Source organism: Cervus canadensis, chromosome 32, assembly GCF_019320065.1.
Source record: "Cervus canadensis isolate Bull #8, Minnesota chromosome 32, ASM1932006v1, whole genome shotgun sequence".
Taxonomy (NCBI): Eukaryota; Metazoa; Chordata; class Mammalia; order Artiodactyla; family Cervidae; genus Cervus; species Cervus canadensis.
Window position 1 is genome coordinate 26,676,718 of NC_057417.1, and position 139,440 is coordinate 26,816,157.

The 139,440-nt window shown below is 53.6% G+C and overlaps 5 protein-coding genes and 1 non-coding gene across 12 annotated transcripts in view; 2 read left to right on the forward strand and 4 right to left on the reverse strand.

The window, feature by feature from the left end:
* Nucleotides 1-1,759: 1,759 nt before the first annotated feature.
* Nucleotides 1,760-77,007, reverse strand: CLIP2 (CAP-Gly domain containing linker protein 2). 2 transcript variants are annotated; one of them, XM_043454889.1, is made up of 17 exons: nt 76,675-77,007; nt 54,855-55,044; nt 37,214-37,764; nt 33,432-33,556; nt 31,755-31,968; nt 30,561-30,758; nt 29,324-29,427; nt 27,092-27,152; nt 21,860-21,964; nt 18,972-19,907; nt 16,332-16,389; nt 13,626-13,709; nt 12,386-12,542; nt 10,659-10,818; nt 8,592-8,783; nt 8,013-8,075; nt 1,760-3,801 (listed from the first exon to the last, which is right to left on the reverse strand). In XM_043454889.1, the coding sequence occupies exons 2-17, from the start codon at nt 54,976-54,978 to the stop codon at nt 3,790-3,792; spliced, it is 3,144 nt and encodes a 1,047-aa protein (XP_043310824.1). In that variant the 5' UTR covers nt 54,979-55,044; nt 76,675-77,007; the 3' UTR covers nt 1,760-3,789. The 2 variants fall into 2 exon arrangements, with proteins under 2 accessions (XP_043310824.1, XP_043310825.1); XM_043454890.1 differs by lacking the exon at nt 21,860-21,964 and having other exon boundaries at nt 76,675-77,006.
* On the reverse strand, nt 9,942-10,048 carry LOC122433688. Its single transcript, XR_006267171.1, has one exon. It is a non-coding gene; the product is annotated as a U6 spliceosomal RNA (small nuclear RNA).
* Nucleotides 55,033-77,169, forward strand: LOC122433567 (basic salivary proline-rich protein 2-like). Its single transcript, XM_043456606.1, has 10 exons — nt 55,033-55,154; nt 55,259-55,414; nt 60,833-60,904; nt 61,163-61,438; nt 72,013-72,159; nt 72,970-73,115; nt 75,868-75,998; nt 76,188-76,354; nt 76,453-77,016; nt 77,100-77,169. The coding sequence occupies exons 1-10, from the start codon at nt 55,033-55,035 to the stop codon at nt 77,167-77,169; spliced, it is 1,851 nt and encodes a 616-aa protein (XP_043312541.1).
* Nucleotides 77,170-103,030: 25,861 nt separating this feature from the next.
* On the forward strand, nt 103,031-116,059 carry RFC2 (replication factor C subunit 2). Of its 2 annotated transcripts, XM_043455789.1 has the most exons (11): nt 103,032-103,195; nt 106,373-106,442; nt 107,217-107,258; nt 107,566-107,672; nt 109,984-110,085; nt 111,359-111,459; nt 112,238-112,395; nt 112,639-112,704; nt 112,947-113,027; nt 114,812-114,925; nt 115,649-116,059. In XM_043455789.1, the coding sequence occupies exons 1-11, from the start codon at nt 103,089-103,091 to the stop codon at nt 115,757-115,759; spliced, it is 1,059 nt and encodes a 352-aa protein (XP_043311724.1). In that variant the 5' UTR covers nt 103,032-103,088; the 3' UTR covers nt 115,760-116,059. The 2 variants fall into 2 exon arrangements, with proteins under 2 accessions (XP_043311727.1, XP_043311724.1); XM_043455792.1 differs by lacking the exon at nt 112,947-113,027 and having other exon boundaries at nt 103,031-103,195.
* A 1,588-nt stretch (nt 116,060-117,647) lies between these two features.
* LAT2 (linker for activation of T cells family member 2) lies at nt 117,648-133,062 on the reverse strand. 5 transcript variants are annotated; one of them, XM_043455794.1, is made up of 14 exons: nt 132,846-133,055; nt 130,424-130,497; nt 128,586-128,711; nt 128,061-128,100; nt 124,323-124,366; nt 124,089-124,140; nt 123,825-123,862; nt 123,517-123,552; nt 123,405-123,435; nt 122,776-122,831; nt 121,600-121,662; nt 121,289-121,360; nt 120,692-120,809; nt 117,648-118,389 (listed from the first exon to the last, which is right to left on the reverse strand). In XM_043455794.1, the coding sequence occupies exons 3-13, from the start codon at nt 128,677-128,679 to the stop codon at nt 120,709-120,711; spliced, it is 627 nt and encodes a 208-aa protein (XP_043311729.1). In that variant the 5' UTR covers nt 128,680-128,711; nt 130,424-130,497; nt 132,846-133,055; the 3' UTR covers nt 117,648-118,389; nt 120,692-120,708. The 5 variants fall into 5 exon arrangements, with proteins under 5 accessions (XP_043311729.1, XP_043311730.1, XP_043311728.1 ...); XM_043455795.1 differs by having other exon boundaries at nt 117,648-118,347; nt 132,846-133,053; XM_043455793.1 differs by having other exon boundaries at nt 117,648-118,419; nt 132,846-133,041.
* Nucleotides 133,063-138,444: 5,382 nt separating this feature from the next.
* EIF4H (eukaryotic translation initiation factor 4H) overlaps nt 138,445-139,440 on the reverse strand; it is a 21,632-nt gene continuing 20,636 nt past the window's right edge. The window contains exon 6 of the mRNA XM_043455384.1: nt 138,445-139,440. This exon is cut by the window's right edge and continues 917 nt beyond it. The gene's annotated coding sequence lies outside the window, so the exon portion shown is untranslated.

Consider the following 139,440-nt stretch of genomic DNA (forward strand, 5'->3'; position numbering starts at 1 on the left):
CAGGGAGCTGGGGTTCGATCCTTGGTCAGGGATCCCAGGGGCATGCAAAGAACCTGAGCAGGTTTAAGAATTGGACGGTCTAGGGAATTCTCTGGCTGTCCAGTGTTTAAGACTCTGTGCTTTCACTGCCGAGGGCCAGGGTTCGATCCCTAGTAGGGGAACTAAGATCCCACAAGCTGAGAAGCATGGTCAGAGCAAAGAAAACAAAAAAAAAACCCACAAAAGAATTGGACGGTCTGGTTTTGAATTTCAGTCACTTACCAGGTTTTTTACCTTCGCCAAACACCGCATGCTGCTGCACGGCAAAACAACAAAAAAACCAGCAAAGAAACAAAAACAAAACCCAAAGACAACAAAACCCACCCCCAATCTGTCTCTGGTGAACACTGTCGATTGCGCTGCATTAGTCCCCATGTTGCCTCCCATCTCCAGCCTGGCTGTGCCCCCAGGGAATGACCTACACAGCCTCCAATAGGCTCCCTTGCCTTGGGTTCAGCCAATGGGAGGAGACGGCAGAGGTTCAGCCAATGGGAGGGGCCGGCAAAGGTTCAGCCAATGGGAGAGGCCGGGAGAGGTTCAGCCAATGGGAGGGGTCGGCAGAAGTTCAGCCAATGGGAGGGGTCGGCAGAGGTTCAGCCAATGGGAGGGGTCGGCAGAAGGCAGGGGCGGGAGTTGAGAGAGAGGCTGCTGCTGTCCTAGGGCTTCCATGATAGCTCCGTTGGTAAAGAATCCACCTGCGATGCAGGAGATCGTGGTTCGATTCCTGGGTCGGGATGATCCCCTGGCGAAGGGGTAGGCCACCCACCTCAGTATTCTTGGGCTTCCCTGGTGGCTCAACTGGTAAAGAATCCGCCTGCAATGTGGGAGACCTGGGTTCCATCCCTTGGTTGGGAAGATCCCCTGGAGAAGGGAAAGGCTACCCACTCCAGTGTTGGCCTGGAGAGTTCCATGGACTGTATATATAGCTCATGGGGATCAGAGTCGGACACGACTTTCACATTCTTTTTTTCTCCTTCCTTACCGGGCCACACCGCCCCCTGGAGTTCTCTCTGCAGTTGAGTCCCTCGTGGGTCCCCGTCCACACCTGAGCACACAGCCCCTCCTTTTAACTCTCATCCCCCCACTGCACAGTCTCACTGCTTCCTCCAGGACTCTGCTGATGCAGTGCCCGAGAAAGGGCACAAAGCTGGACCCATTCAGCTGTTAACCTCGAGAGCCTTGCTTGGTCTCTGTGGAGAGGGGTGAGGGGTGGAGGGTGGGAGGGACCCTCAATTGCACAGCCTGCAAAATGACCATAAAGCTGGCAAAACAGTGACTACATGATCTAAAGGCATCTTACTGCAGGAGACAGCAGTAGCTGTCTTAAGCGTTCTCACTGAACTCATCCAATCTGTTAGCTGATCCATCACTATTTTGTACAGGGGAGACTTCGATTTTTCCTTGTGGGCCCACTTACATCTTCAACAGATTCAAATCCAAACCCTCATGCCTCTCTGGCAGCCTCACCTGGCTTCCAGGATGCCCCCTTTCTCTGGTTCTCTGCCACTTTTGTTGAGCTCCCTCTTCTCGGACAAGGCAGCTCAGTTCCACACCAGGCCCCCTGAGGCCCTTATCAGCCATTCACATTTGAGTAAGAATTAGCTAGCAGTCCACCAGGAACAGGATCAAGTCAGACTCCTGGCACCTGGGTGTTCATGAGCTAGGAGACGTTGGGGGGAGGCCAGGAGGCCCACAGAGAGAGAAGCGGAAACCGCAGGGGTCCTGGGCCTCAGTCACAAGCTTTATTGTCTCGAGCACAGACTCGCCACAGTTCAACAATTCCACTTTGGGGAAGGGAAGGGGAGGGTGCAGGAGGGCTTGGGGGAGGGGCACGGCTGAGCATACACTGGGCAGGCGCAGATGCTCATGGGGAAAGCGCTTGCCACCTGCCAGCCCATCCTGGGGGGCTCAGCTCCTCTCAGAGTGGGCTTTTGGCTGTTAGTAGACTAATCAGTGCCTCCAGTGGGCAGGGCAGCTGCCGGATTTTGCTGGAAAGAGTAGTATTTGACTCGGTTAAGCCACTACGGCATTGCTTCTAGACCGTTGTTAATGAAACCGCATGCAAGAGCTACCGAAAGCCAACGGGGAGCAAAGAGGGGCCAATAGGACTAACTGGCCGCCCCCAGGGTGGGCTGCTTTGGGGCAAGGACGTGAAGACCACCCATCTGTACCTGGGAGCACTCAGGGGTGACCTGGGCACCACCTGCATACCTGTCCTGGTGCAACTGGGGAACACTGTGCTGGACCATCAGGCACCCCCTCTACCCCTAGGGGAAGAGGCCCCTAAGCTGGGGGAGGTGGGGCAGGCCTCCACGGAGACGCTGCAGTGCAAGGCAACCATCCGTGGGTCTCCCGGCTCTAGAGGTGGGGCTTCGGGCAGACGCTGGCTTTCCCATCGCAAACGAGGCTGGAGTAACTTGGCAGGCTTGAGGGGAGGTGGGGAGACTTTTCTTCCCCAGTCAATCCTTGGGTTCTTTTCTTGGCTACAGGAGACAGGACTTAATATGCCCCAGGCAGACGCCTTGTACCCCTGAAAGGGGGCTGTTGGGCTGTGTGTTCAGATGCGCCTGCGTGGCCACGCCTCCCGAAGGCTCACCCACGTGCACCTGGCTGATTCTGTGCACGATGAGGCTGCAGGCACGTGAACAGTGTGTGCAATCGCGGCCCTGCCAGGCCTGGGGCTCAATCCTGGAGACCGAGGGTGGGCGTCCGTGTGGTCCGACCATGACTGACTGCAAAGGTCCCACCCACACGGCATGTGTGCGTGCGTGACCCCTCTGAGTGTGCCTGTGCCGAGGGTCAGAAGGTGTATACATCCGGGTCTGCATGGGTGAGTCTGCCAGTGGGAGGCCAGTTTCGGAACATCAAGTCAACCCGGGGGGACCGCATATGACCTACCAGTCAAAACACGCCCAAAGAACTGGTTTGGGGCCTCCCTGCCCCAGCTCCAAGAAGCCAGGTCTCTGGGGATGGGTAGGGGAAGGAAAGGGGCTTCCAGACTTTCCTAATACTGTGGCTCCTGGCCTTGGGGACCACCCTCTGGACAGCAGCCGCTTGGAGCTGCGTGTGTGCTGGGGTCGGAACGAAGGGCCCACGTCCCAGCACCTTGAACCTGGGGCCTTGCTGGGCAGATGGGCTGAGGGGAACTTGTACCACCGTTTGAAAGAGGCTCATTCGTGTGTGGGGACAAGGAGCCCTGGGGACTGCCTTAGTCTGGAAGAGGCTGCAGGAAAGGGGGTCGCCTCCTGCCTCCTAATGACGGGGCTTCTCTCCTTGGCGCCTGAAGGGGAAGCTGGGGCCCTCCTCTGACCCCTTCCTAGGACAATGGCTCTCGGGGGTCTGAGAGGGACCCGCAGGAGAAGGAAGGGAAGAAAGGGAATGGGGACATGCCCAGGGGCCAAGACGGTCCTCAGGGCAGTGCCTCTTGGGGAAAGGGGCCTGTTCAGATCGCCCCAACCTCCCCAAGCCAACACCAGAAACTGCCGGGTGTCCAAGGCACCCAGGCTGCAGGTCCCAGGGGCCAGGCCAGGCCTGTACCGCTCTCCATGGAAGGTCGTGCTTGAAGAAGCCTCCTGGTCCGGCAGGGGGGTCAAGGGTGGGGGATTGTCCACGGCGGCGGGTACGTCATTGTTACAAACACTGTTCTTGTCTTCAAAGCGACAGTCCTGCCCCCTGCCTGGAGGGGGCGCCGCCGGGGCAGGCTGGAGGGGCTCTGGTCTGGACTGGGCCGCTCCACGGTGTCCCTCAGGGTCAGTGCTTGTCCTGGAGAAAGCAAGGGCTCAGTCAGCAAGGGTCTCAGGAGGCTCAGGGGCAAGTGGCAGAGGGAGTGGGGCAGGGCTGGGGGAGGAGAACTGGCCGGTGCCAGGTAGTGGGAAGAACAGCACGTGCAAAGGCCCTGAGGCAGGAGCACTCTCTGTGCTAAGTGTTTGGGGCACAGCGAGACAGGAGGCAGGGTGGGAGCGGTTTATGGGAAGTTGAAGGGAAGAGGAAAGAGCAGGCTGGATTTACAAAGAGCTCTGAGAGCCTGCGTGGAGGCTGGATCCGAGGAAAGGAAAACTGGTGCTGAGACTCCAAGCCTCAGTTTTCACATCTGTAAACTGGGGTGACCTCCGTGTGCCTCGCAGGATAAAGTCATACAAAGTCTGGACATCAAGTCCCAAGGGGCCGGGTACGGGCAGCTCCTCTGCAGACACAACCCCGACAGGTCCTGCTACAGCTTCCTGCCTCCACCCTGCTCTCAGGTCTGGTGCGGGGTCCCCACCTCCCCACACCCGTCTCTCTCTGCTTCTCAGCCCCAGGGCCAGGCCCTCAGCAGATGCTGTGGCCAGGGTTCTCTGGTCTCCAGGTGAGTGCCTGCAGCCATGGCTCCATCAGCTGAGTTGGAAGGACAAGCCTTCTTTCCTCCAGCCCAAGGTCGCACCGGCCCAAGGTCACACAGGGAGCCAGAGACAGAGCCTAACTGGGCTGGCACCTGGGCCCCAGGTGGGCTCTCTAACACTGCAGGTGAATGGCAGGAGCTAACTGTGGGGGGTGGGCCACCAGATACCCCCTTAACACAGAACCCAGCAAAACACATTCCCAGCAAGGGAGTCAGGCCCATGAAAGTCCTGGGAAACCAATTTTCCACCCACAATTTTATAAAACGTAGACTTTACAGAGACTGCTTAAGAAAGAGAGAAGATGCTACATTTAAAATATTCAGTTGCAAAAAAAACCAGGAGGTGAAATTGAATATTAGAGCATGCTTTGTTCTTGTTCAGTCGCTAAGTTGCATCTGACTCTTTTGTGACCCCATGGACAGCAGTGCAACAGGCTTCCCTGTCCTTCACCATCTCCTGGAATTTGCTCAAATTCATATCCGTTGAGTTGGAGCACGCTATCTACTCTATTACATAATTTAGGGAGTTTCCTAGCAGTCCAGAGGTTAGGATTCCACCCTTCCACTGCAGGGGGCCAAGTTAGATCCCTGGTTGGAGAACCAAGATCCCACAAGCAGTGTGGTATGGCCAAAAAAATTAAAATGAAATAATTTATGTGCTACTTTGCAACCATCACAATAAAGACGGCTCAGGCAAGATTCACAGACCGATGATGAATCCAGGGGGCATTTGAGTCAGGAGCAGAGAATTCACAAGGTCTTCCAGGGTCTCCACTCAATGTTCATTCAGAAAGAACCAGTAACCATACAGTAGGGGTCAGACAACACCTTGACCAGGTGATTAAGATTCACACCTGGAATGAAGGGCAGATGGGCATCACGTGCCCCAGTCGTGATGCCTGGAGAAGAACACGACCTTAACCGAGTATTTCAGCCTGAATTGCAGAACTGGGCTCTAATCACCCCAAAGGACAGTCAAACCCCAAAGGAGGAATCTTCTGTTAAACAAAGAGGGAGGGATTGTGTTTCAAAAATGCCATGCCATAAAAATCCAAGTGAAATGGAGGAAATGTTCCAGATGTAAGGAGACTAAAGAAGACATAACAAGTAAATGCAATGAGCCTCAGTAACCTTAGACTGGACCCGCAGGGAGAGAGCCGTGAAGACACGCCAGGGTCAAATGAAGAAAACAGGTAGGGAGTATGATTGGCTATATTAACAAATCTCATTACAGCATGACATTTGCTGAGACTGATAACTGTACTGTGTTTATGTAAAATCATGCCCTGTTTCTCAGGGAATATGGACTGAATATGCAATTATACTCAAATGGTTCAGAAAAATATTACATGCATATAACACACATCTACACATAGAGAACAAAAAGTAAAGCAAATGGGGCATAATCTTAACCACATGTTATGGGGGGAAGGAGAGCTGATGCTTTAGGTGCTATTTAGTTTTAGTTCGTATCTGTGTATAGGTATTTATGGGCTTCCCTGGTGGCTCAGTGGTAAAGAATCCGCCGGCAAGGCAGGAGATACAGGTTCGATTCCTGGGTCAGGAAGATCCCCTGGAGGAGGGCATGGCAACCCACTCCAGTATTCTTGCCTGGAGAACTCCATGGACAGAGGAGCCTGGGGGGACCGCAATCCATGGGGTCACAAAGAGTCAGACACAACTGAGCAATTAACACTGTCACTTTCATATGTATGTATTTGGCTGCACCAGGTCTTATTTGTAGCATGAAGGATCTTCAGTCTTCATTGCAGCCTGTGGGGTTTTCTAACTGTGGGATCTAGTTCTCCAACCAGGGATCGAACCGGGGCCCCCTGCACTAGGAGCTCGGAGTCTTTGCCACTGGACCACCAGGAAAGTCCCTCGAGGTGCTTTTTTTTAATTCTTGTAACTTTTTTGTCAATTAAAAATTATTTCTAAATAAAAAGAATGTATAGGGACTTCTCCTGGTGGTCCAGTGGTTAAGACTTTGCCTTCCAATGCAGGAGGTACAGGTTCAATCCCTGGTCAGGAAGCTAAGATTCCACATGCCTCAGGGCCAAAAAAACAAGACATAAAACAGAAGCAATACTGTAACAAATTCAATAAAGACTTTACAAATGATCCACATTAAAAAAAAAATCTTAAAAATACAATTATAAAAAAAGGCATGATTATGTCAACTATATGTATTATTCGCTCAGTCATGTCTGATTCTTTGTGCCCCATAAACTGTAGTCTGCCAGGCTCCCCTGTCCATGGGATTTTCCAGGCAAGAATATTGGAGTGGGTTGCCATTTCCTTCTTTAGGGGATCTTCCTGACCTGGGATCGAACCCAGCTCTCCTGCATTGGCAGGCAGATTCTTTACAGTCTGAGCTACCAGGAATACAATTTTTTTTTTAAAGTTAATGTGTACATACATTTACAGACATATAACAGTCTTCATGATTTGCAAGAGTTCTGTTCTACAGAATCAAACTGTCATGAAACTAGCAAAAACTGAACCATTGCTCCCAGTGGAAGTACAAGGTTCCTGCAAATCTCTGATCTGACATTTTCATTGATCGATCAACAGGTAACCATGTTTCATGCGTGTTTCTGCTTAAAGCATTTCACTGAATTCATCTTCTTGGCTCATTAATAATGGACTCAAGGCCAGCAACACTATAACTCATGTCTGAATGGAGCTTCTCTAAAGTATTTTCTGGAAGGCACATTGCAGCCTTCCTTCACTTAGGAACACTAGACGGCTCTTCTAGAACACAACATGATGCTTGGGGGCCATTTTAAACAGTGAAAATCACCAAGAAAAAAGCATGAAAATGTGAGGAATGTGTCACTAAGTAGACCGTGAAAAGGACACTTGTTTGCAGAATGTTAGTACAAGCACGCTGCTTTGTACAAACTCATCTGGGAACGTGCCATGTCTCAGGTGATTACATTTTTCTCTGCTCTGCACGTGTCCATGAATGAACACAAAAGTGCTGTGAGTGTGGAGTTTGGGGTTACAGATAAATGTTACCAAGCAGGTGAGTCTGCAAACAGGGAATAGTTTGGATTGGCTGTACATGTGGACATACATATACATACACACACGTGCATGCTGAGCAAAGTTCGGGAACTGTGTCACTTAAAAATGTCAACCTTGGTCATCGCTGGGTAGAAGAGCTACTGGTGAGTGTGTTTTTTCTGGCCACGCCGCACAGCTTGTGGGACCTTAGTTCCCTGACCAGAGATCAAACCTGTGCCCCTTGCAGTGGACGTGTGGAGTCCTAACCACTGGCCCACCAGGGAATGTCCAGTGTGTTCTTCCTTATGTATTTATGAGTTTTTTCCCAAAAGTTTCCCAATAGGCACATATTATTTTACAATAAAAGGTTTTTTTTTGGAAAGAGGAAGGTTAAAAGAGCAGGATGGGAACTGAATCAAGTTTGACTCCACGGTCCCTCCTCTATGAGTGACCCAAAGGCTCTTGCAAAATGTGTCTTTGTACCTGTGGTGCCTTTTCAAAGTTTCCTCTCCAGAGAAATCAGCCTGTACGCGAGGGCCGTGGGAGTGACGGAGCAAACCCCCCCCAGGGACAGGGTGCCCCTTACCTCTTGTTTGTGGGCCTTGTCTTGCTGGTGGACGCCGTTTGCAGAACCGGAATTGCTGATGGCCTGTTGAAGAGTCAAGGGCGAGAGACTGAGCGAGGTTCACCAGCCAGCATTTCCTGGTTCGTCCACTAGATGGCGAGGTCTTCCCAATAGGACCATCTCAGGCTCTGAACTCTGAGCGTGTGTTTGTGAGTGCTAAGTCACTTTAGTTGTGTCCGACTCTGTGCGACCCTATGGACCATAGCCCGCCAGGCTCCTCTGTCCATGGGATTTCCCAGGCAAGAATACTGAAGTGGGTTGCCATGCCCTCCTCTAGGGGATCTTCCCTACCCAGGCATCAAACCCGTGTCTCCGTGTCTCCTGCATTGCAGGTGGGTTTTTTAATCACTAGCGCCACCTGGGAAGCCCGGAACTCTGAGCAGAGCCCATCAAAATGGGGAAATCTAGGCTCTCAGGGCAAGGCTGCATCTCCACCTTTCGTCTGAGCTCCTCAGGATAAAGCCAAGGACCCCTCAGGCTGGGACTTCCAGGGGGCAAGGCTGAGGCTCTCACCCCAGATCTGGGGGGCACCCAGCTCACCTGGGACTTATCGGGGCAGCTCCTCATGGCCTCCACGAGCCTCTCCACCTGCTGAGCCTGGTCCAGCGCGTCCCGCAGCGCGTCCTCCGTGCTTATTAGCTGGTGCTGCAGCCGCAGGAGCTCCGGTGCCGAGGATGAGGACGGGTCGATGAGGGAGTAGCGCCTCTGATCCGACAGGGACTTCTCTTTGTCCTGGAAGCAGCAGGAGAGAGGACGAGTGTGTGTGTGTGTGTGTCTGTGCGTGCGCGCACATGTGTGTCTCTGCGTGCGTGTGTGTGTCTCTGCGTGCATGCATATGTGTGTGTGCATGTATATGCTGCGGGAGGGTGACCTCTTCTCTGGGCAGGAAACTTGTCTATCCCACATCATCTCTGGGTCAGCCTTGGGCATCACCAGGATGCCCCTCAAGCCTCCCTCCCTCACCTGAGGGTCCCCACAGAAGCATCTTTCCTGCTCCCTGCCCTGGATTCCCAGGTTCTATCAGATGCTCCATGTTTTCCAAGTCTCCAAACCTAGGACCCCTCCCTCCCTTCTTTCCTTCCTGCAAGCCCCCGACTCCCTCCACACTGTCTTACGTGGGTCCTTCCTCTTCACCCCTAGACCACCCACAGCCTCATCCCCTGAACCCCTCCTCAAAACGCCCCCACTGCCCGCCTCAATAGGACATTCCTTCCCTTCCCTTCCAAATGCTCCGCAGCTGACCCCGCCCACCACGGTACCGGAGAGAGGCAGACCACAAACCCTCCCTGCACTGCCCTCCTTGGGCGGGTGCTTCTAGGTCCTTCTACTCTGCTCCGATCCTCTACCCAAGCCTCCTTCTCCATCCAAACCTCCCTCACTTCAGGAGGTTTCTAACCACCAAGCCCATCCCTAATTCGCTGTGGTGCTGGGGACGGTACAGGGGGGACAGAGGAGAGGCTGGTCACGTGTAAACTTGACTAGCTTGTGGTTCATGGAGACAGCGTGGCTCGTCCCCCCCCATGCAGCTCTGGCAAAGAGTTGGAATGGTAACTCCCAAGTCCCTACTAGCCCCAGGGTCTTGGTTTCCAAGTTACACCCAGGCTCACAGCACCATGAGGACCACAGAGGGGTCTGTAACCTCTCTCTGCTGGGCAGACCTGCCAGGACTGAAAGGCCCGGTGGTCCCCACGCCCACAATCTCCGTGCAGACAGAATAATGGACATCCCCCTCCCTTAACCCTGCAGGTCTAGGGCTGCTCCCACAGCAGCAGGCGGGTCCTGGGCTCTCCTCCTGCCTGCGAGGCCCCTCTTCTTCCATCTCCTCCACTGTGGCTGAACCTCTGTGGCTGGGCGGGTGGGCAGCGAGGGGCTTTGTCTTTTTTTTTTTTTAAAAATATGGAACACTTCACGAATTTGCGTGTCATCCTTGCGCAGGGGCCATGCCAATCTTCTCTGTATCGTTCCAATTTTAGTATATGTGCTGCCGAAGCGAGCACCAGCGAGGGGCTTTGGAGCAGCTTCCCCTGACAGCAAGCCTGTCCTCCTGGACCTAACCTGTCCATACCTTGGAGTTGACCAGGCCAGGAACCTGCCATAGGCTTGTCTTGAATGCTGAGCAATGGGGGATGGAGTGGGATGGTTCTGTCCTGCGCTACCAGCCTACCCCACCTGCACTTCTGGGGACTCTGCTCAGTCAGGCCTCTGTTCCCCTCTCGTCCCGGAGATGGATGCATGAATCGCCACTGCAGGACCCTGAACAAGGAGCTGGCTTCTGGTTGATTACTTCCCTGGATGGGGAGCTCACCACCCGGCTGTAGGCCACCCCACCTCTGGACTGGTCAGCTTCTGAGGAAATCTTCCTTTGCATTGCATCACCCAGCCAGCCACACAACCAGCCATGATGTCTACAAAAGGGGCCTCCCGTGGCCCTCCCAGCAGCCACACTGCTGACCCTGCCAGTGGTTCTAGGGGATTCCGAACCCTCACTGTGACTTGGCTGTCCCTGGGGTGGCTGCAGGAGGTCACCAATCTCCATGGCCTGACAGCAGGTCACCCCAGCCCCTCCCTGGTGTCCCCCATCCCCAGGCCGCCCCCTTCCCCACATACCAGCCCGGTCAGCTTTTCCCGCAGGCCCCGGATGTCATCCTTGAGTTTCTGCTCCTTGATCCGCCACTCGGCCTTGTGGACCTCACGGCTCAGGTCCCTCTCAGGCCCCGGGGAATGGCGATTGGCCTCCAGCAGCAATACCCGCAGTTCGTTCAGACTCCTGAGCCGGGCGGGGGTTGCACAGAACAGCAGTCAGCCTGGGTCCCTCATCTCTCATGCTCCACAATTAGCCAGGTGCCTGGGACTGGCAACCCCAGGGGGATACTGGCTACTAGGACACAGCATCTGTGCCGGGAGGGGCCAGAGAGGAAGCGTGAGGCTTGAAACCATCCGACCACAGCTGGGGAGAGACTCGGGTTTGGGAACCGGACAGTCAAGAGGACTCAGCCTTTCTTAGAATTTTTTTGAAGTTTTTTTTTTTTTAAAAAAGAGAATAAAATGTTTGTTTAATTAAAAATAGTACAGATGTGGAAATATAATATTGTATACACAAAACTTATATAATGTTATAAATAAATGTAACTTCCAAAAACTACTTTTTATTTTATTTACTTATTTTAAAAAATATTTATATATTTATTTGGCTGCATCAGGTCTTAGTTGTGGCACACAGGCTTAGTAGTTGCAGCACACAGGCTTAGCTGCTGTGTGGTTTATGGGATCTTAGTTCCCCGACTAGGGATTAAACCTGTATCCCCTGCATGGCAAGGCAGATTCTTAACCACTGGACCACCAGGTAAGTCCCAATAAAATACATTTTTAAGGTAATAATAAAATTAAGTGAAATTAAAAAAAAAATAAAGTATTTATCCAAGAGAGCTCATGGGGCAAGACATTTTAAATACCTGCTATCAAATAACTTTTATTTCCTACATCAACTCTGGTAGTAACTGGCAGTAGCTGCCTGGAATACTGTGGTGAGACTGATTCTGAGGCCACATCTGGGCGTTGCAGAAAAAGAGTGCAGTGATCAATTAGCAATGTCTCCCATGGGCAGAGGCTGGGAAAAAAGGATATACCCCTTCTTAGCTCTTCCCCTTGCCAGAATCTACTTTAGAGGAGGGGAAAACTCCCTCTCTAGGTGGCCATGGGTAGTTAAGAATAAAGTAGAAGTTTGCTGTCACTGATCCTTTCCCTTTCTTCCTTCTTCCTACTCTGAATGATGATACGTGATGGCTGGAGCTTCAGCAGCCACCCTGCAACCATGAGAAAGAGTCTAACAGAACCCAAGAGAACAAAGGTGTCGGCATTGGTACCTTGAGCCACTGAACCAAATGCCAGCTGTAGCTACCTCCAGATTTCTTGTTATGTGACTAAAATAAATCTCTACTCATTTAATCTGCCAACACATTTCTAGCTGATCTCCCACTCCTATCCTAAGTACCAAAGAAGCAAGAAGCAGCTCATGGTGACCTACATCAACCAAGGAGGGCTTCAAGGAAGAGGAAGTGGGAGTCCTCAATACTTTTTAAGAGTTTCAAGGGGTCCCCAAGACCAAGATATTTGGGAACCACTAATCTTTCCTATGAGCTCTGCTTGGAGAACTGTGTTAAGAAGGATTCTGAGGCTTTGCTGGAGCTTAGCAGCAGACAGTATGGTGATCACTGGTGATGCCAGTCATCTGTCCACCAGGTCTATTCCCTGGCTCGCCTCCAAAAAACACTGGGTGCTATTAGCTGGGTGGAGTGAGGGTCACGCTGGTCTGACCACCGCCACGGCTGACTCACCGCTCCTTCCGGAGCAGCTCCTGGCTGATGAGGACCAGCTGGCCCGAGGCATCATGGGTCTTCCGGGACACGGCCTCCAGCTCCAACTCCAAGCGCCGCTTCTCTTTCTGGAGGGTGTCCACCTTCTTCTCCCCCAACCTGCACTTGCCCTCCAGTGCTGAGGCCAGCCGGCAGGACAAGGAGGGAGAGGGTTGGGATCGCCACGGGAACCTGTCCCACCTGGGGGCCAAAGCCCGGGTGGGGAGTAGGCTTTCCCGGGGAAACGGGGGTGTTAACAGGGACACGCGCCACTGAGCGGACCTCTCTCGTCCTGTAGGGCCAGGCAGTGAGGGGCCGAGAAGAGCTACTTAGGAAAAGCAGACCACGGCCTCCACACAGCAGCCGGGCCCTCTGGTGTCAGGAAAGCAGTCCAGCCTTTGAGAGACAGGGCCTGGGCGTTTACAGTGTCGCCTGGACGAGGGAAATCTACAACTTCACCTTGGCCCCAGAGGAATCTGAGGTCAACTGACCTTTGTCGGGACCCATTATGCCACGTGAATGTGATGGGGAGTGGAGAGAAGGGGGGTGAGAACCGTTTCCCAGGATGGGGGCCGACTCATAGGTACCACCACTGGCATTCTGGTGGACAAGAAGCAGGGCCAGTTTGTCACCAAGTCACAGATTCCAGGCCCCCTACCATGCCCCCCGCCCCCACCAGGCTTCATCCCCATTTCCCCTGGGCCTTGTCTTTTGCTGCAGCCAAAGTCCTTCCCCTCCCAATTCTGAAATCCTGGTATTTCTTCCAGGGGCTAGTGCCCAAGTACTGTACTAAAAGGCAGAGAGATTGAAACCCAGGGGTCTTCAAGCCCAGAAAGAGGAAAGACGTGATGCAATTGCCGAACACAGGGAACAGAGGCCTGGCTCTGGGGAGAGAAGGTGGCTGGGGTCCCCCAGTGTTTTTTGTGGCTGTGCCATTCGGCCTATGGGATCTTAGTTCCCCGACCATGGATCAAACTACTGACCCCTGCATTGGAAGCACAGAGTCCTAACTACCGAACCATCAGGGAAATCCCTGGGGCCCCCACTCCCCCCACACTGCTGCCCAGGTGGAAGTCCAGTGCAGGCCACCTGGGCCAGACTGACTTCTCCTCGGGCAGAGTGGGGAAGGGCACCCTGGCCAGCGTCATCTCGCCCTCCCCTGCTGGACTGGCACGTGGCCTGGTGAAAGCCCCCGCATCTGCCCAAAAGGAGGGAGACTTACCACTTACTTGGGCCCTGAGTGTCTCGGTCTGAGATGTTAAGGCTGTCACCTCTTTGTCCCTCTTGTTCAGCTTGTCCTGCAGGCCTGGGGAGAAGGGGGAGATGAGGAGCCATCAATACCCCAGACCCAACACTGCAGTCCGGCGGACGAGGGGGTGGCCCTCCCAGCCAAACCCTAAAATGATGTCACACTTGGCCTCCAGAGTCCAAGTTCTTTCTCAAGCCAGTCGACCTTCTGGGTGAAGTGAGAGTTGCGTCCCACTCTTCGTGACGCCATGGACTATACAGTCCATGGAATTCTCCAGGCCAGAATACTGGAGTGCGTAGCCTTTCCCTTCTCCAGGGGCTCTTCCCAGCCCTGGGATCTAACCCAGGTCTCCCGCATTGTAGGCAGATTCTTTACCAGCTGAGCCCCAAGGGAAGCCTGGGTAACCCACCCTGAAGAAGGGGTGTCAGTGTTGTATGGTCTTGAGCAACTTAACTCTCAGACTCTCAACTTCCTCAAGTGAAAAATGGGGCTAATAAAGGTGCTCACGTCACTTGGCCACATGCATTCAATACTGGATAGCCCAGGACAGTCATGAAAAAGATGCACAGAAGGTTCTAGAACTGTATTAACTTTCTGTACGTTAATTTATAAATTCAATGCGATACCAGTAAAAATGCCAGCCAGATTGTAATTTTTGTGGAACCAGATAAGCTAATTCTAAAATCACTTGGAAAAAAGTTTTTTTAAAAATAAGTAAATAAAAATTTTAAAAAAGGAAAAAACTTTAAATAAAATCAAAGTCACTTGGAAAAATAAGCAAGATCAGCCAAGAAAACCTGGCAAAAAAACCCTAAAAAACTTCTTCAAAGAATTAAACACACAATTACCATGGGTGTGCGTGCTCAGTTGCTGAGTCCTGTTCGACTCTTTGCGACCCCATGGACAGTAGCCCACCGGGCTCCTCTGTCCATGCAATTTTCCAGGCAAGAATACTGGAGCGGGTTGCCATTCCCTTTTCCAGGGGATCTTCCTGATCCAAGGATCGAACCTGAGTCTCCTGCATTAGCAGGCAGATTCTTTACTACTGCGCCACCAGGGAAGCCTGCAATTACTATACAATTTAACAATTCCCCTCCCTAGTATACACCCTCAAAGAGCTGAAAACAGGAACTCAACAAGTACCCCCACATGCACACTTAACGGCAGCACTATTCACAACGGCTGCAAGGTGGAAGCAACCCAACTGTCCATTGACAGGTGAATGGATGGCAAAATCGGGCGCATGCATACAATGGCCTATTGGTCACACGTGGGAACGAAGCACCGACCCGTGCTATAACGTGGGTGAACCTTTAATATATTATGCAGAGTGAAACAAGCCAGACATAAAAGGCCACGTGTTATATGATGCTATCTATATGAAATATCCAGAAGAGGCAAATCCACAGAGACAGAAAGCAGATTAGCAGTTGTCAGCAGCTGCGATGAGGGGAAAATAAGAGAATGACTGATAATGCATATGGGGCTTGCTCTTGGAGTGATGAAAAAGTTTTGGAACTAGACAGAAGAGATGATTGCACAACACTCTGAATATATCAATGCCCCTGAATGGTTTGCTTTAAAATGTTTGATTTTATTTAAATTTTGTCTCAATTAAAAAAAAAAAAGGTGGGAGGGGGGACTTTCCTAGTTGTCCGGTGGCCAAGACTCCATGCTCTCAATGCAGGATACCCGGGGTTTGACCCCTGGTCAGGGAATTAGATCCCATATGCTGCAACGAAGACCCAGCAAAGCCAAATAAATAAAAAAGAACAGCTGAGAGAATTTTGGAAAAAAAAAAAAAAAGCCTAAGACCAGCCTTGCCAGTAACTTAAATATATACAAAGCTTCAAAACACTGTAAAAGTGGTGCATGAACAGACAGATAGGTTATTGGAAAGGAATAAAAAATCTAGAAAGTCAATTACCTGATGGAATTTAAAGATGGTAAGTTTGGTTCATTCAAATCAGTGGAGACAGGGAGATGAGAGGTTTTCAAAAATGGTGTTGGGATAAGTGGGCACTCTTGGGGAAAAAAATTAAAGTGGATCCTTACCTCACACCTGGAGTAAGAATTCTATGTGAATCGATTTACACAGAAAAAGAATAAGCCCAAGATCCCCAAAATAAAAGATTGATTTTTAAAAATCTGCATGACAAGGGACTTTCCTGGTGGTCCAATGGTTAAGACTTTGCCTTCCAATGCAGGGTTCGATGCCTGGTTGGGGAGCTATATTGTAAAACTTTTAAAATGGTCCACATCAAAAAATATCTTGAAAAAAAGAAAAATAACAAAATCAAACACACAGTCCAGTTCTCAATAAACACCCTTCGGCTCTTGCATGTGTGTGCTACGTCACTTCAGTCGTGTCCAGCTCTTTGTGATTCTATGAGTGTAGCCCGCCAGGTTCCTTGGTCCATGGGATTGTCCGGGTAAGAATACTGGAGTGGGTTGCCATCGCCTCCTCCGGTGGATCTTCCCAACCCGGGGATTGAACCCATGTCTCTTACGTCTCCTGCACTGCATGGTGGATTCTTCACCACTGGTGCCACCTGGGAAGCCCAGGCAGCTTTCACCAAACACCAGATGAGGCAAAACAAAGTCAAACCCAGCTTGGAGGCAAAACCCACCAGCCTTTCCCCAAAGCCCCACATCCCGCCCGACCCAGTGGCCACTCACCCTCCACAGTCTCCTTCATCCTGATCTTCTCCCCTGAAATGTCGTTGGATTCAATCATCTGAAAGGAGAGCCCTGTAAGGGGGATGCTCACCTCCCCGTCTCGGCCCCCAGCCCCAGCCAGCCCACCTCTCCCCAATACAAGGAGACCTTCATGGACTTGCTGCAGCAGGGGGCACAGGTGTTCTCGGTCAGGCCTCCCTGACAAGAGGACCCCTGCTCTGCTCCCAGGACCCCCCAAGGCTGCTTACATAGCATCCATGTGGTCACTTCCTGTCCTTTCCTGTTTGCAAATGTCTATCATATTAAACAGATGTCTCCTTCCTGGGGACGCCTACAGAGGACCCTGTTTCCACCATTATCCAGAGGCAAGACTCCCAGCCTCGGTTTCCCGTCCATAAAACAAGAATGGACTGCCATGGGGCAGCACATGCAGAGAATGCCCAGTGACAGCTCCCAGAGGTACTTCAGGAAATGCTACCTTCTTTCTCTGTGTGCGTGCGTGCATGCTAAGTCATTTCAGTCGTGTCTGACTCTGCGCGACCCTATGGACTGTAGCCCGCCAGGCTCCTCCCTCCATGGCATTCTCCAGGCAAGAATACTGGAGTGGGCTGCCATGCCCTCCTCCAGGGGATCTAACACTTCCTTTAAAAAACAAACCCAGAAGCAAAGAAGCAAAAACTCAACTAAGAAAAAAAAAATCTGTGTGGCAAACATCAACAGGCTCCTTGCTGCTTCTTGGCAGACATTTCTGGCTTCCTGCACAAGAGAAACTGGCTGTCCCCTGAGCCTCCAGTTTGCCAGACCCTAGCACTGCCTATCAGGTCAGCGCAGAGTTGAGCAGGCAGTCACCTCCATCCGCCCGCCCCTCATACCTCCGCTCATACATCCCCAGCCCTGCTTCAGCCAGTCTGGTGTGATTAACAAAGCCCCCTAGGTCTTTATTTTTGCAGGGAAAATGAGGTACACATTAAACTTTTTTTTTAAATTCCCATACTTACACATGAGAACAAAAATCAAATTGTCTTTGAACTTAAACCTTTGAATCTGGAGGGCACGTGGGTCCAGACCAAGGTCCCACGTGTGTGGAAATCAGTAGGCGTTTCTAAGGTCACCACCCACTCCCTGGTGGGAGGTCTACGGCAGAGCGGCAGCAGGCCATCCTGTGGAACCACAGCTCCCCAACCTCCCTGCTAGGGGAGTCCAGGTCCTGGGGCCCCAGGCCTGACCCTCCTACCCTGAGCAGCCAACCAGGCCCTGTGCACACAGCTAACCTGCAGCTCTTCTTCTCAACTCTGCCCAGCGTCCTGGGAGGGCACATGCTAAGAGGGGCCCCCGCCTGGGAGAAGGGGGCAGATGGCTGGTGCAGTGGGGCCTCAAGGCATGACACGGACAGATCTCCTTTTACAAAAAAGGCACCTCCTGTATGGAGAACTCCTGAACACTGGTTGCTCAAATGCTAAATTCTGGATTAAATGTACAAGGGGAACCAGAAGCTCAAGAACCATGGGGGCTGATAAAAAGGCAACCATCTTGGGATTTCCCTGGTGGTCCAGTGGTTAGGACTCCAAGTTTCTACTGCAGGGGCCCAGAGTTCGATCTCTGGTTGGGCAGCTAAGATCCTGCAAGCCTCAAGGTGGCGGGGGGAGGGTGGCAGGAGGCAATGACATTGCTGCAAATTGTCCCTTCATCTAAGACTTTGTCATTCCGGTACTTCTCTGGCCCTTAGGCAGTGGGGTTCAACAGGAACTCTGCCACTGATGGGCAAGAAACTCCAGGAAAGCTACTCCGCTTTGGAATCTGTTTGCTCATCTATGAAATGAAGTCAATATGGACCCCAAGGGAGTCCAGGTGAGATGGGGCATCCTAGGGCCTGCACAGGGGTGCTGCCCAGAGCCACTCACGAGGCCCTTCCTGGCCCCGCGGGAGCACCCGTCCATGACACCTGGGGTCCCGGCCTCCCCAGGGTGCTCAGCTGGGACTTCTAGATTTGAAGCAAAGCTGATACAGGTGGCAGCAGTCTCCCCAGGGTCACACCCCTCTGGCCTTGCAGAGCCCTCTCCCGGGACCACTCCCCCACCCCACCGCTCCACTTGGGAAGGTGGCTGCCAGACTGTTGTTCCGTCTCGTTGGGACTGGCAAATAGGGGGCCACCCTCAGGTCCCCGAGGTTGGCGCTCGGGTCAGAAATGGGACTCCCTTACCCCTGCCCAGGGGTGGACAGGGTTTGCCTTCCACATCTCTGCCAGTCCAGTGCTGGAGCTCCCAGTACCAACGCCCTGGGAAGGCCTGGGAGCCTGCACAGTGGGAAGTGCCTGCCAGCTGGGGAGAAGGCTGCTGTCTGCGCCCAGGGACACTCCTCTCCAGGCTGGCCTGTGGGGACCCAGCCAGGTCTGCTCAGACTGCTTGGGGGCCCCACGGTCACTCAGTCCTGCTGCCCTTCTGACAGAGGGGCCAGGGGCTCCTCCTCTGAGCCAGGTGCCCTCCGATCTCAGAGAGGTATGCTCCGGGTGGGGTGGGCAACGAGGACGCTTCCCTGGGCTGCAAATAAAAGGTCAACAGACGCCTGAACCCTCCCCCAGCCAGGCCCTTGAGCCCGGGGCCGCTTGCCGCCCCGTGGGCAGGAGGGGCGGCGGCCACCTACGTGGGTGTGCTGGGCCGAACACAGGGACTCGACGGCCTGGAGTCTGTTTTCGGTGACCAGAAGCTTCTCCCGCAGCCTCTCGGCCTCCTGCTTGCTCTGGGCCTCGGAGCGCTGCAGCAGCTCATAGTCCAGCATCTTCTTCTCGGCCAGGGAGATCTGCTCCTTGAGGAACTCGATGGCCTGCGCCTGGCCCTGGTACTCCACGTCCAGCTTCTCCAGCTCGCGCACGCGCAGCTCCGCGTCACGGCATCGGTCCTGGGCCTCCTGCAGCTCCAGCCGGTGCTGGCCGGCCTGCACCTCCAGCTGGGCACGCCAGTGCTGCTGCAGGGCGGCCAGCTCCTCCTGGGCCTCCTGCAGCTTCTGCCTCAGGCCCTCCTTCTCCTTCACGTGCACGGCCGTCTCGATGTCATGCTTGGCCCTCAGGTTGCCCAGCTCCAGCTGGTGCTCCATCTTGATGCCCTCCATCACGGCCTTCAGCTCCCCGATCTCCTTCTGCTGGGCGCCGGGGCCCGAGTTCAGGGTGGCCTTGAGATCCTCCAGGGACTTCTGGTGGTCCGAGGCCAGCGAGTCCAGCTTGGACTTCCAGTTGTCCATGAGGCCCATGTTCTCGCTGGTGGCCTGCTGGACCTTGGCCTTCAGGTCCACCACCTCCTGCGCGTACTTCTCGTTGGCCGCCCGCAGCTTGTCCACCTCCGCCTGGTAGGCCCTCAGCGCCTTCTCGTACTTGTCCCGCAGCAGGCCGCTCTCCCGCTGGCGCTCCTTGCCGGCCGACAGCAGCCGCTCCCGCAGCCGCAGGGTCTCGGCGGCCGCGGGGTGGTCGGCGGGCGGCGGGCCGGAGTGGAGCAGGCACTGCTGCAGCTCCTCGATCTCCTCGCGACGCAGGCTCAGCTCCTCCTCCAGCTGCAGCACCCGCGACTTCTCGGCCACCGTGGTCAGCTACCGGGAGAGAGGGAGACCGGGGTCAGTGGGCCCCCAGGGGCGGGGGCAGGGGGAGCGGGAGGACGCAACAGGGGGAGGTCACGGGGAGGACGCCCCATCCCATCTGAGCGCCACCCCCTGCCTTGGGCCCCAGTGATTCGGGGACTCGATGGTCCCCGCTGCCCTAGCCGGCTTGTAACAAATCCGTGGTTAAAAGAAACCATCTGGGGACTTCCCTGGTGGGTCCAGAGGTTAAGACTCCATGCTCCAATGCCAGAGGTGCAGGTTCGGTCCCTGATGGGGGAGCTAAGATCCTGTGTGCTGCGTGGTGCAGCCAAAAATAAATAAAGCAGCCAAGGAAGAAAATGGTTGGATGGCATCATCGACTCACTGGACGTGAGTTTGAGCAAACTCCAGGAGATACTGAAGGACAGGGAAGCCTGGCGTGCTGCAGTCCAGAGGGTGGCAAAGAATTGGACATGACTGAGCGACTGAACAATAACAAAGAGGGGACAAAAAAAAAGGAAACCATCTATTTGAGGTTATGGTTTTCTTCAAGTTTAAGTTATTCGCAAAAGGTGGACACGACAGAGGGGATTTTGCACTATCCTGCTCTAGAAAAGACTCAATTAGAATGACTGGATTCACGAGAGGCTGTTTAGAGCGGGTGGCCACAGAAGGGTCTGCCATTTTTATGCCTAATGCAGAAAAAAAAAAAAAAAGAGGCCCCAGACCCACCTTCTGATGGAAAACTCTGAGATCAGAGGATCCACCTACCCAAAGCCCACTTTGATCAAGTCGGTGGTCACAGATTTGAGAATAATATATTTGAGGGTTTTAAATCTTTTATAAGCTTAGGGAATTTGTTTCTGAAGGTGACCTTTAGTTCAATAAACGTGTTTTTGGCTTTTTAAGTCGGGTTGAACCCTTCCCAGAGGAAGATGCCTCAGGGTGGAGGGCTTCAGCCTGTCAACTGTGACTTGGTTTCTGCAAGCAGCTGCTGTGTACACATGTGTACTGCACACGCAGTCACCTGGCAATGGCCAGCGTGTGGACAGGGACGTGTGCATCTGCAGACACCCATAGGCCCACGCACACTCACTGGTGTGCTGAGGCCAACCTGCAGAAGCCGGTGGTCACCCGCCCCACACCCTCACGCTGTGTACAGTGGTTTTTGTCAATCACTGCCGGCTGGCTGTTTAACTCGATCACCAGGGGCCCTGCAGCTGGGCTGGCCAGCTGTTTGGAGGTGGACCTGCGTAGGAGGCCAGCCCCAGACGGGCATGGTGGGCACGGAGGCGCCAGCAGGGTCTACAGACTGGTCTCAGATCGTGCCCTGGGACCCAGGGGGACCTCACTCCCACACAGAGCTTTCCCTGACCTCAGAACCACTCATACCCTGGGGCTGATGGAGAATCATATGCCCTGGGGACCCCCCACTCCCCCAAAGTCCCACCACTCCCTCAGCCCCAGGTCCTTCAGGCTGCACCCCCCCCCACCCCCCGCCCCGTGCCATCCTATTGAAGACCTTGGATCCCCAGTCCCCCGACCACTGCCTTCCCCAGCCTGGGGAGAGGGGAGGGGTGGATGGGTCGTCCACACAAGGGGCGGAATGTTCCCAAGAGCCCCAAATTTCTGAACATGACAGAGCATTGTCTGGGCAAGGCATGGGTGAGGGGTGGGAGAGGCTCTCACGGGACCTTCCCCGGCCAATGGGACCACCAGCTGGGGCGCAAAGTCCCGGAGAACCAAGACCTCCCCCTTCTCCAACCAGCATCACACGGCGGAGGAGCACAGAAGCACGTTCCTAAACCGGCACTTCCCTCCTAGAAGGGATGCAAAAGGGAAAAACAAAAACCGAACAAAACTGGGAGGAGAGCAGCCAGAGAGAGAGAGAAAATAATAAAACAGGGAAGCTGACAGGGGCGTCGGCGGGCCAAGGCGTTGGCGGCGGCGGCGGCAGCGGTTACCCGGTTGTCGGCTAGTTCTCGGAGCAGCCGCTCGGCCTGCGCCTTCTCCAGTAGCAGGTTTTGCTCCAGCTCCCCGATGCGCGCGTGCTCCAGCTGCGTCTGGGTCTGTCCACCCCGGGCGGGTGGCGAGGTGGGGACAGGAGAGAGGAGCACAGGCGAGAGGAAGCCGGAGGAAGAGAGAAAAAAGAGAGAGAGAGAGAGGCAGGTCATCTTCTGTGCGCAAGACAGGAGAGCAGTGGAAGGAAGAGAGGAGGTCTGGGGAGGCGCCCGCCCCTCGCTGAGCCTCAGCAGGATCTGTTTAAGGGCAGAGGACAGGCTGCAGCAACCTTGCCCAAGCCAGCCCCTGGATGGGGCGACAACGGGCACCCGGGTCCCTTCTGTCACCACCCCCACGTGGCCCTTCCCCTCGGGGAGGAGCCCTGCCTACTCCCCACCTCTCATCAGGGAGCCGAGAGCCGCTTTCCGCCCGGATACCTGCACCCAGGAAACCCCCAGGATGGCTGGATGAGTAAATGACCCCAGGTTTCCTGGTCCCCGGGCCTGTCTTGAAGGTTGAACCAACTGGAAGGAAGGGTTTCAAATACACCCACACCATCATGATTCCCCTAGCCGGCTTCCTAAGTGGAGGCCGGGCTGTGTCTCCCATCGCCCTGCCCTGAACCAGGCCCCAGCGGTGCCCACTCCCCGGGGCCCCCTGCCGCGGACGCCTGGTCTCCCAAAAGCACAAGGGCACTTTTGTCCCAGCTTCACAACACCCGCCTCACACGCTAACAAAGCCCTGCATTCTCAGGGCATCCAGGCTGGCATTTCGATTTTACCCCAACAGATCTGCGGGGGCAGCAGGAGGCTCAAGGCTCAGGGCATCCAGAAGAGTCTGGACCCCAAGTTTTCGGCACGGAGAAGCCAGAGGGTTGGCTGCATCCTTCGGCTCAGCCCGTCATCACCAAGGAGAGACAGAGGTGACAGAAGAAGCGAGCGGCAGTTCCCGGGGAGGCAGGCTGAGCACCACAGCACTACTGTGTAAAACCCAAGAATACACACCCGGCACAAGTGAGGGAGACAGCGACAGTGCAGACTGATAGAATCGTCTCAGAAACACGCACGCAATTCATCAAGAGCGATAGAGACCTTTATGTCCTTCGCCTCCCGATCTCATTCCTGTGAATTCTCCTAAAGGAACAAAGGTGTCTCTCTCTCTCCCCAAGAGGGCAGCATGGCGCAGTGCTACAAGACAGCCATGGTCAGTCTCTTTTGGAAAGTTAAGGGGTAAAGATGGTGAGTCAACCCCAGCCTTGCAGGGGCCATGGTCCCCCCTGATTCTCTCCCCCTGATGGTGGGCACGGCAACCCTGCCTGAGATTCCGCCCACACTAAATTGAAAAAAAAAGTGCAAGTGTTGCCAAGTCGTGTCCGACTCTTAGCGACCCCAGGCACCAGACAGAGCCTGATCACAAATACCATATTGGTGGTCCCAAAGGCAGGAAAAAGCTTCTAGCTTCACAATTTCAAGGTCAACTTCGTTTGGTACCCCAACCACCGCAGAAACCCCCTTCTTGTCACTTTCAGAACTCTCAGCCTCCTGTTCCCTGGGTTGGGGTCTCCCTGTGGGCACAGGGGAACTCATAGGAGGCGCTTGCTTAATTTAATTAAGTTCAGTCCTAGGAGTTTGGGGAGGGAAAGTGCCTCTAAAGGCTAGGTTTTAGTGAGATGGACAATCTGGCTTTTATTCTGCTCCAAGGATGCTGCCCAGGGCGTGAGGAGCAGCAGCCACCATGCTTATCTGGCAGGGCGGTGTAAGCATGGGCATAATTTTTGTTTCACACACCAACTTTAGAACCTACCCCATCCCGCGGTGTCTCAGCTGTCTCCCCAACTCACAGGAGAGAGAGGCCATGCTGGCGGGACACCCTCAGGCTCAGAATCACCCAGCAACCTGGGACAGCATGAAGCCTAGAGCTCAAGACGTCTGGATTTCAGAACTGGGGCCCTTCCCCAAACCAAGCGTGACTCCACGGAGGGGAGACACGGACTTCTGGCAGCAACACGGAGCAGTGATGGAGGCTCCAGCAGTGGGGCCTCCCTGTGTCCCTGCCCCTGTCCAAATCCTGGAAGCTCGGTGAAGCCTGGTCTGAGCCCCTGACCTACCATTTTTTTCTCTTCTCCTTGCATGCACAGTGTCTACCCTACTCCAAAGCACAAAGTCTCTGCCTTGGGACTCCCCTCAGGTAACAGAGGGCTGGTGTTATCAACGGGGGGCTGGGAGGGCGTTTCCCCAACCGCACAAGGGGCTCCTGAAGGTCATCGCCCCTTTTCATCTCCCTCAAGGCCTCGAGCTGCACAGCCAGTTCTCAACAAACAGCTGATTCTGAGTTCCGTCTCTTCCTGTTACAGTGGGTGTTCCCAAGCCAATGAAAAATAACAGCGAGATGCTATTTAATCAACAGAACAATAACACAAGCCCCCTGGATGATAAATCCCCAAATTTCCTGTCTACTTCAGAACCTCAGAATGTGACCTTGTTTTGAATAGTGTCTTTGCACAGGTAAACAGTTAGGATGAAGTCATCCTGGGTTAAGGTGGGTCTGATGACTTCCTTTTAAGGTCACGTGAAGAGACACAGGGACACATAAAGAGGAAGGTCACGTGACCACGGAGGCAGGGATGCCGCGACAAGCTGAGGAACACCAGCGGCTGCCAGCAATCCTACCAGAGTTGGGAGAGAGGCGTGGAATTGACCCTGCCCATACCTCGATTTCAGACTTCTGACCTGCAGCACTGTGAGCGCATCAATGTGTGTTGTCTGGAGCCGCCGCTGAACTGTGACAGTTTTTCTTTCTGCAGCCCCAGAAGGTGCTACAAATGCCTGTCATTTGCTTCTCCTGGTGGAGAAGTCCTGTGGGTATGCTGGTGTGGGGTTTGGGGGAGGACCAAGGAAATCGTGGGCTTACACAAGGCATTTAGTGCCACAGACTGGACGCTCTGAGACTGAGCCCCTGCACAGGCCAACAGTCAAGGTCAGAAAGGCCGTGCGAGGTTGTCATGGGACATCTCACACATTTGGGGGTGGGGGGGAGGACAAGCAGAGAAATGGGGTCACATAGCTGGAGGGGTCCTAGGAGGAGCTCAAGGTGTTCTGGGGGCTTATTTTTGACTTTCAGATGGGGGTGGGGATGAGAGGGACTTGGGTCCATGTGCCTTCCGGTTGCCATGAATATGGTCACGACAGAAACAGCAGCAATGGGACTCCACTGCCCTTGGACTGAACTAGCTGTCCGTCACCGTTTGCCCCACCCTCCTCCTCTCTCAGCCAGGGCTGATTGGATCTGGGGTGGACACCGATCCAAAGCAAGACAGCCCATTGGCTAGCCTCGGACCAATCAGATTCTCTCAAGAGGACAGCTGGGAGACAGTAAGTGCTGGAGCCTGGGAGGGCCCGGGCAGGTGGATGTCAGGGCAGAAGGGAGATGTGTCAAGAGACCTGCAGACACAGTGAGAGACAGACAGACTGACCACGAGTCATGAGAAGAGGGAGGCGAGTGAGGGGGGAAGAGACTCCCTTTCTGATGCTGCTCCTCCTTCCAGTTCTCTGAACTGTCTGCCCTTGGTGCTGTGAGATTTCCCGGCAGCCTCTTAGTAACCCGCCCACCGGCCCCCGACCGTTAGCAGTTACCAGATGTCTTTGCAATCACAGGTGCTTTTCCCGGGAGCGACCTCCAACCCCAATCCCTTCCGGAGGGCAGCCACCCCACGGAAGAGCTTGCTAAATGTCAACCACATAACCGGCCCCTTGGCTAAGCGAGAAATTTACATTGGAACACTGGATGCCAGGCTGGGGTTCCTACACCAGGTTGTGCCCCAGGAGCCATCCTTTAAAGCTCAGGCAGCAAAACCCGTCCCAACAGGGGCAGCCGTCAGTGACCCAAGATCACACACATCCCTCCCCAGCCAGGGTCATTCAGGGATAGGACAGCCATTTGTACAATTTTGCTGAATGCTGTAAGTCAGAGGGGTTTCAACACGGCTCTTTCACAAAATTAGAAACCGTAGTTTCCCATCGGAGCTCAGAAATGATCCAGGGGAGTGATTCCCAAAGTGTGGTCCCCAGGTCAGCATCGCCTGGCAACTCGTTAGAAATGCAAACCCTTGGGTCCCACCCAGATCTACTGTGTAGCCACTTGGGTCTGGGTTCTGGGTCTGAACACACCTATTGGGTGATGAATTCTCAAGCTGGGAAATCACTGACCTGGTTCAACCTCCTCATTTAACAGAGGAGCAAATGGAGGTCTAGGGAGAGGAAATGACTGCCCAAGACCAGGGTCAGGACTGGAATGTGCAGAGAGACTGAGCTGACTGCCCTCTGCCTCATCTGATGGCTCCGGGAGTCCACATTTTCTGTCACCTCCCAGGGAGCAGAGAGGGTCATGGCAGAAAAGCATTCCAACCCACCCAACTGTGAGCAGGCCTAGTGAGCCCTGCGGACTCCAGATGGTTTGGTGAGGAAGGCTGGTGTCTGTCTTGGGTGGCAGGGGTCCATATGTGCTTTGCTGATTGATGTGAGTGTCCTCCATACCTCAGCTCAGAAAGGGTGAGTGGGATTGGAGAGTGAGAGTGAAAGGCCCATTGGGGCCCAGACCCCTCGGCCAGGTGCTGTGATTGAGGAGGTGCTGTAACTGGCCATCCTTACGGGTTAGACTTGGGAGTCAGGAGTCCTGGGTCCTGGTCCCAGTGGCTGCTGACATGCACCATGACTGGGTGAGTCCCTTTTGCCTTTCTGAGCCTGTTTTCCCATCTATAAATTCTGTGACTCAACCACAAACTATTCCCAGCCAAAGGTCTAGCTGGAATTTAAGATGAACGGAGGGCCCAGGGAACACCTTTAGGGATACTGCCCAAGAGAGAAGGGACACGGAGGCCAACCACCATATCCTCAGGGCCAGCTCTGTGGATGCCCTGGGTCCATCCCACCCAGCTGCTGACCCAGGAAGCGTGGCCCCTCTGGGGCTCCTGGAGCTGAGCCATTCCCACTTCTGATGCCTAAGTCTCTCCTGACTGGCCCCTCCCCACGCTCCCAGGGTATGACCTTTGACTCTTCCCAGTTTGTCTACCTCACCGTCCCCATGGTCCCCTCCCACAGGGCTCAGAGTTGCTGCCTGGACCTCATGACGATTTTCCCTTTGAGGGCTAAGCCTGGGGTGCAAGCCTAGGGGGAAGTCTGGGGGCCTTTGACCATTACCTCCAGGTCGCCCTTGGTGATGGACTCCTCTTCCACTCGGAACTGCAGGTCCTCCACCTTCCTGCAGAGGAGAGAGGGGGCTGAACAGGCTTCACCCAGAGGGGTCCGTCCGTGCTCCTGCTCAGTCGTGTCCGACTCTTTGTGACCCCCTGGACTGTAGCCCACCAGGCTCCTCTGTCCATGGGATTCTCCAGGCAAGAATACTGGAGTGGGTTGTCATTTCCTTCTCCAGGGGATCTTCCCGACTCAGGCACTGAACCTGTGTTTCCTGCATTGCAGGTGGATTCTTTACCCGCTGAGCCATCGGGGAAGCCCATAAGGGACCCCTACCCAGAGGGGTAGGCTTTGCCAAGTCAGCAATGGCAGAGGGAGTCAAGGCCACAAGAAGCCTCGAGTCCACATTCAGAGTACCCAGCAGGTACCGTCACAGAGCCTCATGGCTGATGGGGGCGGAGCCTCCTGGAAATCCCCAGCCCTCCCAACTTCCTGGTCCAAGCTGTACATCGAGAACATGGACTTCTCTAAAATAGGAGTGTACAGGAGACACTGGTTAGGGAAAGGTCCCCAGTGTTCTCCTACTTGCTGCGAGTAATAAATCCTTCCTTCTCCTGCAAAATAGCTGTGTTTAATGCAGCATCTTTCCCCTCTAGGGTGGTTGTGGGAATAAATGATAGAATGGATAGTAAATGAAGCAGAATCAGCTCTGCTTTCATCATAGCAGAGAGAAGATAGGCTGCATCAAACAGTCTAAGGGGAAAGAAGGAGGGTGGGCTTCTTCCCCTACTGACCCCATCCTCCTTCCCCTCAGAATCAGGGCCCAGAGTTCCAGCCCCCACTGCTTGGGCTGCTCTCTGATGTGGAGGGCCCCCAGTGCCCTGCTGCAGGTGTGGGGCCCACCCCAAGGACACCCCCACACCCCCCCACCCCCGAGAGAGCACCGGGGAGAGACACAGGCACGTTACAGCTCACAAAGCGGCTGCTCCTGGGGCCTCGTGACGGCTCTCAGCAGAGGATGAAACTGAGGCCCAGAGAGGGCGAGTGACCTGCCCAAGGTCACACAGCAAGTGCCAGGCAATGCCGGCCCTTGTACCCAGGACTTCCTGAACGCAACTCCCACGATGTCTCAGGGATCTGTTTTTGTTTGTTGGCATCAGGCGCGTTGCCATGGGAACCAGTTGTGTGGGCCCCGCTGACGGTCTCAGGCAGATATAAATAAGTCCTCCTCTCCTGGAGTCAGACAGTAACAACAGCCCCTGGAGCACACGCCTGGGCTGAAAGCCCAAGAGCAGACCCAAGTTGGGGAGGTGGGGGGCTGGGGCTGGGGGCTGCCTGCTGCCCGGGGAAGCAGGAGAAGCTGCAGAAATCTGTGTATCAGCAGCTCGGAGACAGAGAGAGGCTCCTGGGCCTGAGGAGACCCTGGCCCTCGTGGGCTCTGAGCCCCGCCAGGTGTTCCAGGACCAAGTCAGCCCAGAGAACCCACACGGAGGGAACACAAACCCCAATCGCCACCCTGGCAGGTCACAAAGAGCCAGCAGCACCACTAACAAGACTAGTGACCTCAGGTGAGTCCCTTCCCTGCTCTGAGCCTCAGTTTTCTCATCTGTGAGCTGGGGGCAATACCTCCCTCCTGGGTTCATTGCAAGACAGAGAGACGGGGCAGGTAAAGCACCAGCCTGGGGGCTGACCCCCAATGTTTCCAGTGGCCTTTTCCTGCTGCTGCTGAGCCTCAGTTTCCTGACACGGGAAATGGAAATGAGGCTTCAGGACACAGGCTGCACGCTCCACTGGCAGGACCTGCCTGGAGCAGAGGCAGGTATCCCCTGTGCTGAACTGGGTCACGGTGTGGGCACGTGGGGTACACGTCTCCCTAGTGAGAGGTCCCCCCCCCACTGCCCTCCCCGGGCGTTCTCATGATGCTGCACAAGCCAGGCAGGGCAGGAACGGTGAATCCCACGTCAGGAAGGAAAGCAGTGACAGACATGCTGTCTCCCATGGGCTCAGCGCTGTCGCCGGGCGCTTCACTGGGGTTATCTTGCAAGTCCTCCCAACAGCCTGCAGAGATGGGGGTCATCACCCCACTTTGCAGATGAGAGGACTGAGGCCTGCAGGGCTCGTGTCACCAGCCCAGGTGACACAGGTGGTGGAGGCAGGGTTTGGGCCTGTTGGTCCCGAGCCATCCTCAGTGAGGCTCTGGGAGTGTCCCCCCAGGACAGGGCCCGGGGCGGCACGTACCTCCTCTCCTCCTCTAGCTGGTTGGACAGGTCCACCTTCTCTTTCCGCACGCTCTCCACCAGGAGCCGGGCCCGCTGCAGCTTTTCTTCTGCCTCTGCAACATACTGGGCCCCGAGCCGAGGGCCCGGACAGGGTCGGCCTCCTCCCAGGGGCCTGGGAGCCAGGGTGGGGAGGGATGGGGAGAGGCAGCGGAGATGCAAGCAGGCAGGCCTGGAATCCCAGCCACCACATACGCCCCTTCCAGCCCAGTCAGGCAGGAACTGTGGGTCTAGGTGTGAGGGAAGAGGGCCAGCCTCACCCAGTGAGGGTGAGGTCCACCTGCCCCCGGGACCTGCCCCTCCCTCCACCCTGAGGGCCTATGAGAACTTCTCTCTTGAGAATGCCCGTCACAGCACACACGTGAGCTTGGCCTGAATAATTCCAGAACCCGAGGGAAGAGGGAGCCGGGCTCCAAATGAGGACAGGGGCCCAGGAGGGAGCTCCCAGGTGGGGGACAAGCGCCAGGGAAGAAGGAACACGTGACAACAGAAGAATCAAGGTGATGGGGGATGCCTTCCTTCCCTGAAACCCAGCCCTAGAATCTGCTCAGAAACATGATCTGAAAGGTGGACATTTGTACCCTCAAAAAATTTTTAGTATTAGAAATTATTTAGCAAAAGTGAGGAATTGGAAAAGCACGTGAACACCAGCAGGGAACAGGCCACGTGGGTAAGGACACAGCCTGTGATAGATGGCAATGCAGCCGTTCAAACGGGGAAGGATTTTCCGTGACCTAGAAATCATGCTCGGGCTATGTGTGTCAGTAGCTTCAGTAGGGTCCGACTCTTTGCTACTCCACAGACTGTAACCCGCCAGGCTCCTCTGGCCTTGGGGTTCTCCAGGCAAGAATACTGGAGTGGGTTGCCATTCCCTTCTCCAGGGGATCTTGCCGAGCCTGGGATTGATCCCCGGTCTCCCACATTGCAGGCGGATTTCTTTACCGTCTAACCCACCAGGGAAGCCCTGCTCACACTATAGGAAGTAGGAAAAAGCAGGATACGCAAGCCTGTATCCAGGTTCTAGAGGAATGTGGACCCGCCACTGGAAGGAAAATCACCAGGAGGATGGGGGAGGTTGGTAACCCGCATCTCAGAACACCCCGAGTTCTCCTCTCTGAGCGTGAGGGATGGACAAGACTGGCCCGAGGAGGCCGCCGGTACCCCGCTGGGGACCCCACCACCCCAACCCGCCCACCCACCTGCTCGTGCTGCGCCTTGAGCAGGGCGACCTCCTTCTCCACCTCGCAGATGTGGCTCGTGGCCTTGGCCACCTCGGCCCGCTCCAGGTCCCGCTCAGCCAGCAGCTGTTCTATGTGCTGCTGCTTCTCCTTCAGCGCCTCCTGCAAGGCCGTGGTGCCCGAGATCTTGCGGGCGTAGCGCGAGGAGGTCTCGGTGAGCTGCAGGGAGGCGCGGGAGCAGGCGGGACTCAGGAGTGTGGAGCTCCAGCCAGACAACCCCCAGTCACCCCACAGGTGGGGGGGGCGCGGGGCCCAAGTGCCTGGACTCCTAGGGTCCGGCTCCTCCCCCTTCCCAGGGCCCTAGACACTGCCTACTTACGTGGAGGGAATCGTGACGTTTGAGATCCAGGGAACTCCCCGTTCCCAGGAAAGTTACAGCCCCTGGACTCCATCTCATGGCGGGGTCCCCCACCTGGGCCACCTTCTCCTGGACTAGGAGGAACCCCGTGTAGACAGAGCTCTGCACGGCAACCTCACCTTCTCTCCTCACCCCAGGTGAGGTACCAGCCTTTCTAAACTGCCTGCCCTCCACCCGTATTACCTGCTCTGCATTTGTATGACCCTCTTTAATTCCTAGGAAAGGGCTTGAGACTACTGACACATCAGTCATAGAAAAATAACAATAAATGTAAACGAGTCAATTTCTCTGCTACGAAAATGTACACTTTCTTTTTTAAAATTATTTACTTGTTGGTGGTGCTGGTTGCTGCATGCGGGCTTTCTCTACTTGTGGTGAGTGGGGGCTACTCTCTAGTTGTGGCCTGTGGGTTGAGTGGTTGTGGCTCACGGATTTAACTGCCCTGTGACCTGTGGGATCTTAGTTCCCGGACCAAGGGTTGAACCCATGTCCCTTGCATTGGCAGGCAGATTCTTAACCACTGGTCCACCAGGGAAATCCTTACACTTTCATCTTTGTTCAAAAACTCCAAACTTCTACCTTAGCACCTAAAATGTATATCTCAGTTTAAGCCTAAGTTACCAAGTTTCCATGTTCTTTTATAGAAACTTCTATTAAATATTTAAAGAAAAAAAACTCCAAACTGACAGATGCCTAGAGCCACACTAAGTCAGAAGACACCTGAATCTCTATGGCCCCACCCTCCATATCCCCATATACACATACCAGGGTAGCCCTCCCCAGTCCCCCATCCTCACCAGGCCACTGCGGCTGGGCCGGCCACCCACGGAGGAGGCCACGGAGCTGACAGAGCTGATGGAGGAGCTGCTGGGACTGTGGGTCAGCGCCGACACACCCATGGCCATGCGCTTGGTCTTCTTGGCCTTGGCCGGGCTGGTGGACGGGAAGCCAATGCGGATCACCTTGTGGATGGGCGCGAAGAGACCAAACTTGGGTGGGCACTGGAAGTACCTAGAGGAGCAGGAGAGACCACAGTGCTATTACCGCCCCACAGCCTGGACCCCGGCCTGCCTTCCCCACCTTTTCAGAGCCCAGCAAAGAGAGAGAGGTTCCTCCTTGGGGACCCATCACCCATACCCTAAGACCAATAGACCAGACTCCCAGAAAAGGAACAGAGGTGAGCAGGGTCTGCTATTCTGCACAGCCATTGGACGTATTTCTGGGGAATGAGGGAATAACAATCGATGAACACCTGCTCCCTGCCAGTCCCTTTCACAAATGCTCATGTCAATCCCCCAACCACTCCATTGCTATCCATTTTTCACAAATGAGACGTAGGCTCAGAGAGGTTAAGCAACCTGCCACAGTCACACAGCTGGTTAAATGGCAAAGTTGAGACTGGACCCAGTGGAGTCCAAAGCCCTCAATGCTTTGGCTCTGCTCACACACCAGAGGCCCCCAGCCATATCTGCAACCCCACTCTCCTGGATGCCCCTGGACGACCCCCAGAGCCAAGGTTCTCTGTCCACAGAGCTCCCTGCATGGAGAAGCAGAAACAGGAAGGAAGCACCTTAGGGGTGATGCTGACCAACCTTCCTCTGAATTCTGAAAGCAAGAGTAAGTTGAGAGAAACATTCGCCTTGAAAACAGGAAGGCAAGTGTTGTCATGGAAACTCTGGAGCATCTTCTCTCAAAAGCTCTCTGGCCGAGGATTCCACACGGGACCAAGGAACTAGTCCTGCAGAGTTTCCGGCTCACCATGAAACTGCGATGCCATGCTGCCGCTTCCTGCATTCAGGTCTTTGTTCAGGCTGACCCCCAGCCTAGCAGACCTTCCTCCTCAGAGCTGTCCCAGCCTCACTTGGAGCACAGTATCCAGCCCAGGGACAAAAACAGGCTCGCAGGCCACCTCCCCTTAGCCCCACACCTCTGACACTCTTCACTCATCACATCACCCTTCCCATTCCCAATGGGCCCAGGAACAGTCCTAGATCCTCTCGATCCAGAATTCCTGACAGTCAATTCCCTTTAATGAGAGATGCTGAGAAACCTGCGACCCAGCCGTGACCTAACCTTGACTGTAGAGCACCAAGCACTGATTATTTCCTGTGTCTCCCAGGGCATCTCCCAGAAGGCAGGGACCACCGCCTCTCCTTTTCTGGTACCCCCACTGCCCTCAGCCAAGGTGGCATGGGGAAGGGAACACAGGGACAGATGACTCTCCCAGCACTTGCTCGTGACTCTCTGCGTCATCTTGAGAAATGACCTCTCTGGCCTTGGTTATCTAATCTGTAAAATGGGAGTGACAGCCCCACCATCTGCTTCCATGAGCTGCTATGGAAGCACGTATACCTGGTGTCAGGCACAGCCACCGGATGCTCCACGCTGGCATCCCCAGATGCCCCAACCCCGTGCCCTGCACCCATCCCAGAAGAGGACCCCCCTTCCTCCTGCCCAGGGGAAGCCCACCATACCTGGTGCCCGCCACCGCCCCATCGTTCTTCCCAAGGGGCTCATCCAGTTCCACGCCACACCACTCGCCCTTGGCAAAGTCTGTCTCCCCCACATACCGCACCACGCCAGTCTTCGTCCCGCCAACCTGGTGGTACACAGAGAGACTCAGGTCCGGAGGATGCAGTGGGAAGAGCAGAGATGGTACAGGTACCCAGGCGCCCAGGCTCATCCCACCCCTCCCTTCCAGTATGCAAGGTTTAGGGGAGATGGAGGGAGCTCGAGGACAGCTGGGAGGGATGCAGGTATAACCAATGCTTCCCAAGGCTGTCCTGAGCGACAGCTCTGGAGTCAGAAAGACAGACTTGTATTCAAACGCTGCCACTTACAAGCTGTGTGAGCTTGGGCCAGTTACCTAACCTCTCTGAGCTTTAACTTTGCTTCATCTGTCAAAAGGGCTCTGGTGAGGATTAAGTACTGTTTGTGCAGTGTCTGGTACATACAAGAGCGCAATAAATGTTATCCTTAAAAATGGTTTGAATGGGGGTTGCCAGGAGCTGGGAGGGAGGGGAAATGGGGTTATTGTTTTAATAGGAATGAGTTTCAGTTTCACAAGATAAAAGAGATCTGTTGTACTACCACAACATGAATCTATTACTTAACATCACTGAATTGTACTCAAAAATGGTTAAGAAGGTAAATGTTATGTGTATTTTATTTTTTTTAATTTTTAAAGTTAACTTTTATTGGAGTACAGCTGCTTTTCAATGTGGTGTTAATTTTTTCCGTGCAGCAAAGCGCATCAGCTCTGCACATACAGATATCTCCTCTGCTTTGGATTTCCTTCCCGTTTAGGCCACCGCAGAGCACTGAGTAGCTTCCTGTGTTGTTCAGTAGGTTCTTAGTTTTCTATTTTATACATAGCAGTGTACAGTGTATATGTCAACCCCAATCTCCCAGTTCACCCCACCCACCTGGTATGTGTATTTTACCACAGTTAAAAGAACTCAACGAACAGGCCAATAATCAGGAATATTACTGTAAAAAATAGTTTAAAAAACTTTTAGTTAAGTTTACATATATACAGAAAGGGGCTTCCCTGGTGGCTCAAATGGTAAGGAATCTGCCGGCAATGCGAGAGACCCGGGTTCGATCCCTGGGTGGGGAAGATCCCCTGGAGAAGGAAATGGCGACCTACCCCAGTATTCTTGCCTGGGAAAGCCCATGGACAGAGGAGCCTGGTGGGCTACGGTTCCTGGGGTCGCAGAGTCGGACACGACTGAGCAACTAACACACACATATACATAAAGAGTCAAATACGTCCAAAGTCTTAAAAAGCCCTGGGAGTTTCTCTACTTCTCTCCAGAAGCACTTGAACTCTTTACGATGAAGTTTTTGGTATTGACTGCATATTTCTAATTGACATGCTTATATTGCTACTTGTTAATTTTTCAGTTTGGAGTGACATCCATTGACTTCTTGTCAAGGAAGGGGAGGCTGAACCCACCCCTACTGGTTCTCCACTCTTTCCACATATCAACAGCTTAATTTTGATCAGACTCCAGGATGATGGTGCTGGGACTTAAGTAAACACTCGTCACAGACACGGATGGGTGGATACAGAAACTTTTCCTTCCCACGACCAATTTTCCCTACAGATAACAACTGTCTTCTATGATTGTTTGTTATGTTTTACCACCTTCACACTAGGTTAACCCCAAACTCTCTCAGCCCTCTAGAATCTCCTGCCAAGATGTGCAGAGGCATTGAGAACTCCATCAGATTCTTTCTGGAGAAGACTCTCCTGGAGCTGGGAGTCCCTCTGCTGCGTAGCCATCACTCCAGGCCACCACTCCATCACCCTGAGGAGTCCCTCTTCTTCCCTCCTGGGCTGGATTTCCCATTTCTTGGATGCAATATCTTCTTTTTTCTTGGTTTATTCACTTACTTTGGTAGAGCCTTCCACGGCTTTCTAAGACGAGGTGCATGAGGAAATAAAATATTTGAGCCTTTGCCTATCTGAAAAAAAAATTTCTTTTTTGTCTGTGCAGTTTGCAGGATCTTAGTTCCCTGACCAGGGTCTGAACCTGGGCCAAGGCAGTGAAATCACCAAATCTTAACCATTAGGCCACTAGAGAACTCTTGAGTTGCGAGGTTTAGTATTCACATCTTCAATGTGTCTGGCGCAGAGCCGGTCCTTAAGAAATGGTGGGAATGAAGTGAGTTTTAATCAGGGAGCTGGTCCCTTTGGGGGCACACACCTGAGGCATACTTAGGGGTGTCAGAGAAGGTAACCTTTAGAAAGTCCTATTTTGGTTCAGATAAATATGGTAGGGGCTTCCCTGGTGGCTTAGACAGTAAAGAATCTGCCTGCAATGTGGGAAGTCCCGGGTTTGATCCTTGGGTTGAGAAGATCCCCTGGAGAAGGGAATGGCTACCCACTCCAGTATTCTTGCCTGGAGAATTTCATGGACAGAGGAGCCTGGTGAGGCTACAGTCTATGGGGCCACATAACACCCAGACACAACTGGGCAACTAACACAAACATGGTAGATAAATACACACATTTATTTTCACCCTTTCTTGAATTTGCACTGGAAAGACAGTGAAGGGACTCTTTTTTTTAAAAAGGTATTAAGCCCTCAAAGACAAAGAGAACAGGAGAAAAGATGGTAGACATAGTGCTGGAAACCCAGGGCAACCAAGTCCACAGGCAGCTGCAGGGAAAGCAGAAAAGCAATCAGTGTTTCTCTCAGAAGCCCCGGAGGCAGATCCCTTTATAATTATGGGATGATCTATATATACTTTTTTGGGTGGGGGGGCTTGCAGGATCTTAGCTCTCCAACCAGGGATCAAACCTGGGCCCTAGGCAGTGAAAGAGTGAAGTCCCAATCACAGGACTGCCTGGGAATTCCCAAGAAATATATGACACGTACCCATCATTACAGTATCATACAGAATAGTTTCACTGCCCTAAAAATTCTCTGTGTTCCCCAAAGACCTCGAATAGCCAAAGCAATCTTGAGAAAGAAAAATGAAGCTGGAGAAATCAGGTTCCCTGACTTCAGACCTATGACAAAGTTACACTAATCTAAACAATATGGTACAGGCACAAAACAGAAATATAGATCAATAGAACAAGATAGAAAGCCCAGAGATAAACCCACACATCTATGGTCATCTAATCTATGATAAAGGAAGCAAGAATAGACAATGGAGAGAGGACAGTCTCTTCAATAAGTGGTGCTGGGAAAACGGAACAGCTACATGTAAGAGAATGAAATTAGAACACTCCCTCACACCATACACAAAGATAAATTCAAATTGGATTACTAAGGTAAGGCTGGACACTATAAAACTCTTAGAGGAAAACATAGGCAGAACACTTTTTGACATAAATCACAGCAAGATCTTTTCTGATCCACCTTCTAGAATAGCAGAAATAAAAACAAAAATAAACAAATGGGATCTAATTAAACTTACAAGCTTTAGCACAGCAAAGGAAACCATAAACAAAATGAAAAGACAATCCAGAGAATGTAAATTGTATAACCATTATGGAGAACGGTATGGAGGCTGCTTAAAGAACTAACTACAGGCCCAGAAAGGTTAAGACACTTGCCCAGGGGCACACAGCAACAGTCTCCAGGGCCCCCACTTCACGAGCCTCGCTGGTCCCTCTGTGGTTCTGACCAGGTGGGGTGCCCCAGCCTGAATCCCGCCCGAGCCCCGTTGGCCCCCCGCCCCGCCCAGGGTGGGGAATCCAGCTTGCCCACGTGGCGTGGGGGCGGGGGCAGGGACTCACCAGCACACGGTCTCCCAGGCGCAGGTCCTTGTCACCGCGCTTCACCGAGCCGCTGTCCGAGAGGTTGGAGCCCGACTCGTTGCCGGTCTTGACCGAGCTGTTGAGGACGCTCTCCCGCAGGGGGATGACGCGGCTGGTGAGCGGCGGCGTGGCGGTGCCCGAGTGCAGCGACAGGTTCTGGGCGGTCAGCGACTCGACCGAGTGGGCGTCGCTGCCCGAGCCCTCGGCCGCGGGCTGCCGCGTGAGCTTGGAGGGCCGCGTGAAGATGCCCTGCAGGGCCGGGCACTCGAAGTACCGCACGCCGCCCACCGCGCCGTCGTTCTTGCCCACCGGCTCGTCCAGCACCACGCCCGCCCACTGGCCGGGCGCGAACTGCGTCTCCCCCAGGTACTGCACCACGCCCGGCTTCACGCCGTTCACCCACACGCGCTCGCCCACCACGAAGTCCCCGGCGAACTCGTCGCCCACCTCGGCAGCCTTGGCGCCGGGCTTCTCGGGGGCGGCGGGGGCCGCGGCCGGAGGGCCCGCAGCCTGCTTGTGCAGGGGAGAGCCTGTGGAGAGAGGACAGAAGTGGTGGTTAGGGCTCGGGTCCGGGGAGGGGAATGGGGAGCTGGACCCTCAGCGGCCCCGCAGAGTGCGGTCTGGCTGGGAGGGGGCCGGTGCCCCCTGACGAATGGGGAAACTGAGGCAGGTGGGGCTGGAAGTGGGGCTTGGGGCAGGTCTCATGGCTCCTTGGCCGTAGGGGTATCCCCCACTCTGCCAACCTCTCTGGAAGATTCTAGGGATGAAAAGCTCAGGACAGTGCCTCCTCAGAAGGCTTTCCACCCAAAATAAATAAGTAAATAAATAGAGTTATAGGGAGTGCCCTGTGTCCTAGTGGTTAAGATTATGGCCATTCACTGACAGGGCCCAGGTTCAATCCCTGGTGGGGAAACTGAGATCCTGCAAGCCTCAAGGTATGGTCCTTCCCACCCCCAAAATAAAAGTTACAAAGGACTTCTCTGGTGGCCCAGTGGTTAAGACTTCGCCTTCCAATGCAGGAGGTGTGGGTTCTATCTCTGGTCAGAGCTAAGGTCTCACTTGTGAGCATGCTAAGTCGCTTCAGCTGTTTCCAACTCTTTGTGACCCCATGGACGGTAGTCCGCCAGGCTCCTCTGTCCATGGGCTTCTCCAGGCAAGGATACTGGAGTGGGTTGTCCGTGCCCTCCTCCAGGGGATCTACCCAACCCAGGGATCAAACCCAGGTCTCATATCTCCTGCATTGGCAGGCAGGTTTTTTTACCACTAGGGCCACCTGGGAAGTCCTAAGATCCCACAAGCCCTGTGCTCAAAAACCAAAACATAAAATACAAGAACAGCAATACTGCAACAAATTCAATAAAGACTAAAAATAGTCCACATAAAAAATATTTCAAAAGTTTAAAATTTTAGAAAATTAAAACTTTAAAAAAGACTTTCCACTGCTCGGGGTCACTCAAAACTGAGGGCAGAATGAACGCATGATGGAGGGTTACAAGTTGCTACTTCCTCACCCTGGTGGGCTCAGGCCCTCAGCTGTTAATCTGAGACCACCCATGGCCCCATGTGGGATTCAGATCTTGTTGGGGGGATCTCTGTGCCCCCCACTTCCTCCCCAGACAGTTCTGGGCTCCTAACTATTCCTGGACAGCTGGCCACAGACAGCTCAGGACAAGGAAGGAGCCAGTAAACCCTCTTACTCCTCTCTGTTATCTTCCCCTCCTCCCCCATCCCCAAGCTGCAGCCCAAGCCTCAGGGTACACAGACCAGAAAAAGAGGGGGTGAGGAGTGTGGGAGGTGGAAGCAAGCACTTAACCTCATTCCTGGACCGAACTCCAGGCTCTGTGGCCTGAACTGGGTCCCCTGATTTTGCCCTTCTTTATAGAAAGAATGACCCTGAGGCTCAGGCATGGGCCTTGCCCAAAGCCACACAGCAGAAATGGGAACAAAAACCCTCGCTGGGGGGCCTGACTCCCAGGCCTGGGCTCAGATGTGCTGTAAACTCAGAAAAAGAATAGAAGGGGGACAACCTGCTTGTATATGTGTGCGTGCGTGCCAAGTCGCTTCAGTCGTGTCCGACTCTTTGTGACCCTATGGACTGTAGCCTGCCAGGCTCCTCTGACCATGGGATTCTCCAGGCAAGAATACTGAAGTGGGTTGCCATACCCTCCTCCAGGGGATCTTCCCAACCCAGGGATGGAACCTGCATCTCATGTCTCCTGTATTGGCAGGCTTGGTCACTCACAAACGGACAGGGCAGAGCTCAAACCCACCATGCTTTGTGCATGTCTGGCTCCTGGGCCGTATGCAAGGCCCTGTATGCAAGTGGGTATTTGGAAAGCCTGCCCATTTAAACCTCAAGGTTCAGAGGCTGCTTCTCCTTCCTGCCAGACGAAGTATCAGGCAGGAAAAGACTCATCCTTTTCCTCCTCTACTCCAGAGGCTGATGCACTTGTCAAACACAGACAGGGACGGAAGGCAAGCAGACACTGCCATGCCCCTATCAGAGATGCTTGTGTTTCTGGTTCTTTCCACAGACAGCCAGGAGAGGGGTCACAGGGGCAGCGGCTCTGCCAGCATCCTCCCAGTACCCAAGGTCAAGGAGCCCAGGGCCATAGGCCTGGCTACATGCTGTCTCAAGGCTGGAAGGACAGAGCTCCTGGAGGATGAGGAAGTCACAAACTCCAAGGCAGGACGCACATAGGAGGCCAAGCAGGCAGGTACCCCTCTGGGGTACTAGTAGTGTTGGGAAAGCACGTGACCGCCCAGGGCCTAGGCAGTCAGAATGGGGGTCTTAACTGAGGGGCAAGGAGCTCCCTCTCAGCTGCGAGCTGGGCTCCCGGGAAATCTGTGAGCTTTGCTACTGAAGTTGATTAACAACCACAGTGATCACACCCATGAACTGATGCTCTATGCTAAGAGGCAGACGTATAGTAGCTCATACGACCCTCACGGTTAACTGTGTGAAGTGCTTTTGTGATCCCATTTTACAGATGAGGAAACTGAGGCTCAGAGACATCAATTGCTTTATCTAGGGACCCAGGCAAGAGGCAGCAGAGCCAAGCTCCAACCAAAGGCCTCTGGCTCTTGGTGCAGGGCACTTTCATTCATCCAACAAATGTGTACAAAACACTCACCACGCCAAGCCCCAAACTACAACCGCCCTAATCTTGGACTCCCCTGCATGGACACATTTCCGAGATTCTAGCCAAACCCCATGATTCCCTTTGAATAGGGAACAATCTCATCTTGTACTCCTTCCTGCAGAGGGATGTCTCTTGTTTCTTGTGGGACCCTGGGTGGGTGGGTCCCCAAGGTTCTTCTCTTCCACCCCTGAGATCCCAAAAGGTAGAGGCCATGGTGGCTGAAGAAGCAGACTCTGGAGCCCCACCTCGGTCTCCTCACCTGGCTCCCATCACGGGGCTGCTGAGCAATGATGCACAAAAGTCCTAGGAAGGATGCCTGGGCCACATGAGTGAACAAGTGCCAACCATTCTTAGTGTGATAAGAATGACTGATACTCAAAAGAAAGGATTGGAAAAACTTTAAAGTCACAAAAGGTCCAGGGGGCAGAAGAAGGGCTTCCAGGGAGATTCTGATAACCTTGGACCAATAGCTCTGCCTCACCCCACTCTCTGGAGGAGCCAACTTCATCCTACTGTTCCCCATGCCTGGGCTGAGCTCTGGGCCCCCAGTTCTCATCTAGGACCATCCTGTTACCAGGAACTTCTGCTGGGATCACACCCGTTGGGGGACTGGGAACCCGCAAGGTCAGGTGGGTCCCTTCCTTAAAAAAAAAAGCTGCCTCAAAAAGCAGTCATAGCGGGAGGAAGCCACAAATCAGATGGGGCTCCAACCCCAGGTCCTACATAGCACTGCCCAAGTAGCCCATAGGTCATGCTAACGAGGGGTCAAGGTTATCATCATTAAAACAGCAGCTACCATTCATGGAGTGCTGACCCCATGCCCTCAAGGGACTGGGCGCTTTTTATACATTATATTCTTAACTTGCAGATTAGGAAACGGAGTTTACAAAACTTGCCCAGAGTTACCCAGGTTGGCATATTAAAAAGCAGAGACATCACTTTGCCAACAAAGGTTTGCCTAGTCAAAGCTATGGTTTTTCCAGTGGTCATGTATGGATGTGAGAGTTGGACAGTAAAGAAGGCTGAGCACCAAAGAATTGATGCTTTCAAACTGTGGTGTTGGAGAAGACCCTTGAGAGGCCCTTGGACAGCAAGGAGGCTAAACCAGTCCATCCTAAAGGAAATCAACCCTGAATTCACTGGAAGGACTGGTGCTGAAGCTGAATACTTTGCTGAATATTGCTGAAGCTCCAATACTTTGGCCACCTGATGCAAAGAGCCGACTCATTGGAAAAGACCCTGATGCTGGGAAAGATTGAGAGCAAGAGGAGGAGGCGACAGAGGATAAGATGGTTGGATGGCATCATCGACTCAATGGACGTGAGTTTGAACAGACTCCAGGAGACAGTGAAAGACAGGGAGGCCTGGCGTGCTGCAGTTCATGGGGTCGCAAAGAGTGGGACATGACAGAGTGATTGAACAACAACCCAGGCCAGAGCCGGGCCCAGCTGGTCTGGCTCAGAGCCTCCTGGGAAGGCAGGCCCCACAGGGGCCCGCCAGGCATCAGTGCCTTTCCCTTCTCCGCTTCCAGAACACTTCCTGGAGCAGAGGGGCTCTGTGATGTCTGCTTAACTGAACAGCCATGGCCCAGGTGAGAGGCTACCTGTCATCTATGCTGAGAACACAACAGGGACCGCTGGTGGAGGGGGACCCAGGGTGGCTATTCTTAGCAAGAAGCTGCCTACTCAGCTGTCCTCCCAGCTGTCTCGGCCCACGCAGACCCCCAGGTAATCTCCATTCTTGCTCAACCCCACCCCTTCCAGGGGTCACAGGCCCAGGGACCAGTTGTTTCAACAGCTGCTAAAATCCAGGCCAGGAGCCGGGCAGCCGCACTTGGGTGGCCCAGCCTGTCAGGCACAAACCTTCATCAGATCCTCCACTTACCCCAGGGCAGCTGGCAGCCGCCTGAGCTAGGGAAGGCATAGCAACCCCACAGGGCCCCCTTCCCTCCAGGGAGCCATCCATCACACGCTGGCTGGGTCTGACCAAGCCCTTTCTCAGGTGTGGGCCTTGGTTTCCCCATGGGACTATGAAGAGTGAAGTCAGAAATTGCTAGGGTTCTGGGAAGCACGGACATTCTACAAGCCTCACCTCTTCTCCCATAGGAGCCTGCGTGTGGTCGCAGAGCTGGCTGATGGACTGAGCCTCTGGGGCGGTTCTGGAAGCTCCTTGAAGGCAGGGCCTGGGCCTCCCTGCCCTCTTAATTCCCTCAGGGACCAGCAGCAAAGCCCCAAGAAAGCAAAGAGCGGCGACAGACCTAAACCTCACACCAGCAGCTGATCCTTCCCCAGACTCCAGGCACAAGGGAAGTGACTGCTGGTTTCAAGTTCAAAGTAGAACTTTGATGAAAAGGGTTAAAGGATGTGATGTGGAGGGACAGACAGCAGCTGGTAGTCTGGTCCAACGTGGCAGGGGAGGGGTTGCCCAGATGAGAGTGCTTCCTCTCCTTTTTCAGCCAAGACTTTGGTCCCACCCTCCCTGGGAAGCCATTGCTGTTGTTGTCCAATCGCTCGGTCGTGTCTGACTCTTTACAACCCCATGGACTGCAGCACACCAGGCTTCCCTGTCCTTCAGTATCTCCCAGAGCTTGCTCAAACTCATGTCCATTGAGTCAATGATGCCATCCAACCATCTCATCCTCTGTCACCCCCTTCTCCTTCTGCCCTCAATCTTTCCCAGCACGAGGGTCTTTTCCAATGAGTCGGCTCTTCCCATCAGGTGGCCAAAGTATTGGAGTTTCAGCTTCAGCATCAGTCCTTCCAGTGAATTCAGGGTTGATTTCTTTAGGATGGACTGGTTGGATCTCCTAGCTGTCCAAGGGACTCTCAAGAGCCTTCTCCAGCAGCACAGTTCAAGAGCATCAACTTTTCAGCCCTCAGCCTTCTTTATGGTCCAATGGGCACAGGCATTTTTCACACCTGCTGAATCTCAGCCACCAGGTACCCCATTCGCTGAGCACCCAGTCAAATGCCAGCTCAGCCAAAGGGGTGGGGAACACCAGGACCTCAGCTACAACTCAGCGCCTGGCACTCAGCGCCTGGCACTCAGCGCCTGCCAGACCTCCCGCCTGGCAAGAAGGCACCAAGGACATAGGGGCCTGGGGTTGGGGAGAGAGGCTCACTGTGAATGGGGGTGGAAGCACCTCCCTGAACCTCTGCCCCGACAGTCACCCGTTCATTCCCTCACCTCCTGCAAGAAGCCTTCCGTGACTGCTTCACCTAAAAGCCCACCCACCTGCAGCACCCTTTACCTGCTTCATTCTTCTAGAGATCTATCCCATCTTCAAAAAGCGTATGTCTGTCTTCCAGACTTAAATGGAAGCTCATAATGTGCTGTGTTTCCTCTCTAGCACCCAGGACAGGATCCTGTAAGCAGGTCCTCAGCGCCAGCCACTCTGCCCAGCCCGCACAGAACTGGGATCCACCCAGTTCTGTGCTGGGTGCATGGAATATTCACTTCCCAGGCTGCAGGGAGTCAGACCAGGAACCTGAGGCTCACTCCAGGCAGCTTCCGGCTCACCTGGCCTCCCTCCTGCTGTTGGACCTCCCTGAGCCCTTCCCATTTTCCCTGTGTTTTCAGAGGAAAGCTGAGAACCTCCTTCTCCTTTTAGAAGCATACCTCCATCCCCCTTTGGTCTTCCCTGGGGCCCGCCTCCCCACCACCCCTCTCCTCTCCCCACACCGGCCCTCTGACAGAGGACAGAACCCATGCACACCCTCCTGGCCCACAAAATACCTTCCTCCACCTCACCCTGCTCCTGCTGTCACCCGTTCTCCTTCCCAGAAAACAAGCTTTTCTCTATTTAAATGTTTATTACATGGATCACTCAGGTACACTGCAGAAAAAATTTTAAACATATAATAGTTACTGATTTTTAAAAAAAGGACCTAGAGTTCCATCATATAAACATAATCACAGGTATCATCCCGGGCTTTGTTTTTCTAGGCTTTGTCCTGTATATGTACGTGTGTGTGTGTGTGTACACAGTACTTAAAAGTCCAAAACACCAGCCAGGACGTAGTTAGATATTTTATTACTCATAGACAGAGGAGGCTGGTGGGCTACAGTCCTCTACTCCTCTTGCAGCAGGTGTTTTTCCATCCAGCAGCGTCTAGAAGGAAGTGGCTTCCCCCAATGGGACTCTGCTTCCGCATCCCTCTCTGACCCTCAGCTCCTGACCCCCACCTCTGCCCCTGGCTCTGGAAACTTCTGGAAGGATGCCATGTCCTCTTCATTCACTGCAGGAGATCCTTCCCAGCCTTGTGGTGCCCGGCCCTGCTGTCCACGCCCCTCTCAAGGCTCCCTGCTCCCATGACAGCACTGGGTCCCCTCTGCCTCCTCCACTGCAGCCCAACCCCAGTGGTCCTCTCCAATGGGGTGGTCCTCCATCTATCTCTTTCCACCTATATTCTGGCCAGTGGTGTACTGGGAAAGGCTTAACTGATTCTCCAAAAGAAAATAATAGTAATACTGGGTTGGCCAAAAAGTTCATCCTGGTTTTCTGTAAGATGCTACAGAAAAAACCAAATGAACTTCTTGGCCAGCCCAATAATAATAATAATAACCCTGATTTTTAGCCTTTGCCAATTCCCATAGTGTAAATTCTCCCACCATGGTCCATCTCAAGATGCCAGCATGATGCCATTGAACACAGAGTTGGGAAGAGATTATATATAGTACTTCCAATATAGAGTAAGTAACCTCAAAAACAGGCTTCCCTGGTGGCTCAGCAGTAAAGAATCTGCCTGCAATACAGGAGACGCAGAAAATTTGAGTTTGATCCCTGGGTCAAGAAGATCCCCTGGAGGAGGGCTGGCAACTCACTCTACTATTCTTGCTGGGAAAATATCATAGACAAAGGAGGCTGACGGGCTACAGTCCATGGGGTGGCAAAGAGTCAGACTCACTGAAGCGACTATGCATGCAAGCTCAAAAACCTAGATGCTAAAAAATCTTTCTAGTAGCAAACAGTAGTATTTTACCAATAAAACAATAGCAGTATTAGGGGTATAAATGCTACTAGGAGTACTACTGGAAGTCATGAGGTTGGAATATTTATTACCTTTGTTTTTAATAGAATGTGCTTAATTTTAAGTTCACACACAATCTGATTGTTTAAATAAGGGCTGTGACTCTGGCTTGCAAAATTCCTGACAATTTCACAATTGGTTCTCATGAGCCAGCCTGGGCCAGCGCCAGCACACCACTGGCCGTGTCCCAGCCCACACCCTGGCTAGTGGCCCATCTGAGACCCATCTAAATTCTCTAGACCCTGTGAATGAGAGACAGGAAGAGGAGACAGAGAAGGACAAAACCCCTGGCCTGTCTCCAATGCTGGGAGCGGGTGGGCAGGAGGCGAGAGGCAGGAAAAATATTCCTCTTCTGTGGTCAGTACCTGGGAACCCTGCTCCACACTGCGCGCCCCTGTAATCTAACCATCTCAATGCAGCCCTCTCCTGCGCCTTTAGCTACTATTTATATGCTGCCATGTTTCTGCCTTTTTAAAAAAGATGTTAATAAATTCTCCTTGTAAAAGATCCAAGTGATGTGGACACAGTGGGGGAAGGAGAGGTGGGAGGAGTTGAGAGAGTCGCATTGAAACATACACATTATCATGGGTAAAATAGATAGCCCATAGGAATTTGCTATATGACCCAGGGAGCGCAAACCTGGTGCTCTGCGACAACCTAGAGGATGGGGTGGGAGGTGGGAGGGAGATTCAAGAGGAAGGGAACAAATGTATACCTATGGCTAATTCATGTTAATGTATGGCAGAAGCCAACACAATCAGTTCCGTTCAGTCGCTCAGTCGTGTCCGACTCTGCGACCCCATGGACTGCAGCACGCCAACACAATCCTGTAAAGCAATTATCTTCCAATTAAAAATAAATAAATTTTTTTAAAAAGATTCAAGTGACACAAAAAGATGGAGAGTGAAAAAAAAAAAAGATGGAGAATGAAGTTGGACCTTAGTCGTTCTCCCCAGTCCAGATCCCCTCCCTGGCCGCCAGACTTGCCCTTCCAGCAGCTGCCTCCTCCTGGATGTCCTCCAGGACTTCACACTTCACATTCTGAACCATAGTGACCCCACCTCTGTCCCCCCTATCTCAGGAGTGCCCCCACCCATCCATTTTCTCAGGCCACTAACCCTCATTGCTCCTCCCCGTTCCTCCCACCTCCCACTCCCAATTCAGTTATTCATCAAGACCTGGAAATTTCACAGAAGAAATAACTCCTAAATCCATACCTCCCTCAAGGGTCTCAGAGATCCCTTCTGAGATCAAGTCCTTGAGATTTCACACCTTGCCCAGCAAAGAAGTTTCCAGAAGGGTCTCCCAGCCTCCAGTCTCCAGCCCCCAGCTTCAGGCCCTCTTCCAGAGTCATCTGTCCCTGAAGGCAAACCCACCACATCCTCATTTCCCCTGATTCACTTAACTCTCGATTTGGGGATCACTTTCTATGTTAACCTTTGGCTTTTATGAGAAGCCCATGTTACTTGTGTAATAAAGTAAATAATGAGCAATAAAAAACAAAATAGAATATTTGAGAAAGAAAATAATAAATTAGGGAATGTCATCTGCAGCCCGTTCCCCAAGGAAATCATTTAGAAAGAAAAAAACTGCCTCAGTGTCTTGTCATTCACAAAACAAAACTCCCAAAATAGTAAGCAGTTATATAAATTATGATCAAGTCTTGCAGATTATTAAGCATTCTTTAAAAATAATTTTTTTAAAAAAAATTTTTTCTTTCAAGTGACATGGGGAAGTGTTGATGATGTGCTATTTGGTGAGAAAGGGTTCAAGAGGATTCCAAGGCAAAGTACATGGGCATGAATATCTAGGTGTGGGGGAAATGGGAACAGGGAACAGGATAAAAAGGAATCAACTTAAAAAAATCAAGAGAGGCTTTGGAGGGACCCACAGTGGCAATACGACACGAACCAAGGGGTATGATGAAGTCGGCCCTCTGCCCCTGAAAGCCAGAGGGGATAAAGCATATCTGTAAATGTCCCATGGGGCTTCCCAGGTAGTGCTAGTTGTAAAGAGCCCACCTGTCAGTGCAGGAGACATAGAAAGGACGCAGGTTCGATCCCTGGCTTGGGAAAACCCCCTGGAGGAAGGCATGGCAATCCACTCCAGTATTCTTGCCTGGAGAAACCCACGGACAAAAGAGCCTGGCAGGCTATGGTCCACAGGGTCGAAAAGGGTCAGACACAACTAAAGCAAATTAACACACACATAAATGTCCCATAGAACAGAGTTCTACAGAGTGTTAATAGGTCTCATGAAAACAAAACCTTAATCTCAAAATTCAAACAAACTCGAGAAGCGGGGACTTAAGCAAAGCTAAGGTGATTTTGCTGCAGGACTTGTCAGAGCCTTTAATCTGTGAATGAGCAGTGTGATGACTTAGGAGGGGCAATGAATAAGGTGACTACATGATTTATCATCCAAAGCCAGACACTGTGGAGAGAAAGTCAGTGCTATTAATACAGTATCATGCCAAGACTGCAAGCATAAACCAGGGCTGTCCCAGGCAGTACATGGTCACTCTGACCTAAAATTACAGCATTTTTCCTCTCTGTGTCACTTAAGGAAACCCTGCCTGCCCATCAGCCCAGCTCCAGCACCGCTCATGGGCACTGCCACGGAGCTCCATTCTGCCTCGGTATGCACCGTCTGCCACCCAAGCTGCCAGGGTACACGTCTGCACTGCCCCACCCAGAACACAGGTCCTGGGAGGCAGGGTCCACACAGACCACCTCTCCAGCCCCAGAGCCTCAAAACACAGCCTGGCCAAGACCCTGACCTCCCCTCCATGGTGACCCCGAAGCAACAAACATAAATGCCCCACAAGCCCCACAGCAGCTTTCTGCTCCAAGACCCCTGCTCTCCCAGCAGGTACTCAACACAAAGGTCGAAAGGAAGGGATGGGGTCTCTAGAGCATTCCTCAAGGGGGCCAACTTTCCCCTTGCCCACTCCACATCCCATCAGCTCCTTGACAGCACCCACCCATATGTCTCTGGAGAGACCCCTCCCAACCCCCTCTGACCAAGGCAGGGCCCAGCCCCTGCGGCCACCACAGGCCCGGCATCTCCCCTGCTACGCTGTCTCCAGCCATCCATCCCCCGAAGAAGGGACCCTCTACCAGCCCGCTAGGGGCGGGTCCCAGTCCTAGGGATCGCTCAGCATCCTTCCTGAGCCCAAGGGAACTCAGAAGCCCCCTTCCGTTCCCCTTACTCCCAAACCAGGCGGACAGAGCACCCACCCAGCAGACTCGGCTGGGGCCCCAGGGAGACAAAGGCACGGGAGGCTTACCCTGGAAAGAGCAGAGCCAGGTCCCCATGGAGAAGCCCTGTTATGGCCATGCCAGCCACGGTGGGCGGGCGCTGGCAGCTGGGCCCCTGCCCGCCCCCCCACAGCGCTCTCACCCCTCCCCCACCATTCCCGATCGATTCTGGGCGACGTCAGGAGCATCAGGAGGCTGCCCTGCCCCCCGCCCGTCCGCAGTCCAGCCACAGAAAAGCTCAGCTTGGCTTTCCCCATCCTGAGGGCATAAAAAAAGTTTAGGATGTGGTTAGGGGAGGAGAGTGGGAGCGTTGACCTTGAAGGGAGTGTGTGCTGCCCGGGGCAGCGCTGGCTCTGCACAAGCAAGGGCTGGAAGCTCCTGGTTCCGCCCAGGCTTGCAAAGCATCTGGGACAAGTCAGTTAAAACGGGCAAGATGCCTCCTACCCTCCTAGGGGGGACTTCTCAGGTGGGGCTAGTGATAAAGACTCTGCCTGCAATGGAGGAGATGCAGGAGACTCGGGTTCGATCCCTGGGTCAGGAAGATCCCCTGGAGGAGGGCATGGCAACCCACGCCTGTATTCTCCGGGGAGAATCCCATGGACAGAGGAGCCTGGCGGGCTACAGTCCATGGGGTCACAGGGTGGGACACGACTAAGCGACTGAGCACATACACATACACACACACACCCTTCTCAGGAGCATGCATGCACACACACATACACACATACACCCTTCTCAGGAGCATGCACACACACACACACCCTTCTCAGGAGCATGGAGACCAAGCTGAGAGACACAGACCTCTGGGCGCCTGTATTCTCCGGGGAGAATCCCGTGGACAGAGGAGCCTGGCGGGCTACACACACACCCACCCTTCTCAGGAGCATGGAGACCAAGCTGAGAGACACAGCCCTCCGGGGTGGAGCGGAGAGGGGGTCGGTGTCTAGGACCAGAGGCCAGCTGTGAAGCTCTATGAATGCCCCATCCCAGGCATGTCAGGCTGGCTCTCTGGAGCTGTCTGGAGCACCCACAGAGTGTGCGGGCATCCGGGCCCCAGCTCAATAAGCCAGACCTGAAAAGTTCTGTGCCCCTTGGGGGAGATCATAGAATAAGAGGTAGACCCCGTCCCAAGTGGGCACTTCTCGTGTGAAGGGAACACCCATGCATGCCCATCCTTGGTCTCCTGTCCCCGACACTCCCAATGTGGGAAAGGCCACAGGCCCACAGGTCACACAGATCTCATCCTAATGCAGACAGATGGCTCCTCCCGCCCTGCCCACCGGCCCCAGGTCTGAGCAGAGTGTGGGACTGGACTCCGCACTCCAGCCATCCCAGCCGCCTTACCCCTGGTGGGGGGCAGGGGGTGCCGGCAGCCTGAACCAGCTTTTTTTTTTCCATTTATTTCTTTCTTTATATTTTTGTAGCTGCACTGGATCCTCGTTGCTGCGCTCAGGCTTTCTCTAGTTGTGGCAAGTGGCTACTCTCTAGTTGCAGTGCACAGGCTTCTCATCGCAGTGGCTTCTCTTGTTGTGGAGCACGGGCTCTAGAGAGCTTGGGCTTCAGTAGTTGTGGCACATGGGCCTAGCCGCTCCACAGCATGTGGGATCTTCCCAGACCAGGGATCGAACCCGTGTCCCCTGTATTGGCAGACGGACCCTCAACCACTAGACCACCAGGGAGGACCCCAGAGCCGGCTTTAGATGTGCCGCACAGCCCCAGTCCTGCCACTCTCTGGCCCTGTAACTCTGCGCAACTCAGCTAAGAGCGCCAAGCCTCAGTTTTGTCATCTTTAAAATGGACAGAAGAGCAGTTCTTTTCACTGGCTAGTTAAGAGACGTGAAAAGACACCTGCTGCTGGGCTGGCTTGTAACAAAGCAAGTGTCAGACGCCATCCCCGTCTAGATGCGATGTCTCTGGGGCTGGACCACAGTGTGAGGGATGCGAGAGGGGAGAGACCCTCTAAGGACCCACCAGCCCCAGTTGGGGGCAAGGGTAGAAGGACCTCAACAGTGGTTTGTGGTCTATCCCTTCGCTCAGCTGCCCTTGAGTCTCTTCCAGGTCCCCGCAGCCAGTCCTTATTCCAGAGACACCCATGGCCTGGTCTGGCCTGCCCCCAATCTGAGGCTCAGAAGTGGACCCAGAAGGCCGGGGGGTCCTGTGAAAGCCCACCGTGGTCCCATCTGTCCCATGATGGCCCAGCTGCATTGGACCACCGAGGGCTGCTCCTGAGGCTCAGCGAGGAATGTCACCAGCAGCATCTGGGGGCCTGGAGGCCTGAAATCCCCCCGCATCTTCCTCAGGCCCAGGATAGAGCCCCAACCCCCGGGGAAGCCTGAGTCTCGGTGCCCCATCTCCCTTCCGGCCCCGCTCCTGCCCTGGCCCACTCACAACCCTCCAAAGACCCCTGGAGCTGCTCTCCATCCATTCTAGTCCTCAGAGACTTCAAGACTCAGAATCTCTGCCGGGATGCCCTTCCCCTGACCTCCGCTGGGCGGCTTCCTGCTCTTCAACTCAGATCTTCCCAACCAGTGTCACCTCCTGAGCATGGATCCCCCCTGCCCCCGCCTGATCTGAAGCAGCCGCAGGGGTTCCATCCCATCTGGCTGGGCCTCCCTGACCTCGGGCCCCACCCGGCTCCTGGCCCAGCGGTGGGTACCAAACTGCCATCCTGCGCTCCTGCCCTGCCCAGCTCTGGGCCACCTCCTGGTACGGGAGACCCCCTCCCACGTCCCCCTCCACCCCGGCCATCCTCTCCGTGTGTCACCACTCTGGGAACTGACGCAGGCTGGGGTGGGCTGGGGCATCGGTCCAGGCCCGGCCCTTGGCAGACCCTCTGCCTGGAGGCTGAGCTCATACTTTGGGAGGCTGCCACTGCCCTGATTCCCAGAACAACTGCCCCCTCCAACCACCGCCAGGCTCCAGCTTCTGCCAGACCCTCTCTTGGCACCCCAGGGCCCACCCCCAGAGTCCCAGCGTCCCCTGGGGACGGGCACCTCCAGCACCTGGGAGAGCGGATGGCCCTTCCATGGTATGGGTGAGGGAGCCCATGGGCCAATAGGAGTTGGGGGGGCGGGCACTGTCCTCCCCTGCTGCTGCCCCCCATCCCAGTTCTGCGGGGACCCTTGTTATGAGACCTGGAGCTATGCCAAAAACGCCTCCCTCCCCCTCTCACAGGGTCTTTGCCCCGGCCAAATACTCCCTCCCCCAGCCCGGGGTCTGTGTCTCTCTGACCTGCAAAGGCAGCAGGTGCCAGAGCAGGAAGGAGGGCGGCACCCAGCGCAGCTGCCCCCTTTGGCCGCCAGCGTGTCGCTCGCTGGGGGACGTGGCTCTTGATCAACTGGGCACTCATGGAGTGGCACCCCTCTCCCAAGAACAGCTCCCCTGCGGAGCTGGGGTCCAAGCAGTCAGACCACCCAGCCCTGACCCTCAGGGGCTCCCAGACCAGGGTGACCAGGAGGCAACCAGCAGGCCCCACAGTGTGGCCCGATCCCCTTCCCTCCAGGGGCTATGATGATGGAGCCATTCAAGACGACGGCAAAGATGACTCTGCCTGAGCAGGGGGCACGTGCCACAGAAGGCAATGAGATGCCCAGCAGTCAGATGCAGGTTTGGATACAAACCATGCCTTAACTGCCTGAAACAACACGTGCAATAGGAAAGACCAGAAGGAAATAGAGGAGGATGGGTTGGGGGGGGTGGGTATGATTAGGTTAAATGGAGGAGTAATGGGGGTTCCTTCTTTTATTACTCAGATCTTCCCGTAATGAGATTATGGATGGATGAAAGGAAAAGAAATTACTCTCTAATGAGCCTTGTGCCTGCAGGCACTTCACGTTTATTAACTCAGTCGATTCCATGAGAGAAATGTTATTATCCCATTTGCGACTCTGAGAGGTCAAGTAACTCTTCCAAGGTCACACAGCAGGGGCAGAGCTAGGAGGGACGTGAGAGCTGGATCACTGCCCTGTCTAGATCAGAGTGGAGGCAAGGAAGAAAGAATCTAGAAGGTGCTACGGGCTCTCGTGACGAGGGAAGAGGGTCAGCGAGGGGCCTCACTTGAGCCCTTCTCCAATCACTGTGTGTGTGTGTGTGTGTGTGTGTGTGTGCACACGCAAGCACACTCAGTTGTGTCCGACTCTTTGCAACCCCATGAACTGCAGCCCACCAGGCTCCTCCATCCATGGAATTTTCCAGGCAAGAATACTGGAGTGGGCTGCCATTTCCTTCTCTAGAGGATTTTCCCAACTCAGGGATCGGACCCACATCTCTTGTGCCTTCTGCACTGGCAGGAGGGTTCTTCACCTGCTGAGCCATCAGGGAAGCCCTCTCCAATCAAGGGGCTACACAAATCCCGCCACACTAGACCAAGCTCAGCCCCCCTGACGCCTCTGTCCAAGCTCTTCCTCCAGACCCCATGTCACCCTCCTTCACATTTACATTCCTCCAGCCTCCAGGCTGAGTTCACTCACACTTCCTCCAGGAAGTTCTTCCCTGCAGCCCACTCATGGTGGTCAGTCCCTTGACCTCTCACAGCCCTGGCAGTGAGTGCAAGCAACCTCACCTGGGTGACCACATGCCTCCTCACCCATCTCCCCGATCCCGTTCTTAACCCCTGCCACCCTCTCTCCAAGATTGAAGGATGCTTAGCAACACCCAGATGTTCTCTGCTATAATAACATCTTCTAACAGGTTCCATCACACTTAAACCCAGTCCCCCTGCCCTTCATCACCTACCTCTGCCGCCCTCCCCAACCTCATCTCATACTCCTCATTTCCCAATGCCTTATATCATATTCCTTTTGATTGAAAACTTCCCAGCAGCTTCCCACCATTAGGATGGAAGTGAAGCTCCCTGTATAACCTCAATGTGTCCCCCGCAACCAGTCTACCCCCATGTCACCGGCACACTTCCCACTGGTCATATTGTAGCCACACTCACTTTTTCCCCCCTCCCTTATACTCACCATGCTCCCTTCTGCCACTGGGCCTTTGCACGTGCTGTTCCCTCTGCCTGGAATGCCTTCCCCTCCTCATCTAGTAAACTGTCACCCTCAGACCTCAGCTCACACATGCCCTCCTCAGGGAAGGTTTTCCTGACCTTCAGGACCATGGCAGGCACCAGTTACAGGACCTCACGATACTCAGCACTCTGCCCCCCACCAGGCCGGCAGTCCCCTAAGGGCTGGGACCCCAGTTTTGCTCAAAACGAGAGCTCCAGCGGTTAGGACTGCATCCACAGAGCAGGCCCTTGATTTATACTTGTTGAATGAACAGGATATTCCACAGCCATTTATAAATGATGGACATGGGAGACTTTTAGTGACATGAGAAAACCCACTTGATCATGTTAAAAGGGAAAAAGCAGATTTTCAGGTTGTACATGCAACATGATTGCAAACAGCTAAGAAAAAAGTAAAAAGATAAAAACCAAAATAATAATACCAGGTCGGCCAAAAAGTTTGTTTGGGTTTTACTGTTATATTGTATGGAAAAACCCAAATGAATTCTCTGGCCAACCCAACACTTCCCTCTAGAGAGGATGACTGGCAATTTTACCCCTGCATCAAACTTTAACTAGTACACAGTGGACTATCTTACTTTTATCACCAGAAAAAGCCAACAGCTAACAGCTGTCCTCAAACCCATTTGCCTTCAGAGCTGGTGCCTCCAGCCAGAGCACCCAGCCTGACCCCTGCCCTGCGGGCACCCTGTGCCCACCCGCAGGAGGTTACCTAAGTAAAGCTCAAAGGGAACGGGTCTGCGTGACACACAAGGAAGTGGGAAGATGGAGACCATCTCAGACCCCAGAAGGGGAATGAGTGGGGGTAGGGAGGTGGGCAGAGGCTGGAGTGTGAATGGGGCTGTGTTTTCCAGGCTGAGTGATGTGGGCAAGGTGCCATGCCTCCCTGGGCCTCCACTGCCTCATCCCCGAGGGAAGCCAACAGCGGTATCTGCCTCCTGGAGCTGGAAGGGTGTCAAAAGGAACAATGCAGCCAGAGCACATGTCCCTGCCCATTGCTAGTTAATTTTCAGAGGGATGTGAGCAGACATCAAGAAGAACTTCCAGGAGCCACTGGCCTCCAGGCTGGTCAGGAAGTGGCTCAAGTCCCTTCAGCTCTTCCAGAAGAACCACTACCCGCCCCCCCGCCCCCCAGACCCTCACCCCTCCACCCTCGGCCCTACGCACCTTCCTTAGAGCCAGTGGCTGCCACGGTGGTGGAGGCCGACGTTGACCCCGTGGACGTCCGACCCATGGGGCTTGAGTGCTTCCCCCCGCGGCCGGGGGGCTTCAGGCCACTGGGCTTCTGCATGGCGGTGCCACTGGGTGGGCACGGAAGGTCCGTGCCGGTCACGTGCTCTCCGCCATGGTCACTCACCTGTGGGCAGACAACAGGAGGAACGACATCATATCACCAGATGACATCACACCCCTGGCCCCTGAAGCAGAGACCATAGTCACCCCCATTTTCCAGATGGGGAAGTTGAGGTACAGAGAAGTGCTCACAGGTGTGGGCTGTGCATGAGCAGATGTTGTCGGGACTTGTGTCCTGGTCTGCCGGACTCTGGGTCCGGCTCGCTCTCTCTTCCCAGGTCCTGGGCCCAGGAGGTGAGAATCAAGGGTGAGCTGTCTTGGGGGTCTGCAGCACTGGCTGTGTTAACCCCAGACGCCCCAGAGCAGGACCACGTGGGTCATCACGGCCACCGACAGCTGAATATGGCTCTCACCACCAAAGCACAGGCCGGCAGGTTCTGACATGCAGGGTAACCCAGCGGGTTACCCCAGTGGACCCCAGACCCTCTAGGACTAGCCAACAGCTCACATCCTTCTCGATGTGGGCGGACAAAGCAACATCTAATTTAATCAACCAGCTTCACCACGCAGGCCACATGCCAGCTATTGAGTCCAGCACCCGCCCACCCCATCCCTAGTGCAGGGACACACCCACACACAGAGGAGCTTATACTTGCCCCAAACTCGCACCAGGATGGACTCAGCATGTCTTCTGCCCGCCCTCCCACCGTTACAGCTCCCTGCTTTTATGACTAAGCAGAGAAGGATGCAATGCACACGGCATGCAGGGCACTAGGGTCTGACAAAGGGGACTCCTGAGAGGGGAAGTCCCCGTATCCATGGTGATCAGTCCAGGGTACCGGGTAACAGCAAGATGGGCCTGGCTGCAGGGGGGTTGGGGAGAAGCAGAAAGGACAGGCCTGCCATCCCCTACCCCATCCCCACTGCCCTATGCGCACACCCTCTCTTGTACGAGGTGTCCGTGGAGCACTCACCACCCGCTGGGCCCTGTCCTGCCCCCAGAGCCGCAGGCAGGACGTGGCCTCTGCCTGGGGGGGCCCACTGTCCAGTGGGGAGAGGGGATACAGAGCACCGCAGACAGATAGAGGATCTGGGGAGAAAGCATCACCCCCCTCCCTGGGGCGCCGTATTTCATCCCACTGTCGGTCATAGAACACTGCTCCTTTTTAGAGAACACTTTTCTCCATTCTTTTTTTTCCCCCAATTTTAAAATTTTATTATTTATTTTTTATTTTTGGCTGCACTGCGTCTTCATCACTGCACTCGAGCTTTTCTCTAGTTGTGGCGAGGGGGGCCTTCTCTCCAGTTGCAGTGGTCAGGCTTCTCCTGTCGTGGAGCACAGGCTCTAGGGCACGCGGGCTTCAGCAGTCTCGGCTCCTGGGCTCAGCAGTCGCGGCTCCCGGGCCCTAGAGCACAGGCTCAATAGTTGCGGCGCACAGGCTTCGTCGCTCCAAAGCATGTGGGTTCTTCCCAGACCAGGGATCAAACCAATGTCCCTGCATTGCCAGGCGGATTCTTCACCACTGAGCCACCAGGGAGAGCCCCTTTTCTCCATTCTTGATGCATATGATCTATGTGTGCACGCTAAGTCATTTCAGTCGTGTCTGACTCTGTGCAACCCTATGGACTGCAGCCCGCCAGGCTCCTCTGTCCATGGGATTCTCCAGACAAGAATGCTGGAGTGGGTTGCCAGGCTCTCCTCCAGGGAATCTTCCTGACCCAGGGATCGAACCTGCATCTCTCATGTCTCCTGCTTGGCAGGTGGGTTCTTTACCACTAGTGCCACCTGGGAAGCCCCATATGACTTATGTGAGCTGACCCCAAATCCCCACACCTAGAGTGGACACACGACCCAGGCCTGGCCAGAGCCCCATGGTTAGCTGAAGGAAGGTGGTGTGGCCCAAGGAGCATCAGGGCCCAGACTCTGGCTGGAAGCTTTGGGAAGAGTTGCTCTTCTTGTTCCGGGGCTGCCTGGGTGTGGGATGAAAGCCAGGAGCTGCAGGGTTGCCACAGGGCAGAGCCTGCCAGGGAGCAGCGTCAGCACAGAGAAAGCAGGGCTGAGTCCCAGGATTCGGAGGGCCTGGATCCAGCTGAACCTGAAGGTGGTCCCTTGAGCCCTTCACTCACATCAGCCAACAAACCTTCACACACACACAGGCATTGTTATATCTTTTTGCCTAATTCTCTTTGAGGGACACCGGCAACCGATTCCCAGGAGGCTCAGTGGTAAAGAATCTACCTGCCAATGCAAGAGACATGGGTTCAATCCCTGGGTCTGGAAGATCCCCTGCAGGAGGGCATGGCAACCCACTCCAGTATTCTTGTCTGCGTGGACAGAGGAGCCTGGCAGGCTACAGTCCATGGGGTCGAAAAGAGTCAGACAAGACTTAGCAACTGAGCACACATGCACGTCACCCGCAATCAAATAAGTTCTGACTAATACAGAAACCGACCCACAGCGCTCCCAGCAGGAATATACAAAGTGTCCCTAGAATGGCTCTCAGGCCAGCAAGATGAGCCAGCAACACTATTGCCCATCCTGGCACGGCCATGGGAAGAGTCAGCTCCTCACACAGGGCGGCTAGACATCACAGCAGAGGAAAATGAACTCCTCTGAGCCACAGAACGGTGGCACCTACATGCCCAAGTGAGCTGATGGGAGCGAGGCATACCTGCCAGCCTTGACCTGCACCCGCACCCCCAGAACCCACCAAATCCAGCATTCTAACCACCTGACCAGCTACATAATACCCCAGGAATTCTGGGCCCCGGGAGTTACTTGCTGTTAGGCATGGGTCAAGCTACAAATCATGTATCTAATAAATGTCATCTATCACCAACGTATAAAGAACACTTGGCCTTCCCTGGTGGTCTAGTGGTTGAGGATCCACCTGCCAATGCAGGGGACACCAGTTCGATCCCTAGTCCAAGAAGATTCCACCCACAACTAGTGAAGCCTCCGTGCCCTAGAGCCCGTGCTCCGCAACAAGAGAACCCACCGCAATGAGAAGCCCTCACACCGCAACTAGAGAAAAGCCCCACAAACAGCAACAGACCCAGTGCAACCAAAAATAATAAATAGATGGTTTTTAAAAAGAGAACACTTGACAACTTACTAATAAGACCTAATAAACGAAATGAACAAAATATCTGAATACCCACTTCACCAATGAAGATGTGCAAACAGCAACAAGCAAGTGGAAAGATGACCAACATCATCAGTCATGAGGGTAAAACGGATCAAAACCATAACGTGACCCCACTTCACGGAGCGGTTAACATCGGAAAACCTGACAATATCAAGTACTGATGACGACGTAGAATAATCAGAACAGATTGTTGGGAGAAATGAAAAATGGTGCAAACCCGTTGGAAAACAGTTTTTGACAGTTTCTTGAAAAGTTAATATACACCTACTATATGACCCAACCACCGAAGAGAAATAAAAACATATATCCATACAAACTTTTGTTAAAAAAAAAATTGTTCATAGTGACCTTATTCACAAAACATGGAAAGACCCCAAACGTCCATCAACTGGTGAACACATTTATACGATAGTACACAGAGGTCCCTTGGCATCCTCAGGGGATTGGTTCAGGACCCTCTGCAGATACCCAAATGGGACAATGCTCAAGTCCCTCATATAAAATGATATTGTGCAGTCAGCCCTTCGTACCTGCAGATGCAGAACCCAACTATCCTTTTTTATTTTGGCCATGCCATATGGCATGACCACTGGGGCTTCCCTGTGGCTCAAAAGGTAAAAAATCTGCCTGCAATGCAGAAGACCCAAGTTTGATCCCTGGTTTGGGAAGGTCCCTTGGAGAAGGGAATGGCAACCCACTCCAGTCTTCTTGCCTGGAGAATTCCATGGACAGAGGAGCCTGGAGAGCTACAGTCCATGGGGTCGCAAAGAGTTGGATGTGACTGAGTGACACTTTCACCTTCATGTGGCACGTGGAACCTTATTACCCCAATCAGGGATTGAACACACACCCCCTGCATTGGAAGGCAGCGTCTTCCCCACTGGACCACCAGGGAAGTCCCCGACTACAGATATAAGCAACAATATTGAATGAGCCTCCAAAAACACTATGCCAAGTGAAAGAAACCAGACACAAAAGACTACATATTGTTTGAAAACAACAGACATAGAAAGATCACCAGTTGCTGGGGGTTGGGCAGGGACTGACTTCAAACAGGCACAAGAGAACATTCTGGGTGGTAGAAATATTCTAACATTGAACTGTGGTGATGGCTGCCCACCCATATGTTTATCTTAAAAGTCATCAAACTGTACACTTAAAATGGATAGATTTAATGGTAGGTAAATTAGATCTCAACATTTTTTTTAAATTTACAAAAAATAAAATTCCTGAAGACTCCCCACAGAAGTTAGTGCAAATGGCCTTCCAGGCCCTCCTCGCACCCCACCATAGCCCTCCCTTGCCCACTCCACTCCAGCCACACTCACTCACGCTAAGCATGTTCTGGCCTCAGGGCCTTTGCACATGCTGTTGCCTCTGCCTGGAGACATCCAGTGTGCTGCTCATCTCCTTCAAGCACCTGCTCCAATGTCCCCTTGGAAGAGTACAACCCCTGCCCACCCTTCTCCTGCTTTGTATTTCTCTACTGTCTGAGGACAGGACTTGAGTCTGTTTTGTTTCCTGGGGTATCCTTGGTCCTGATGTAGGCCTGGTGCCTACAGGTGCTTGGTGAATCACTTGAATGGTTAATGACACTGGCTTATCATCAGGCCCAGGAGGCTCCCCTCACATCCCCAGGGCCCAAGCTTCAGGACTGAGTGGCTTGTAATGATCAGCCCAGCTGGTCGTCTGACACCACGGCTTTTCAGGGAGCTGGTCCGCTCACTAGCTTGCCTGCCCTCTGAGACAGGGACCAGGCATCAAAACTGTGTCTGGCATTCCAGCCTCGCCAGCCAGCCTCGCTGACGACGACCCTGCATTTCCTCACCTCTCACCTGACACTCCTCGCATCCCAGACTCTGCCTGTGCCTTTTTCTCCCACCTGCTTCACTTCACATATTCCAACCACATATGAGACACTTGGCCCAATGCCGCCTCCTCCAGGAAGTCCCCCAGGACCTTTGACCCACAGAGACTTCAGGATCACACACTGAGCCAAGAAGAGAGGATACTGTTCTCTTATCTTCATCTGCCTCCCGGGAGCCCATGGGCCACCCTGGGTGGGGCCACAGTCTCCTCTCTGGGAACCCCAGCCTTAGCACGGTGCCTGGCACAGAGCTCATGATTCAGAAACCCCACAGGACAGCACATTTGCTGTGGCTCAGAGGACAACAAATCTCCAGAGATACTGCTCTCAGGGGAGGCTTCTGGAGGCTCCCATAGTCGCCCTCCTGCACTCCCAGGCCCTGATGACCCGGGAGCATCCAGAATGAGGCACCTACTGTGTGCCAGACTATACGCCCTGGTGAGGCAGTGGGCATCCTACAGGTGAACATCCGATGGGCAGCAAAGTCCGAAGATGCACCCAAAGCCACAGACAGCTCAGCAGCTGGGCGGGAGTCAGACCCAGGTCTGGCCCCGCCTCCCGGCGCTGCCTGGACCAGGCCTGGAATAACATTTGTGAGACCCCTGGCCTCTGGGGAGAGCGCCCACGTGCCTCCCTGACAAAGGAGACCAGAGAAGCCGGCGGAAGGGAGCAGAACCCAGGCGGTGTAACCCAGTCCCCGGAGGGCTGGGGTCAGGGGAGGAGAGGCCAGCGGCCCACCCCCAGCCCCACCCCCGCCCTCGCGCGGCGAGGGGGAAATGGAACAGGAAGAGGGGGAGGAGGCCCCTTTATGACTCAGCCCCGCTCGTGGGATACAGGAAGCGAGGGGTTTCTTGGAAAAAGCTGGGACATGGGGACATGCTGGCCTCTGACCACGCTGCGGCCGACGGGTGAGGCCTGGGCGGAAGTATTGCTTTCAGTCACGGAGTCCAAACTCCAGACCCATCAGGAGTAGCTGTAGGGCCCTGGCCGGGTGTGAGCCTCAGCGGCATCACCTGTAAAATGGGAAGGCACACTGCTGCCACGTGGGGAGCACGGACGTGCGAGGCCGCGGAGGCAGCCCCACGAGGGTGCCTCTGTGCCCAGCACACAGGCTGTGCAGAAGGGGCGGCGTCTCTACGATCAGGTCTCTGTTATGTTCTCCGCAGGCGCGGAACGCACATCCCGCCGCCTCCTGGGACCCGGGGCCACGACAGGGCGGGCATCGCAGAGGCGGGGGAGGGCGGGCGGCATTCAGACCAACAGGCCCCTTTTGTGCCGCCTTCAATCGCCATTGACCGAAGACAAACCGGGCTGCATTTCAGGGTTTCCATTTCAGCGGTCCCCGGGGGTGGCCGGCTGCAGTTTGCGGGGGAGGAGGAATGGGGCCCAAGAACTTTCTGCCAATCGGAGGCCCAGGGTGCGGCCCGGCAGATCGGGGAAAGGTGCCAAATAGGACAGCGGAAAGCCCATGCCCTCGTGCCAGCGTCGCCCAGAGAGCGCGGGAGGCGGCACCAGGAAGTGGTCTCCCAGGACCAGACCTCAGCTCAGCCATCAGCCGCAACCTGGGGTCTCCTGCTGGAGGGCAACCCTCCCCCTCCGCCCAACAGAGGTGGCTGGGGGGGGGGGGGGTGCTGCGCCTCCTCCCCACCCCACGGATCCCCGCGGCCTGGGTGCCCAAGCTCCCCCTGCTCTTCTGAGCCACGTGGCAGCCAGAGATGGACTCAGTGTGGCCCCCTGCCCACTCACCGCAAACCCAAAGGCTGGAGACCACAACAATGCCATGGGTGGGGTGGGGGAGGGGAGGAAGCGTGCTGTAACCGGGAGCATGGGGTGGGGCTGGGGGCCAGGCTGGGGAAACTGCGGGGCACAGACCCCACCCTGCCAGGCCGACCAAGCAGCTGAGGATTTAGAGTGCTTAAAGTGGGGCGGGGGTGAGGGGTATCCAAAGACTGAAAGGGACACTTGGCTGGCGGGGGGTGGGGGTGGGGTGAGGGTCTCCCAGTGGTGCCCGGACACTGGGATGCGGGCGGGGAAGGGATAAAGCACCAGGGAAGACATCAAGCAAAGAATCCAACCGTTTGCATGGGCTTTTTTTTTTTTTTCTTGGAAGGCACAAAGAAATCAGTTTTATTACGTCAAGTATGTATATACGATGCAGAGAATTTCTAATCAACCCTTTAAAGTTTTTTGCTCTGTTTCATTTTTCTACACCTTTGAAGAATATTTTTAATTGTATTATTGGAGTATAACTGCTTTAGGATGTTGTGTTAGTTTCTGTGGTACAACAAAGTAAAGGATACATGTATCCTTCCCCTCTTGAACCTCCCACCCCCTGCCAATCCCACCCTCCAGATCAGCATAGAACACCAGGCTGCGCTCCCTGGGCTATACACAGCAGCTTCCCACTAGCGATTTATTTTTATTTATTGATTTTAATCGGAGGACAATGACTTTACAATATTGTGATGGTTTTTGCCATCCATCAATACGAACTGACCATAGGTAGACGTGTCCCCTCCATCCTGAAGCCCCTTCCCCAGCTGTTTTACACTGAGCAGTGGACACATGTCAATGCCACTCCCCCAATCTGCCCCAGACTCCCCTGCCCACCTTGGCCACACGGCCATTCCCCACGTCTGCGTTTCTATTCCTACCCTAAAGGTTCGTCTGTACCATTTTTCTAGATTCCATATATATATGCATTAATATACGATATATTTTTTTTCTTCTTCACGCACTTCACTCTGTGTCCAGATGAGCATTTCAGTGAAACATCCAGGAGCTGATGAGGATGAGGGGGGTGGAGGCTGTTGCGACAGACAGGGACTCCAGGAGGCCTGAACTGAGACAGGAGGCCCCCTCCAGGGGCTGGAGGGGACAGAGAGGGGACAGATGCTAAGCAGGTGACAAACAGCGGTGGGGGGTGGGAGGAGGTGGGGTAGGGAGGGCTAAGGAAAGGATGGCGGGAGGCAGGCGAGTCAACGCCGGGAGGGACCTGGGAGGAGGGAGGGGCTGGGGCGAGGGCGGGGGCACTCATCTGGGGACACGCTAGGTGTGAAGTGATGAGGGTCTGGGGCACCCACCCGGTGTGCAGGGTCAGGGGCTGGAGGGGAAGAAGAAAGGGACCCCGGGCACCGAGCTGAGGGCACCCGATGACAGCGGGGCATGAGCGGGCCAGCTTTCGAGGAGACATGTGGGGCCTCCCCAGTCCCGCAGGGAAATGCAAATCCAAGCCGCCAGGAGATCCTGCTTCCCACCCAATCAGATGGGCGCAAAGTCAAAGAGCAAGGTGATACCAAGTTACTGGAAAGGCCTCAGGGTAGGGCTCACCAGTGGGCCAGTGGGCACTGGGACGGAGCGGGGGCAGGGAGCCGTGTGGGTGCAGAGGAGACCCAACCACGGACCTTGGCCGAGCGTCCAGGAGGCACCTCCGTGGTGCGGACCCACAGCGCCCCCAGCAAATGTGGCTTGAGGGATGGGACTCGGGCGGGGCAAGTGGGGGCTTCATATCTATTTTTTTTAATTCAGGAGGCCTGGGTTCGATCCTTGGGTTGGGAAAATCCCCTGGCGAAGGGAATGGCTATGCACTCCAGTATTCTTGCCTGGAGAATCCCCATGAACAGAGGAGCCTCGTGGGCTACAGTCCGTAGGGTTGCAAAGAGTCAGACATGACTGAGCAAGTAACACTTTCACTTTTCACTATTTATTTGGCTGAGCTGGGTCTTTGATGCAGCACTCTCAATCTTCAATTTTCCTTGTGGCATGCGGGATCTTTTTAGCTGAGGCATGTGGGACCTAGTTCCCTGACCAGAGATCGAACTTGGGCCTCCCTGCATTGGGGAGTGCAGAGTCTTAGCCACTGGACCACCACACACAATTCCTGCTTCATTAGTATTTGTAAGATTTGCTTCTTTCAGTCCTGCATACTGTACATGGGAATTCACTGTGCCCTGTCTATTCTTTTGAGTGCCTAAAAATATTTCAAAACATTAAAAATTTATTTTTATTTATATTTAGGCTGCCTGGTGAGGCATGCAGGATTTCGTTCCCCAGCCCGGGATCAAACCCATGCCCCCTGCAATAAAAGTGTGGATTCTTAACCACTGATCTGCTAGGGAAATCCCTCAAAATACTTTTTAAATTAAAAAAAATTTTTTTTTAAAGACAGACACAAGGAGAGAGGGAGAGAAAACAGTTTCCACCCCCTCATGCACACCCACCAAGAGGAATGGGGGGCAGGTCCCAAACAGAGTGAACCCCAGGTGCTAATCCCAGGCTCCAAATGGTGGGCCCTTATACAAGCATGGTATGAGTGCTCCCAGCCCTGCCCCACTTGGCACCCCAACACTCACACTTGCATTAGAACCCCAGTGCTACCAAACCCCCAAATCCAGTGTGACCACCACCCCCATGAGCCTCCACCCAGCCGGTACCCATCCCATCCTGCTGGGGAAGGAGGCCCATTTGTTTGCATGTGACCGAGGCTCGGGAAATTTCAGCCAGTGGTGAAGCTGGAATCCCCACGGTCAAGTGGAGAGTGAGGCACCCTCCCTGCGAGTCCTGCCAGCTCACAGCAGCCGCCCCTGAAGCCTGGGAGGGCCGGGGAGGTGGAGTCTATCTGCCTGTGCCCCCCGCCCCACACCCATCACCCGGTCGGCAGGGACCACAGCCCAACATTCACATGGCCGCCGGCACATGGCGGCAGGACACTCCAGGAAGGATGGGGTAGTGGTGGGCCCTGTCTGGGGTCCAAGTTGCCCTGGGGATGCCTGGCAGCCATTCAAAATGTGCGGAAGGGACCCAGCCCAAGCCTCACAGCTGCGCTAGGGTGGGAACCCAGGCTAAACCAGCTGATGTGGCTTCAAGGAGCGGGGAGAGAGGACGAAGCTGGGGAGATGACAGGGCAGGAGCACCCACAGGACTGAGGACGGAAGGACAGGCGGACCTAAGAGCCCTGGTCAACTCCCCATCTCCCTGGTACCTTCAGGGGGAGACACAAGCAGGGGCTGAGTTCAGAAGGCCGGGATGTGGTCCCACCTGCTTGCCATCCTGCCATCCTGACCGCCCCTGAGCCTGGGGCTGCAATTCTTAATTTGTAAGTCAGTAGCTTCCTTGTCCTGCCCACTACCAGGGCGACTGCAGAGCTCTGGGAACGGCCAGCCTGTCAGTCCTCTCTGAGCTGGACAGACTGGGGTGTGGCCATCTTCCCTTGGGCTTGGAGTTCAGATCCTGTCTCCCAGCAAAGGGGATCAGGGCTTCCCCTCCCTGCCCTGCCAGTCCAGTGAGGGGAAGGAATGTGGATATACTTCCCTGCATTACACACACACGCAGCTGGCATGCTCAGAACCAGGGCACAGCCCTGGCCCCAGAACCCCAGCCCTAGCTGTGTGGCCACGCCCCCAGACTCAGTGACCAGACAGCTTGGACCCTCCCGCCACTGGTCTGGGACACTGGGCAGGCATTAGCCTGACTCTGCTGGATGGGGACCCCCATCAGGCCCAAAGAGAAGGGCTAGTTGCCCCCTGACCCACCTTTATTCCCATTTCACGGGATGGGAAAACTGAGGCCCAGGGCAGAAATGTGAAGTGAACAGGACAGTAACAGACAACTGCCCAAATGAAGAAGAGCTGTGCTGGGCAAGAAGGTCCTTGGGATAAGACAGAATTGGAGTCACGGGGGAGGGCGGGGCTGCCGAGGTCACCCAGCCATCAGGGCAACAGGAAGGAACGGGCTCTGGTATCCTGCCTCCCCGGCCAGGATGCTGATCCAGTCGTCTTTCACTACTTCCTCCTTCCCTTCTGGTTTCCATGGCAGCTCCATCTAACCCATCTAAGTCAGGGCAGCTGCAGGAGAGCCACCCATCTCCTGGGTTCTCCTTCCCAACCCAGCGTGCTGGGCCTCCTCCCTGGCATTGGGATTTGCACAAGCAACTCAAAAACACCCTTAAGCAAAAGGAGAGTCTTTACAATAAGTGGTGCTGGATCAAATGGATAGCCAAGAGGGGGAAAAAAAAAAATAACCAAAAAACCCCATGATCCTTTCTGTGACTGGCAGAATAATGGCTTCACCCTGGTCCTTGTGAATATTTCAGTTTATGTGGCAAAAGGGAATTAAGGCTGCAGATAGAACTAAGCTGCTAATCAGCTGACCTGAGAGGAAAAGATTATTCTGAATGATCCAGGCAGACTCAATGTAATCACGAGGGTCCTTATAGGTGGAAAGGGGAGGCAGGAGAGACAGAGGCAGAGAGATGACTGCCTGCAAAGGACCCGGTCTGACATTGCTGGCTTTGAGGATGGAGGCAGGGGCTGACAGCCAAAGAATGCAAGTGGCCTCTAAGAAGCTGGAAAAGGTTTCCAGAAACAGATTTTTCCTTACAATTCCTAGAAGGAATGCAGCCCTGCTGACATCATGATTTCAGCCTGGTGAGATCCATGTCAGACTTCTGACCTCCAGAAGTGTAAGATAATACATCTGTGTTGTTTTAAACCACTGAGTTTGTGGTCATTTGTTATAAGAGCCACAGGAAACTAATACGCTTGCTTCACATCATACACGACAATCAGCTCCAGACAGAGGGCAGGATCTGAACGTGAAAGGTAAAACAATACAGTTTTTAGAAGACATGAAAGAGGATCTGCCTACCGCTGGAGTAAGGCAGAGATTTCAACACAGGAAGTGCTGAAAGGGGAGAGATGGACAAACTGGACAATATGCTTCTGTGACCCAAATGATACCACTGGGGTTAGGGGGAAGGAGAGAGAGAGAATGAATTTGTAATGGCCTGTATTCTGCAAAGGATTCCTATTCAAAATATGGAAAAAATTCATCAAATCAAGTGAGAAAAAACTCAACAAGACGTGACCAAGCACTTCACCCCAGAAAAGGGTATTTGAATGACCAATAAACAGATGAAAAGAAGTTCACCTTCATTAGTCACCATGACAACACTACATCCACTGGAATGTATAAAAAGGAAGCATGGACCCCAAGTGTTGGTGAGGATGTGGAATATCTGGAATGCTCGTGCACTGCTAGTACAAGTGGAAATTGGTGTAAGCAATGTGGAAAACAGTCTGGAGTTACACACCGCAGCTGAGCGTGACCCAGCAATCCCACTCCTAGCTATGTGTGAATGCATGCTCAGTCACTTCAGTCGTGTCTGACTCTGCAACCCCAGGACTGTAGCCTGCCAGGCTCCTCTGTCCATGGGAATTCTCCAGGCAAGAAACTAGAGTGGGTTGTCATGCCCTCTACTAAGGGATCTTCCCGACGCAGGGATCGAACCGGCATCTCTTATGTCTCCTGCGTTGGCACTTTACCACTAGAGCTACCCGAGAAGCCCATTCCGAGCTATGTCGCCACAGAAAAGTGTACATACATGCACCAGGAGGCAGGGACTATCCCCAATATCCCCGAACTGAAAATAACCCAAATATACATCACCGTCAGAGTGAGTAAATAAGTGGTTGTTTACTCACAACGGAATGAAGCACAGCAATGAGAATGAGCGAACTACAACTACAATATGCGTGAATGTACAAATATGTGTATTTGTACAAACACAAATGCAACAATATGTGTGAACCTTGTGAATCTCGAGTGAAAGAGGGCGGCTGTGAACGTGCTTAAGGTTTGATCATATGCTTCCATTTAAAAGGAAGGTCGGGAAAAAAAAAAAAAAGGGAGGTTAGGGATTTCCCTGCTGGTCCAGGGGTTAAGAATCCCCCTTGCAATGCAGGAGGCACCAGTTCGAACTCTGGTCCGCGAAGATCCCACATACTGCCTGGCAACTGAGCTTGTGAGTCGCAGCTACGGAAGCCTGCATGCTCTAGGGCCCGTGCTCTGCAAAAGAGGCCACGGCAATGAGAAATCCACGCGCCACGACTAGAGAGTAGCCCCCGCTCGCCGCCACAACTAGAGAAAGCCCGCACACAGCAACGGAGACCCAGTGCAGCCAAAAATGAGTAAATAAAGTTTTTAAAAAGAAGCGCAAAGGCAGGCAAAAATGTACTGATGGTGCCAGAAATCGGGGAAGGGGTCACCCTTGGGTCAGGGGTGTGGACCAGAAGGAAAAACAAGAGGGGCTCTGGGGGAGCTAGCAGGTTCTGATTCTGGCTTTGAGTGCTACACAGGTATTTCAGTTTGAGGAAATTGAACAAAATACTACACTCATGATAAACACACTTGTCTGTATGGACGCTGTACTTCAACAAAAAGGCTTTTGTTGTTTTTTCAATTCCCTGGGCTTGGGGCGAGTGGCAGCAGGAGTGGAGGAGGCAGGCAGGCCCAGATCATCACACCAGGTGTGGTCCCTACTGCTCTGGGGCCTCCCCACCCTGCGGATGACCCCAGCCAGCACCTAACCATCTGGACCCACTGACGCATCTGACTCCCCCCAGGGCCTGTGGACTGCTGACAGGCAGGCTCCAGCCCCATGGGCTCCAGCTCCCAGGACCTGGCACCGAGGGTTTCTGTGCTCAATAGGCTTCCAGCACCAGCTTTCTTCCCTAAAGAAGGCACGCTGACTCCCATCCCAGCATCCTCTCACTCCCAGGCCTTCCCCTGTAGGCAGGGGGTAGGGGGAGGCTGAGCCCGCTGAGGTCAGAGCCTGGCTCCTCACCCACATGAGAGGAGGGGACACTAATCAGGGCCCACGATGAACGGCCAGGTGGCGTTCAGAGATGTGGGTGGCGTGGAGAAGGGATGAACCAACCAGGGGTCCATGGGTACCACTTACACCTCTGAAGGGCCAGCCAGGGCTGCTGATGGGGGGTGGGGGGCGGTGCAAAGAACGGGGGAGGCGCGGCATAATTTAGTGGCCCCAGAGGTGAGGTCAGTGACTAACAAGCCCTCAAAGTCTGTATTTTCTTTTATTGCTTCCAGGTAGGCACTCCCCATCAAGGCCCCCCCAGTCACCAAATTCTGGCGGAATATCACCAACGTCCAGGCACAGCCACGCACAGTCTGTCACATCTCCAGGCCTTTGCACACTCTGTTCCTTCTGCTAGAATCCCTTCCTCTCATCCACTGGCAAGATCCCTGGCCTCTCTCACTGAGAACAGCTTTAAGGGTAGGTTCTTAGAATATCTTGTTTGTTGCAGGCTCTTGGTACCTAGGACAGCGCCCAACCCACAGGGGAGCTCAAAAGATGTTTAAGGAATACATGAATGAATTAAACGCCCTCCTCTGCCTCCATCAGCTTCCCAGGTGGCACTAGTGGTAAAGAACCTGTCTGCCGCTGCAAGAGACATAAGAGATGCAGGTTGGATCCCTGGGTTGGGAAGATCTCCTGGATGAGGACATGCAACCCACTTCAGTATTCTTGCCTGGAGAATCCCATGGACAGAGAAGCCCGGTGGGCTACGGTCCATAGGGTTGCAAAGAGTTGGACACAACTGAAGTGACTTAGCATGCACACATGCACACCTCCAACATCCTTCTCATGTTGAGTTGGAGGCCCATGGCAGCTTGTTACACCCTATGGCCACGCTCACTGGCCAGCTTGGAGTGATTTCTGGAAAGGAGAGAGAGGAGTAACTCAACATTCCGACCAACTCACATTCTTCTAGAATCCCAGAGCCAAGCACACCTGGCACACAGCCACTGCTCACCAGTGAGTCCAACAAGCAAAGAATCAGGTAGTGAGCCCCCTGTCACTGGGGGTAATCAAGCAGAGACTGCCACCTACTCTCAGAATACCAGTTTCTGCTGCCCTGAGAGGCTCTCATGAGCCAGCACGGCTATTATCACTGTCAATAACAACATGAACCAGAACTTGCTGAGCATCTCCCCCAGTCCAGGGCTGGGCCACCGCAGCTGTTCTCTGCACTGTGAACCTGGGTGGTGTGCTGGGTGCAGGAGTCCAGGTGGGCTGGGGCTCTATCCCCCGCCAAGCTGTTTCGGCCCAAGGAATCACAGACCTGTAACATTCATTCTGCTGCAGGAACATCTAAGCCCTTTATAGATATTAACCTGTGCAGAGCAAGCCTGTGAAGAAGATGCTGTCATGAGTTCCACTTACTAGCCGGGAAACTGCAGCCCAGAGCCAGCAGGTCGCTTCCTGGGGATGATACAACTGAGCAGTGGCAGGTGAGATTCCCACTCAGGTCCCCCGGCCGTGGAGTTCACACTCTTAAACACTGATCTTTTTAAAAACTTATTTATTTGGGGCCATGCTCCACAGCATGTGGGATCTTCGTTCCCCAACCAGGGATCGAACTTGTGCCCCCTGCACTGGAAGCATGGAGTCTTAACCACTGGACCACCAGGGAAGTCCCCCTTAACCACTGCTCTTGACTTCCTCAGAACTGAGACCAACGCTCCTCCATGCACTGGGTTGGGAGAACAAGGGCACAGTTTGAAGCAGGAGGTCAGGAGGGCACCCCATGGCCCTGGGTGATGAGACCACAGTCCACAACGTGTCTGCCAGCTCCCTCCTGCTTCTGGCCTGTTTCCTGGGCTCCTTCTACCCAGCGCCCTGAGCTCCAGCTTCCCTGAGATTCTCCCTGCTCCTGAAGACACCCCAGCCAGTTGCCTGCTATGCCGAAATGTTCTCACCCCTCTCCCGTGCGCATGCTAAGTCGCTTTAGTCGTGTCCGACTCTGTGCGGCCCTATAGACTACAGCCTGCCAGGCTCCTCTGTCCATGGGATTCTCCAGGCAAAAATACTGGAGTGGGTTGCCACTCCCTCCTCCAGAGGATCTTCCCGACCCAGGGATCGAACCCGCATCTCTTATGCCTCCTGCGCTGGAGGTGAGCTCTTTACCACTAGCGCCACCTGGGAAGCCCTTCACCCCTCTTCCATCCTTTAGCCAAGTCCTGGGGCCCAGCAGGTGTGTCCGAAGCTCTCTGCACACCCCTGTATCACAGATTCCCTGGCACCCTCGCAGGATGGGGATTCTCCAGCAGGGACCAGTTGGGCTCCTGGTTCCTGGGGTCTCACCCCTTCCCCTAGAGCCCACCAGGCCCTCGTGGAGGGGACTGGCTGTGAGCATCAGCCCCAGCTCTCGGCTCCCCTGCAGCTGCTGCTAAGAAGCCTCCGGGAGGAGGGTTATTAAGATCACAAGGCGGCTGCAGTCCTCCCCTCCCTCTGCCAGACTCCCTCCCAGGACCTGCTGCCCCTCACTCAGGCTTTCATGTTATATATAGCAGGGGCTTACACAAGATAATGTGACAATGCGAAGCCACTCCAAACTCTTTATGTCCCCTGGATCTGGCTCCTAGAAAGCTGGGTCAAATTACTACCAATAGAAGGTGCCGCAGCCCCTCCGGCTTCATCTGATGTTTGCTAACCCAGGCTGCCCCTGCCCCGATTGTCTCACGTCTTTTCCATCTTGTTAGACTGCGTTTATCTTTGTCAATCACCTCGAGTCCTTTCTGGAATTGGACAAAGAACACAGGAGACCCTTCTGGGCATCTCCTCTCCTCCGCTCTGCGTTCCCAGGGCCCAGCGCAGCCCTCGGTCAGAGAGAAGCTGAATGTGGGCTGAGCGAGTGAATCTACAAGCAGATGAACTTAGGCAGGGAACAGTCTACAGCAGAAGAGGGAACAGCAGGAGCGAAATCAGGATATCTGCCACGCATGTGTGTGTGTGCCAAGTCGCTTCAGTCGAGTCCTACTCTTTGCGATCCTATGGACTGTAGCCTGCCAGGCTCCTCTGTCCATGGGATTCTCCAGGCAAGAATACTGGAGTGGGTGGTCATGCCCTCCTCCAGATCTTCCCGACCCAGGGATGGAACCTGCATCTCTTATGTCTCCTGCACTGGCAGGCGGGTTCTTTACCACTAGTCCCACCTGGGAAGCCCCCAAAATCAGGATACAAGGTAGCAAAAAAAAAAATCAGAAAACACCTAATGTCATTTCCTCCTTTATCACAGGGAGGGTCCTACAACCAGATGCCTGACCTCACAGTGGGCCTGGAGTGGTGGGCTCCATACTGAGCCCCCAGGCCGGACACTCAATGCCCCTCTGCCTCCAAACTTCTCCTTCACTTTTCTCTCTCTCTGCCCCTCAGGAAGGCGCTCCTTATCGACCCCGAGTCTGCCCATCCTTCAGGACACAACGCAGTCCTGTTTCCCCCTGAAAGCCCCCCCGGCCATCCCACCCACGCCATGCCCTGCCTCCGAGTCACCCTCGGGGACTTGAACCATTCTCGGGGGCAGTGACCCCATTGAGCATGGAGGCTCTTCTACTCTGGCCTTCAAAATGTTCCATAAAGGTACTGATGTCATTTATACTTTCAGGAAGGGGGCTTACATCTTCCTGATTTGGCAAACGCCTCTTGAAGGCAGGCTCTGAAACTACGGTGCATTCTGCTCCCTCCACGCTGAGGGGCTGGCTTCCGCTCAGCCATCACCCACTCCCACCCACCACGCTGGATGCTGGAGAGTGAGGCTGGGGCACCCGGGAGGGGAGCTGAGGCCAGCCTGGGGGTGAGGAGGAGCAGATCAGCCCTGCATCACCTCCTTTAGGGATGAGAGATTGGAAAACCAGGCCCTCATCCTGAGCCCCAGATTTCCCCTCTCTCGGTGAAGAGACCGAACAGGCGAAGATGGAAGTGAATGAGGGGCGAGCATCTCTCTGGGCTGCGACTGAAGTCAGAGGTACGTTCCAGGGTCAAAGCCAGGGCGCTCCGTGAAGTCGGCAGCCAGTAAGTGCACGTGGCCCCAAACTCAAGCCTCGTTAATCAAAACCACCTGCTATGCTCTACTTTCTATTCAGAGGGGAAATGTTTCATTATCATTCTGAAGCATTTCCTCTAAAAACAGGAGCTCTGTGTTACTGTTTCTGTAGGCCCGGCAAGGAAAGGAGAGATGGGATGGGGTGGGTCCCCTGCTGGCACCTGCCCCCCGCCCGACCCCGGTCCCCTGGTGCTGAAGGGGAGCCTGTCCTGGGCCCCAAGCCCGGGTGGGGAGGCCTGCAGTGGGCTCCCAGGGATGGCGAGCCCCCCACTCCCCTGTCCTCCCTGCAGCCCACACACCCCACCTCATAACCCCGTACCAACTGTGCCCAGCCCTGCCCCCCACCCACAGACCCAGAGACAGCACGGCCTGCCCTCCAGCAGCCCAGCAGATGGGGTGGGCGCCCTCACCCAAGCTGGGCCCACCCGGCTCTCCGGTACCCAGAGACTGAGGGGGGTGGTCCTGTGGTCTCCAGCTGAAGCCACCATTCAGGGCGGCCACGCCAGCAACTCAGAGAGAGGAGCCGCGACAGAGGCACCGGGAGAGGACAGCAAATGAAATCCAGAGAGAGGAAGGCCGGAGGAGGGGCTGCCTGCCGGCTTCCCGGGTCCTGGGGGAGCCAGGCCGCCTGCAATTGTTTCCTGCAAAGTTCCTTTCCTCTCAACTCCCCTTTCACTTAACCTAATTGGAGGCGGTCCCTGTTTAAAGCAACAGAATAATCCAAAGAGAGGTGTCGGGGGCCCTCCCCCTTCTCCCAGCTCAAGGCCAGGCCTGCCCATCAAGCCCAGGTCACTAGACAGTTTATAAAAGGTGAGGCCCTGGGTATATAAAAGGCAGGGCCCTGCCAGTTGGGAGCGGGCCCTGAGAGCCAAAGAGGGTCTGGACTTTGAACTTGAGGCCTCGGGATGGAGGTGTCTGAGGAAGTCATGGCCAAAAACCTCGCTTTCAGGAAGTGAACCAGATAGGTGGGCGGGTGGGGTGGTGGAAGGAAGTTCTGTCATCCAGGCACACCGCAGGTGCTCAATAAATGCACAGAGGGACTTCCCTGGTGGTCCAGTGGCTAAGACTCCAAGCTGCCAATGCAGAGGGTTCGGGTTTGATCCCTGGTCAGGGAACTAAAGAGCTTGCACGCTGAAACTAAGACCCGGAGCAGCAAAATAAATAAATAAATGTAAATCCGTGGAGGGCAAACAGGGAAACCTCTCCACGTCTTGAATTCCTCATCCATAAAATGTAAGCAATGTTATCAAGATATCTACAAACTAAGACACGCATTCAAAGAGCTTCAAACAGTTCCTGGCAGAGTAAGCACTCAGTATGCCTTGTTGTTGCTGTTTTTTAACCTAAACAAAGGCTGACATTCTCCCCAAAGCCCACTAGGCAGGTGCTTTGGTCTGAAGGTGACCTCCCTCCTCCAGCTTCATAAGTTGAAATCCTATCCCCTAGGGAGACAGTGTTAGGAGGTGGGGCCTTTGGGTGATTAGGTCAGGAGGGTGGAGTGCTCATGAATGGGATTAGTGCCCTTGCAAAAGAGACCCCACAGAGCTCCGAGCCCCTCTACAGCTTGAGAACACAAAAATAAGTGCAACTCGGAAAAGGGTCCTCACCCAAACCATGCTGACACGTGGATCTCAGCCTTCCAGCCTCCAGAGATGCGAGAAGTAAATGGGCTGTTTAAAGCTACCTAGTCTGCAGTCATTTGTTAGAACCGCTCAGACTAAGATAACAGGGAACCAGGAGCGTCAAGAATACAGCTTCTCTCCTCTGGGCGCTGAAGCAGAGGTGGGGGGAGATGGCACCAAGAAGGCAGGATCGATCTTTAGGGTGGCAGCTCTAGGGACAGAAGGGTCAAGAGGAAACTGTCCCCCACCTCGTGGGCCGGAGCAGAGGGAGCAAGAATGGCATCACCAAGGGAGGCTGGACCATAACAGAGAACAGCCCAGGGAGGAGGCTGCGCTGAGGCAGAGAACAGCAGGGGCTGGGGCAAGGCTAACTGGCAGGACTGCCTGACAGTGGACAAGCAGCTGGGGAGGGGACGGGCCGGGCCACTCGTGGGTGTAGATGGAGGCTGAAGGGCCACCCTGACAGCAGTGACAGCAAACACCAGGCATTCTCTCCACTGCAGTACACACGCTTCGCACACATTTATCTATCCATCCAATTCTCTCAACAGCCCTAAAAGGTAGTCACCTTGAGTATCCTCATGCTACAGATGGGGAAACTGAAGCAGAGACAGGTATCACGACTTGTCTGAGGTCACACAACTAGTAAGTGGCAGGGCTGGGCTTTGAACCCAGGCTGCCAGGCTCCAGCAGTCAAACTTAATTGCCAGAGGGGAGAGCAGATGCTGAAAACGGATTGCTGCCTCTGCGAGTGGGTTCCTCACTTGGGACTTCAGGCTCTGGGCACGGAATTCCAGGCACCTCCTTCCCAGCCTGCCGGCTGCACCTGGGGACCCACAGGTGTACAGTCCTGCTTGCTAAGGCTCCCCCCAGCTCTCCTCCGCCAGACTCTTCTGCCTTTGAAACTCCCCTCCACCAGTCCCACCATCCCTCCCAGGCCAGGACTGCAGATGCCAAGGCATCCTGGGCTTATGGAGAAGGGCGTCATGCCCCAGTCACCCAAGCCCTTTGCTGCTCTTCTGACCCACCAGCCGCCCAGTCTCTTGCCTCTGTTTCTGACTCCCACCCCTTGCCCACGCTATTTCCTCTCCCTTGAGCCCCCGCCTTTGGGATCATGGCAGCAAACTTCTATGCTGGGCTCTGCCAAGCTTCCTGCTCCACCCACCCCCTCCTCCAGGTGTGCTCCCAGCTCCCCCAATCACTGTGCTCCACCAATGCTGCTGGGTTGTGCTCCATGGGGGCAGTGCTGCGCCAGCCCCAGGCAGTGCTGCCCAGGTGACTGCAGCTGGATGAATGAAGGGCTCATTGTTTACGTTACAACTGGTGCGGAGTCTTGCCCCCACGTGGTCCTCCCAGCACCCTCCTCCTCCTCTGCCTGCTATCCCTAGGCCAGCACCGTCCCCCATGAGCCTGCCTTGGGCATCTCACAGCAGCGAGGGCAGCGCCCCCACCCCCCCAAAACTGGACCTCCCACTTCTCACCCAGAAGGGAAGAGGCGGCAAATCAGAGGTTGGGGAATTCGCAGCTGGGTGGGTGACCTCCCCCCAGGTGCCCCCTCTTATCCAGGGTGGGGCTGGGGCTTGCGTGGCAGTGCCCAGTGGGCACCCTGCCCCGCCCAGGCCCCGCCTAAAGGACCCAAACGGGCGGGCCCTGGAGGCCCAGCTGTAGCATCCTCGGGGCGGTCAGGGCCCCTCCCCGTAGGGAGGGCAGAAAATGTGCTGCCTCACCAGCCACCAGCGCCAGCCTGGGGGGGGGGGGCACCCCTGCGGGAAGACGCCCCACCTCATCCTTCTATTCCCCCTGCGCCATGCACTTTAACCAAGTTTTGCAAAGGGCATTGGCCAGGCGGCCACAGCCCGTCGGGCGGGGGCTCCGTGTCCTCCCAGACCCCGGGTCTGGAGAAGAAGGGCCGTGTGGCCGCGCCCACCAGGCTCAGCTCTCCCCATCCCCCGCGCGGGGCCTGGGAGCCCAGAGCCCTGCGGCGCGTCCAGCCGCCCAGCGCTGCCCTTGGAAGGAGCGACGGGCGGCTCCCTAGCATCTGTGCCGAAACCCCGTTAGGGGCACCGAGGGCGCTCGGGATGCCTCCACCGAGGGGACCCGCAGCTCGGGAAGGGTTCCCCAACGCCGGCAGCGCCCCCTCCTCGCTTGCAGGCGACGGGGAAGTTGGGGCGGGGGGTGCACCCAGAACGAGCTCCCGCTCACGCCCACCCGCCGGGCCCCGACCCCTTCGGCCTCCCCTCACGCCCCGACAATGCCTCCGGGTCGGCCGCCCGGCTCCGGACCAGGCCCGGGGCTACCGCCGCCTCCCGCAATCCCTCGGTCCTTTGTTGCCCGGCGAGCCCCCTCCCTCGGGGTTCGTCCGGCTGTTCCTACCTTCGCCCCTCCAGCAGCAGGCGGAGCGGCGGGCGGCGGGGGCGCCCGACCCCCGTCCTCTCCCGGCGCCGGGGCACCGGCGGGGGCAGAGGATGCTGCGGCTCCCCCTCCCCGCGCGCCGCTGCCCACCGCCTGCAGCCCCTCCCGGCACCGGGGTTCCGCGTTCGCGCTCCGGGTCCGCGCCTCGCGCGCCGCGTGTGCGGCCGGCTGGGCGGCGGCAGGAAAGCGGGGAGGCGCTGAGCCGGGCAGCCCTGGCCGCCGCCTGCGCTCCCAGCGGCGGAGCCCGAGCCGAGCAGAGCGGGAGCGGAGCGAGCGGCCCGGCTCCGGGAGGGAACAAAAGGGGCAGGCGCTGGGGCGGGCGCGGGAGGGCGGGGCCTGGCGCGGCGGGGGTCAGGCGGGCGCTCGCGCGGCCTCGCGTTTCTCAGGCTGCGGCGCCGCGCCGCAAGGGGGCGGGCGGGCGGAAAACGCCCCGGCACCTCGTCCACCGGCTCCTAGAGGCGGTCAGTGGCTGGGAGTCCGAGGCGTGCCAGCCCCGCACCTCGGCGCCGGGCACCCATCGGCGCTTCCATCGTGTGTGACGGAAGAGAGCATCCTTCAGCCTTGCTCGGCTCACAAGGATGTCCCAGACCCCTGAGAGAGGTAGAAGCTGCGGAGAGGACTGGGGAGGTTTCTGGAGTTTCCGGGAAGGCTTCACTGGGGAGGTGACGTTTCAAGTGGACAGGATGAGGAGGTGACAGTGTAGCGGAGCTACAAACTCCAGGTCTTCCTGGACGGTCTTGAGGCCAAAACGGATGGGGACAAACGGCACAGGAGTCTTGGTGATTTGCTTCCAACGCTTGTTTGGAAACAGTGGTCCCCGAGGTACAGATCGAACCCTGCACCATCCTCCCAAGGCAGGAGCTGTCTCCCGAAATGTCTGAGGACTGGCAGTTACCCGCCTACCCCTCCACCCCGGGGGAAGTCAAGGGCAGAGGCTAAGTGGCAGCCGAAGGGTGAGACGGAGCTGGATCCCAGCACCCATAGGTGCCTGGCTGTGGTTGGTCTCTGCATTTTGTTCTTTCCTTTACCCCTCAAGGCGCTAACCTCAATGCCTTTGCCCCTTTCTGGTTCCTCCCCACTTTCTCTGTTTGACAAGACATCTATCCCCTTGAAGCCCACCTTTAATTCACCTCCCCCTTACTGTATGGGAATGTGGGTGTTCAGGGAGGTGTGGCCAATACAGTAGGACTCTGGGAAGGGCAGGTACCAGGCCCGGGCTTGTTTATATGCCCTAAAGCACCCAGTGCAGAGCTTGGCCCAGCATGCCTTTAGAGCATATAATGACACCGTGGAGTTGGGCTTCCCCCGTGGCTCAGCGGTAAAGAATTTGCCTGCAGTGCTGGAGATGAAGGTTTGATCCCCAGTGGCTCAGATGGTAAGGAGTCTACCAAAATGCAGGAGCCCTGGGTTCGATCCCTGGGTCAGGAAGATCCCATGGAGAAGGGAATGGCTACCCACTTCAGAATTCTTGGCTAGAGAATTCCATGGACAGAGGAGCCTGGTTCACTCCAGTCCATGAGGTCCCAAAGAGTTGGACATGACTGAGCACAAACACATGCACACACTTCCCTCCACTGGAATCCATAATCTTTGAGAAATGAGTTAATTTCTTTAAATATATATATATTTTAAAATTTTTCAGCTGTGCCACATGGTATGCAGGATCTTTGTTACCCAATCAAGAATTGAACCCATGTCCCCTGCAGTAGGGTCTTTACCACTGGACCACCAAGGAAGTCCTCTTAACCTATTAAACTCAGTTTCCCCATAAATTGATAAATAATAAATTGGGGATAGTGTTTCCCTTCATCTCAGCAAACCGGTCCTGGTATTGATGACAGAGGCTGGAGCATTGGACCAGCCTTGAGAAGGTCCTCGGCTGGTTGGGGGAGCCAGACCTGGAGACCATGGCAGAAGGAGGGTACCCAGAGAGCCCGGTGGACTGCAGGCTTCTGGAGAAGGTCTTGGCATGAATGGGAAGGATGTGAAAAGGGCCGTGCTCAGGAAACATGGAGTGAATTGTTCCCCGTGGCTGGGATGGACGGTCTTGCTACTAAGAAATAAGACCGGGGGCAAAATGCAGTGATGAGAATCCAGCTCCATCACCTACCGGCTAGTGGGCCGTCCTCTCTGGGCCTTGGTTTCCTCCGTCTGTAAAATGGTCTAGTGACGCACTTATCTGCGAGGGCCGGCCATTATCAAGCTTGAATACATTAATCTAGGTGAAGTGCTAAGAATGAATAGCGCCTGCATTCGTGAAATGTGACCCTTTTTTCCCAAAGGGCGAGGTTAGAAAAGGACTTGAGTGCATATTGTGAGCACTGCCTCCCACAGCTACTCAATAGTCGATGCAGTCCTTAAAGGAAGGACCTTAAACCAGTCCTTCTCTGCTGGCTCAGCTGGTAAAGAATCTGCCTGCAATGCAGGAGCCCTGGGTTGGGAAGATTCCCCTGGAGAAGAATGTCTTCCTGCTCCAGTATTCTTGCCTGGAGAATTCCATGGACAGAGGAGCCGGGAGGGCTACAGTCCAACGGGTTACAAAGAGTAGGACAGGACTTAGTGACTAAACACAACAACGACAACAGGAAGGGAGCCCAGGATGATCACGGAGGCCAGGGGGCTCTGGATGACGGAAAGTAGGTAGGACTCAATCAGCAACAACTCTGAAAGTTCTCCGGGCAGCTCTTGGGGGCAGACTGAAGCCCTAAGAGACCAGCTGGAAGGCTGTGGGGCTCCAGGCTGGAGCTGGGGGGCTGGGAAGCTGTGGGGGAGGACAGCACAGGAAACAAAGGGAGGGGGCCAAACCAGGGCTTCTTATATATCTTTAGAGTATAAAGACACATGCCTTGGAACTCTGAAAGCCATGGAGACCCTCCCCAGAAACATGCAATACGCTTACCCGCCTACATGTGTTCACACATGCACACACACATACACACACACACACACACACACACACACGAGTTTTGCAGGCAGGTTCAGGCCATTCACAGACCCTGGAAGCCCACCTGGTCTGTGCACCCAGGTTCTAGGGTGGTAGAGAGAGCTCAGAACAGACAGGGGTCAGTGGGATATAACAAAAAATGTGATTTGTCCAAATTAGGGCGGTGGGGGTCGGGGGTGGGGGGGAAGGGGGTGACCAGATCAAATGACACCTGGGCCCTGGGGGCACCTCTCCCTTCTGTGACTTCCGAGGCTTCCGGAACCAGAAAATTGGCCAAAGTTCCCAGGACCTCAGCCCATCAGGGACGGACTAAGAAGTCTAAGTTTCCTTGCTGGAAATGAAACCACCATTTAGTCCCAGCCCCTCTTTGCACAGGTGGGGAAACCAAGGTTTAAAGAGAGGCAAGGGGACTTCCCCGGTGGTCCAGTGTTTAGGCCTCTGTGCTCCCAATGCCAGAGGCACGGGTTCGATCCCTAGTCCGGGAATTAAGATGCCACATGGCAAAAAATAAAAAAGAGAGGCAAGGGTTTACCCAGGTGCCACCGCGATACACCTGAGCTCACCTGTGCCGCCCCAGCAGGTTCCGTCACTGCCTCCTCCCACCTCAGCCCCCACCAGCCCCCTCCTCACTGACAGCCCCACCCCCAGTTATTCAGCGCAGCAAGAAACACCCCAGGGTACTAGCTTCTCCTCACCTGAACGGTGGGCGGGGCTGCAAAGGGGCGACTCAGCTGGGAGTGAACAAGCCAGGCTTGTTCCCAATGAGCAAGGAGACCTGCTTCTACCTTAGTGCAGCTCGAATGTGGAGGGTGGAGCCGGGCACGATGCCCTGGGCATCAGACCTGGGGAGGGGGGCTGGGGGAGCTGGGGCTCTCCCCGCAGACCTCTCACCCAGCCTTTTTGTCTCCACAGAAAGTGCTGATTTGCCCGTTTTTCTTGCTGACACGGGCAGTGACTGGCAGCCCCACAAGAGGTGGGGGCGGGGGGCGTTTCATGGGAAGAGCCTGTTGGGAGTAACTGGCTGGTCAGGGCAAAGCTCTCTGGGGAGGGGGGTGCTTGCAGGGGGCGCAGTCCCTCTCCTGAGACACGTGTTATTGTTTAATTTGTTAGAACCAACGGGACATTCACCTGATAGAATATTTTTTAACCTCCGGACTGCTGTTCACAAGGAATTTGTAATAAATGACCTGAGAAACATGCCTGGATTTCTGTCAAATGAAAAAAGCATAGCATGAAATTGTGGTCCAGTTGAATCTCAACCTGGTAACCCATCAAGAGGGGAACTTGTAACCGTGGTGACCTTTGGGTGGAGAGACCCAATGGGACTTTTCCCTTTTCTGCCTTTTCCAACAAAAGAAATGTAAACCCAATCCCGTTTCTGTTCAAACCACTGCTTGGATGTTGTGCGTCTGTTGAAAACACAAAAAAATGATTGTTTGGATGTTGTCGTGGCCTTGGACTGGGAGTGACATCACCATGGAGACGTCAGCTGAGGCCGCCTCACTCTGAAAGCCACACCCTTACTTTCAAACACAAGGAGGTTGCCTGAGCCCTGTTCTTCCTCAAGAGGAAGCCGTGCCCCCTCCCTCCGCTGGATACAGGGTTGATAACAGCCCGTACCTGAGCTCAGTGAGTGACCCAACACTGGCATTTCTGAGGAATTATTACAGGGTGAAAGTGAAAGTCCCTCAGTCGTGTCTGACTCTTTGTGACCCCATGAACTATACAGCCCATGGAATTCTCGAGGCCAGAATACTGGAGTGGGTAGCCATTCCCTTCTTCAGGGGATCTTCCCAACCCAGGGATCGAACCCAGGTCTCCCGCATTGCAGACGGATTCTTCACCAGCTGAGCCACCAGGGAAGCCCTTATTATAGGGTAGTTGTATGGACTGTGGAAATCCGTAAAGACCACCCAGAGGAGAAGCAGCAAAGGCTGTTCGTCCAGTGCTTGCTCTAGCAGGGGCGTCAGAAGCATCACTTGTGTTTGGCAGAGACTCACGGGCCTCCAGGGAGTGGGAGTGCTTCAGAGAGGACCTGAGGGAAGGCACAGGGATGTCTCTTTTTTTGACTGTACCGAGTCTAGCTGTAGCCAGATCTTCAGTGTTCGTTGTGGCACGCAGGATCTTTTAATTTTTAATTTTTATGTTTTTTAGTTTCAGCATGCAAGGTCTAGTTCCCTGACCAGGGATCGAACCCGGGCCTCCTGCATTGGGAATGCGGAATCTTAGCCGCTGGACCAACAGGGGAGCCCTTCAGGTATGCCTTGATGGGAGGCTGCTGGCCAGAGAGGCTGGAGGCCAGGTAAATCGCCTCTGTGATTGGTGAGGTGGGCCTGTTTGGCTTTGGGGTTGGTCCTAAGCTGAAAGTCAAAGCAAAAACTTCGGAAGCCAGTCGTAATTATGAGGTCATTTTAGGATAAAGGAAATCAAGTCACAGAGAGGTTAAGGGACATGCCCAAGGTCACACAGCTTGTGAGGGCAAGATTAGCCAGGCTCCCTGACTTCAGGGGGCTTCCCTGATGGCTCAGCAGTAAAGAATCTGATCCCTGGGTTGGCTAGATCCCCTGGAGAAGGGAATGGCAGCCCACTCCAGTGTTCTTGCCTGGAGAACCCCACGGACAGAGGAGCCTGGCGGGCCACAGCCCATGGGGTCACAGAAGAGACATGGCCGAGCAACTAAGCACGCCTGCACACACATGCACACGCATGCATACCAGGCTTCAGAGCTGGGCTCCCTCCTGCCAGTAAGGAGAGAGCAGGGAGAGCCATGGCACCTTAAACTCCAATCTGAGGGACTTCCCTGGGGGTCCAATGGTTAAGACTCTGCACTTTCATTGCAAGGGGCTCAGGTTCAATCCCTGGTTGGGGAACTAAGATCCTCCATGCTGCACAGCCAAAAAAAAAAAGAGAGAGAGAGAAAATTTCTGAACTGAATAAAAATGAAAATACAGCACATCAACTTAAAAAAATTTATTTAAAAAAACTGACAACTCCAATCCGAGCTCTGCTTGCCCCCAGCTTTGTGACCCTGAGCAGGTGACACAGGAAGCTCGCCTCCCCCACAGGGCTTTTGTAAAAGTTATGGTTCCACGTGCACATGTCGACTGCCTACTGTATGCTGCGTTGATTAGTCGCTGTAGGCCAGCACCTGTCTAAGCACCTGCGATTCGGTAAGCTCACATCCTCCTCAGGACGCCCCAGGAGCAGGGGCCATACCTGCCCCATTTACGGGTGAGGGTCTGAAACTCACAGGCAGGTAGGGAGCAGTGCCCCGTGGGATCCAGGCCGCCTGGAGCCAGAGTCTGTGTTCTTTTCTGAGTTTTGTTTTTGGCTGTGCTGGGGCTCCGTTCTGCGTGGGGGCTTTCTCCAGCTGCAGTGAGCAGGGCCTCCTCTTCGTTGCGGTGCATGGGCTCCAGGGCTTGGGCTCAGTCGTTGTGGGACACGGGCTTAGTTGCCCCGCAGCATGTGGGGTGATCTTCCTGGACCAGGGATCGAACCCATGTGCCCTGCTTTGGCAAGTGGATTTTTCTTTTTTTTTCTTTTTTGTTTTAGGCAAGTGGATTCTTAACCACTGGGCCCACAGGGAAGTCCCCAGAGCCCATGTTTTAATCCTGACACGTCCTGCCTCTCGGGTGAAGCAGTGGCTGTGAGAACGCAGCTGGGGGCATGTGCGAGGAGGGAAGGGGGGGTCCTCAAATCCTCACCTGAGGCCTGATTGGGGGGCACTTTTCCTGAGGTGACTCCTGAGTGGACTCCCTCAACAGGGAGCCTTGGAAATGGGGGACTATGGAGGGAAGACACCAGCCCCTCCATGGGTGGACAACATCCCCACTCATTGAGCATCAGGTGAAGTGTGTCGAAGGACTTTGCTGCCACCGTGGTTCCTGTTGGGGTGGTTCCTCTGGGCTGGAAATCTGCCTCTCTGGGAAGAAGAATTAGGCCCCTGTGCCTGCCACACCCCCTGGGCTACCTCCTCCCTGGATCTCCGGCTGAGCCACAAGCACCCAGCCTGCCCTGGCCCAGGGAGATCTCTGGAAGGGGCTGTCCGCCGGGCCCCTCTGCTGTCCAGCCTGAAGCCTGCCCCCCTCCCCAGCTGCTATTCCTCATCCCTCTCTCCACGTCCCCAAGTTTGCACATCTGTGCATTGCATCATCGGCCGAGGCGGTGACACACCCTGGAATCATGTTTATTCCGTTTCTGGGAGCCTCTTGCCCGGGGAGCCTGCCAGTGTCTTCCTGCCCAGGATGCTGGCCGCGGGCCCCTGCTCCCTCCAGTAACGCCCGCCCTGCACAGGCTACACCTTCTCTGCAGTCCCCACCGAAGGGCACATCTCTTCTGGTCTCCTGTGTCCTTCTGAGAAGGCACACCAATTACCAGTCACCCTCCCCACCAGAAACACAAAACTCGAAATTGACAGAAGGGTACCCGTTTGTGATTTTACCGTGAAAAGACACTAGTGGGGAAAAAAAAAAAAACAAAACTGGGCTATCACCATCATTTCCTGCAAGAAAGGACATTTTAGCACCAGAAAAAGGTAAATATCATTTTGGAATAAAGGACAGCCCTTTGAATGAAGTAAATCTGAGTTTCTGGAAAATTTTTGTTTTGTTCACTTCGAGGCAGATAGAGGTCCAGATTGGCAGCTGTTGCTGGAACGTTTGGGAACCAGTGTCCTAAGGAGGCTCACTCTGGCCTCCAGGCCCGGGTGGTGACTTTCCTGGTCCCGCCCACTCCTGGCACTCTCAGTCACCCTGGTTGCCTTACCAAATTGCACTGCCTGATCTGGCTTTTCTCAGATGCACCCACACACCCTTCCATCCTCCCCATTCCCACCTTCTGGCGCCCCCTGAGCCTTGGTGTCCTTCTACCCCAGTGTCTATGAGCCAGATGTTGGGGGAGAAGCTAGGAGGTCATTTGTCCAACCCCTGTTTCTTTTCAGCAAGAAAGATGAAATACAATTAGACAAAACATCATTAGGAAAACCATGAGCCCTCTTCAAACAGCAGCCTCCTTTCTCCAGAGCTTACCCCTGTGGCTTCATCATTCATAAACTGGTCCCTCATCCCACAGATGTGGTCCATGTGTGCATAATAGACAGCAGTTAGAACTCATATTCAAACTGCTAGTGTCCCAGCCACAAAACTCCTTTTACTGCTTTTGAATACCTTTGCCACTTTTCTGCCCAGTGTGTGTCTACAAAATTGCTTTGAAAAGATTTAGGCACAAATACCTTGGTATAAAGCTGATGAGAGCTCTGATGAAGTTGTGGGCAGAATGCTTTGGGTCACATCGAATTCTTGATGCATGGAGCCAAGGGCAGCTTCCTAGAGGAGGAAGACAGCCCAGAAGCGTCTGGAAGGATAAGTGTGTGCCAGGCAGGGGGAGCAGCTCAAAAGAGATGTGGGAGGAACTTTGAAGGGCTCCGCCCACAGAGCCGCAGGGAACTGGGACTGAGGTGAGGGTGGAGGGGCAGCCTCAGTCTCCTCATCTGCAAAATGGGAATGAGAGGCTCTGACTCCGCCTACGCAGACAGATGGACAGACAGAAAGGGTTCAAAGCCTGAGTGCTCTGATGGAGGCATGGCCAGGCTGCTTGGGGTCACATCTACCTCTCAGCTGTGGGGCTATGAAGTCAGGTCGTGTGCTGGGGGATTTAGGGCAGTGGGGCTGCAGCCTTAAAGCATTTTCACGCCCGTCTTTTCCTGTTGGCCAGACAAGGAGAGGCAGAAGCCGCGATGCTGGCTCCGAGTGGGCAGCTCTGAGCAAGATTTAGCAGGGAAGGGAGGAGGAGGAGGAGCCTTTTTTTGTCTTTGGCAGGAGGGAGGGTGTCTGTGAATGTCATCAGCGAGCTGGTTCTTCTCCTCCTCCCCCAGCCTGGGGAGCTGAAAGCAGCTTATGCACAAACCTTCCACGGGGCTCCGAGCAAGACACCTAAGAGCTCCCTGACTCAGTTTCCCCATCACACACAGAAAAGCTCCTTCTTCTCCTGGCTAAGCTCTCCCAGTCCTCCCCGCAACGTTCCAGAGCTGGTGCTAGTGTGGGGCTGGGCGGTGGGGGGAGCCAGGTCCGGAAGCCCACCCCTATCCATGTGCTTCTTTTCTCTCTGCAACTCCATCCTCCCAGACAATGCCCTGAAGTGTCCAGAGACCCCAGAGCAAGTCAGAGGGACCGCCACAAATGAAGAGGGTGTCATCGGGACTTCCTGGTGGTCCAGTGGTTACGAATCTGCCTTCCAAGGCAGGAGACATGGTTTGATCCCTGGTCGGGAAGCTAGGATCCAAAATGCTGTTGGGCAACTGAGCCCGCCTACCACAACTAAAGAAGCCTGCATGCCACAACAAAGAGCCCACACACCCCTCCCCGGCTTCTCTGGTGGCTCAGAAGGTAAAGAATTTGCCTGCTGTGCAGGAGACAAGGTTCAATCCCGGGGTCGGGAAGATCCCCTGGAGGAGGGAATGGCTACCCACTCCAGTATTCTTGCCTGGAGAATTCCATGGACAGAGGAGCCTGGTGAGCTATAGTTCACGGGGTTGCAAAGAGTCAGACATGCCTGAGCGACAACATTTTCACTTTCACAGCAAAATAAATAAATATTAAAGAAAGAGAGTATCATCTACTGAAGGTCACCCAGCATCATCTACCGAAGGGCCTCCGTCTCTTAAATCATGGGGTGCCTGCACACACCCAGCCATCAGCTGCAGTCTCCCCGAGTTACTGCCTGAGGCCCTGTGTGCTTTTCAAGGCCATCCCTCCCCACTGTCGAGCCTGCCAGCTCCCCATGAGCGCCGGTGCCTTGGGGACAGTTCACCGGTCGGGGACTGGTTCGCCCTCTGGTCCCTTGGCCCCCGGTCAGCACACTGACCCTGGTCTCCTCCCTCGAACCTCGTGGAAACACCTGGACCAGAGCCACAGCAAGGCCTGTAGACCAGAGGAGGGGGCGAGGTGGGGGGTGGTATCTAGAGCATGGTAGGAGTGGGGCAGAGGGTCCCTAGACAAGGGTGGGGATGGGGTAGTGGAATCTCCAGATCAGGGTGCTAATGGGTGGGTGTAAAATAATATAAAGAATATATTGGTCTCTGCCCCTAGTCCCCAGCACAGAACTCCTAAAATTCTTACAGTTCCCTAAGTGAGAAGAGCACCAGCAGCATCTTTTGCTCCGATACTTGGTCTTTGACCCCTGGTTCCTGACACAGGGCTCCTGAAACCCTTGGAGTTTCCTGGGTGACAGGAGTGTCTTCCGGTCTAATGAGCCAACTCCAGGTGAGCTCCCGGATGGGAGCTGGTCACCAGAAAGACCAAGCCATGATAAAGGCTTAGAACTTTTAACCCCACCCTCCAAGAAGGGGAGAGTGGTTGAAAATGGAATTAATGATGGGTGGTGCCTACATGATGAAGGCTCCATACAAACCTGCAAAGTATGGAGTTCAGGGCGCTTCTGGGTGGGAGAACTCATCCATGTGCCAGGAGGGTGATGCACCCCAACCCTATGAGGATGGAAGCCTCTGCACTCGGGACCCCTCTGGTCCTCCCCTAGGTATTTCTTTATATGACCATCCATCTTTTAAAAAAATATTTATTTATTTATTTGGATGCACTATTTATTTGGGTCTTAGTTGCAGCATGTGGGATCTCTGACCTTCATGGCAGCATGCAGGATCTTTAGTTGCAGTGGTGGAATCTAGTTCCCTGACCAGGAATCAGGAGGTCCCTACGCTGGGAGCACGGAGTCTTAGCCACTGGACCACCAGGGAAGTCCCTGGCCATTCATCTTTATTCTTTATCATATCCTCTATTAGTTCAGTTCAGTCACTCAGGCCTGTCTGACTCCTTGCGACCCCATGGACTGCAGCACGCCAGGCTCCCCTGTCCATCCCCAGCTCCCGGAACTTCTTCAAACTCATGTCCATCGAGTTGGTGAAGCCAGCCAACCATCTCATCCTCTGTTATATAATAAACCAGTAAACATAAGTGTTTCCCTGAGTTCTGTGAGCTCTTCTAGCAAATGACTGAACCCAAGGTGGGGAGGATGTGTGGGAACAGCCAATTTACAGTCAGTTGATCAGAAGCACAGATGACAACCTGGACTTACGACTACCATCTCGGTGGCGGGGTGTGTAGGGGGGTTTTGGAACAGTCTTGTGGGACTCAACCCTTAATCTATGGGTTCAGTGCTAACTCCAGGTAGAGAGTGTCAGAACTGAGTTAAATTGTACGACCCCTGGGAATTCCCTGGTGGTCCAGCGGGTGGTTAGGATCCTGCACTTTCAATGCCTGAGAACCAGGGGTTCAATCCCTGGCAGAGGAACTAAGATCCCGCAGGCCTTGTGGTACAACCGAAAAAGCAAAAACCGAAATTGGTGGGCCGTGTGAGTCTCCTCCACAGTGAAACAGTTATCCATGCACGTGCTTCTGTTCTATGGGGTGGTTTGTCTTTTCTCGTAATGATTTGCAGGATTATTCACACTTGACAAGGCTGGTGAAGAAAGTTTTTTTAAAGAGAAGGCATCAGATTATTCATGAATTGACAAATTGTCTCCTAGTTTGTGGCTTGTCATTCAACTCTGTTTATCATGTCTGTGAATGGACAGAAGTTTTAAATATGTTTCCAGGTGGCCTGCCAATGGGAAAGAACCCTCCTGCCAATGCAGGAGATGAAGGAGACCTGGGGTTTGAGCCCTTGGAGGAGGGCATGGCAATCCACTCCAGTACGCTTGCCTGGAGAATCCCGTGGACAGAGGAGCCTGGTGGGCTACAGTCGATGGGGTCGCAAAGATTCCTACATGACTGAAGAGACTTAGCGCCCACACACACACACACACGTAGTCAAATTTATCATCAAATTTATCAGGGGCCCAGGACACAGTGGGAGAGAATGACTCCAGTGCCTTGCAAGGGTCCACCAGGCCCCAGGCAGGCAGGTTCTCCAAACGCCCCCCAATGTTGATTCATCACCCCATCAGCCCTGTCTCCACCCCCCACCCCGGGTCCCCTCCCCCATCCCCTATGCAGATGGGGCAGCCAGGGCTCCTGCCTTTCCGGCTTCTCTCTCCAGAGCCTGGGGCTTCAGTCCAGATGTCGCCCACCCCCTCCCTGACTCCTGACCCCCGTGGGAAGGCAGATCCGGCCCGGGCTGTTTTGCAGACGGGAGCCCCTCGGCCCTCTCCTCTGGGCCCAGGGTGAAGCTTGCAGCCTGGCCCACGGCAGGGCCAGATTCTAGCAGATTCATAGATGGTCACTGAAGCCAGGAATGCTTGACTTCCTGTTTAGTTTTCCGTCAGCAGTTCTAAACCAGAACTTTCTTTCCCACAAGAAATATTTCCTCAGGTTACGAACACTGTCGCCCCACTCTGAAACCAGGGGAAACTTGGGAGACTTTTTATTTGGATCCAAATTAAAATTAAGGCCATCCAAGGAAGCAGTGAGCACAGAAGAAGAATTGATGCTTTCGAATTGTGGTGCTGCGGGAAGACTCTTGAGACTCCCTTGGACTGCAAGGAGATTGAAGCAGTCAATCCTAAAGGAAATCAACCCTCAATATGCTTTAGAAGGACTGATGCTGAAGCTGAAGCTCCAGTACTTTGACCACCTGATGCGAAGAGCCTATTCATTGGAAAAGACTCTCTTGCTGGGAAAGATTGAAGGCGGGAGGAGAAGGGGGTGACAGAGGATGAGATGGCTGGATGGCATCACCGACTCGATGGACATGAGTTTGAACAAGCTCTGGGAGACAGTGGAGGACAGAGAAGCCTGGTGTGCTGCAGTCCATGGGGTGGCAAAAAAGTCGGACATGACTTAAGTGAGTGACCAACAAACAACAACAAAGGAGGCAGTGAAAGTTTAGAGCCTAGATCTAACTGGATTCAAACACTGCCCACCCCCCACCCCCCCATTCCAGGCATTTGCTAGCTGCCTGGCTGTGGGTTAATGGATCAAGAACTTGTTTGGTTTTCTCCTGTACAAAAATAGGAAGAAGGATTTCTTTGCTACAAACTTGTAGAGATTAAACAAAATGTCGCAGGAAATAGCTTCCAGCACTGAGCCTGGCGTAGGAAAAACAGTCCATGTCCAAAAAAACAAAACTTCTCCCGACTGAGGTTTTGTACAGAAGTCGAAACTGAGAACAAGACCAAGTAAGAGGCGAAAATTCATGACAAGAAAGGCTGGTGAAGAAATTCTTTTTAAAGAGGAGGCATCAGAAAGACAAGGGAGAAAAATTGCTGAGACTCAAAGAAGCAAGTCCAGGCACCAACCTGAATTCATCTCTATAATTAAGGGAGAACTTGGTGTCATTTTCCAGGAATTTCCACATCTTTGAAAGGAGCAAAGAATGTGAAATATTCAAATAAGACCTCTGTCACTCATTCATGCTTGTGTGCTAAGTCGATTCAGTTGTGTCTGACTCTGCGACCCTATGGATTATAGCCCATCCGGCTCCTCTGTCCATGAATTCTCCAGGCAAGAATACTGGAGCGGGTTGCCCTTTCCTTCTCCAGGGGATCTTCCTGACCCAGAGATCAAACGGGCATCTCTTATGTCTCCTGCATCAGCAGGCAGATTCTTTACCACTAACGCCACCTGGAAAGCCCATATACACCGCTTATGGCCAAATGAAAGAGCTGATCTGAAAAGGCTATATACTGTGTGATTCCAATTACAGGACATTCTGGAAAAGGCAAAACTATGTCAAAAGCAAAAAGATGAGTGACTGCCTGGGAATGGAAGGGAGGAGGATTGAACAGGTGGAGCACAGGTGATTTCTAGGTACCAAAACTATTGTGTCTGCTACTGTCATCGTGAATACATCCACATCACATCTTTGTGAAAATCCATAAACCGATGAACATAAAGAGTGAAACCTGGGAATTCCCTGGTGGTCCAGTGTTAGAACTGTGCCTTTACTGCCAAGGGCCCAGGTTCAATCCCTGGTTGGGGAACTAAGATCCCACAAGCCTCGTTGTGTGGCAAAAAAAAGAAGAATGAAACTTAATGTAGACTATGGACTTTAGTTCATAATAAGGTATCAATGTCAGTTCACTAATTGTAATTAAGGCACCACATTAAAGCAAGATGTTAACAATAAGGGAAGCTCAGCCCCCAGGAATTGGGTTATAGGGGAACTCTGTATTATCTACTTAATTTTCTGTAAATCTAAAACTGTTCTGAAGAATACAGTATTCATTTTAAGTTTTTGTGTGATGCAGTGGAAAGAAACAAGTGACAGGGAAGTGAGACAGATTCTCACTGATCAGCTGAGCAAGCCCCTTGCCGTCTGAGCCTGTTTTCTCTTTAAAATAGGAGACTGTGCTAGATTTTCTCTAAACACCCTCTCCAGCTCTAAGATGCTCTGACTAACATTTCTGAAGGATAAACCAGAGTGTTAAGTTTCTCAGGGAACAGCCCTATGAAAAAAGTTCAGGGTATATGCGCTGCAAGTAGTTTAGATCCAGGAACCCTCAGATAGTATAGAAAAAAACAAATCTCCCGCCCCGGGTCACCTTGACCCGGCCAATTCAAATTTCCTCCAAATACCACGCGGCCGGCGACAGCAACCGAAACGCTAAACTGTCTCTGGTCCCTACCAGCTGGCGGGGGTTTCTTCCCCTTCTTGGCTCGGCCTGGAAACTCATCTTTTATTCATGAAAACTGAGGCCCTAGGAGGCCTCGGCCTAAACAGGATGTAAATATTTGCGGCTGGTGGGGGAGAGGTGGCATTTGATCGGGGACTGTCCAGAGTGGGGGCCGCCAGGACAATGCTTACTTGGGACCCGCCCACCTCCATCTCCTCTATAGGTTGGGTTTGGGGGGCATGTGCAGGCTCTCCCTCCTGATTGGAGACCGGGTTTGGGACTCCAGTGCCCTCCAAGTCAGACCGGATGCGGCTTAACCCTCCGGGGCATCCCGTTCTCCCAGTCGTCGACTCCCTTCATCCGCGTTCCTCGGTGGGGGACGGGATTGGCTTTCTGGCCCTCGGCAGAAGTGCCTGGTCGCCTCTCCAGCCCCTCACCTGCCCTTCCTGTTGCTGGGCATCCTTTGTCTCCGCTACACAGATTGCTCCTAACGCCCGTCACTCCCCCAAACTGTACCTTCTCAAGGCACTGTCCTTTTGCTTCTTCCAATTGCTCCACCACCGGGTGTGAACTCACCTCTGTGGAATTCAACTGTCCTCCGAGCCCCCCTACCCCAGATGTTTGCACGGACTACACCCTTTCCTGGTGCCCAGGGCCGCCCCGTCTCGGGGTGGAGCGGGGCGGGGCGGGGGGGGGGGTGGCGGAGGGAGGCTTGCCCAGGAGAAATAACTCCCTCTCAGCTCTCAGGATCTGGCCGGGGTGTCATTTCCTGCAAAGAACCATCCTCATGCTTCCTCCAAATCTGGGTTCACAGTCCCCCTCCCCGCATCCCAGACTTGGGATTTTCCCTTACTGGAGCACTTTCTGCTGAGCGGAAGCCCATCCTCATACATATCCCACACTTCAACAGGGCTTAGACTCTCTGGCCCTGTTCACTAAAGAAATACTTATTGAATAAATGAATGGATGGAGGGAGAGGTGTATAGATGGATGAGGGGAGGGATGGATGGAGGGAGGGAGGGATGGCTGAAGGGATGGAGCCATGGATAGATAGATGGATGGATAGATGCATGGACAGATGGATAGAAGAATGAATGGATGGAGGGATGGGGGAAGGATAGATACATGGATGGATGGAGGGAAGGAGGGAGGGATGGGGGATGGGTGAATAGATGAATGGGTGGATGGATAGATGCATGGATGGATGGATGGAGAGAGGGATGGAGGGATGGGTGAATAGATGCATGGATGGATGGATGGATGCATGTTGGATGGATGGACAGATGCATGGATGGATGGATGGTTAGATACATGGGTGGATGGTGGAGAAAGGGATGAAGGGAGGGAGGGAAGGATGGAGGGAATGGATGGATAGATGGATGGATGGATGGGTGAAGATGTGACTTAATTACCAATTTTGTCTGTGGCCATCTCTTCTTGTTCCCACCCTCAGATGGAACACACACATCTGCTCCATGGTCATCAGACCGTACTCTTTTAGGACCTTACACACACTATGACCTTACACTTGCCGTGTCTCCTCACGTCCTCCCCACCTCCGCCTGTGTACCACATATCTCTGCACCCAGGACACTTCCTGGAGTGTAAGAGGCTGCGGTCTTGCTGGAATCTGGTCTTGCTGGAATCTGGCTGGGCAGGAGGCACCCAGCTGCCTCAGGTAGGAGGAAAACATTTCCATCTGTGAGACATTCTTCTTGGAAATGAAGCCCTGGGGGCTTCCCAGGGAATGTGGCATGCTGGTGTGAACATGAGTGGGCATGCTGGGACTCAGCTTTGTTTAAAATGTTCAGCATGCCTTCTTCAGATGAGAGCTCTGCTTTGCCATGTCTGGGGTTAGGGCAGACATCAAATATACCTCCCCAAACTGGGGCACCAGCTGGCCAGACTGGACCCAGGTGAATCATTTGCAGAGGAGGTGGTACAGAAAGAGTGGACTTGAGAAATAATGTCCTGGGGAAATTGCTTTCAAAAGAATGTCAAACTGCTTAAATGAGGTTTTTTTTAATGCAATTAATCAACCCCTAATTGATCCTGTGAAGACACACAGTTTTCTTCAGTATAGAACCTTTCCCCACCCCCTTTCTTTGGCCATGCAGCTTGTGGGATCTTAGTTCCCTGACCAGGGATTGAACCCGCACTCTGGGCAGTGAAAGCACAGAGTCCTAACCACCGGACCACTAGAGGATTCCCAGGACTTCTTACAGTGGGCTTCCTGATCTGGCAGTCCACATACCCCATGCCAGAGTACCTAACAGGAAGGAAGAAACAGACAAAACCCACAGCTCAGCCCAACAAGCCTGCCCCTGGCTCTGATGTTCTTGATGGGAGTGTCCCCCCTCCCCCGACCTGCACTGATGCCCCTGCTTTTATTGACACCTCAGCAGGGGTTCAGCCTGGCTGCAGGCCCAGGCTCCCAGACCTATTAAATCAGAACCTCTGGAGTGGATTCCAGCCTCTGCACTTATGTAAAATCTCTAGGTGATTCTCTGCAGCCAGGCTTAAGCAAAAACCTGTTCTTTTAGCAATCATCCTCATAGCGTTAAAATGCAGTCATTTTAACCTTACTAACAGGGAGAGAGTTATTGGACAAAGTAGGTGTTTAAACAGTTAATCCCACTAGGAGACTGTAAGTAAAGAAAAAAGTATGAGAGAAGCTGTCAGTTAATGATCACTTAAGAAAGCAGGTTTGCTTAACCACCAACCAAGCAGGCTTGCTTAGCAACAAAACCACACAGCAGGAGCATGAGACATGCCCCCAAACAATAAAACAGTGATGGGCTCAGAAGCCACATTCTGCCCAGTGAGCTCAGTAGGGTAATGATCCCTAGGACATGCCTCTCGGTGCCCCTGCAAAACAAAAATGTGAGGAAAAGGGGACATCCTGAAACCTGAGATGATTCACCGAGTTTCAGTATATGCTGCCACCCTTTTGCTCTTTGCCATTGCACCCTGACAGTCTTGGCTTGACCACGTAGGGACAGGAAAGCTGCTCCAGCCGACGTGGAGGAGGGGTTGTTGATGGAAACTTGAGGTCTACTCAAGAATGAGGAAGAGGGCTTCCCCGGTGGCTCGGTGATAAAGAATCTGCCGGCCAATGCAGGAGACTCGGGTTTGAACCCTGGTCTGGGAATATTCCACACGCCTTTGAACAACTAAGTCCATGCGCCATAACGACTGAGGCCAAGCTCTAGAGCCTGGAAGCCACAACTCCTGAAGCCTGTGTGCCTAGAGCCTGTGCTCCGCAACAAGAGAAGCCACGAGATGATAAGCCCGAGCACCACAACGACGAGCGGCGAGCCTACCAGCTGCAACTACTGAAGCCGAACGTTCTAGAGCCTGGGTCCAAAACTGAGAAAAGCCTGTGCGGTAATAAAGACCAAGAACGGCCAAATAAATAAAATTTAAAATAAAAGAATGAGGTAGGTGGTCGTCTCCCCCTCCCCACTTTCCTTTGATTGTAAAACTGTAGCCCACTAAATTCCCGAGGCGGCACGCCCTCACCTGCCCGCTTGTACCTCTCACAAGCGTCCTATACAAATAATCCCCATTCCCTACTTGTCACTCTGCCTCTCGCTGAATTCCTTCCACGCCAGGACAGAAGACCCTACACTCTACTGAGTGCTGAGATGTGTTCTGCCGGTCTCATTATTAGTGGAGCGATTCCTGGGACGCTGCATTTCTAACCTGTTTCCGGCTGGTACTGATGCTGCTGGACCCTGGACCACACCTGAAGCGGTCAGACTTTAGACAAAATGTGCGAGTGCTAAGATGCTTCAGTCATGTCTGACTCTTTGCGACCCTATGGACTCCTCTGTCCATGGCGTTCTCCAGGCAAGAATACTGGACTGGGTTGCTACGCACTCTTGCAGAGGATCGTCCCGACACAGGGATCAAACATTGTCTCCTGCATTGCAGACAGATCCTTTACCGTCTGAGCTGCCGGGGATAGCCAGGACAAAACTGAACAAACTTCAGGCTCAAGTGTGGCATCCAGACCAGATTGAGATGGGAGTGGATTGAGAGGCTGTCACACGGCGGCCAGGGCAGACGTGCTGATTGAGAGCAGGAAGTGGGGAGAGCTGGGATGGATAAACAAAACAGAATAAAATGAGAAGCAAAAAAAATCCAAACGGACCGATGATCTGGGCTCTCAAATGTGGGAGCAAATGGTCTGGCAGACCCGGCAGCCCTGGGGCTGGCAGCCCACCCTGTTCCTTCCTCCCACCTCATCACAGCGCACAAGTCAGGCAGCCCCTGTCGTGAAAACCCTAAGGCATGGGGAAACTTTTGTCCCTGTTTAAGAAGGCCAGAAGTGCGTTAAGCAGTTTTTCAAATTTTCCCAAGCGAAAAACTTTGCATGCAAAAGCCACTGAACTGAAACTGTATTTGTGTAGACTAGCTGGTTCTCTGGGAGGGTTCTTAAAGGATTGCTGCTCAGGTGTGTGTGTGTGTGTGTGTGTGTTAAGTCGCTAAGTCGTTACTGTCGTGTCCGACTCTGTGTGACCCCATGGACTGTAGCCCGCCAGGCTCCCCTGTCCACGGGATTCTCCAGACAGGAATACTGGAGTGGGTTGCCATGCCTCTTCCCGGAGATCCTCTCGACCCAGGGACTGAACCTGAGGCTCTTAGTCTCCTGCACTGGCAGGTGGGTTCCTTACCACTCAGGACAGGTGCTCTGAAATCCCCAGCCCCACCTGCTTCTAAAATGCTACCCTGTGAGGAAAAACGAAGGCCTTTTAGGAGGTGCATCTCAAGGTCCTGTGTGGGCATCTTGCCCCCGCCCCTGTAAACGGAGGTGTCTGGGGGCTGGGACCTGAGCTTTTTCACTGAGGGGTGTAGACTTTTAAAAATCACACATCCTCTGGACACGTTTGCTCAGGAATGTTGATTTAAACTTGACCTGTGCTTCCTTTTTTTAAATGACTTGTCTTCATGCTAATTTTATTTGTTTATTTTTGGCCACGCACTATGCAGGATCTTAGTGCCCCCACCAGGGATTGAACCCGTGCTCCTCGTATTGGAAGCTTGGAGTCTTAACCACTGGATCACCAGGGAAGTCCCAGGCTGGGCTTCCTTTGACAGCTGAGCTCAAAGGTGGTTGATTCCTGGATTGGGAAGATTCCCCTGGAGAAAGGAATGGCAACCCACTCCAGTATTCTTGCCTGGAGAATTCCATGCACAAAGGAGCCTGGCCGGCTACAGTCCATGGGGTCACAGGGTCGGACACGACAGAGCAACTAACACTCGCACTTTTCACCGGTCATCTCCTCACGGGGCCTGGGCCGCTCCTGCCACCAGTGACCCATCCCTCCCCTTGCTCTCCAGGTTCGAGAACCTTCGGATCACAGGCTTCTCATGGGACTTAGTTTTGTATCTCTCACTGTGGTCAGAACAGAGAGCTCACACAGGGCCGGTCCTTCGTGGACTGACCGTGCGAATATCCTGGTCAATGGACTGCCTTCTCTGGGACTCCTGGGAGACAGCCGACGGGAGGTCACTCTGTGACCTCGTCATCCAGAATGACAGGAGCAGGCCACATCCCCAGAGACGCCAGATTCAGGGAGAGAGACTCCAAGTGAGGCCAAGACAGCCATGGAGGGAGGGCCTTTCAGGTGGCCGGCGCACCTCCTCTGAGACCAGACTGACCCTAACCCCGGGTCATCAAGGCTCTCAGGGAGGTCCTGGAGAGGCCACGGTGTCCTCAGAGACACAGACTGAATCTCACTGACCCTCAGCTCTCTCATCTGTAGTAACAACAGGACTGGAGCTTTGAAGAGCACTTTAAAAAAAAATTGCCTCCTGGTGCTGCGGTAGGACGGAGGAGCCCGGCAGGCTGCAGTCTGTAGGGTCACAGAGAGATGGACGTGACTGAAGCAACTCAGCACGCACACTGCAATAGGAGTGTGTGCTCCTCCTACGCTGCGGGACACAGCGCCAACACCCAGGGGACGTGTGGGGTTTCTGGTGGGCCCAGAGACAATTTTTGTGCGTTGAAAAGTTTACTTGCAAAATTACTAAGATTTCTTTGACTGGTGAAATGTTCATGTTTGAAAACCCTTGTTCCTTCCTCAAGCTTTCAAGTTCATTTTACAAATCTTATTTTCCTTTTCATCACTGTAGCTAATTTTTTTTTAATCTGGACATACCTCAAGGCTTGCCGAATCTCAGTTCCCCCAACCAGGGAAAGAACCCGGGTCACAGAACACTAACCTAACTGCTAGAGCACCAGGGAACTCCCCCCATAACATTCTCTTTCCTTCTTTTAAAAAGTTTTTTTCTCTTTAAAGGAGGCAAAGCTTTAACTTCTGTCTTAGAAGTGAGTCCATGAATGGTGATATTATTTTCAGTATATTTGAAACACTTTACAGTTTACAATTCAGAAATTAAGACAGCACAGCAAACAATTCTGCGCACATTTCCTCCACATGTACCCTTGCCTCCCTCCAGACCCCTTGACATGCGGCAACCAGAATGATCAAATCATTAACTGGGTCGTGTGACTTTTACCCAACCTCCTCCAGGGGCTCCCTGCTCTTGTCCTGCACGGTCTGACCCCTGCAGGCCTCATCTTGCTCCTACCCAGACACCCACACATCCCAGATTGATCAGCCTCTTTTGCTTTCAGTCATTTATCCCTTCGGGACAAATGGAACATCCACTCTGGGCCAGCACTATGGGCAATGGGGGGAAGGGGTGACCAGGACAGAATATCTGTTCTTAACAAGCTGTCAGTCTAGGAGGAAACAAACAATAAACAAGGCAATGCTGTGTGTTAGTCACCCAGTCGTGTCTGACTCTTTGCCACCCCGCAGATTGTTGCCGCTGGGCTCCTCTGTCCATGGAATTCTCCAGGCAAGAAAGAATACTGGAGTGGGTTGCCATTCCCTTCTCCAGGGGATCTTTCCCACCTAGGGATCAAACTCAGGTCTCCCGCATTGCAGGCAGATTCTTTACTGTCTGAGCCACCAGGCAAGCCCAAACAAGGGAATCAACCCAGATAATTGTGGATAAGTACAGTATAGATAAATAGGGTGAAAAAAAAATAGGGTGAAGGAAAGACACCAGTGGGAGAGGAGGAGGGTGCTGTGTTAGGAGGTGTGGTGTTGTGTTTGCCTGCCAGGCAAAATCAACTGATGTTCAGGTCTCGGGTTCAGGGTTCAAATCTCAGGTAAATGCCTCCTCCCAGCATTTCCTTCCCTCCCACGTGGGGTGGTACCCTAGGGTTGATATCCTAACAGCCTACCAGTGCGTTTTCTTTTTCTTAATAATTTTGTTTATTTATATTTACAACTTCCCTGATAGCTCAGTTGGTAAAGAATCTGCCTGCAATGTGGGAGACCTGGGTTCGATCCCTGAGTTGGGAAGATCCCCTGGAGAAGGGAAAGGCTACCCACTCCAGTATTCTGGCCTGGAGAATTCCATGGACTGTGTAGTCCATGGGGTTTATTTATTTATATTTAGCCGTGCTGGGTCTTCATTGCTGGCTGGGCTTTTCTCTAGCTGAGGCTCCAGGGCTTGTCATTGCCTTGTTTATTGTTTGTTTCCCCTCCTAGAATGCAGCTTGTTAAGAACAGATGCTCTGTCAGTCCTAGTCACCCCTTCTCCCCATTGCCTGTAGTGCTGGCCCAGAGTGGACACTCCATTTGTCCTGAAGGGATGAGCCACCGACAGAGACAGAGAGGCTGATCGACCTGGGATGATCAGCAACAAGAGGCTTCTCTTGTTCTTTTGCTGCGGAGCACCAGCTCCAGGGTACACAGGCTTCGGTAGCTGCGGCCTGTGGGCTCAGTAGCTGCAGCCCCCGGGCTCTAGAGCACAGGCTCAATAGTTGTGGCACACGGGCTTGGCTGCTCTGCGCCACGTGGGATCTTCCTGGATCAGGGATCGAACCTGTGTCTCCCGCATTGGCAGATGGATTCTTTACCACTGAGCCACCAGGAAAGCCCCTATCAGTGCTTTTCCTAACACATCATAGTCACGATTGGTTGCTGGGTGTCTCTTTCCCCTCCTACAGCTCTAACGTGCCCTGCTCACCCATCGAGTGCTTTTAACAGTGGCTGCAGGCTTCCAGTTCATATTGTCAGACAGCAACTGAGAGTCAGGCTAAGTGGCTGCCAGCTTCCGAATCCCACACCTCTAATCAGAGCACTTCTTGAGGACAAATCCTTCTACTGGAGATATGTTTAGGAAATGTGCTTTTTCACCACATAATGAGCCTTTTAATACGGAACATGCTAATGAGAATATTAGGAAGACTGTACTGATGATGGAAGGCTGCAGTGTCTGAGGGCAATTATTTCAGTGACAGTATCACCATTAGAAAGATGGCTAAAATTCATAAGGAAATCCACTGGACAATAACAAATGAATTTTTAAAAACTTCAGTGCAGGACTTCCCTGGTGGTCTAGGGGTTGAGAATCTGCCTGCCCATGCAGGGGAGGAGGGCTCGATCCCTTGTCCAGAAAGATTCCACATGCCAAAGGGCAACTAAGTCCTCGAGCGGCAACTCCTGAGCCCGCCTGCCCTAGAGCCCCTGCTGTGCATCGGGAAAGGCCACCGCCATGGAAAGCCCGAGCACCGCAGCCAGAGAGCAGCCCCCAGTCGCCGCCACTAGAGAAAGCCCAAGCAGGAACGAAGACCCAGCACAGCCAAAAATAAATTAAAAAAAAAACAAAAAAAATTCAGTGTAAACAAAGTAAAGCAGCAAGTCGGTTCAACGTTCTGGGCCAATGAAGACTACGACTGGGTGGAAAGCAGGAGAGTCTGCCTGTCCTGGGCTTGAGATGCCACCAGATTTCCAACCCCAGATCCTGCCGTGTCACAGGGGAAGTGAGTGATACTTTACCTGTCAAAGTCAAGGTGTCACTTTAACCAAGATTTGTTGCCTGTCCTGTTTGATAAATGGGATTGAAAACCTCTGCCTTTAGGTAAAGGGTTTTGTTTTCAGTTTTATTTCCTTTCTACATCTTTGCTCTTTTCTCTAATTGCCCTCTTGTGATAAGAGTCTGAGAGCCCTTGCCCTTTCGCAAGAACTTGTGGTTTCCCCATCACTCCCTGGTCCTCACCCCCCATGTGGCGGCTGTGTGGCCCTGAAATAGTGGCCAGAGTTTTTAAGATTTAAGCTCTGTCTGGGCCCAATTCCAACAAATCACAGAAAGCTCAGTCTAGAAAAAAGAAAAAAATGTCCTGATGGTATAGTTCCCCCAAAGGTCACCTCCTTCTGATTCTTCTGGTATTCTAAGCATATCAGTGGACTTGGGGTCCTGGGAGCACAAACAGGCCCTCTGTAGAGTGGAGGGTTTTTTGGAGAAGCAGAAAAGGGGAAAGATTTATACACCATTTTCTGCATTTATTGAAAATGTTTAGTTTCTAAACTGCATATGTGGTGAAACGTGTGTGTGTGTGTGTGTATGTGTGTATGATAGCTGACTCTAAGGAAAATATGAATATTAAACCACATAGGAACAATCCCAAAGGGAAAAAACCACAAAGAGACATTTCAAAAAAAGTTTAGATTTCAAGAAAATTTGTATTTTCTCCTGCAGAGAAATAAAGGACCTGTGAATAGTGATTCTAAAAATATACAGGATGGCTCCAGTAGTTTCAAGGGGAATGGAAGAGATATAGCCAACTTCAAGTAGTTTTTCTGAAATTGCATAAAAGGAGGGGAGAAAAACACTGAGTTGGTTTTTGAACCTGGAGACTTGAGTAAGTACCGTCATTAGAACAAACTGCTTCAGAATCTGAGTCATTTGAGGTTCTTGCCCAACTGGCAATGACTTGAAAAGAATGAGGAAGCACATGTTTTCTTCCCAGCTGTACAACACAATGGTAAATTGTGCCCACTGCCTTGAACTTGTGAGCCTGGCTGCATAACTGGAATAAGCAATTGGCAGACATCAATTCCATGCCCCTATTTACGTACAGAGGAAAAAACTAGGACTCGAGGGGCAGGTACCACGTCCTGAAGGAGCTAAATAAACACTCAGGTTGGAAAGATGAAGCACAGAAATCACACAGGAAAACTGAATAGAACAGCAGTATTGTCTTTCCCAATAAATTTCCATAATGGGCAGGGTTTCTTGAGAGAAAGAAAACTGAAAGGATAAAAGGAGAAAACAATTACTTGCGATAGAGATTCTGGTATGTGTTAGTCGCTCAGTCGTACCTGACTCTTTGCGACCCCATGGACCGCAGCCTGCCAGGCTCCTCTGTCCATGGGATTCTCCAGGCAAGAATTGGAGTGGGTGGCCATTTCCTTCTCCATGGGATCTTTCTGTCCCAGGGATCAAACCCAGGTCTCCTACATTGCTGGCAGACGCTTTACCGTCTGAGCCACCAGGGAAGCCTTCATAGATTCTGGAGCCCATATTTATTTGAATGACCAATCAACTGCCTAGAAGATAAGGTTGTCTCTCTGTAATGTATACAGATTTTAACTCATAATGAAAGAAAACAGCCATGAGGCTTTAATCAGCTCTCTGAAGAAAGCAACCCCGTTCCTCACAGCTGACCCAAGCTGTTGTGGAAACATGGATCCTTACTGTTCATTAAAGATACTCATACTGAACACTTACAGAGACTTGTGCTAAACAACAGGAATAGAGATAAAGAAGTTCCAATCCTTTTCTTCAATTCAGACTTTTTTTCTTTTTGGCTGAGTGGCAGTCTTGCGGAATCTAAGCTCCCCAGTCAGGGATTGAACCTGGGCCCCCGGCACTGAAAGCACAGAAACCTAACCAGACTGGACTGCCAGGGAATTCTCCAGTTCAGACATTAAAGTCGGATTTTATCTTGAAACTATGATGCAATATGGTAAGTGCAATAAAACAGAATTTTGAACGAACTCTTTTGGCAACATGGTGGGTTGGCTACACCACATACAACCCCATGATACCAGACAAATTAATCATTCTCAAGCCTGTTTCTTCACCTTGTAAAACGAGGATACTATGAGTACCCACTTTGGGACTAGTACATAATAGAGGACAGTAAACATAGTCACTACTCGTTATTTTTATTATTTGTCATTATTATTGTTATATATTGACAATTAGGCTATGGGAAGAAAGATTAGTTCAACAGGTAGAAAATCAGCCCAAAAGAATGCTCAAAGCACTTGTGAATATGCAGTACCTATTTTTCTGGAATGCAATTGAGTCACATTTTACTGAGGGACAGTTTCTTCCCAGCAAAATGAGACTACGTCCCATGTTGTAGCATTGTGAGAATTCCCTGATAGTAAACGTCAAGTTCCAGAGTGCAGGGGCCCACCCAGTGGAAGCCGGTGTTCCGTTAGGGGAATTCTGGGCAATCGGGAAAACTGGGCAAGAGCACGTCCCAGCTCTGGCCTTCCCCCTTCCAAGACCGCAGGACGTCAGTCCCTGTGCGTGTTCGCTGTTGGGTCCTGAGTTTGGCGGGAAGGTCCAGAGGCCCCGGCTCCTACCCGCACCAGGCAGGATGCTCCTACCCCTCCAGGCCTGCCGGCGCGCGGCCCCATCTCAGCACAGCGCTTCCCGACGTGCCGCGCGGAAAGGGCTTCCCAGACAAATCAAAGACGAAAACCAACCTACGTCCCTTCCCGTGAGCGACCAGCGATCTCGAAAAGCCGCGCAGTCGGGTCTGGCCTTCCTCTTACTCTGGAGGCCGGACGCCAGGTCTCCCATAGCAACTGCGGCCAATAGCAACGGGCGCCCAGCCCGGGCAGGGCCCTCTGCGCAGGCGCGAGAGGGGGCGGCCCCACGGCTTCCGTTCGCGCCCAGCGTCCTTCGGAAATAGGGGTGGGGCCTGCGTGATGACGTCACGGGCCGGGGTCTACGGTGGCGGGAAAAGGCGGCGCGAGAATGGAGGCGCAGGAGAGCGGTGGTGGCATGGGCGAATGCGGGGCCCAGGACGCTGCTCCAGGCCCTAGCAAGGCCCCCGGCAGCGCCGGCCACTACGAGCTGCCGTGGTGAGGACCCAGGCCATCCACGATGGGGCCCCTGGACGTGCGGGTGGGCGAGCGGCGGGCCGTGTGTCCCAGGGTGACGCAGGGGCGGGAGTTCATTCACCTGAGCAGAGCAGGAGGTCCCAGGGTGATGTCCAGTGGGTTATTATTTGAAGGCGGCAAGAGCTGTGGGTCGCTGAGCCCACCTGGGGTGCAGAGTGGCCAGTCTGAACTCTGGAAGCGGCGTTTTGATCACAACACTGCTAACTGATAACAGCCACCCCCGGCCACCACCCACTCTTGCACCAGGCGCTCTGCCAGCTGGGACTCTGATGATCGCTGGGCGGAAAGTGTCGGACGCAGGTTCGGAATCGGGGATGGTGTTGCAGAAGGCACCGGCCTGTTCTCCGTGGCTTGCTCACTTTAAATAGCAGCATCCTGGGGAGCTGGGAGGAAATGGTGACTTGGGGAGTCACCCGCCACTGGCGCAGGTGTGGGGCAGGCTCTCTGCTGGGGTCCGGCTCCCTGTGCGCACCTCTCACAACTCTCTCCACTGGGCGTGGTAATGGTTTCCTCCCTGCCCCCGCTGTGTATTCCCATCCCTCCAGCCCACCCCACTTCTGGGTGAGAACAGATATCTAAATGAAGGGCAGTATAATTTATTGGAATATATATGCTGCGCTGTGCAGTCCCCCAGCCACTAGCCACATGCTACTTGAGCACTGGAGATGATGCTAGTCCGAACTGAGATGGATTGTAAGTGTATAGCATACACGGGATTTCAAGGACTTACTTAGTTTTTTTTTTAAATCTCATTAGTACTTTTGATTACATGTTGAAAATAATAATACTTTGAATATATTAGGTTCTCTAAATTATGTTAGTAAAATTAAGCACATCCAATTTTACCTTTTTAAACGTGGCTAGGAGAAAGTGTTAAAACGACATCTGTGGTTTGCCTTGTAAATTTCAGGCACAACCCTATTTTAGATGCTTAAAGATATGCAGTGTGCAAAGCAAACTGTGTTGCCACAGAGCTCACATTTGATAGAGAAAGATAACAAAATGAAAAATCAACAAGTAGACATATAGTATATTTGATGCTGGGAAAGATTGAGGGCAAGAGGAGAAGGAGGTGACTGGTTGTGATGGTTGGATGGTATCACCCACTCAATGGACATGAGTGTGAGCAAACTCAGGGAGATGGTGGACAGGGAAGCCTGGCGTGCTGCAGTGCTTGGGGTTGCAGAGTCAGACCTGACTCAGACACTGAACAACAACAGTATTTGATGGTGACAGGCTCTGTGGCGCAAATAGCTGTGGTGGTAAGGGAAGGCCTGTGATGAGATGATATTTGAGTAGAGACCTGAATTCAGGGAGTAAGCCATGTGGCCATGCGGAGAGAGAGCTTTCAGGCATGGGGACCAGCCAAGAAGTCCCTTGAGGAGCGTGTGTTTGTCTTGTTCAAAGTCCAGCTCAAATTTCAGCTCCAAACAACCCAGGGTGACGAGTCCTCGTTCCCCCCGACTTCCGCAGCCTGTGGTTTATATAAGCAGCTTAGCTTTGTCATAGAATTTGCTAAGCTCTATCTCCCCTCTAGTGGGAAAGCCCTTGATAGCAAGAACCGTGTCTTGTTCATCTCTGCACCTTCTACTTTTCTCCTCCTGAGAGTTCTGACTCCTTCCGCGGCACTTGGTAAAGGGGGGCTGCATGTGAAGAGTAAATGAGTAGGATCAAGCATGCTCTCATCTGCTGACCCTGGAGGAGAGCTGTCCCTTTTTTTTCTGCAGTACGTGGCAAACAAGTTTCTTTGTGTCCAGCTGCTTTTGGGGCAAGACCAGTACCTGGAGGGGGACCAGCTCAGAGTGAATCAGGGAGTACAGTGAAGGGCAGACGGAGTCCTGATGGTCAGATCACTGCAAGTCTGCTTCCACTTATGTTCTCAGAGCCGAAGAAAGTCACTTTTCTCTCATCACGTAGCTTGCTTGTTAATTAAAAGAGAGAAGTATTAGGAATTCCCTGGCAGTCCAGTGGTAAAGACTCTTGAGCTTCCAGTGCATGGGACGCAAGTTTGATCCCTGATCAGGGAACTGAGGTCCCGCAAGCCATGTGATGCAGTCAAAAGAAAATTAATTTTTTAAGAAAGAGAAGCGCCCTGGAGAAGGAAATGGCCACCCACTCCAGTACTCATGCCTGGAAAATCCCATGGATGGAGGAGCCTGGTGGGTTACAGTCCATGGGGTCGCAAAGAGTCGGACACGACTGAGCGACTTCACTATGTCACTAAGGCACCCAGTAGCTAAGTATGCATTATGTGAAATTTTATTATCCTGTTATTATACATATCAATCTATGGTTTACTTGATACTTTACATCGAAGAATTCATAATCTGTGAGAATGGACACAAGTTTTTTGGGTTTTTTTGTTTTTTTCATTTTCTAACTGAGGAAATTAGGTCTTCATAGAGTTGAAATTCCTAGGATCATTCAGTCAGTGCCATCATCTAACTGCAATCCTGCTACACTGCATTCTTTCCACGTTCCATTATTTCCATATGAAACTCTATGACAATTTAATAGCACAGTTCCGTAAGTTATTGAAAATTGCTAAGCATAGTCTTCAAATTATAAGACTGGGAAAAATTACAGAATGGCTTACCTCACCTTAAAAAAAAAAAAAAAAAGAAAGAGAAGCATTGTCCTAAGGCCACCAGCCTGTTCAGTCCATACAGCCTGAAAAGATGACAGGAGAAGACTGTGGTTTCTGTCTAGCCGGCCCTGCTGGGCCCCTGGCATGAGTCTGCAGACATTGCCAGGTGAGGGGTGAGAAGGGGGCTCGGCTGCATCGGTGTCTGTCAGAGCAAGTGATGTCAGTGCCACGTGCCCCGGACTTGTGTTGTGATGGGAAGACTGTGATGCCACACAGTGCCATGTTGCTCCAGACGGCCAGCTCTGGTCCTGCTCCAGCATCAACAGGTGTTTCTCTGCTGTGGCGGGTTTGAAGCCTTTGGTACACGATTCACATGCAGTTGACTTTTCAAGCAGCACTAGGACACCTCTTACAACCTGCAACCATTTGCTGTATATTTACTGAAAGTATATCGTCTTCTGACAAAGCTCCCAGCATCGCCCTTTTGTGCTTCTTTTTGAGTAGCATGAAAATAGCCTTGTCAACATCTTGCTGCATTTTCTTAAAAACAGGGTTGAAAAATACAGACCAGTGAAGTTGAATGAAATTGTTGGGAATGAAGACACCGTGAGCAGGCTGGAGGTGAGTGAGTTTTTAAGGTGATTGATTTTTATTTGTATTTTTTGGCCATGCCATGCAGCCTGTGAGATTTCAGCTCCCCAACCAGGGATGGAACTCCTAACCCCTGCATTGGAAGCGTGGAGTCTTAACCAAGGAAGTCCCTGAAAGATGATCTTAAACATCTCACTATTGTGGCTTTGATAAGCTCAAGGCATTTGGAGGAAGACAGCCACGAATCTAGAATTAAGGGAATGGGAGATATTCAGTTTGGAGAGAAATCTAGAAGCTGGAGTGTGTGACTTCAAATGTTTGAAGGCTGGCTCATTGGAGAGGACTTACCAGATTGTTTTGTATTCTTCAGAAGCATCAGTGGCAAGCTTTCTGTAAAGGCCAGTGAATAGGTATTTTAGGCTTTGAAACCATATAAGGTCTTTGTCAAATATTCTGTTGTGGTTTTTTTTTTTAAGTTTTTTAAAAATGTTTCTTTCTTTCTGGCTGCGCTGGGTCTTTGTTGCTGTGCTGGGCCTTTTCTCTGGTTGCAGCGAGCGGGGGCTCTAGGGCGCTTGGGCTTCAGCTGTGGCTCAGCGGGTTAGTTGTCCCATGGCATGTGGGATCTTCCCAGAGCAGGGATTGAACCCATGTCCCCTATGTTGGCAGCCAGATTCTCAACCACTGGACCACCAGGGAAGTCCAAATATTCCTTATTTTTTAAACAAGGCTTTAAAAATGTGAAAACCAGCCCTGGCTGGTCAAGTTGGCAGGTGAACCAGTTTTCACGAACTTTCTTTCCCTCAGGTCTTTGCAAGAGAAGGGAACGTGCCCAACATCATTATCGCTGTGAGTACTGGGTCCTGGCCCTGTGGGACATCCTGGAGTCTGGGTTTCACCCCCCTCTTGGGTACATTCTTGTGCACGGAGCTTCCTCCTCAAGGAGACTCATCATCAGAGCCCAGACCACTCCCCTCAACCACAGGAGACAGTTCCCTCCCACCTGTGGGCTGGTTGCTGTAGAGATGGGGTGTGTGTGCGGATTGGGGTCGGGACAGTTCTAGGCGGGGGTGAGCGGGTACAGTGGTGAGCAGTGAAGAGGGAGTTCCGGTTACCTTCATTCTGTCGAAGCACTTACTGGAGACCTCGTTCCTAGGGCCCCCCGGGAACCGGCAAGACCACCAGCATCCTGTGTTTGGCACGAGCCCTGCTGGGCCCGGCCCTCAAGGATGCGGTTTTGGAGCTCAATGCCTCAAACGACAGGTACACCTTGGAAGTTAGGCCTGAAGGGTAGCGCATGTTGTACATTTTGAGTTGTCATAGAAACAGCTGATTTTCAGATCTCTGTAGCACATAGAGCTTGTATCTCCAGCTTTATGTTTCCCTTTAATCTTTCCAACAAAAGAGAACCGGGATTGCTGGCTTGGTGATGTGGCATCATAGGCACTTGACTTACTGCTTTAGTTTTTTTTTTTTTAAGGGAGATTTTAAAAATTGCTTTTAATTCTGCTAAAATACACATCACATGAAACTTGCCATCTTAAAAAAAATTTACCATCTTAACCATTTTTTAAAAATATATTTATTTATTTGGCTGTGCTGGGTCCTCGTGGCGGCATGCAGGGTACTTTAGTTGCAGCCTGTGGGATCTAGTTCCCTGTTATTGTTCAGTCACTCAGCCGTGTCTGACTATGCAACCCCGTGGATTGCATCACGCCTGTCCTTTACCATCTCCTGGAGCTTGCTCAAACTCATGTCTGTTAGGTCGGTGATGCCATCCAGCCATCTCATCCTCTGCCGTCCCCTTCTCCTCCTGCCTTCACAGTCTTCAGTAGTTCCCTGACCAGGGATCAAACCCAGGCCTTCTGCATTGGGAGCTTGGAGTCTTAGCCACCAGACCACCAGGGAAGCCTCCCCAGTTTACTTTTTAGATACGGGATAGTTGAGGATTATGAAGTGAGGGCCTGTTGAATAAAATGTCTGCAAAGTCTGCCTTTGGCTGTTCCCTTGAGGACGTGGGTCTTCACTCTGCAATGTTTTCCTGGTTTGGATGATGTGTGTAGACCTGAAACAGGCTCTGAATGCAGCTCATCAGCTATCAGGAGCACGCCTGCAGTTGAGCCTTTTTGTGAATGCCAGTTCCAGGTAGCAGATACAAATTGGTTCAAGCTTACCATTACCTTCTTTTCTTCTCACCCATGTATCATCAAACTCACTAGTTTCGAAAACTTTGGTGGCTCTTAATTTTGTTGAAGAGAGGATAGCCCATAATTGCAAATATATGTAATTTTAGATTTATTAGAGTGATGAGTACCATGGCTTTTTCTTGTTCCTGTATCATCTATTTCCTTCCAGTCACCTTGTCAAACACACCTGCCTTCAGCTTTTGATCGCTTACAGACTGTATGTAGATGTGGGTGTTCAAACCTCATCAAAGATGAATGAACACTGTCAAATGTTCTTTTAGCAAAACGGGATGGTCTGTGTTCTTTTTATAAGACATTGGGGAGCTAAGTCCTTCCTGTTGAGTGACTAACTGGATGAAAATATGTTTAGGTTTTGTCCTTAGAAATATGTTCACTCCTTGATTCTTTTTTTTTTTAATTTAATTAATTAATTTATTTGGATGCACCGGGTCTCAGTTGAGGCACACGAAGTCTTTAGTTACGGCATGTGGGATCCAGTTCCTCGACCAGGGACTGAACCCAGGCCCCCTGCACTGGCAGCCCGGCATCTTACCCACTGGACTACCAGGGAAGTCCCACTCCTCGATTCTTAAGTTTGAGAAAATTCATGGAGGATTTTGGCATCCGAGGACTCTTAAACTCTGAAATTACGTGATCAATTTCACCATCATCATCAGAGTCTAGACTCCTGTCTCACTGCTTCATTTTCTGATTGTCTAATAATGATGAAACATCTTCCTCTGCCATTTCTCTGACATGGGTAGAAAATGAAAAATTTTGAATTTTCCACTATGGTCAAAGATAGCTTTCAGATGGTGTATCTGAACTACTTTTGCATCTTCTAAAGATAATGTAGAACCTCACAAAACAATCAGAAACTGAGGGATGGGGCAATAGTTAGTAACAGTTTTTTTCCCCTCAATATTGCAATATTCTAAGCAATTCCATCAGCATTTCATTTTCTTATTATTTTAGTCTTTTGTAGCATAGTTGGGAACTATTGATGAGTAATGATGAAACAATTACTGGGATGATGAAATAGCAAATGTTTCCAGGTACAGAATGGGAGATGTAAGATTATGGAGACCCCCAAAATTTATCTTAGATTGTAAAAGGGTCCAGTGGACCCATATGATAATTGCAAGATAAAATATGTTTTCATTCCATTTTTCAAAAGGAAGTAAATTTTTTTTCTCCTTTGTTCTTCAGAAAACCTCCAAGAAGGAATAAGAGTAATGAAATGTCAGTCCTTATAGTGAGAGTTGCCCAAAAAAAGAGACTTAAAAACTAAAATTGGGTCCATGGTGGTGTCCTGAGGGTTGAAAGTCCCCCCGTGGAGGTGACTGAATTGGTCTCAGTGACAATAACCTTGTGGCTCATCGTTCCAGGGGCATCGATGTTGTGAGGAACAAAATCAAAATGTTTGCCCAACAGAAAGTCACCCTGCCCAAAGGACGGCACAAGATCATCATCCTGGATGAAGCAGACAGGTAGGGGCCTCGCCGAGAACCCGTCACCGTGACCCCCAAGTCTCCTGCCTGGATTTACTGACTTAGGAGGAAAAGCTCACGCTTTTGCGCTTCTGTGGTCAATTTGCTCATCACATCTTGAAAAGCTATCCCATAGGGGCCTGAGCCTTAAACCTGATCTTAATTAAGTAACTTACAAACATCCATCTAAGACAGTTCATTTGTTCCAGCATCACTGACGTGCATAATTTAAATGATTTTTTTTTTTTTTGGTGAAATACAACTAACAGAAAAGTTAGCATTGCCAGTCATTTTAAAGTATACCATTAAAAAAAAATAAAAATAAAAAAATAAAGTATACCATTAGTGACACTGAGTAGGCTTCCCTTGTGGCTCAGTTGGTAAGGAATCCGCCTGCAATGCAGGAGACCCCGGTTCGATTCCTGGGTCAGGAAGATCCGCTGGAGAAGGGATAGGCTACCCACTCCAGTATCCTGGCCTGGAGAATTCCATGGACTAGTCCATTGGGTCGCAAAGAGTCTGACACAACTGAGCAACTTTCACTTTCAGTGACGTTGAGCATTGAGTCCGTTCATGGTGTTGTGCACTCATTACCGGTATAAATGAAGGACTGTTAGGTGACATTTAGAAAAATAACAGTAGTTCGTGTTCTTTGAAGAAATTTTAGAAAATATGAGTACAGTCTTGCTTGATTTCATCTGCAGTTTTTCTACACTATGCGCTTTTACATAATTGGGATGATAATAGTATAATTTTTATATCCTGATTTTTTCTTATCAAAAGTAGAGTTCCGTGCTGTTATAATCTTGTCGTCAACATAGTTTTTAATCGCTGTATCCTGTTCCATCCTGGGGCTGCATCATGGCCATTTCACGTAGCATTAGCCGTTTCACTGTAACCCTTGCAGCAGTAGCATTTATCCAGCACTTAGATGCCTGTGCCCGCGTCACGCCAGGCTCTCTGCTGCACACTATGTGTGTTACTGTCTTGTTCGTCATGCCAGCCCTCTGCAGCCGGCAGTAGCATTGTCTCCTCACGGGTGGTGACACTGAGGCTCAGATAATGAGCCCAGAGGTCCCACACGAGCAGATGAAGGGGCTTCGGGGCGATCCCAGGCAGCATGTGCTCTGTCCATGTGCAGCCTGCCTGCGTGAGACCCACACGGGGTCCCGGAGGGACACTGAGCGTGCTCAGTCAGGACAGCAGGCTTCCCGGGGTCCCTTGGAGGGGGTCTGGGTCTCAGCTGCAGGCCGCCCCGTGTTCTTCTTCTCAGCATGACTGACGGAGCGCAGCAAGCCTTGAGGAGGACCATGGAGATCTACTCCAAGACGACCCGCTTTGCTCTGGCTTGTAACGCGTCAGATAAAATCATAGGTGAGCGTCAGCTCTGCGTGGCTCGGGGTCCATGTGGCGCTCACGTGGGCTCTTTAGCAGCAGAGGAGAAGGCATGGTACCAGATGGGGGCGTTTGGAGAGTGGAGACGGCTGAGGTTTACATATGAGGGTCAGGGGTGTACTGTGACCTCAGCGGGTGGCTGAAGGGTCTGCCTGGGCAGGCAGAGACGATGGATCAGAACATGTTGAGGAGAGCCAGTAGGGCAGCAGAATAGGATGGATCAGAAAGAAGCCCACCGGGGACTTGGAGAGCATGGAGTCGCCCTTGTCAGTCTGAACCAACATTCAGGGACAGCTCCCAGAATTCCGCATTCGTCCGCCTGGCGGTTTTCATGTGCGTCCGAGTCTCCCAGGGAAGCTTAAAGAAGCCGGGCAGGTGCCCTGTGCTCACCCCCGACTGGCTGGGTGGTGACCTGCCCAGAAGGGCCCACACACACAGTGTACAGGGTGGTTCCGGAGCTCAGCTGGGCTGGAGTGACCCTGCTGCGGGCCGTGGCGCGTGCATGTCTCTCTCCTCGAAGATCTTTTCCCCTTCCGGGAAGGGTCAGCCCAGGCAGTGCAGGCTGGGGCCTTTATTGGTTGATGTTTGGAGTCGAGCCCTGATTGCCGAGTTCCCCTTAAGCGCCTGCTGGGTGGGGGGAGTGCCGTCCGCCCTGCTGGGCCACGGGCATCGTGCGGCCGCTTCCCAGTAACTAAAGGACAGTCAGCGTCCAGCTGTGCGTGGCCCCGGAGCCTGACTCCCTTCCCGTCTGGTCCAGAGCCCATCCAGTCCCGCTGCGCCGTCCTCCGCTACACGAAGCTGACCGACGCCCAGATTCTCGCCAGGCTCCTGAGCGTCATCGAGAAGGAGGAGGTGCAGTACACGGACGACGGGCTGGAAGCCATCATCTTCACCGCCCAGGGCGACATGAGGCAGGTGCGTGCGGCTGCCGCTCCGCCTCCCGGGCTGGCCACGCCCCTCGTTTTACGGGGAGAGGGAGGTGACTGCTGCACAGGGACGAAAATAGACCAGGGGACGCTGACCCGACACATTGGTGGGGGCCTTGGGCCTCGGGGGAGCAGGCCTGCGAGGAAGGGGTTAAACATGGACTCCCAAGAGGAGAGCGGGGGCGGGCAGAGACTCAGTCGTCCCCCTGGCCGTGTTTCTGTTCCTTGGCAGGCGTTGAACAACTTGCAGTCTACTTACTCGGGATTTGGCTTCATCAACAGTGAGAATGTGTTCAAGGTAAGAGCTGGCGTGGCCATCAGTCACCAGGGCAGGGTTTACCTGCCGGGCCGGTGGAACTGCCCAGCTTTCACTTAGGTGGTGAGAGAGACAGTCCCAAACCTGGTTCTGCTTGCTGGAGACAATGCAGACAGCACGTGAAGACCTTGGTTACCTAGGATGCCCAGATGTGGGTCTGCCAGGGCTCCCCCTTGGATGGGCCCTGTCCAGCCCTGACGGGCCCTTCTTTCTGGTTTGGGCAGGTCTGTGACGAGCCCCACCCCTTGCTGGTAAAGGAGATGATCCAGCATTGTGTGAGTGCCGACATTGATGAGGCCTACAAGGTGGGTCTCCTCACCCTTTCCTGACTCGGGGGAAACCTCTGGCTCCTTGAGAAGGGCAGAGGGGGTGCTCCCTGGGCTGGGCACTTTACTCCATCTCATTCTTAACTGATGCTAGGAGTTGGGTATCCTCTAACTGATGCTAACTGATGCTAAGAGTTGGGTACCCTCTACAGGTGAGAAAACTGGCTCAGAAGCTAGACGCCTTACTGTAAATCACATAGCTTAAAAGTAATCAACCTGGAATTCAGCATCATGCCTTTCTACTCTAATTAGATTCTCTATAAGAGGAATTTGTCCACCAAGGACATGAGGAAAGAACAGCCTAATTCCTCACCTATTTTTTTTTTTTTTTAATATTTATTTATTTGGCTGTGTTGGGTCTTGGTTGTGACATGCAGGCTTAGTTGCTCTGAGGTATGTGGGATCTTAGTTCTCCGACCAACTGTTGAACCCGCATCCCCTGCATTGCAAGGCGGATTTTTACCACTGGACCACCAGGGAAGTCCCCAACTCCTTGCTTTGTAGAGAAGCCAACTTTCTCTCTGTGGAGGGGGGCTGTGCCCCCCTATCTTCTGAAGAGCCTGGGAATGGACATTCAGGGACCCAGAGCCTGGTCCTGTGAGCCCATTCCAGGGGCGTCATTGAGGTTCCGGTGACCCTCCAGTCCACCTGGGGGCAGTGGTGTGATCTGAGGCCATTGGTCTGATTGCAGCCGGTTTCCTTCTTCTACTGCCACCAAACCAAGCTAGAAATTGACTGGATTTAGGGCAGGGCTAGACCTCAGTGGTCAAAAATTCACCTGCCAATGCAAGAGACGTGGGTTTGATCCCTGGACCTGGAAGATCCCCTGGAGGAGGAAATGGCAACCCACTCCAGCATTCTTGCCTGGAGAATCCCCATGGACAGAGGAGCCTGGAGGGCTACAGTCCATGGGGTCACAAAGAGTTGGACATGACTGACTGAGCACACATGGATGCAGACCTCTCGTGAAATGAGCATGAGGCCGGGAGACTGAGGCAGACCCCCAGCCACACAGTCAGGAGGGAGCCATCAGATTTATAGACATGGAGCTTCCCCAACCCTGAATGCACCCCAGGGAGCCAAGGCAACTGACTCCAGGCCCTGCAGCTGGGTGGGGTGGGGTGGGGGTTGGAACTGGGGCCTGTGGCTGAGAAGGCAGGAGGCTGCGACCTCTGTGGTCATCTCTGCCCGGGTCAGGATGTGTTCAGGCCTAACCGTGCTGTGAGTGTGTGTCACAAGTGATAACTCAGCACAGTAGTCACTCCAGGGTGCTTGCTGGGATGGTTAATAAGGCGTTTTAAGAGCCTTGGAGGGAGGGGACGTATGTATACCTGTGGCTGATTCTCATTGTTGTATGGCAGAAACCAACAGAACATTGTAAAGCGATTGTCCTCCAATTTAAAAAACAGTAACACAAGGAAAGGAAAAAATAAAAGAGCCTTGGATTAAGACGTTACAGGGCACGGTGGTGGACCTGTCTTGCAGTAGGGTTTAAAACATTTGCAGTATTCTCTTTGCCTGCTGGGAACATGGATTACCCTCCCCACCCCCCACCCCCGCCGCAAGACCTAAAGGGCATGGACCTCCAGCCGGATTGCCCCGTCGGGCTGATTCTCAGAAGCACCTGTGCTGTCTCAGATGGTCTGTCCACGCCCAGCCGTGTGACAGGCCAACCCTGGTTTGGGTTTAGCTGCACCCCGTCCCCCCCAACGTATCCTTGTCATCTGCAGTTACACAGCCTCCACGTGGTTTCTTTTGTCCAGATCCTTGCTCACCTGTGGCATCTTGGCTATTCCCCAGAAGACATCATCAGCAACATTTTTCGAGTGTGTAAAACCTTCCAGATGGCAGAATACTTGAAACTGGAGTTTATCAAGGTCAGTGAGAGCAGAGCAGTGCCTCTCCCTGCAAGCATGTGGGCCACGCTGAGGTTTTGTTTCACTCACAGGCCAGGCGCCTGGAAGATGCTCAGTCAATGGCAGGTCGTCCCGGGGGCTAGGGGCTTGTTTACGCCAGTCCTGCCAGGCAGTGACCTAATGTTCCCTGGGAGGGCTGTGTTCATGAGAGAGGTATTTATTTACTTGTCATGTAAGTGAGATGTAACTTAAATAAGAGTAAAATTCAACCTCTTGGGTGCATTCTGTTGACAAATGCAGTCTGGCTTTTTTTTTTTTTTCATTTTCTTAGCAGTACCCATCAAAGAGCTTCCCAGGTGGCTCAGTAGTAAAGAATCTGTCTGTCAGTGCAGGAGACACAGATTTGATCCCCGGTAGGGAAGATCTCCTGGAGGAGTAAATGGCAACCCACTCCAGTATTCTTGCCTGGATAATCCCCTGGACAGAGGAGCCTGGCAGGCCACAGTCCATAGGGTTACAAAGAGTCAGATATGACTGAGCAACTGAGCACGCATGCACCCATTAAAGAACTATCAGTATTCTTTTAGGAAACAAGATGAACTTCTCAAAGCTCATTTTCCAGCTGGTTTGAGTTCCCTGCATCAATTTTGAGCAAACCTTTGGTTCAGATGTTCAGGTTTTAAAAATTAAAACTCTTCCCTCACTTATTAACCAGATTTAAGTTGGATTTTTTTCCCCCCCCAGGAAATTGGATACACGCATATGAAAATAGCAGAAGGTGTGAACTCCCTTCTGCAGATGGCAGGGCTCCTGGCCAGGCTGTGTCAGAAGACAATGGCCCCAGTGGCCAGTTAGAGCAGAAGCCTCTCTTGCTGGGTTACGAAAGTCCTTATTGCTGAGAGTCACAGCCTTTGGTTCGGAAAAAGTGATGCCCTGGACCGACCCTGGAGCGCATCTTCCTGGTCTTCACCTTGCTTCCAGCACATCTCCCCTGCTCGTGGAGTGTTCACACTCAGCCTCAGACTCACGATGGGGTGAGAGGGTGGGAAGAGACCCTCCAGGACGTGGCCCCAGTCTGTGCTTGTGTTGGCATTTTACTAATAAAAGCTTACAGTTTTGTGGCAGAAAGGTGGCAGTGCCAGGCCACAAGGAAAACCAGCTTCCTGTCTCCCGTGTGCACCCCTAGCGTCCTGCAGGTAGAGGGGTGGTTTTGATAATAGGTTGGACAGGCTAATCTCAGTGTTTCTAGAAGCCATAAGGACAATCCCACAAGGTGAGGCAGGGTTTGTTGTAATTTACCAGCCTCTCAGAACAGCCCAGGGCCCTGAGTCCTTCAGAAAGGGCTTGGCAAGAATCACCGAGGAGCGCTTCCCTGGCAGTCCAGTGGTGGAGACTTTGCACTTCTACTGCAGGGGGCACAGGTTCGATCCCTGATCGGGGAACTAAGATCCAGCATGCTTTGAGGGGCAGCCAGAAAAATTTTAAAAATAAATAAATAATTTTTTTTTTAAAAAGTCACTGAGGAGGATAGTGCAGATAGATGCAGAGGAACCTCCCTCCAGGTCATGTTTTCTGTGTAGCTGGGTGTATCTGTTGCTTTAGAATTTCCCAGTGAATTTTGTAGAATTGCTTTTTTGTTTGTTTATTGGCAAAAAGCTATAAAATTTTTCCACATGTTTAAAAATTATGGAAAATAATCATTGTAGATAATACAGAGAATGAAATGGTGAACTTTCACATAACTCATCTTAACAGTTTTACCAACACGTTCCCGTCTTGTTCTTTCTGTATTCCCGCCCAGCAACCCTACCACCCCACTCCCAGATTGTTCTGAGGCAAATCCCTGGGTGGGGTTAGACATGTGTCGAGACCACGTTGCTGCACCGTCACAGGAAAGTCTCCAAGGTCACTCACTGGCTCCTTGGGTTAGGGTTTTGATTAAGAGGGGGAAAAAAAAATTAAGGTCCTCAAAAACTGCAAGCAGAAATTTTACAAAATACTTCGGCACATCTTCTCAATCTTATTTATTATTATGAATTTTTTGGCTGCACCACGTGGCTTGCAGGATCTTAGTTTCCTGACCAAGAATCGAACCTGGGCCCCTGCAGGGAAAACGCTGACCATGAGAGAATTGCCTGCCTCCTCAGTCTTTTTGTCTGGAGCTTTGGGATCCTTGGGAAGCAGCGGGATGCCTGCGCCCATTTTTTTAAGTGACACCCCAGCTTCCCACACTCCCACCCCCCACTGGAGCCTCAGCGCAGCCCCGTCACACCTGTGCTCAGGCCTAAGCTGTCCTCCCCGCAGGTGAGGCCGGGCTGCAGGGCGTGAAGGGGCTGCCAACAGTTGTGTTCTAGATGTTTTTTTCCTCTAATTTCCTAACTTGCAGCATTAACTTCTCATGGAAAGAACTGATGAGACATCTGGAAAGAGGTTCTTGTTCCCAGCCTCCTCTCCAGATCTCAGAGTTTTGGGGTTGTTTTAAGTATTTGGCTGCCGAGGTTGCAGCATGCTGGATCATCCATCTTCATTGTGACAGTATGCAGGATCTTTAGCTGCAACATGTGAACTCTTAATTGCAGCCTGGGGGATCTTTGATGGCAGGGATGGAACCCAGGCTCCCCGCATTGGGAGCACAGAGTCTTAGCCACTGGACCACCAGGGAAGTCCCATTCTATGAAACAAGCCTGACCTTCATCGCCTTAGAAGGTTCTAGTGAAGCGGGGAAAGCAGACAGGAGAATCACTGCTCTTAAACTGGAAATGTTTATTGAGACGTTTCGGTCAGAGGAGGCGCTTTGTCTCCCTGGTTGTGGCTTTTCTGAGGCAGAGGGTCCCACAGGCTCCCATCTGTCCCATGAGACGGTCGTGTCCCTTCCCCGTTGGCCGGGGCCCCAGGCTACTCCTCCCCACCTGCCCCTTCCGCAGTCTGCCCGCAGCGGACGCTCCCGCCAGAGGCTCGCAAAGTTAGCTGCGGCTTCATCTCTGCTTCAGTCAACCGAGGCCCAGAGAAAGGAGCGCCGGGGCACCCCCAACTGTTGAAGTACACGTAATGCTTACAGGAGACAAGTTATTACACAACCTCTACCCTGAAACGCAAAATATTAAATACGACTCCACCTGCATAAATTAACTGTACAAGCTTATCCATCACGAAATCCCAGCAACCAACGTTAGTAAGCAATTTGGGATCAAAATCTAAAGCAAAAAAAAAAAAGGACACGAACACCCATGTAGTATGATGTTTTCAATGCGGGTAGGGGGATGCGGCTGCCCTCAGTTCTGGTCACGGGACCACCGCCAGAGCCGCCCGACCCCAGGCTCCTCCTGCCTTGCCCGTGGGAGCTGGTCAGAGGTTGGCTCCACATAACTGTCCTTTCCCGGGCTGGGTGCCCCGTGGCCAGCCGGCTGGTCCTCAGGAGACGTTGATGCCCCTCCCAGGAGTAGCTGTAGGGAGTGTAGAAGTTGAGTGGCTCTGGAGAAGGGATCCTGGGGAGGCGATAAATGGTTCCCTGGCTCCTTCAATGAAGAGCAAAGGTATTTGTTAAAGAGGGAAAGGTTTGCCTGGCCTGATGCTTTGTCCCCTCAGCCCCGGGAGGATACACAGCGATGGTCAGTGAGCAGAGAACCTGCCCATCAAACGAGCATGTTTCTTATTCCAGGAGCCAGGAGCTTCTGCCTCTTTTTTAGGTGAAAGGCTGGGGATCTTAGTTCCCCAGTCAGGGATTAAACCCCCATGGAAGCTCGGAGTCTGAACCACTGGACCACCGGGAAGTGCCTGCTTTCTGTTTGAATTCCTGAAGGGACTTGCCCAGGGGTACCAGGCCCTAACTCCACTCTCCAGCCTTGCCTGGCGGCCCTTCCACCTTGAACATCGGGGTTAGGCCTCTCCAGCCTTGTCGGGCCACTCTGGACACCAGCTTGTGGCGTTCAGACCTTGTGTGCGAGGTGGAGGGTGTAAATTCCAGCCAGCCGTAGCCCGACTCCAAACTTGAAGCTTCCCGTATCATTTGTCAGACAACGTACTCTAATTTCTTTCCTCTTAGGAACCTGCACAGCCTCTCTCCTCCTGCCCTCTCCCTGAATCCAGACGCAGGTCTCTTAACTCCCCACTTCGTACAACCTCCTGCAACCTTCCTACACCTCCTCCAACTTAGCAGGCCCAGACATAAACCAGCCTTCCCCACAAAACCCGCGCTGCCTGTCACCTCCCTGACCTCAGTTGCTGATAATGATGCCCTTGCCTTTGACTCGGGAAAACCCCCCAGGCCCCCTCAATCCTTGCTTCACCTGGCCGCTGACTCGTGGCACACCAGGGAGCCCCCCCAGCTCCACAAACAGGGTCTGCCTCCACCGCGGCCTCCCTGCTTCCTGCCCGAACGCACTGGCATCCCTGCCTCCCCTGTCCCCTGTATTCATGGCAGTGATACCTGAGAAACATCAAGTCACTCTTCCCCTGCCGAGCACAACCCCCATCTCAGAAAAAACCCAGCTGCTGGCCCTGCCCTCCACCTCTGCCACTCCCCCATTGCTCGGTTCTGTTCCCCTCCTGTTTTTGGACTCAGGCTCCGGTCGGGGTCCTTCCCTCCCCAAAAAGGGTGAGGAGGGGCGCTCTGAAAGACTTCTCTGCTTCCCAGCTTAAATGACGGCACCCTCCCCCCTCCCCATGTTCCTCCTGCCTCTAGCCACCCCTAGCATCCACTACTCAATTTCCTTTCTCCCCGCCCCTCTCCTCCCTTCCCTTGTCTCGCCTCTCCTCTTCCAGCTAGTTCTCTGGTTTCCTCTCTCCCACCGGAATGGAAATCCTAAGTGGACAGAGATTTGTGTATCTTCTCTTTACCACTGTGTCCCCTGCCCCTAAGGCAGGGCTTGCCCCAGGCAGGTGCCCCCTAGGTGCTGGGTGAATGAATGAACCGTGGGCTCTGCCCTTCAGGCTTAAACGCCCATGGCTGATCCTATTGCTGGTTTCTCAAACAGCCCAGGCGTGCCCCCAGTGACAGGCTTGCCCGTGTCCCCCAGATCGGGACTTCAGGCAGCCTTTCCAGGGCCCTCGGGTTGACTCCCTCCCTCCCAGAGACAGGGCCTGGGCTCCTACATCCTCGGGCTTGTGTGTCCATCCCCTCCTCCACACACCCTAGGTGGGGGCCTCGGCAGGTGGCTTGTCCTCTCAGGGCCTTGGGGGGGCACCAAGGGATGGTGTGTGAGCACTTGGCACCATCACTGGCCCCCTATCCCGCCCCATCCCTGAGTCCAACATGGGCAAGTCATCCCGGTCCTGCTTTTTTTTTTTGTGGCTGCACCACGTGGCATGCAGGATCTTAGTTCCTTGACCAGGGATCAAACCCATGCTCTTGGCAGCGGAAGCACAGAGTCCTAACCACCAGACCGCCTGGGAAGTCCCTGGCCCTGCTTTCTGTGTGGGTCTTGCGTGTCCCATCTAAGACGCAGGTCCCAGTAGCTCCACGTTGCAAGCGAGGAAATGGGTCACGGGGGGTTAAATCACCCTCCAAGGTTGCAGAGGCCCACCCAGACTCACTAGCCTGCCCTGCCTAACGCCCCCGGGGCTGAGACTTTGTGTCCGCTGTAAATATGTCACCTCACCATGCCAGCCACAAGAGTTGGGGGTGGGCAGGGACTTGTCAGGAGGTCCAGTGCCCCAACAGGCCACCCCGTTTCAGCACCCACTGGTGCTGTCCGTGGCCCACGCTGTGGCTCCTCCAGCCCCGGCTCTCTGCTTCTCCCAGGGGTGTGGTCCCCCCGCCCCCGCGTGGCCCACCAGACTGGACTGTACCTTCCTCCGGGTCTTCCCTAGGCTTCGGTGGCTGCCACGTCCCCGTTCACATAATCGGGCTCCCCGTCCTCGTCTGGGCTTCCTGCCAGGGAAAGCGGTGCTTCCCGCAGGGCTGACTCTGCGGATCCACGGGCAGATGGTCAGAGGGCTCACACGGACACGCTCAGCCCAGCCCTGTCTCCGCAGGAGGTACCACGCAGCCCACAGGAAAGGCTGCACTGGGTGGTGTGTCCGTCCCTTCCCCTCTGCAATCTGCCAGCGGTCCGTCCTGCCCGGAGCAGGGCAGGTGCAATTCCGTCCAAGCCGCTGGATGGGCAGTGGGCCAGGAGGACCCGACCTCAGAGGCCACGGTGCTCCCGAAGGAGGTCCTGCCACGGTCAAGCTGCTGCAGCCACTGATGCACCAGAAGCTCCGCTGTGGGATCAGCTGGACGGGCCTCGGGGGAGCCCACCTGGCCTCGGCCTCCCAGATCCCCTAAGCATCCGTCTCTACCGCTCCCCCTGACTGTGTGTCCCAGACTAGGACACCGCCCCACCCCGCCAAATGCAAGCCAGCTGAAGGCGACCATTCGGGAATGCCTGGGCTCCGGCCACATACCCACAACTCTCTTGGACTCCCGCCACTGCTGGATGGACGCCGAGTTCTGATAATCCTCAGACCCCTCGTCCCCTGCAGGGAGAGCACCCGGACAGGGGCTGGGGAAGGGGCAGCCACCGTGGCCATTCCTCAGGCCAGCGAGGTGCCGTGGCCGCCCCTCTAGGGGGGCAGCCTGCATCCTTCACGTGCTTGGCAGACCCTCGAGGGAGGGAGGGAGATCCAGGGACTGACAGGGCCTCCTCCCGGGACACAAGGTCTAATACTGGTGAACCCTGCAGCGGGGGCTCCAGACCCCAGCAGTGCAACCTTACCTGACTCCATTCTCTTTGGCTTGCAGATGAGCACGTTCTCATAGGAATTGGTGTCATCGTCATCTGCCAGGGAAAGGGGAGAGGGTGGGGGCTGCTGGTGGGTCCTGCCCGACAAGCCTGGCTCTTCCTCCCTCCCTCTGTCTCATCAAGCCCTCTCTGGGTCCCACAGGGCCTTGAACATTCTCCTGGACAAGCTTCTTAATGGGCAGAGGCCTGTCTCCAGTGGGTTCCACCCTGGGCTCCTTCTATCTTTCAAAGCTACCCCTAAATGCTCTGGGGAAGGGCAGGCCCACCAAGGATAGTTAAGAGAAGGGAGACCCATCTCTATGTGGGCAAAGAGGGGCAGGCAGATCCACTGGGGGCGCAGGAGACAGGAACCTGCCTAACCCTTCAGGCAGTGGGGGCAGGCTGAGGATCCTCTGCCGGGGGGCCTAGGCTGGGTGTGGCATATCAGAGCCTGGTACCCTGGCTCTGCATCCCATCCCCACCCCCCAACGAGGAAGCTAAGCTGTAAACACCACCCTATCCAGCTTCCATCTTTGTTGAAGAGGCTCTGAGAAGTGAGGGCTTTCCCCCCAATATAGGAGCGCAGGGGGGGAGAAGAAGACCCTCACTCCCACTCCAGCTCAGCCTAGGCAGGGGGCCCAGGCCTGTGCCCCCTTCAGCAGGCACTGCCCACCCTCTTGTTCTGTAAAGCCAAGGTGTTAAGAGCCCAGGGTTCCAGCACCCTCAGGGCTGGCAGGGCTTGGCATCCTTCAAGCAAGTCTGCCACTTCCAGGGCCTTCCTCCAAGGACCCATGTATGCCCAGCCTTGAGGGGGGCCCTGAACGACAAGGGGACCAGCCTGCCCCTGGTCCCTGCCCTCAGCTCCCCTTCTGTTCCCGGACTCCTGCTCCCTCCCATCCCTGCCCTCCTCTGCATCTCAGCTCCTGCCTGCAGTGCCAGCCTCTTCGGTCCTCCTAGGTCCTCCCCAGTCCTCCTCGATCCTCCCGGGTCCTCCTCCAGTCCTCCCCATCCTCCCAGGTCCTCCTCGTCCTCCGCTGCGCCCCCCCCCCCCCACCAGCCTCGTCCTCCTCGATCCTCCCAACCCTCTCTGGCCCCCCCAACCCTCTCTGGCCCCGCCCCGGAGGTGTGGCTTCTGAAGCTGATCTGCCCTCGCCGTCTCCTCTGCCTCACCTTCCGCGGGCTTCTGGAACGGATCGTAATTGTAATAGTCCGTGGAGGTGGGGTCTCTGACAAGAAAACACAGACACAGCACCAGCTGCGGGGCAGGCCCGTGGTGCAGGGCGGGGGCTTCACGTAGGGGGCGGTGAGACCACGGCGGCCCCAGCCGTCGTCACTCCCCCCGAAGCCCGTGGGGGGCTCGGCCAGGGTCTCACCCCCGAGCCACCCTGGGGCTGAGAGCGTGGTGGCCTGGCTCCAGCCACCGCGCCGGGTGACTTCAGGCAAGCCGCCTCCAGCCCCGGAACCTCAGTTTGCCCAACAGGGAGTCCAGGAGGAGACGTCCTGGGTGCCCTTCCTCTAGAGGGTCTGCAGACGCAGGGTGAGCCCCGCCCACCCAAACGGCCACGCCCACCCAGACGGCCCTGCCCCCGAGCAGGGCTGCGTCCCTGCCCCTGCCTCATCCCCACGAAGCCACGGTCCTCTGAGGGGCCACGGTGCTGCGGGAGCCTGCCCGGGCCCGCGGCTTTCCAGGGCAGGAGGCCGTTCTCACGGAAGGAAGCGGAGGGCGCGGGCGGGCTGGGGCGGGCGGGGGCGGGCGGGGGCGGGACGGAGGTGGCCAGGGCCCGCAGAAGGCCGCTCACATGTAGGCTTCCTCTGATCTGGGTCTGCTTCCTGCGGGAGGGGGCGAGAATTAGGCCGTGGTAGGGGCTGTGGGCCCGCACCGCAGCCCCCTCCTGCCCAGAACCCACCTACCTTTGCTGAAGTACTGGTACCTGGGGGATGAAGAATCTGGAAGAAAGTCCAGGCCCATTGGCTCAATGCTGGTTCCCCACCCCAGGCCCGTCCACGTGTTTCCCAGTCTTCACACTTTCACACCTGCTCTGTCCCCTCGCCCCACTGGGCCAGCCATCAGGCCTCCCAGCCCAGCTTGCATGTCTCTCCTCTGGGAAGGCCTCATGCTTACTACCTGTCCCATCAGGTATTCACCTGTCCCACCAGGTATTCACCTGTCTCCGTCCCACCTTGCCCCAGCCCCCACCCCTGTGTCCCAGGTCACTCACCCTCGAGGCTGGGGGAGAACCGCAACATCTTGTCCTTCCTGCATGGGAGGGGGGGGCGGGGCTGAGAAGGGGCTGGGAGGAGGCCCCCTGGGTTCCTGGGGGTCTGGAGCCCACAGCCTTCCTTGGTGGGGCCCTCAGAATCAGAACTGGGGCTCTGAGGTCTGAGGAAGGAGCAGGATCTTGGCCTGGGCTCCTCCAGGTGGGGACCCCCCAGGGCCCTCCTCATCACCTCCCTTGGGTCTGGGTTTGGGGGCTCATTCCTACCTTGTCAACTCCATGTTGGAGGCTGTGTCCCCGGGCCAGGCCTCCCTGACCACTGCAAAGGATGAGGGGGTGTTGGCTGGGACCCAGACCAGCTGGTCGGTGTAGTCCCTTCACCCTATCACCCCGCCCGATCAGGCCTGGCCACAGCCTCAGAACAATGAGGACGAAAGGGACTTTGAGGCTGACACCCCCAACCCTGAGCCCAGCCTGGGACCCGTCTGCCAGGGGACTCACAGGTGTAGGTCCGGGCCACTGCAAAGCTCTGCTGATTCTCTTGCCTGGAAACACAGAGCTGCACTGAGTCAGGGCCTGGCCTCCCACAGCCCCAGGGACAGCGAGGACAGAGGGACAGGGAGGGACAGACCACGGCGAGAGTGAGGGGGTGCTGCCAGCCCTCCAGGACTCAGATCTGGGGCTTCCTGATGTTCTCCTCGTCTATACAGCTCCCCCGCCTGCCCACCGGATGCCCACCCTTCTCACACAGGCCTGGGCTGGAGCCAGCCAGACACATAGACAGTCAGGAGGGCCTGTGGCAGGGCTGGGAGAGCTGCTCAGGGACCTGGTGGTGACTTCAACCAGGAGCAGCAAAGAGGCTGCCCCCACCACCTACCACCCCAGGAATGTTTAAGATTCCTTTGAGAGCATGGCCTGCTGGAGATGTTCAAACGTGCCATTTATTCCCCAGTAACTGATGAGGCAACTTCAGGGCTTAGCAAACACAGCTAGGCATCTAACTATCACTTTCTTCCTTTCAAACAGAACCTGATTTGTATTTAGACAGTCATATGACCATCTATAAGACTCTTATTTCCCAATAAATGAATGACATCAAACTAAAAACCTGCTCAGCCAAGGAAGTCATCGACGAGACCAAAAGACCATCTACTGACCAGGAGAAGCTATTTGCAAATGATATATCTGATAAGGGGTTATTGTCCCTTATAATATAATATATAAACAACTCATAACTCAACAACCAAAGAACAACCTGATTAACAAAATGGGCAAAGGACTGAATAGACATTTTCTAAAGAAGACTTATAAATGGCCAACAGATATGAAAAGATATTCAACATCACTAATTATGAGGGAAATAAATGCAAATCAAAACCATGGTGAAGTTTTCACCTTAGACCTGTTAGAACAAGAATATTATCAGAAAGGCAAGAAATAAAAAGTGTTAGTAAGGATGTGGAGGAAAGGAAACCCTTGTGTGCTATTGGGGGAATATAAATTAGTGTAGTCACTATAAATTCAATATGGAGATGCCCCAAAATACTAAGGATAAAACTACCATATAATCCAGCAATTCCACTTCTGGGCATTTATCTAAAGAATATGAAATAACTAATTTGAAAAGCTATATATAGTACTGCAGAAGACTCTTGAGAGTCCCTTGAACAGCAAAGAGATCAAACCAGTCAATCCTACAGGAAATCAACCCTGAATACTCATTGGAAGGACTATGCTCTAGCACCAATACCCTGGCCACCTGATGCGAAGAGTTGACTCACTGGAAAACCCCCTGATGCTGGGAAAGATTGAGGGCAAAAGGAGAAGGGGGAAGCACAAGATGAGATGGTTGGATGGCATCACCGACTCAATGGACTTGAATTTGAGCAAACTCTGTGAAGGACAGAGGAGCCTGGCATGCTGCAGTCCATGGGGTTGCAGAGTCTGACATGACTTAGCAACTGAACAAAAACAAAATATGTGCCCCTATGTTTGTTACAGCACTATTTATGATAGCCAATACATGGCTATCATGTAAACATGTATCATGGAAACAATCTAAGTGTCCATCAACAGATAGATGAATGAGTAAAGAGGATGTGGTATATATACACAATGGAATACTATTTACCCATAAAAAGATAAAATCTTGCTATTTGTGACAATGTGGTTGGACCTTGAGGGTATCATGCTAAGTGAAAAAAGTTAGAGAAAGAAAAATTCCGTATGATTTCACTCATATGTGAAATATAAAAAACAAACAAAAAACAAAATAAATGAACACACCAAGCAAAAACTAACTTGTAGATACAGAGAGAAGAGTAGTGTTTACCAAAGTTGAGCGGGCAAAATGGGTAAAGGGGATGAACTGTGTGATGACAGGTGGAAACTAAATGTTCCTTGGTAAGCTTGACATAGGGTATACAGAAATAGAAATAAAATATTCTACATGTGAAACCTAAATAATGTTCTAAACCAATGTTACTTCAATTGTTTTTTAAAAAAGACTATTTCCCAGCCTCCCTTGCACCTAAATGTGACCATGTAATTAGACTCTGGTTAATGAAATGCAAGCTTTCAGGAAAGCGCCTTAAAGGAGGCACTGCCAAGTGGGATGCACCCTTTTTGCCTTCCTTCTTCATTCTTACTGCTGCATGGAATGCAGAGATGAGGGCTGGAGCTTTAGCTGCCATTTTGGTCTGTGAAGTGCCTTTGGGAATGAATGCCACCACTAAGGATAGTGGAGCAGATTAGCTAATTATAAAAGCCTTTTCAGTTTCTTCCATGGACCAGAATGGAGACCTGGTCCAGTCTTCCAGGAGCTCCTGAGGGGTGAAAGTGATCTGATTTAGGAGCAAGGACCTAAATCCACAGAAGAGAGTCTGGCACGGCTTCCCAGAGGAAATGATGCAGGAGCTGGGCCTGGCACAGGCTGGTAGGACTGAACCCAAGTGCGGTGGGGAGAGCCCAAGTCTCCTCTCTGATCTCCTCCCACTCAGGTTTCTTTCCCCACCCCCCACACGGCGAAGTTTAACTTGTGCCTCTGAGGATCTTCAGTTCTAAGATTAATCAGGGGCCTGGAGTGGGCAGGGATTAAGGGAGGAGGGGAGAAGGGAGATATTGAGGAACTTGCCTTGGGGCAGGGGTGTGGGCAGTGGGGAGGGCACCAGGGGAGTCCAGTCCACCCCCCCAGTGCAGGTTGTGGGCTGGCGAGCCAGAGGACCAAGGGACCCCACAGGGCTGGAAAGGTCCAGCCCCAGCCCCAGGAGCAGGCATGGATGGGAAAATTCTATTTTCAAATCTCACTGTGGTTTTTCAGTTGCAAAAGGAAATGAGAAGAGGGTGTGTGAGCGAGTTTGTATGTGAGTGCCTGCCCAGGCGTGCAAGCAGGCCCTGTGTGTGTGTGAGAAGTGCATGCATGAATGAGTGCTGGGGGAGCCGGTGGGTGTGCGTGGGCGTGCAGGCCGGTGCACGTGTGTGCACGCAGGTCTCGGAGCTCCCCACCAGCACACCGCTGGCCGCAGCCCTCCTGCCGGGGTCTTGACACTCTGGGGTCAGTGACAGCGTTTCATCTCTCCGACCACTGCCCTGCTTCCAGCTCTCCTGCGACTCCCCTTGGCCCTTAGGACAAAGGCCAAGGCCTCTGGCCACAGTCAAGACTCTCCTTCCTCCAAATTCAGCTCACTACTCTCATGTTCACTCTGGCCGCATCAACCCCAAGATGGGGTCCACCCCGGCCTTAAGTCAGTGACTGCCCACACTGCTCCCTCTCTCTCTGGAATGTCCCCCTTTCCCCTTCTGTCTCTCTTCAGATTCTTCCCGCCTCCTCCAGGAGGCCTTCCCTGATCCCCCAAGTTTTATGCCCACATCCTGTCTTGGACCCAGCACCTGGTCCCTGGTCCCTGTCCCTGCAATGGGAGGGTGGGATTCCTCTGTCAATGCCCAGCAGCACAGCCTAGACCCCACCGGGCTGGGGTCACGGCGGGGATTTCTGAAGATGCTCCTGGGCTCGCTGGAGCGTGCTCCCCACCCTCCCCGACTAGTCTGGGGTAGGGTTTGGGCGGTCCTTGGGCACCCCCTCACCCTCTCCTAAGTGCTGAGGACCCACTGGAGCCCGGCATGGAGGAGGTGAGAGGGAAGGGGTGAGGGGCGGGGGCGGGGATGCCCGAGGGGATGCCCACAGGGACGGCCCCCTCCCAGGCAGGACACACAACATCACCGGGCTGGGGAGACACTCACAGACTCCTCTGCTCATAGATTTTCTCAGACTTCTTTGCACCTGCGAGAGCAGGACCAGATTAGCCAGTTCCCGCCCCCTGCCCCCACCCCCACCGGCCGGGGCCAGGTGGGAGCTGAGATCTGAGGCCCAACCATCTCCCCTGTTGCCCTGGGCAGGCCTCAGACCGGACGTGGGGGCTGAGCCACTCATGACTGGGGAGCCACCTGACCCTGCGAGGTTTGCTCACCATTTATTTAGGAGAGCGGAACGTGAAGGCAGACATTGCAGGCAGCCCAGCCCCCTCTCCCCTCCCTTGTCCGGCGCAATCCATGCGCAGACAGATGCCTTTGACCCCGGAGAACCAACACTCCCATTCAGTCAGACCCGTGGTCTTCAGAGAACAATCAGGGGCCAGGCCCCTGGGTTTCACTTCTGCGCCCCCAGGCTTATCTGACTGCACCTTCCGAGCAGCTGGGTCTGGGTCTGAGCGGCTCTCTGGGGACACCGCCCTCTCCTCCCACAGGCCCAGGACCCCCAGGCTTTACCTGGGCGGGAGCAGCGCACGCACAGGCCGGCCGCTGCCCCCAGCAGCAGCAGCAGAGCCGCCCCCGGCCACAGCAGCTCTGTGTCCGCGCTCATGTCCACTCCGGGCCGCTCTTCTTCCTGCAGGGCTGTGACAGGGGGCACTGTGAGCCAGGGTGGGGGCCACAGGGACACCCCCTCCCCAGGAACCCTCCCCTCATTGTCCCCTGACAGCCTAGCATCCCCTGCCCTCCCTGCTCTGGGACCAGACGGGGACAGAACCAGCCCTGTCCGCTCATCTGACCGCAGACCCATGCCTTGGGCCCCCCCCCAGGGCCATCATCAAGTGCTAGAAGGTTCTGGAAACCTGCCTGTAAGCACACACTCCCACGCACACCTTCGCTTAGTCCACCCAGCCACCCCTCGAGGGAGAGGCTCGCGCAAATAGAGAAACAGAAGCCCCAAATTCCACAGCTGCAAAGGGGAAAGGCAGGATTTGAATGCCAGGCTCCAGATCCTAGGGGCTTCCCAGGAGGTGTTAGTGGTAAAGAAAACCTGCCTGCCGATGCAGGAGGCTTAAGAGATATGGGTTCAATCGCTGGGTCAGGAAGATCCCCTGGAGGAGGGCATGGCAACCCACTCCAGGATTCTTGCCTGGAGAATCCCATGGACAGAGGAGCCTGGCGGGCTGCAGTCCACACAGTTTCGCAAGGAGTCGGATATGACTAAAGTGCCCTAGCACGCATGCCCGCGCTCCAGATGCTAATGCTGGTTCTGCTCTTTCATCCTGTGACGAAACCTCCTGCGAACCCAGCTTTGTTCCCCAAGCTCAGAGTCCACTGCCCCTTCTACACCGGAGCCCCCGTCCACCCTAGGGTGATTCTCTGCTCCCACCCAAGGCCACCCGGGGAAGCTGGGGGTGCGATTTCCATTCCTAAAACGCCCGTCTATCCACATGCTCTGGCTCCTCCTGTCCTGGGTGCTGGGAGGAGGGAGGTCAGGGAGGCTTCTTGGAGAAGGTGGGCCTGAGACCAGGTCGGGGAGAAGGATGCCTGGGCAGAGAGGGACCTTGGCGGCCGGTGGAGGAAATGTGCTGGGAGGTGGGGTCAAGAGGCCGCTCTGTGGTCAGTGGCCGGTCCCAGGCTTGGGGCCTCAGCGAAGCTGCAGGCAGCCACCTAGCAAGGCCTGCTGAGTGCAAGTTCAGCCCTCTTGAGGGGCCCTCCAGGGAGCTTTGTTGCAACTCTAAAGAGACTCAGCCCCCTCGCAAAGGCCAGTGACAGAGGGCAGCAGGGGTCCTGCGGGGCCTGTGCCCCACGGTGGGCACATGGAGCCCACACTACGGAGCATCCCCTCTGTGAACACCTGTGCCTCTGGCCTCAGCCGCCTGGGAGGAGGCTTCTCCCCGCCTCACAGCTGCGGGAGGCGAGGCTGAGGGAGACCAAGCTTTGTGCGGGCCTGCCTCCTCTTTCCGGCTCCCTCAGAGGCCTGCACCACACCCCGCGGCCCCGCTCACCACCCCGAGCTTCCCGAATCCCCGTTTCACAGATGACAGGGAATCTCCGTGTAGGGCCCAGCCTCTGTCAGCGGCCCGTCATGCAGAAGTCATCTCTCCTTCCCGCAAATGCCAAGTGAGTCAGCGGGAATACCACCATTCCCAGACCTTGGGACCCAGTGGCCTCTGCATGAGGAGAGGATCCTCTAGGATCTGGGGCACCGTCTTCCTGGGCCACATCCCCTCCACCCTCCGCAGACCTCCCTCTGGTCCAGGGCCGCCTCCCTCTCAGCCCTCCAGCCAAGGTCCAAGTCCATCCAGGGCTGGTGAGGTTGGAAGCCCCTGGTTTTGGACACAGAGGACCCCTACCTGTATCTCAGGGTCTCTTGGCCTCAATTTTCTCATCTGTAAAACTGGGATCAACCAGGGCCTTCCTCCAACAGCTGTGGGGAGGACACACACGTCCAGCCTGGACCACAGTCAGGGTTTCAGGAAGAGAAACTTGCTGAGTGTCGCACTTCCGGCCGGCTGGTTTGGACAGTTCCCTTGAGCGCCTGCCCCTGACACATTTATCTTTTGGTCGAGACAAAGGCTGTTTCTGCCCCCAAGGAGGTTTCGGGGTAGACCCACGGAGGGTTACTCCCGTGGGACAAGGGTCCGGCACTGGCCACCCCTGGCGTCTGCTTGAGAGCCCAGGGGCAAGTCCACACGCTCCACTTGGCATTCGAGGCCCGAGGATCTGGGCTCTGAGCTCTGCTGCCCTCCCTCCGCGAGGACCCCTGACCACCCGAAAGCCCTCTTGCTTCCTGGCTCTGCTATTCTGGTACGAGCTGCACAGTCAGGCGTGCCCCTAGCCCTGGTCCGTCTCCCCCTGGCCTGGCACTGTGTGAGGGAAGGGGGCAGGGCATGAGAACACAAATTCTGCCCCAGTGGCTGAGTCCCGATGCCACCGGTCACCCTGTTAAACAGGGGAAAATCTGACACTCAACCCTCGGGTTCGTCATAGGAGGCCCAGCACTGAGACGACACCCTGAAGGTGCTGCTGATGGCTGGCGTGGGGCACAGTGGGCTGTGACCGCCGCGACTTGTCATCATCACGGTGCCCGCGGGATGGGAAAGGGCAGCTGCATCCTGGCTGGATGGCCTGCGCTGGAGCGCGTGGGGCGACCCTGCCTGAAGCCCCCCTGCCTGCTCCCCCAGACACGCAGGCCTGAGCCTGCCCCGGGCGGGGCATCGTGCTGGGACCCTGGGAGACCCTGGGATCTGAAGGCGAGCGTGGCTGTTGCCCCCAGCCCCGCAGTTGTCACAGAACCACAGAGCATCACCTCGGAGAGGCCAGCTCCCTTCTTCTCCAAGGGAGAGGGCGGCCCAGAGAGGTGAGTACTCGGCCCAAGGTCACACAGCTAAGCAGTCACGGAGCCAAGACCCGTACTCAGGGCAGGTGGACTCTGACGCCTACACTCCTTCACATAAATCCTGTCTTAAATTACATTTTTTAAAAAGAATCACACAATGTGGTTTTTAAAAGATTCATTTGGAAAAGAAAAAAAAACAAAGATTCATTTGAGGAAGAAACTAGGACTGCCTCTTCCCCGAGACCGACACTGACTCAGTTTGTCCTCTGTCCTTGTTTTCCCACCCAGGTCTGAGAACAGGCGGCGGCGGGGAAAGAGAGGGGCTGGGCCCCCAGGGGCCAGGCCGCGCTGGGTGGAGTGGGGAGGGGAGGGGAGGCCGCCGCAGCCTCAGGCCTGCAGGCCAAAATAGCAGAAAGGGAAGTGGGCAGTTTTCAGATGAACAAGGTTTGCAACAAGCCCATGGCGGAAGAGCTCTTGGGGATGGGCTGAGCCGCCCCAGCACCCAGCCTCCCGCCCCCAAAGGCCCTTGGCGACCCTCCTGCCCAGCCCCCCAGCACCCCTCTTGCTGTGGATGGGGAAACTGAGGCCCGCCGGGGCCAAGGGGCAGGCTGTGGGGTGGGGATCGACTCAGACGCCCCCACCCCAGCCCTGGGAAGGCTTTATCTGCTGGTCTCTGCTCTGTTTCCCCAAAGAACCTTGGCCTTCAGATGAGACCGACCAGAGGTCTCTAAGGGAGGTGCCTGATGCTCGGGCGGCTGCTGCTCGGCCCAGGGAAGCTCCTGTTCTGGGCAGGGGAGGCGGGTGGGGAAGGCCATGGCCTCCTGTTGACAGAGCAGGGCACTGGGAGCACCCCGGGGCCTGTAGTTTCTCAACCTGCTCCCCTCACCCCGAGCAGGGACCTGGTGGCCAGGCTGGGGGCTTTGTGGGGGCGACTGGGATAGCTCTTCCTCTGGGCCTGGGGCAGGACCTCGGCCTGCTCGCCCGGAGCACCTCTCCCATCCTCCCGTAGCTCTGTGGCAGGGTTGTTACAGTCCCATTTTACAGATGAAGAAACCAAAGCTCATGAGGCCTTGGGAGCCCTGTCCTGGCGCCTCAGCAGTCTCTGGAAGTGATGGGACCTCCCTGGGCGCTTCCCAGGGCTGTGCAGGCTGGGCCGGGGAAGGCGAGGGCAGGAGACGGGCTGGAGCCCCAGAAACAGCCGCCCCCGGGGTGCCGCAGGGCCTGGGCCAGGGGCCCCTAGCCGGGGGGCACCAGAACAGAGCTGGGGCCGAGGAAGGAGGTGTGGGGCGTCCTGGTTTCTTCCCGACCCACCCGGGAGGCAACCAGATGCTCCTGCCAGGCCACCAGGGCCTCTCCCATCCCCTCCGGGTGTCGAAGGGCAGCCTCAGGTCCCTGGGCTCAGGCCCGGGCTCCAGGCACCCCTGGGAAAGCCTTACCTGAGAGCGGGGGGGATCCTCACTGCGGCCACCTCATCCTGAGCCCACACACCTGCCCGAGCCAATGCCAACGCCAGAGATACTGGCGGGCAGCCGGCAGGGCGGCGGGTTTCCTGTCAGCCACTGAATCAGCCTTCACACATCCGCTGCTCTGCCGGACAGGCCCCGCTTGCAATAGACGGAGGCGGGGAGACAGACAGAGAGGCAGAGAGACATGGAAACAAACGCACGCAACATGCACGCTGAACACACGCGTGTGAACCCGTCTCAGAGAGGAGGAGACACAGAGAGAGACAGGGAGAGAGGGAATGGAGGATGAAATGGGGGTGCTTGCACAGACACACACAGGCGGCCAGAGAGTAAGACACGGACACCCTGAACACGCACAAACACAGAAGTACACGTCCACACTAAAATACACACACACACGAAGAAAACCAGAGAGACAGTCACACTCACACAGAGAAAGAGATACACATGCAGGTAAAGAAGGAGAAAGAAATACAGATACACAGAGACGCATGGCGGATGCCTGCCAGGGCAGACATAAGGATGGCCAGAGGCAAAGACAGATGGAGCCGACAGACACCGACACCAGACGAAGGGAGACCCAGGGCAAGGGCAGAAGGAAGGACATGCACGGCCGCTCCTCCAGGCCCGGGCGCCCTCGTACTCCCATTTTCCAGATGAGGCTCATAGAGGTGCAGAGCCGGCCACTCCCTCCACCTGCTGCCCCAGCATCCGGCCAAAGAGGCGAGGAGGTGCTGGACAGGTGGCCGTGTCCCCCAGCACCTCCTGTTACTGGTCATCAAACCACCTGCCCAAGGCCACTGAACTCTCACCCCACCTGCTAGGGACCCCAGGGAAGCCCTGGGGGCCGCACCTCAACCCCCCATCTGTCTGGCATCTCAGAGCCTGAGCTCCCCAGCTCTGGGCCCCTCTCTGCTGGGACGGGCTTTCTCTTCCGATCCCAGTCCGGCCCAGCCAGGTGATGCTGGGAGTGCTGCCGGGAGGCCCAGTGGGAAGCAGAACAGAACCGCCAGGGCTGGGTGCTCACTGCTGCCACCCTGTGGGGGAGAAGGGTGGTGCAGGGACCTGGCTCTTGGGAGACCTCGTGGGCCCGCAGCCCCGGTTGCCCTTACTCCCCTGCAAGTCGGGGTAAAGCAGGGCTAAAGCCAACCTCGCCTGACTCGCAAACCTGCGGCCGAGAACCGCGGCTGCCTCCCTCGTTCCATGTGGGGGCAGCGCTGTGTGTAAGTCCCTTGGCGACTCTTGCAGGAAGACCTTCGTTTTCTTAAGCAAGCTGACTGGAGGCCGAGAGGTTAAGCTGGATTTCAACTCAGATCCCAAAGCCTGTTGTCTTTTCACCACTCATGAGTTCAGGGTCTCGCTGGGACTGCCTGCCTGACCCCTCCTCACCCGCTGGGACAAGTCTGTGTTGGTTTCCATCCAACCTTGGGCTGTGTGCTTGCCCAGGTTTCTCTATCTGCAGGGATGGACAGAAGGTCCAACATGTCCAGTGGGAATGGAGCTCTGTTCCACCCACATGCTGGCTTCTGTCAAGGGCCTTCTTATTCATGGAGGATGTGGAGTCGACTGCTGACTGCCAGCAAAGTCTTAGGGTCCGTCCACAGTAGCACCCAGGATCCTCTCTGAGCCCATTTTCTGTCTATAAAAACAAGGGTCTGTCAACCCAAAGACCCTTTTTGAAATTGAGTGGGAGGAGGAGCCACTCAATCTGAATCCACTCCTGAATCCGGGAGGATCCATTGCCCCCTTTTAGGCAATTCTCCAATTCCTCCAAGTTCTATTTTATTTATAGATCATTCAGATGTGAGTTAGAAAATAAGTTTTAAAAAACTAGACATTTCAACCCCTCTTCACCATTAGACATTTTGTGTCCAGTTGTATAAGTACTAGGTGCCCGCCCCTTTTCTTTCAATTCAATGGTTTCTGGTATTTTTTTTTAAGCTGTGACAAAATATATGTAACATAAAATTCACCATTTTTACCATTTCTAAGTGGGCAACTCAGAGACATTAATTATTCACAGTTTCATACTACCATCACCACTGTCTTGTTTTCAGAGTTTTCATCACTCCAAACAGGACTGTCTGGGTTTTCAACTCAGAGCTGAATGTCAGCTGTCTGCACATTTGTTACAAAAGCAAGCTAAGTTCTAAGAACTTAGCAGTTTCAATGCTGAGAATCTTCTGGGGTCATACATCCTTTAAAGGCTGATGGGAAGTGATGGATTTTCTTCAGATATATGCACACTGAGCAGCATATACAACATTCTAGAAGCCCCTGGAGTCTGTCTATAAAGCTGTCTGCCACCCTCAACCTTTATGATACGAACAAGAATCACTCTTGCCCCCTCATGCCCAGGCATTTATGACATTTATCTTCGGTCATGAGCTCACTATCCAGCAGAACCAGGAATATTCCTTCATTCTTCTGCCTGCCCCCCAACTAAGTGATGTTTTTGTCATCTGTATTTTTTTCAACCTTCAAAGTACTTTTTAAAAATTGAAGTATAGTTGACTTCGTGTTGTGTAACTTTCTGCTGTACAGCAAAGTGATTCAGCTTTACATACACATTTCTTAAAAAAAAAAAAAATCCTTTTCCATTATGGTTCATCATAGGATAAATATAGTTCCCTGTGCTAGTTAAGACTTTCTTTTCCATTCTGTATATAGGTGTTTGTAAAGTGGTTTTTTTTAATGTATAAAATTATCACAGCTCTGTGGCTGTTATTTCTCTTGGGTGTATCTCTGGGGGAGGAACCACTGGCCTAGAGTGTGGGACCATTCAATTTTCAGGCTAATGCTCATTTCAAATTAATTCCCACAGTGGCTGTACTCACTGACTCTCATTTGTTAACACGTGAAGACCCACAAACTTGCCAGCAACTGGTCTGTCAAGGCGTCTCGATCTTTGCTGTTTGGATGGGTATAAAATTATACTTTCTTTGTAGTCCTGATTTGCAGGTCCTTGACTGCTAATGAGGCTGAGTACTTTTTATTTCCTCTTCTGTGAAACGCCTGTTCATTGTTGCTGTTTTCCATTGAGTTCTTTTTCTCTTACCGATTTGCAGCAAATCTTTACACCTCATGTGTTTTTAGTTTGTAACGTCATTTATATTTTTGAAACTTTTAAATGTGGTGACCATATTCTGTTATTTCAAGAGTATAATACATGTGAGACACTTCTACCAATTCCGAGGAATCCTGGTGCTACTTATAGAACACTTCGGTGACCTGGAACGCTTCTCTGATCTCCCTGCCTCCCTATCCCGCTTAGAAAAGTTTCCAGGCCAGTAATGATTTTATTGCCTTCTGTCCCATGGTGAACAGGTACAGGAAACATTTTCTCTAAGTTCCTGAACTGAAAACCAAAGAGCCCACCACTGCAAAGGAGCATGCTTTTGTTTGTATTTTTAATATTTTACAGTTAAGAGTGTGGTTACAGATGTGGGAAGAGATTAGTCGTAGGTTATAATAAAATAAACAGTCTTCATTATTCTGGCTCATTCTCATGACCAAAAACTGCAAAAGGAAAACTCTTTAGATACTAGATGTGTTTCTAAGCCTGTTAACCTTGCTCAAATAAAAAAGTAACTCAAACATCTCAATGGTGTTAAAGATTGGCCAAGAAAATGCAAAAGACAGAGCAAAGCTCCTCACCAGTAAGGGCAAAAGTGGCCTGGCCCACTCTGGCCAGGCCAGAGTAGCCCGCTGTCCGCCCAGCCTCCCCTCAGGGGAACCTTTTAGGGTGATCGACTGCCCCACAGGCTGAGCAAACTGTGTAGGGAGGGTGGGGAGAACCAGGAGAGCCGTCAGCGCCATCAGAAAGCTTGGGACAAGATCTGTCGGTCTCTCTCCCTGATGTCCCTACAGAAGTGCTGGTGAGGAGTCCCGCTTTGCAGACAGCGCGCGGCAGCTGAGCCGGAAGCAGTTCACGGGCTCCATCCTCCCGGGGCCCCGTCAGGTCCCAGGGAGGTGGTCATTCTGCACAGTGAACCCTGTCATGGTGTGAGTGACCCCGCATGACCTCAACAGCCATTTGGAATTTGAAGACTGAAGAGAAGCAAAAGTGTACTCAAAGTGCAACTTGTGAAAAGAGATGAATTACAGTAGGGTTGTTTTAAAAATAAACAAAACAAAACAGGCATACAGTCTCTAGAGGGTGCATTGCACCATCTCCTGACAGCAAAGAAATGCTGTTTCTAGCATGTCTCAAGCCAAAGTGGCTTTACAAAACTCAAGCAAATCAGTTCTTCTAGACTTCACCTTCCTTCTACATACAGCCCTCCTGACCACTGCCCTCTTTCTGCTCCCAGCTCACTGGGACCTCCCTGAAGGAACATTAGGGACAGGATGGGAAACTCGGGCTTCTGGAAGCCTGCTGTGGAAAGTTGTCCTCTCCTGGGACCTGGAGAAACAATTCGGCCACTTGACAAAATGGACTGAGGTAAGACCATTCTTAGAAACCTGAACCCCTTATTAAAAGGGCCTCACTTGGCACTACTAAAATCGGTTTCTCTGAAGCCAGTTCAAGAATAGTAGAGAGAAACCAGATGTCAACAATCCATCTAAACCGACCTGTGGAACATTCACAGTTAGTACAAATATTTGTGAAACTGACCCTATTTATTCAGGTGCTTATTTTGGGGAAAGACATACCTTTGACACAGGTACTAAAATGCTTCCCCAGGGCCTCTAAAAATGGTGCTTTTGAGAAGCGACCACTGCAGTTACAGCCATATCTGGGGGAGGCAGAGTCAGCTGCAGGCTCATTTCAATCACAAGAAACCTCTGAATGACTGGGAGACCTAGAGGACCCTTCCGAGGTCCACAGACCCGCCAAGACAGAATCCTTGGGAAGGCTTCTCATCATGAGAGCTGGTTTTCAAGCCTCTGGCCACCAGTCCCAGGAAACCCCTTCAGGAGACCAAGTCCCACTTGCTTAACTCTGGGCAGAGGGTTTTCAGCCTCAGGGATGCTTCTGCTTCCCTCTGAACAAAAACACCAGCTGACACCAAGTCCTCTTGCTGGGGAGCAGCTGAAGCCAACAGCTGCTCAGGCACTTGCTGGGACACACCCACCTCCCCGCTCATTTCTCCAGATTAAGTTGCAGTCAGGCTCTAACCACAAGGCAGGCCAGTTCGGCACCTTCCCCTGCAGCCGGGCCTCTCCCAAACGCAGCCGGCAGCCCTGCACCTTGCCCACTGGGTCACAGAAACCACCAAACTACACAGCAGTGCCTCCTCTACATACAATCTGCTTGCCGAGAAGCAGCACGCAGCACTCACGTGAGGGCCACGCCTAGGATTACCCAGCCAAAACCTATGGCTACACCACGCAAGATTTGTTAGAAAAATTATTTTTATGGGGAAAAAAGAGAAAGATCGGCATCCCATTTCTAATCATTACAAGCTTCTAAAATAAGCTCACAAATCTTGTAACTTCTGAAAGCAAGAGGCTTTGCCCACTGAACAGGACATCCTACTGGATTTGGACATGACTTTCCAAGTATAAAACTGTTAATTTTATGAGCAGCTAGAAAACAACTCAAAAAATAAAGACAAGCATTAAATATTACGTAAGGTTTTCTTTTATTTAAAAGATCATTCACAAAATACCATATCCATAGATTTACTTTCTGTCATATAGCTGAATGTGTTAAGTGTTTGGAATTCCATTCTTACATTTAAAAGTCAACTAGATTGCCCAGAAGTTTAGATGAATTTGTTTTTGTTCTTATTCTTTTCCACATTGAAGATGTAAGTAGGTCATCTGAAAGCATCAGGTTTGATTACAACCACATAATGCATGTCTTTCTTTAGGTAAGTATTGGTGTTACACAAATGGTTCTTATCTCAGAAGCAAAGATGACAGGTGGAAGGAAGGACAGGAGGCAGAGTTCTGTGAATTGCTGAGACCTGGGGACAGAGAGAAGCCGAGGGTGGCAGCTAACGAGGAGCGGTTTCCTAAGCACGCCGCCCAGGCCCGGCGGCCCCGGCCCTCCAGTCTTGCTGGTGAGGGTCTCTCTCTTCCGGGGCTCTAGCCAAGCCCGCACTGCTCCCGGTGGAATGAACTGGGACTCGGGTGCTGAAAAATGTGTTCACACATAGGTGTCTGAGCTCAGAAGCTCCTGCCTAGCTGCCCGGCCCAGGGTGAGCGCTGAACACTCCATGTGGGAACGAACGTCCTGAAGCTGAGGCCGGGCGGCCGTGGGCCACCTCCCTGTTACCTGACGGCTCTGCATAGTCAAATCCTCAATTCACCACGCCAGAGAGTAAAGTGCCAGATTCTAGGCCCATTTTCATTCCAAAATTAAGGGACGGTGGGAAGCACAGGATCTCACTGTGACTGAACACTGGGGGACAGATAAGCAGGGGGTGAGGCGGGACACACACTGGGGGTCCGAGAAGAAGCCGCGTCCACAGAGTCGAGCCCAGCACAGCGCCACCCCCTGCGGTCCCCAAAGCACCTCTGTGCCCGGCGGAGAGGCAGCCAGACAGCAGTTCACTGCATCCAGCCACAGAGGGCCTCTAACACAGCTGGTGCCCGAGGGAGACCAGCGTGGACA

Excerpts from the sequence above, each read along its gene's own strand:
- LAT2 (XM_043455794.1), bottom strand. The coding sequence starts at position 128,679 with ATGAGCGCGGACACAGAGCTGCTGTGGCCGGGGGCGGCTCTGCTGCTG. Across the intron at positions 123,436-123,516 it reads GTACCAGTACTTCAGCAAAG|GAAGCAGACCCAGATCAGAG; the intron begins GTAGGTGGGTTC and ends CCCCTCCCGCAG. Across the intron at positions 121,663-122,775 it reads GTTCCAGAAGCCCGCGGAAG|ATGACGATGACACCAATTCC; the intron begins GTGAGGCAGAGG and ends TTTCCCTGGCAG.
- LOC122433567 (XM_043456606.1), top strand. The coding sequence starts at position 55,033 with ATGGTCACTCACCTGTGGGCAGACAACAGGAGGAACGACATCATATCA. Across the intron at positions 55,155-55,258 it reads TTCCAGATGGGGAAGTTGAG|GTCCTGGGCCCAGGAGGTGA; the intron begins GTACAGAGAAGT and ends CTCTCTTCCCAG. Across the intron at positions 72,160-72,969 it reads TTGAACCATTCTCGGGGGCA|CCCACACACCCCACCTCATA; the intron begins GTGACCCCATTG and ends TCCTCCCTGCAG.
- CLIP2 (XM_043454889.1), bottom strand. The coding sequence starts at position 54,978 with ATGCAGAAGCCCAGTGGCCTGAAGCCCCCCGGCCGCGGGGGGAAGCAC. Across the intron at positions 33,557-37,213 it reads GCCTGGGAGACCGTGTGCTG|GTTGGCGGGACGAAGACTGG; the intron begins GTGAGTCCCTGC and ends GTGTACCACCAG. Across the intron at positions 8,076-8,591 it reads GCTGCCCCGATAAGTCCCAG|GCCATCAGCAATTCCGGTTC; the intron begins GTGAGCTGGGTG and ends ACTCTTCAACAG.
- RFC2 (XM_043455789.1), top strand. The coding sequence starts at position 103,089 with ATGGAGGCGCAGGAGAGCGGTGGTGGCATGGGCGAATGCGGGGCCCAG. Across the intron at positions 112,705-112,946 it reads ACAGTGAGAATGTGTTCAAG|GTCTGTGACGAGCCCCACCC; the intron begins GTAAGAGCTGGC and ends TGGTTTGGGCAG. Across the intron at positions 113,028-114,811 it reads ACATTGATGAGGCCTACAAG|ATCCTTGCTCACCTGTGGCA; the intron begins GTGGGTCTCCTC and ends TCTTTTGTCCAG.